The following is a 120,000-nucleotide window of genomic DNA, read 5'->3' as shown; positions in this document are numbered from 1 at the left end:
TGTAGGTGAAAATGATTTCACATTAGAGCAACAAAGGTGCCTTGATTGGTTGGTACCAGCTAAGCTATGTGGGTAGTTTAATGCCCCCCGGGGGGGGGGGGGGTACTTTAGGAAAATCTGGGTGGGGATGTGCTGCTGAGACCCTGGAACTCTTAACCTATACCAGAGCCAGTTCAGCTGAATTTTGCTTCCCTATACTAGAGTAAACTCCCCAAATCCCCCCTATCCTAGAGTAGCTGTTTTCCAGAAACTACTGAGGTCACTAGCACAGTCTAGCCAAAACAAAACCTTATACGACAATCCCTAGTCTAGATAAAATCTTCAACCAACTGATCAGTTTCCTGAAAAATGATACCCTATTCTAGACCCAAACTCTCTGATTTATATACCCCATCCTAGAGTAAACTGCTTGAAAACCATTCCCTTCACAACGGCACATACCTATATAGCCCATACATGGCAGTTCCCCCTGCCCCCCCCACCCCCAGCCCGGTTTAATGTTCCACATAATAACATTAACAGAGCTTGTTACCCTTAACCTGAAATATCAAAGAACATTTGAAAAAGACTAACCCCAGTAGCTCAAATTCATACAAACAAAATAGTACTTAATTTATTAATGTACTTAGTGACAAGTGACATGGTTAAAATAAAGAAATAGATGTGGTTTTAGTTCATAGAGTAAGTCCATGATGTCCTAAGAGTAAGACTGTTTGACTTGTTGCAAAGGATTATTGGTTATATTCTTTGAAGCAGATGTAGAAATGACAACTTTTGAAACATAATTTTGCAATAATTTGATAACAAATGGAAGGAAATAAAACTGCTTGTGGTGATATGTGGGATATGTTAGCAAAGAAATAAAATGGCTATCTTTTCTTTTTTATCTCAGGACTACTTGATTTATTTGTTATATCCACACAAAAACTAATATTAAATATAGATTGTGTCAGCACTAAAGACATTGCCATTGTCAGTGGAGAATGGCTGAAACGTTTTGAAGCAAAGTTACATGAACTAAAGAGTTATAATGATCATTAAAAGTTCATAATTTATTTAATTACCGGGGCCTAGCCGAAGGTTGGCACCGGGTCATAAAATGCAACGCGTTTCTGTGTTTTCAAAGTTACATTGTTAGGGATATATCGCTGACTGAGATATATCGTTGGCTCGTTACTTTTGGGAGTGTTCGCTGAGATATATCGCTGGTTCAGAAATTTGAAGTAGGGAGCAACAAACTATGTACATATTAATTCGATTAGTTTGCACACGGAATGGTTTAATGCGACTATAATTACCACTTATCAATAAATGAGATCCCTGTCTATTGTAAAATATTGTTACAGTATTCATCCTAGCGATGGCAAAGCTTGGTCGACGTAGAACTGTGTACACTACAACAAAGCGAAAATCTTCACTTACTAAACTTGCATAGGCCAAGCTTTGTTTATGCGTTTCAATACCTTACAATTCGCACTCCCAACAGGAAACTTCGTCAAATATTTTCCGACAAACAATTAAAACTCATTAGGAGGAAGTCTATCACTGCTTTGACTTATGAAGCAACAAAACAAAATATTTTTAAATAACCTTTGTCACGCAATATTTACGTTAGCAAGATGCGCAAATTCTCAACTGTTCAAAATGCGGGATTCCCTGACATTTTGTCTTTTCACATTATTCATTAGACGTTGATTTAGAATTTTCATGTTTTTCTCCTTGGTATTCTTAGCTACTTTGGATTCTTGTTGCTAAGAAATATTTTATTATTATGTAATCGATCTGAACACGTGAGAAAAACTGCGTAACTTGACAGCCTAGGATTGGGAGTTGACTCATGTTAATGTATTGAACCCTCATCTATTGTTCTGGAGTTTTAATTACATGTGACCTTTGCTGCAACGCAGTCATTCGTTCTAACACACTCGCCATGCAAACAAATTACTTTTTCCCTCCTCCTCCTCCCCTTGCCCTTTCCTCTTTCCTTATTTGCATTAAACCATTGCTGGGGCGTTTTTATGCCCTCACCTTTACTGGACATAATTGTTTACCTTTGTGATTTAGAAGTATATTGAAATAATTCAGAGAAAATTAGTTATTCATTAAATAGGCTTAGGGCCAAATCTAAATTCGATTAGGTTTGGAACGGAATGGTTAATGCGACTATATTTGCTACTTATCAATAAATGAGATCCCTGTGTATTGAAAAATATTGTTACAGTATTCATCCTAACGATGACAAAGCTTACACTACTACAAAACAAAAATCTTAACTTATTAAACTTGCATGCGCGAAACTTTGTTTGTGCGTTTCAATACCTTACAATTCGCACTCGCTACAAGAAACTTCGTCAAATATTGGCCGACAAATAATTAAGACTCATTACAAGAAAGTCTATCACAGCTTTAACTAATGAAAAACCAAAAAAGACTGTTCCACATAACCTTTGTCACGCAATATTTACGTTAGCGACATGCGAAAACTCTCAACTGTTCAAAATGCGGGATTCCCTAACATTTTCTCTTTTCACATTATTCATTACACCTTGTTTTCATCTCAAAAGAATATTTGCAATAAAAAAGATTTTCATGTCGCCCGACAAACTTGTTGATGAAAAAGACCCTTCCAAGACAAAAGTGGCCCCGGTAAAATTCACGAAGTGGTTCTTGTTGACTCTATAGTGTACATAAATTTTTCGCTTAATAAACTTCTTGTGTACATCTTTTTTTCTAAGAAATAATAGCCTGTACACAGACGCTGTTTTATTATTATTTTATTGTTCTTTTCGAGTGCGGAGCACGAGAGAAAAAAAAATTTCTTCTTTCCCCATCACTCCCCCCTTGCGCTCGATCCTACCGAGATTTTACTTTCACGATGCATTAGAGCAGCTGAAAACTAATTTTCATACAAATTTTCTCTTCAAAAGGGCTCTTGGTTTTGTGATAGAGTACGCTTGAACTTCTAAGCTCTTGCGTGAAACGGCATTTACATGACGGCCAAAAGAGCTGTCATGTAGGTTTAAAAAAATGACTTATTTCAGGAAATCTTGCTATCTAAACAGTTTATGTGTTAGGAAAGGTATTACTTTAATGTTTAGGAGTTTCTCGAAGGAAAAATTCACACTTTTGTAGCAAAACTCGGTAACAGATGTTTCTGTTGGTTTCAGTCCGCCATGTTGGAGCTCATCCAGGTGAGCACCAGCATGCTGTCTCCATACAAATCTCTATAAGTTTGGGTAAAACATTTCTTCGGATATCTCGTATACGAAATATTCCTCTGACCTGAATCCTGGCGAGGGTCATTGTATATGTACCTCCTTTCATTCCCCGGATTCTGCACTTTGTCTATTAAACGGTTTTGATTTTTATTTTGATCTATTTTGATTGGCGTGACACTGAAAACCAGCAATAAAAAAAAAAGTCATATATCAGCAGAGGGCGAAGGTCAAAACTTTAATTTTTAATCATGACAGGTTCCAAGATGTTGTGATCAATAAAAATTACAGCCGTCGTCCTGTTTCTCTCTGTCACGCGAAGGCTGGGAATCCGCGTCACGGACGTCACGAACTCCATTCCCTGGACAGCGGTTTTCCCGCCAAAATATGTGATCTCTTATCGATCTCGGAGGGTGCGTCGGCTGCATCAACTACCCTGCGTATCAATTTTTTCAGACATATGGCGAAAAAGAGATCCAGATCTGTTCAGGAGAAGAACAGAAACACTTCTTCTGCCCCTGATGGTCGTGAAAAAAGTAAATCTATCCAAGGAAGCAGGCGGAATTCACGACTTTCGCCGCAGTCTCAAACAACAACACGCTCGACGCACTCAGTCAAGCGGGACTTGAAATCGACACGCGTTCCTTCGAAGGGATCAACAGGGAATAACCACGATGGCGCAAAGGAATCGACTAAACGTAAGGATTTCCAATAATGCTAGCTTAATAGCTTAAGTTTCGTTCTATTCCAGTTCCTCCTCAGTGGCCTGTATTATCCACAAATAGACCGGGGATTATGTAATACGGTTTTAGTTAAAACAACAATTCCTTGTACGGCAAGCTTAATTTTTGTAAGCTATTTACCGTGTTGTTTGAGCTTACGTCTTAAAAAAAAAAACAATATCGTTAGTCAAGATCTTTTCCCGATCTGGTATAACAGTAAATAACTCTTGAAGTTCATTGAAGCGCCTCTCGGGCTGGAATGATATCCCTTGGGGGTGGATGTGAGGATTGTAGTTCAAGGTTTCACCAGTCACATACCTTAAAATTCCGAAAGTAAGCCCCTCCAAATATAAGCCCCCCAAACTTGTAACGCAAAAACCCTCCATTAAATCGCCCCTCCGAATATAAGCCCGGCGGGGGCTTGTACTTGGAAATTGTCCTCAAATACAAACTAAAACTGAAAGCAAAAATGGTCAATTTACTTCCAACTATAAGGCTAGCCCAATCGATTTTGAAACATAAATATCCCTCCATAGATAAGCCCCTCCGAATATAAGCCCCTTCAAAAATAAGTCCCTCAAAAAGGGCCTTTGAAAAATATAAGCCCCGGGGCTTATTTTCGGAATTTTACTTATGTATGACTAACAATAACTGGAGGTTATAGAGTGTGGGTGACAGTGATTAGCGGTCAAAAAGCTTTTGCTCTAACACTGCGCTTTAGGCAGGTTTCACAAGGTAGAAGGCCAAAACACATAATAAGATCAGAGGTGAGTCCAAACGAAGCTGGCTACATACACGTACATGTACCTGCCACATGCGTAGTAGCAATCATTATCATGTGTCCCGCAAATACAATTCCTGCACTAGGTTAGAATTGGGAGATCTACAACCTATGTATATGTAAGTATCCTAGAATATTTTCTGTGTTATATAAAATTACCTACTTGCTTGCAGGCTGTTTATCTGGTGGTAAGAAGAGGAACCTTTCACACCAAGAGTCAAGTGAATCTCCTTCAAAAAAGCCAAAAATAGACCCCTCCCAAATGCAAGCGGAGAATGCAGCTGGGAAAAAAGACAGCTCTCTAAAGGGAAGTAGAAAGAGGGGTAGACAGACAAAACAGGTGCCCAGTGAGGGCATCAAGGAAGAAAGAATAAAGTCACAGGCCAGCATTAAGAAAGAGTTAACATCAGGGAAAAACCATGTTAAACAAAAGAGCCCTGTAGAACTTGTCAGTGATGCCACTCCAGAGATGTGTACTGACTCACTGAAAAAGAATAAAACTATTGGGAAAAAGTTAAAGCTAGAGCTAGTGGGTATTAAGGCAGAAGGCGTTGCTGATAAAATGGATGAAAGTGGCAGCTGCTCTGATGATTCTAGTGATGATGAAGATGTGGCTTGGGAAGATGTTGATGGTAAGTTTACCTTTTTATTTCATTTTGAGAAGGGTCTTTTTCTAGGGAATCAATGAAATGAAACATTACGTTATTGAAAGCATAATTACGTCAAAAGCTGACATACACTACATTGTATGGAATTTTGAATTTCACTAGTGAGAGAGAGCTAACTTAAACCACTGGCTCTAATTGTGCTGGAAAACATAGACATGAGGTAATTTTGAAGTTGCAGTTAAGTAAATAGCAGGCTTGACTAACAGATCAGCTTTCTTAACAAGTATGATGATGGGAACACACTTTAAAAGTGGAAGAGGCACAATGGTTGTAAATATGAAACAAAAAAATGTACAAAACAAATGACAAAATGATTATTTTTTGTTAAAAAAAATAAATTTGTTTATAAAGTTAACCTTAATTTTTAGTTGCTATATCGTATTTATACTCGCCATTGCTGGTTACATATCCTTTTCAAAGGAAGGGTTTTGTCACTGTCAATTTGAGTGCTCGTGTTTGTGCTTTCTTAATGTTCTTTTGCCTTTTGTCAGAGGCAAATGTCGCAGACCATAAACTTGGAATTGGAAGTGACAAGAATGAAGCATCTACGTCACATAAGCAGCAGTCACCCAGTAAGAAGTCTGTAGAGATTAGCATTACTGTACCAGGCACCAAAAAGAAGAAGAAAGGATGGTAATGTCAATGTTCCTTGGATTACAGTGTAATTACCTCTGTGATGCCACTGCAGTTTTTACAATAGAGCAATTTCTCTTGATACTCTTATAGACAATAGAAATGGCATGAAAATGTTGAAAACTAGCCTGCGAGAGCATCTGGTTTTTTCGGCTCAAGTTTCTAGTTTCTCCCAGCGAGTGAAACTAGAAACTTGAGCCAAAAAACCCGGATACTCTCGCAGGCTAGTTGAATACTTGTCTATTCAGTGAAACCACTTGCCTGTGGCTTGTGGTTTCACTAGGGTATGGGTTTTGAACATTTTGACATCATTTTTTTGGCCGAGAAGAGTACAGTACAGACTGTGGAAAATTGTTGTGGATTTGTTAATTTTACAAAAACTAAGTGATTTCTCGCATGCTGATTGGTAAGCAGAAAAATGTTCCAAATATTCTGAAGGAGCTTGGGATGCTAAGCTTGTTGTCATTGATAATTTTCCTTTTCTAGGACCCAGGAAGATTTCATGAAGTATATTAAAAGGTCAATTAACAGATATAGAAAGGATGTTTTCACAAAAGTCCACAAGGTTTGTTCAGTTGTTTTAGCTTTCTTCAAAATGAAACAAACATTTAGTTAGCAAAAAGCAAACAAATAAACTAGTATAAGAATATATTTATGCATGCACAGCAAGAACAACAACATCAATGACAAATAAAAATACAAGAACTCATGTAAATGTACAAAATAGTGATAACAACATGTACTGAAATGAAATATATTAATAATAATGAATGTAGTGATAATGGTATTGATATTAATAATGACAATGATAATGACAGGTTGATGAAGATAATGACAAAAACAGCAACAAATTATGGCAAAATAGAACAGTAACAACAATAGGAAGTCCACACATAATTATTTTTATGAAAATGCCATTTTATAGGCTCTGTTGTGTAAAGCACAAGTGCATGTCCGTCTCTTGCAATTGCAGCACAATTAAATTTAAAGTATGAATGTCTAATTTCTTACATGGATTTACTATTATTGACGCCGGTATCAATTTTTCCTTGTTGCAATCACTTACATGTAGTAGTAACATACGCATTTATTTTATTGGCATTTTTAGGTTCATCTTTTAGCTCTTGTTGCTCATGGAATTTTTAGGAATGGCATTAGTAATGATCAAGTTTTGCAGGTATGTTTAAACAGCGATAATTATTCACTGTTTGTGTCATTATCTGTTTGTACGAGACTGTATCTTTTTCACGATATTACATGTAACTTATGGGTTGGTTATTAAAGTCAGATATTGAGCCAAGAGGCTCATCATGCTGGAGCTTAACCCAGTTTCTGTACCACTTCAGCGACAAAGAATATTTCTATGCCTAAATGTCCCCACCCTCCAACCCCTCCCCTCACCCAGTAGAATGCATTAAATTCACAAGCAGAAGAAGGAACGAAATAACAGGTTTCGGGTACGAAATTTTGCATTTCCGCAATATAAGCACACATTAATGATTAAGGAAACAGTGATTCCTGAAATGGAAATCTGTTGGAAACATGTCAAAAAGTGTTCTGGTTCCGTTGTTAAAGCAGCAACAGAAACATGGAAAACTATAATGTATCCACTAACGGAAACATGCATTTGTCCCTGTGTTTCCACAATGGAGTGCTCATGTTTCCGCCATGTTTAAGTTTATGGATTATTGTTTTATCATCCTGTGCATACCCATTTATAAAGCTGGGTGGAGTACTGAGGTATGGTGGGAGTTAATTTATTTAACTGTCTTGCCCAAGAAAACAACACAATGACTCTGGCAGTGCTCAAACCCACTCCTTGTTAAGAAGGGTGCAAAAGGACCACCACTGAGCCACGCAGGCTCACTGTCACCAGTTGTCAGTCAAAACTATAACATGATTCTGCTTCACTTTGATTGGAAAGTTGATCCAGTTTGTTATCAACAGGCTGTTTTGCTGTCTCACATTCCCAAAGATTTTGTCTCCGTCAACAAACGGAAGTGGGATGTTGCTCAGCTGACAAACTTTCTAAAATGGTTAGTGTACTATATATTTTCTGTGAGTAAACAAGAAAAAAGTGTCCTTCAAACATGTTAGTTTGAACATTGTAGTCCTTGTGTGTTGGTTGGTTGTTTGTTTGATGGGGTTTATATGTGGTTTTAATTGTCGAATTGCATTTTTTTAGTGAATTAAAATTGTCAATGGAAGAATGGCTAGATGATGTTTATTATGTCTGCAATTGTAAATGTTTAATAGTTATTAATGTCCTCTCTTAACTCTGTTTTGGGGATGCTGATAAGAACCAAACTTCCTAAATTGAATTTTTGTTTTGTTTGTAAAATGCAGGTTTCAGGGGGAGTTTTCAAGTGTTGATGATCTTCAGACAGGTGACAAAGAGGTAAAAGGATGGAAATAGATAATACATGTACTCTTCTTTTAATCAGTGTTAGTAGTAATACTTTGTAGACAATGTACAGTTACATGTGTGTTGTATCAATGTTTTAATCTCTCTGGCCCTTTTTCAAGGACTTAAATTTGTAGAGATGATACAAATGTGATAATTAAGGGAAGAGATCCCATGAAAGATCAAAGTGAGTAGAAGGGTACACAAGTTCACTCACAGTACAGCTATTTGTATGGAAATGTTTGTTTCCTCTGTTACCCTTAATTGAAAATGACATGCTCTGTTACAGTGTACCCTTGTTGAAAATGATATTATTCAAATATAACTGTACATGTAGATTAGACTTCCTTTGTCGAGATATGTTTTAGTCCATTTATTGTTTTTTTTTGTCTTTTTTTTAGACAGACAAGCAAGTTGCTAAGTTTCAAAATTTATCTGAGGTTTGTGAATACTTTGTTTAGTTCATGCATTGTATTGACATCCCCTGCAGTGAAGGCCACCCCTAACTCCCTTCCTGATACCCAAATGTTTTTAAGAGCTTCCCAACATCTAAGACTTGAAGAGGTACATGTAAATGTTTGTTTGTTTTTTTAACATAACATATTGTTGTTATTGTTATTGTTCTTTACTATCAGACTGAATTGCATTCTTTCGCTCCTGTATTAATTTGTTGTTATTGTTGTTTGGTCGGTTTCTTAGACCGCTGAAAGGTTCTTGCATCGTTATCTTTTAACACCCTCAAATTTATTTGTCCTTTGTCCAGGTATTTGTTGCTGTTCTTAGATCCCTTGGACACCTCACAAGACTTGTATATTCCATGCAGGTAAGATTGATGTTTACTTTGTTGTCATTTTCTATTTTTTAACCTTGTAAAAAGCTAAATTTTTGTCATTGTACCAAAGTATAACATAAGTAATAATTAAGATGTAATGTGGCTGAATTTCTTAGGCATTGACAATACTGTTTGTTTTTGTTTGTTTGCTTGTTTGTTTGTTTGTATTTTTTTTTTCATAAGACTTTATTTTGTTGAACACAATGAGACATTAAAATCTAATTTTCATTAAAGATAGTTTCCTGGTTCTGTAGGAAAGACTAAGAGGGTCTTTGTTTGCTTTCATGTATCTGTTTGTTTTGTTAATGATAATTATACATTAAAAGTGAGTTTTCAATTTTCATGTATATTTATTTTAAAAACTTTGTTTGACTTTTTCTTGTGTCAGCCTATATCAGTCAAGGGTGATTTGGAGGGAAAATCAATCTCAAAGGTAACTTGTCTTTAATAAAATTCTATCTTAATTTAACTTATGAACAACACAACTCTTTAATAACACAAATCTTCCGTTTAGAGCCAAGGCTCGTCATAATGCCCTCATATCATATGGCAACTTTGCTCCTGTGGATACATGTACCTCCAAGTCATAAGTTGAAGAAAGCCATTTAGACTTGGATTCTCATTCCTGTCCAATAAGACTGGATCACATCTTGTGCCTTGTTTTCAGACTCCATTGCAGATTCCATGCGGCACATTGCTCATAGCACTGCTGAAGTAAGCAGGATCATCATTGATCAACAATCCACCCTCTACAAACCATGCTCTCTCAAAGCAGGAAACAGTGCATTTCTGAAAATATATGCCCCAAGAAATCTTAGCTTGTTGGATTAGATAGATAGATAGATAGATAGATAGATAACTTTATTTAAACACGGTTAAAATTCCTTCAGCATGTACAAAAAATCTAAGATCTATAATACCTAACTAAACTAACTCTGATTAAAAATATATTCATAAAATTTTAACTACCTAGCTATTTACAAATAAAAGCTGCTTTTCAAGGATGCCGTGTAAGGATTAGATGTTGTGCACAGTTAGTGTATGACCAATGATAGCATTACTTGGCTCTTTCTAACAAAGGGTCAAGTAGTGGTAGTGGTATCTCAGGATAAGATTCCAATCTTCATTAATCTTTTGGTTTTAATCATGCAGACTTTAAAAAAGAAGAATCTCAAGAGTACAACCAAGAGTGCTAAAAATGGCGGTTTAAAGACATCTACTCCAAGTAAAAGTGATATTTCAGTGGATATTAATAAAGAGATCAAAACTAAGAATGAAAGTCCATCAAACAAACAGATAAATTGTAATGCAGACAATAAGAGTGACAGTGGTCAAGTGGCAGATGAGAATGTGGAAAAATCTCTCGGAAAGAAAAAGGGGAGATTGAACAATTCAAATTGTGCTGTGAAGACAACTAAAAGAAAGAAACAGGCTGATAAAACAGATAAGGAGGCGTTAGATCATCCTGCCGGTACTGGTACGAAAGGCAAAAAGAAAAACAAGAGACCTTTGCGGAAGAGGAAGAAAGTGGACTACTCTTTGTCAGGAAGCGACGATGGTGAAAGTGATGCTGATGCAGAATGGATTGAGCAGGAATCAAGTGAAAGTGAAGAGAACTCTGAGGAAAAGGGCACTGTGAGCGGAAAGTCTAAAGCAAAGGACAAAACACCTCTCTCTAGAAGAAAGAAATCAACGGAAAGTGATACTAGCTCCACAGGTGAAACTATTGGTCTATCGTTTGTTGATCTTTTGGATGACGACAGCGATTTTGAAGTTACTAGCAAACCATTGGTGAGAAGACGAGCTTCAGCTGGGTCATCAACGGGGAAGAAAAAGGCTGTGAAGTTGATCAGCTCTGATGAGTCAGATGAAAGTGTACAATGCCTGGGATATGTTTCTAATGAGCAAGGTTTGTGTCCATGTAGTGCGTCATCTAATTTGGTGGACTGATAGCAGTCTTTTCTCAGGCCATGTTCACACTGAACCAGATAACTCTTTCGCTGGCTTGAAAACCATAACTGCTAGGGCTTCTTTTTACGCTTAAGAACAGTAATTTTGGGTCGATTTCTATAACAGTGGGAAGCTGTGCGTTGTGCCACTTATTGGATAGGTTATGTGCCAGGTTTTGGTGCACCATGAACAGGTATTCTAACTGCCGCAGAAGTGAATAAGTAGGAGTAAGGACTGAAATCCACTGAGACGTAAGTAAAATAATATTCAAGAGTGAGGACTTGGATTTAGTTCACCAAACCCTCTCGGCTAATTGCTCCGCGAGGATGTTTGATGTGTGTGAATGACTTCGAACCAGTTCTGTACTATTTCTCTTCACACTATACCATACTGAATACAGCTTCACTTGTTAATTGAAATGGCAAGCATGGTGAAACGGACGGGTGCAAATTAGCCTATACACCAGTCCAGAGGCACTTCTTGAAGTCTGCTGATGTAGAGCTTTTAGCAGTTTGTATAAGAAGCTCATTTACACCTTATGATTTATTTTCTTTTAGACTCCAACTGGTGGACCGAAGTTTATTTACCTGTTGAAAAAAAGTGGATCTGTGAGTATTTATGCTTCACTATTGTGTTGTCACATTCTTTACGTTTTCAGTATAATTAGTTTGACTTTTTCAGGACCTGGTTCGTTTACCATCAAACAAGGTTTTATTTCCTTGGATGGAGAAGTAATTGTTGACCAGCTGTTCAAATTTTTCAAATTGTTTTGATATTCTGATGTTGTTAAGATGCATAGATGGTTCTAAAAGATGGAAAATCATAACGTGAATTTTGGGGCCAAACTATCAGTCATTTGTGTGAGTCTGGGATAGTTTAGTTGTGGTCTTCATACCCTTCGAGAATTTACGAATTTGACGCTTTCCGATGAAAAGATTAAAAAGTTTGAAGCATTCCTAAAAGTTGGATGAAAGTGTCGCCAATGAAAAGGCAAGCACAAAACTACCGACATATCCTTGAAAACTGAGAAGTTGTTGGCCGAACCATTAGGCCACTGTCAATTCTCTAGCAACTCTGGAAAAGTCAGATTTACCAGCGGATTTTGCACGACTTTTTTTCCTAGCGAGTAAATTCATTATCATTATCGTTATCATTATCAATATCACCATCGCTATTTTTTATTATTATTCCAACAGGTGTTCACCTTAAATCCTCAAGCATCAATCATCCTGAGCTGTGCGAAAAAGAGGCCACCCAGCCTCTGGTCTATGTCACAGCATTTGACAACAGTAAGTTTCGGTGAAACACAGGATACCCCTTGACTGTCGGGTCATTCTCATTCTCCAGCAAAATTAGCCTTCATTTTGAACGCAATCGAGTATAAACGTATCAATTCCATCAGTAAACTTTTCACTCCGAGTACAATGCAGGATTATGACTTGTCATTTTTGTTTCTATATCCTATCTCATGTTTTCTACACTGTAAGTGTTGTCAGGGCCGTCCGTCTCTTGCACCGTAAATGAAAAAGAAATAAATAACATATGGTGAAAAAATAAATGTACGTTGGACAACTTTTCTTGTTTGTCCGACTATACATGTACGTTAACCTCCCAGGACGACTTTTCTATAAAGAAAAAGTATATATGTATATATGGAGATCCTATATTTATACTACCTTATCAGTTAATGTCACGGTTATCTGTTTCTTTTTAAGAAAATGCTGTCAAAGATGTGACCAACAGATACGCATCGTCCTGGATGTCCAAGACCAGGAAGCTTCGTATTGATACTGAATGGTGGGAAGATACTCTTCATCCCTACAGATCGAAAAATAAGGTAGGAGGCGTTGGTATATTTCTTGTTTAATTCTCTGATTTGTCTGCTTTAGTTAAGAACTTCTGCTGATAACGATGAGCCTGTCCGAGCGTGGAGAAACTGCAATTTATTATTTACGTCTTGAAAACGCTAAGTAATGAATAAAATAATTAATTGTGTGTACTTTTTTGGTAGAAAATGGTGGAAATGGAAGACGCGCACATTGAAGGTAATGTAACCACTGTGTCCAAACTGTGGTCAACTTTTTTAAAAACCGGTACCATGTTCCATACCTGCGTGAACTGTAATTGCTACACCTGTTTGATATTAGCTTTTATTATAATGCCCGGTATTAGCTTCCCTACCACCGTAATATCGTCCTCGGTCGCTCTACTTGTATTTTCTTGCCCATTTTAAGTAGTTAAGTGCATTTATAGGTTAATACCACTCGGCCATGTGCCCCTTTCGTTGCATTCATCTATGTTTGTTTGATTATTACATGTTTTGATTTTTATATTTCCACCAGATCAACTTCTTGACAAACCCTTGCCCACCAGTATAACTGAGTATAAAAATCACCCTTTGTAAGTACTATGTTATTTCAATGGATTGCCTTTCCGAACAAACCCAGATTACTTGAAGAATGATCTTTACTAGCGACGAAGGTGTGCCGTTAATTTGAACCGCACAGCATTATGATCTAGTGAAACAACGTTGTGATTCAGTGTAAAAAGCCGGTTAGCTTAACCTGAAAAGCGCAAATGCTGAAACTGAGATTGTTTCCCAGGAAGCTGTCTATTTAACGTTAACCAGTCGTCAAACCCTGGACGAAAAACCTGACGTTTTACGCTTTGGTGGTAAAAGAGCTTCCCGTCTAGTGTGACCCGAGTGGATATGTTGTTTTCTTGGTACGCCAACAAGGCCGACATGACATCGTGACAAAATTCTCGTTAGGGCTTAGTATTTAAGCAGCGCACCGCTTGAATGTAAGTTAGGTTAAGTATATCATGGAGAAAAAGTTTGACAAATTGAAATCTCCTTCTACAACTAACAGATATCAAGGTGCAATGTTATGGCTCTGTGTTGCTTGCGCAGATGTAAAGTATCCTCCCTTTTAGACACGTGTTGCATGGTATTTTGTTTTGTAGGTATGTGTTGAAGAGACATCTTCTTAAGTTCGAAGGTTAGCACGGAGAATGCGAAAAACGTTTTTTTAGGCTTTCTTTATATACCACTGAGAAGCAGAAATGGTACAATAGACCATTCCCGCATTTCTAATAACTTAAGCCTCGTTCACACGAATCAAAACATTGTTAAAACGGTATATTTGTTTACTCGAATGCGTGTGGACCAGATATTTAGCCATTCTGAACAGCGGTTTCCACTGAATTCGTGTGGACGGAAGGCCCAATTCATGTAAAAATGTAAACGGTTTAGCAAAATATCCGGATTCGTGTAGACGGGATCTGAGGCACTTATTAGAGGGTTGGAATGATAATTGGAAATAAAGGGATCAATTTGTTTGAAATTCTCCATTGACCCACACCTGTTCAGACCGCGTCCTCGTTTCACCGTGTGTTGTAATCGGAGCGTAAAGCGGGATAGGTTCCTTCCCAGTTCTGGTGACAGTAAATTGTCTTTACTATCATGTTAATGTATCGCCCATGTAAGGGAGATCCTGATTCCTGAATGTCGGAAATTTTGCTTGTGGAATCCGGAATGAAGCTCAAGGAATCTGGAATCCCATTAGTGATTGGCATTCGGAATTCGGAATGCGGAATCCAAGTTTTACTGACAAATAATCCGGAATCCAATACCTGGAATCTGGAATCCACGGCGTGAAATCCAGAGTCCAAGACTGTCTAGGATTCTCTAACATGGGGCTAAAAGAAAGTGTCAAACTTCGAAGTCGGATTCTTTTTAGTTTGCAATGTACCGGCGTATAAATTTCTCTGTACTAATCGATATAGATATAGCACGTTGTTTCATGTGGTTCAATTTTATTCTTGGTCTAAATTTATTTTCTTTTGTTTCAAAATCATTATTATACATTACTATACCCAAAAACAAAACAAAACAAGATTGAAACCTAGGATAAAATTGAACCACAACATCTACACAAGGTCAAAAAATTTTGAAAGTTGCGGAAATCTAATTTTCTAGATGAATAACTAGGATTCAAATTGTTAATACGATGACTATTTTTTGTTATCAATGTTGCAGCCATATACCCGGAAACTGCTACCATTTTGGGGTACTGCCGTGGTGAAGCAGTTTATGCAAGAGAATGCGTTCACACTGTAAGTGGATAGTAAAATAAAAGTTAAGTTCGTCGAACATCTATTATATCTGATGTTTTACTTTTTTTGTTGTTTCGTTTCTATTCTAAAATAGCAGTTGTTTTGTTTGTTTGTGTGTTTTTTTAATTGAGTTATGGAAGTAAATTGGCCAACCGTCAAAAAACAAAAAAACGGAGCCAACACTTTGAGGGAAGAAAAGGATTGCGTTTTCAAGTGTTGGAGGTCCTCTATTGGTAGGAACATGAAAATCAGTGAATAAGGAGAGTTTGTTGATCTCTTGGGGATAAAGAATGCCTTTCCGTATTGCCGTAATGTAGGGAAAGATTGTCATATGTTAGCTGATTTTTGTTTGTTCATACTTTGTAGCTTCACACCCGAGAAAAGTGGTTGAATGAAGCACTAGTGGTCAAGGTAAGGATTAAACGTAACTTGTGTCACGTGCCAGCTGGATTAACTCGAAATTCGTCGCAGTACTTCAGTTTTGGTTTTTTTAACAGAAAATTCGTTTACTTCGCTGTAAATCTCCTTTGTTAGTTTCCAAAAGAATTCGAAGTTGACAGTATTTTGTTTTACAGTCAAACCTCCCGTAAGCAACCACCCAAAATTACAAGATTAAGTGGTCGTTTACGGGAGGTGATCGCTAAAGAAAGTAGAACCTCAGGAGGTTGCTTCCTAGAAGAGGGCCAAACACGTCTACAATTTGGAAGAGAATTCATTGCATGAGATTTCTAATATAAAATATGTGCAGTTTCATGTTGGCACTGAAAGTACATCTCATTCTCTTAGTTGTGTAATACTTATGACGAACGTACAAATTAGGCGTCGCATTAAGTGGTCGCTAACAGAAAGATAAAAACAATGGATGATTCTAAAGGGGCCCGACATCTAAATAAGTGGTCGCGGACACTTGCGCGAGGCGCTCTTTTCGAGAGGTTCAAACTGTAGTGATTTCGCTGGAAAAATGTTGATGTTTTGGATTAGTGGTAGCTTATGGCAGTTGGTCGCTTAAGAGAGGTAATCGCATTAACTAATTAATTAATTAATTAATTAATTTATATATTTATATGTTTGTTTACCTTATGTGCAGCAAGGTGAAACGGCATACAAGGTTGTAAAAGGACGACCTAAAAGGGTAAGGACTGTCAGGATAAAACGTATTATTTTTGTGTAAATTTTTAACTTTTTAACGTTAAAATTGTTTTGGTCTATTTTTATACACTTGCTTTTTATTGGTTGTGTATGCAGAATCAACCACTCCATGAGCGTGACTCAGTAACAATTGACCTGTTTGGCAGATGGCAGACAGAGAAGTACAAACCACCACCCGCCAAAGATGTGAGTAGAACTTAGTTTTCATTTATATTATATGATCTCCACGAAATGTTTGAACGAGAAAACATCAGACTAAATTAATAATGTGCAAGATATCTCGGGTTGCATTGTGTTTTATATACTGGCATCTGAAATAATAGCCCACATTCGATATATTAAAATTCTAACATGACTCCGAGGCTTTAGGGTCAAAATTGCAATTTTTTCACGACTCCTTAAAGGGATCGTTTCGCAATTCCCTGAAGAGACTTGAGCACAAAGAACACCAAACTAATATTAAAAAATAAGAGTGTTTTCACTTGACGTCACGGCGGCCATATTGGTGTCCCAAAACAATGAAACAGCGGTCATGTTGGTGTCCCAAGCCAATCAGGTGGAGTTGAACTCTTTTCTTACACAAACGTTTTCTTTTCTTCCAATAAATTTGCATAGAGCTGGACACGTGGGTGAAAACGCTCTATAGAAATATGACCAGAAAGCCTCGGAGTCGTGTTAATTTTTAAAATATATCGAACGTGGGCTATTACTAGCCAGGTAACAAAGCATAATATTATTATAACAACAGATGCAGTTGTATTACGATGGATAAAGAACGGAATATGAATAACAATGTCGACTAGAAACTACGGATTCCGGTATATGGACGTCTACCTGAGATCCCTTATCCCTTAACGCCAAAACCACTTAATGTCAAACTAGTTTTATTTGGAGCTTTTATAAGCAAGGAATACAAAATTGTCTAGTTCGGTGTAATTATATTCCGCTAGGCGTCAGTACCTGGAATAGCAAAGCGTCGCTTAAAATGTGAATTCGCGTTCTTGCAATCTTTATCACGATTGTTCCAACTCGCTTACCTTCTCAAATGAAAGCGAACTCCCTTGAAGTCGATGGCGTGTTTTGACTCCCCGAGGCAAACGAATTGTGATAAATAAGGGGGATGCATGGACGAAGTTATCTAGGTTTGCTTGTGTTTGCCCCATTTCCACCACTTGGTGAGCTGTTATCCCTTCTCCTCTTTCGCTTCAACAGCATTTAGTGGATTTGGCGGTTTGTTTCACTGGTGTGCCGTGCCTGACACCGAATTTGGGGTTTATAATCGGAAAATATGCCTTCAAAAATTGCCAAAGTAATTCTCTTTCAAACACTAGCGCCCTGCCTAAGCTATAAAATATAACTAAATACTTACGTACTTCACACTACGGCCCGCCATGATCTCCTACGTATTCTGGTAGCGTAGTTCAGTAAGAAGCAAGGTTTAATTTGCATAACAACAATTTTGCACGTGCATCACGTGCTGTCACTGCCTCACTACGAAGTTGAAATGCCTAATTAGTTCCCGTTTTATAGAGAGAAGTGTGACATCACGTTACCATGGCAGCACTATTTCTGGATGACAACAAAAACAAACGACGACGGTGACGCTAAGGAGAGCGGCAAAAAATGATATGTTTATATTAACAAACAACAACTTTGCACGTGTATCACGCTATTTTGTACATTTCTTTGCTGTCGTTGCACCACTACGACGTGAAACTTCCCTATTTCACGAGACCGCTTTATGGAGTAGGTGAACACAACACAAAAATTGGTGCTTTCTTTTTCGTCGCGCCTAACATCGTGTAGCTTGTGTTGTTGGTGGTGGCAGTCGTGTTAGCAGGAAAAGACAAAAAGCAAACAAACAAAAAAACAAACAAGTAAACAGAAAAACAGAGCAACATATAGGAAATGGTGGTTGTTTATCATTTACATGGCAAAACCGGTCGGCCAACGGTGTGGGCTAAGGGTATGCAAAATTCAGGTCCAGTAAGTTCGTTCCTGAAACGCGTTTACCGAAAAACGACGGCGAATGCCTAAAACTGGTATCGAAGATGGCTTTGAAGAAATAGAACACAAATTTCCGTTTGGAACATTCCGTCCAGAAAAATAGCACTACCTTTTCAGATGCTCCGTTGCTCGCAGATATTTTGCGCTGAAACGACCCAAAAAGTCCTGTTCCATTCACTTTCCATCCGGGTTTTCTTGAAACTTTTTGTGAATGGTAAACAACCAATATAACGTTAGGGTCTTACTTAATACGCTTTTTGAAAAATAACTTTAATATCTGTTTTCCTTAAGGGGAAAGTACCAAGGAATGAGTACGGCAATGTGGAACTGTTTCTGCCCTGTATGCTTCCTCCAGGAACGAAGCATATTCAGAGTAAGTTTGAAATCGCGTTATTACGACGGCTAATGGGAGATTCAGCATTACATGTTCAATATGGAATCCAGGCATTTGCTAAATTCAAGCGTCCAGAATGCACTAGATTGCATCTCAGAGAATTTCAATCTCAAAAAATTTCCCGATGAAGCATGCGCCCGAAATTGCCTAGAAAAGTGCGCCGTTTTTCGCAGTCCAGATGGGCGCCATATTGCCACTTTATACTATATTTCTAGGCCCCCTCTATCACAAATCCTCCGTCCGCTCCTGGATTTTGTTTTGTGTCTTAACTTATAAGTAATTTGCTATTTCCACAGTTAATGGCATTCAACGAGTGGCGAAGAAACTTGGGATTGACTGTGCACAAGCTGTTGTTGGATTTGATTTCCACTGTGGATTCAGCCATCCTGTGTGAGTATTCTCATACCACCTACTACGCTTTAAATAATCCTCACATTTAAGATAATGTGAACTTTTATTATATAAACACCAATGAAACACCAGGTGAACATGATACCTTCACATGCGAAAAGATCGCCGTTGCTATGGCTACATAATAATTCGCGCCTTTTCCAACAAAAACTGTTCAAAAGTGAAATAGTTTGGAATTTCATTGGTGTTTATATGATAAACAGAACATAACACAGCCGTGTTAGCCATGATCTTGTCATGTTTTTAGCTATTATTGCGCCTATAGTTCTTACTCTTGAAACGAGTGAAATGTCCGCCATTTTGTTTTCATAACCAAAACCGTCTCAACCTCGTCCCTTGGTCTCCTCGGTTAACGGTGCATTTACCTGTAAGGAAGCTGCACTTTTGACGTCATCGGTTGATTAATCGCAAAATTCTTCCAAATTTAGTCATCAGTAGCTGGTTATGGTGAATTATGCGCGTGCTTTCAGCCAATCAGAAACGGGGAAATATTTTGATTTTGTTTTGCAGTCTTTTATCAAATGAAATGTTGTTAAACGATTTTTTTTTCTTTTCATTTTACTTTTTTTTTTTCAATCGTTGCAGTATTGATGGTGTGGTTGTGTGCCAGGAATTTGAACAAGTTCTTTTAGATGCTTGGAGAGAGGAGGAGGAACAAGCTGAGAAAAGGAAGGCAGAGGTAACTCACAGTGTGCTCTCTCATTTGCTGCTTCGTGGTCACATGACATCTAATGATCAAAATATTTTCCCGCCAAAAGTTTCTGAGCGGGCAACAGGCAAATTGTGACGTCAGAGGGAAGTGGCCTGATGATACTTACGAATGTTGACTTCTTCTTTTGTTTTCCTATTGTGTTGCCAGATGTCTCAGTTGCCAGGTGACTTGAATTCAGTGACTTATTGAATTCTCTTTTTGCAGAAACGTGAGAAGCGTATGTTAGCTAACTGGAAGCTACTGACCAGATCTCTTTTAATCAGAGAAAGACTGAAGAAGAGATATGACACTGAGGTACTTGCAAGACCAAAACTGCATTCACAAGAAAGCAGTTTTGTGATAGTTTGTGATTCTTCACCCTTCATCATTCTAACAAGAGGAAATATGGCATTGGTGTTGCATGCCTTGCTGGAATGTTCTCGAATTAGTGGAGAGGGGCATGTTTGAAGAGTTACAGTAAACAGCCGTTAATAAGAAACTGGATTAAGAACCTCCTGGCAGAAACTTGCCACTTTAATACCCCAAAATACAAGAACCTGTTTAGCCAAGCAAGATCAAGCAGGTTCTTGTATGTCGGTTACAGTTAAATTATGATAAACAGTTTAACAGAGGAGTGTAACTTTGACTTGTAAATGTAAGTGTAACAAGAAGACACTGAAACAAACTGTATATAAATTCGGTAATCAGTTTTTTTAGGGCTAGAATAGTGCAACTGTGAATTTTCGTGGTCATCAACAATCTATTACCTCCTTTATAAAAATTAAAAACCTAATTAAAACCTAGCTAGCCTAAATTACCAATAAGTATCCCGAAATACAAGAACCTACCGTAAAATTCCGAAAATAAGCCCCGGGGCTTATATTTTTCAAAGGCCCTATTTGAGGGGCTTATTTTTGGAGGGGCCTATATTCGGAGGGGCTTATGTACGGAGGGAAGTTTGCGTTTCAAAATCCATTGGGCTAGCTTGTAGTGGAAAGGAAATTTACCATTTTTGCTTTGTTTTACTTTGTATTCGAGAGCAAATTCCAAGTACAAACTCCCCGGGGGGGGCTTATATTCGGAGGGGCGATTTAACGGAGGGTTTTTAGCGTTACGATTTTGGGGGCCTTGTATGTGGAGGAGTTTATTTTCGGAATTTTACGGTATTTTGCCAAACTTCAAAAAAAGTAGTTTCTTATTAGCAGGTGTTTACTGTTTGTATATACATGTAGCTGACTTCGCGAGGGGCACAGTAAAGGAAATTTATCGCGTGTCTGATTGTTGGCCCGAGCGGATGAGATAAGTCTATTTTGCCAACTTGGGATTGCCCTCTTTTTCTTTTTTACGGGCCACGACTTTGCCTTGATCCTTAAAACAGCAAACTTTTTACGGGCCACGACTTTGCCTTGATCCTTAAAACAGCAAACTTACAAACAAACAAAAACAAAAACAAACAAACAAACAAAAAACAAGACCCATATCCAGCTATCATGACTGGATAAGCTTGGTGAAAACGCGTTAATTAATTTAAGGGCAGGTTCTTTGCAACATATAATGCTCCCCACCCCACTTCCCACCTACTGGCTGTTGAATAAAATAATGATTACAGTATCTGACTCTCTTTCTAGGAGACCAATACGACCGAGGCCCCAGACAATGAAGAGAGTGAACTGACGACAGACGCATCATTATCATGGCCTCTCAACAGACAAGGTATCGTAATCTTCATGACATTTCACGAATACTGTTTTCTTAGGCCTTAGCCTGTGTACCCCCCTCCCCTCAAACAAAATCAGGGGCGGGGGGGGGGTCTTTACACAGGCCCCTTCCCTGGACCAATCCGGCAGGGATAGACGAGCATATCGTTCGGGTCATTAGGGGATCTTCGCCACCCAGACACAGTGACCAGCCCATAAAGTGCCGTATTCACTGCCACACCACCAGAAGGGGTTTATCTCAGACTGAGGCCCCGTCAACTCCAATCCTGATATATATATTTTAAAAACCGCATATTTTTTTACACGCATTTCAAGCGGGTCAATAAGCGGATTCACTGGTTTCGTGTGCACAGAAAGCCGATTTGTGGGGGAAAAAATAGTAATATACGGTATACGGTTTGAAAAATATCCGGTTTCGTGTGGTCGAGGCCTGAAACATTTGCGCCATCATTAGTAATATCAATTTTACACTTTTTCAGAGGGAAAATCAAGTGTTGCAGGAGACGGACACTGCCATGTTTTTCCTGAAAAAGGGCGTAAACAGGATCCAGTGACTGGTGAATGGACGAAATCCTGTTCTTGTGGACTGACTCTCCCATTTGAGAAAATGTAGATTTTAAGGGGCTCTGTGGAATTCTCACAAGATCCTCCACTTAAGAAACGAAAACTGCGCCTAGTTAACTCTTGCAAAGACTTCTGGGAATGTCAATACGGACAGGGGAAAACAATTCGCCAATTGCTGACCAGCGTGTCTGCAGTAAAGATCTCAAATACAATCGCGGGACACGTTTCGGCACAAATCCCCTTCCCGTCGAAATCGCTACTTATGAACCAGACTTCGGGAACTGTAACAGAGGCATGGAAAGGCTAACCGGCCCGTCCCCGATAACGATCCCGGAAGTCTTTGTGAAAATTAACTCGTCCCAGTTTCCCTCCGTGTGACCATTTGGATAACATAAACATGTAACGTTCAAGAGCGAAAAACGGACTAAAGAACACAGTAAGCTATATTACACTGCACAATAATTATATTCTTTAAGTATCGCTTATAAGCGAGAGAACACAGTAAGCTATATTACACTACATAATATATTCATTAAATAACGACCGGTTTCCCTGGACGTGCCAGATTGTAAACCGGAAAGAAAGAAGGAAGGAAAACGAGAAAAAGAGAAAAGTTACAGTTTCAGTTACTAAGTATATTAAATATTTCTTAACTTAGAAGAATTTATCGCGTCACGCAAGCATTTTCTGAAAACGAAATGTAGCGGATTCATATAAATTATCTAGTACTCAACAAAACCTTTAAAAGATGTTCTGTTTGTACAGTTATTTTTTCAAGATAAACCTTCGTAGAGAGAATTTAACAACAAACCCATTGTTACCTTAAAATAACTAGGTTTATTAGTTTGGTTCTTTAAAAATAAAATAAATGATAAAATGGGCACTTTTAAAAAGGTGTGACTTTGCTCGTTTGATGTTGTTATATAGAACAGACAAGGTACACTTTCTATTACCCTTCCGCGTAGCGAATTTTTTAACCAACCAGACAGTGGGGAAAATGATCCTCTTGATTTCCAAATATAGTTGATTTCCAAATATCGTTTATCTCAACTGAAGAGAGACTCGGCACTACCCGGTACATCAATTCACCACAGCTAACTTGGTTTTTAGATGCACTGTTAACTTAGTGTGGTATGTGGTAGTGTGGTAAACTTCTGCACTGACGGTTCAGGGCTCAAAATAAGTTTCCGACGGTGGGCGTGCGTACACGATGTTTTTCTCGGTCAAGTCTCGATTCTGACAGGTCATATTATTCTTGGAGAATGTTAACTAATCCTTGTGTGATTTTCTGTTTGTTAGCGTGTCTTACAAAGAGACAAAAATTTAAGATTTAAAGGGTGAGAACTGTCTGTTATTGTTGTGGTTTTTCTTTTTTTTCCAAAAATAAGAGTGTGCGTGACAAGTCAACATGACCGATGGGTGAAGTTTTTGGCAGGTCAAGTCAGGTTATTGTCCTTTGACTGGCCATTATTTTGAGCCCTGTGGTTGAAACCATGGACTGCCAACGCCTTCCCGTCTTCTCAAAATAGTCACCTTGGTGATCTATCGGTTGAACGCCACAAGTCTAATACGATTGCAGTCTTGAGGGTGCCGCAGAGTTATGCCACACCTTAGTAACAGTTCAATGTACGGAGGCCAGTGAAAATCCTTTATTCGTATGTAAGGATCGTGAGGCCTGGCGTACAACATGTTCATCAGGTCCTATTGAGAGAAATTATTTGTCGTTTGAAATGTGTTTATATTAAGACATTTTCACCCTCTAGCACTGTAAATGTCCATTCAAATGATATTACTGTAGGATTCAGGATTCAGGAAATAAGTATTGTCTGGCGGTCCTCTGAGTTCGGGGCAAGAAACTTTCTATCTTTACTTGCCAAATGGACAGGGGCCCAGGCAAGTCGTTTTAACCCTTTAAGCCTCGAGATCAACATACAAATTCTCCAGACTGATCTCCATACATTTCTTTTAAGAACAGTTGAGAGAATTTGGTTTAAGATCAAAGCATTCTCTCTTTGGTAATCAATTAAGTAATTCTCATAACCTGTACTCTTGATGATCTGCTGATGTTGTTAGGAGAAAATGGACGTTGGTCACCCTTGGGACTTAAAGATTTACTATCATTATTATCATTTTCACTATCACTATCATTGATATAATCATTATCATTACTGACATTGTCATCAACATCATTATTATTATTATTATTATTATTATTATTATTATTATTATTATTATTATTATTATTATTATTATTATTATAAAATGCCCTGAGAACTCCAATATTTCTTTCTACTCACCTCTGTTAGCTGTTGAAGTGAGATATAGCTGATGTTTGGATCTACAAGAACTCCCTTCCCTTGATTCTAGAAGGCAAAAAACATATAAGATAAGGTAATAACAAATTGAAAATCAAGGGTACATTACCCCACCGTCCCACCCCCTCATAAACGTTCCTATGTGCCTGGTCTTCGCTCAGTGAACCAACAGGCAAGAAGGTTAATTCTCTGTTGATTGACACCACTATAAAATGTCCACCTCTTTAAAGCAGAAACCCACAGTAGAGTTGGTCCAGGCTAATTCTTCAGTCATTTTTATTGCCTTAAACAAACACCAAGATGTTGCCGCTGCTCTTGTTTGCATCGGTCCTAGCAGTGAAGAGAGTTCTCCATAAAGGGGCAATGGAGATACCAGAAAGAAGCTTAGAACAAAGCTACAGGTGGACAGACTGCCACGCCCCTCCCACTGTTTTCTGAACAGCCTGGGGCTTTTTCCATAGGAATGCTGCAGTAAGCACATTCAATCTTTTGGAATGTTTTTTTTGTAATTTTTTTTTTGCCTGGAATGCTGTGTAGAAGGAATGAATGAAAATGTGAAAACTAAGTCCTAAAAAAATGTACCTTGTTTCTTTTCACATCATCAGGTGATGGCAGAGGAAAGTTTGTGGACAAAAATGATCCCTGCATTAAAATGACAAATGAATAGATAATTATTAATTAAATCTTAGTGTTGCAACTTTGGCATAATAATCAGAGTCTATCACAAAGGAATCATGCTAAGTGTAATGTATCTTGTAGATGAAACACCATGAAAAGAACTCCTTAGAATACTCTTAAACACTGCACTTTTGTATGAAGTTTTAAAAAATGAGATTTGGGATTTTTCTTTATTTTTGTTTCATGAATATGAGTGAGGTGTTTGAAAGCAGACATTCCTTAGGCTGTTGTGTCTTCAGTCCAAAACACCAATGAGACTGCTGTGCTCTAGCAGAGCTGTGTGACCCCTTGCAACCAACATTTGCCTGAGGCTAAGTTTTGAACACTAAAGTACATTATGGACTCAAAATAACAGGTTCCCAGCTTTTACTGTAAAGCTAACAAGACCAAGGTCACCAGAAATATTTTTGGAATGTTACTGTGTGTTGCAAGGGAAAATCCAAACGGGTGTGGGGCAATTAAACTGCAAGATATAAGTTTGTGGTTGTGTGGCTTGCTTACTTGTCCTAATCTTTGCTGTGATTTGACATGCAATAAACATTCAAGGGTTTTGTTTGTAGCTTGACAGAAAGCCTTGATGAGATTTTGCTCACTGAGTGTGAAAAAGTCAAGAAGAGACCTATGAATAGGAGCCATACTACAAACCAGTTTTCTCATGATCTGAGTAAGATACACATCTGCAGCTTTCTTTTGTTTTTCAAGTTCTTTCATCTGACTGAAAAAATTAACACAGAATATTTCATTACTTATCTTCCATCTATAATTTTGCACTGCAGGTAGCCGAAACTCTTTTCTTGGGAATTTGCAACAATCATTAAAAATCTCCTCAACAAATCCTGAAACACTGTCAAACATAAACAAATACTAAAATAACTTGGTAAATACTAAAACAAACAACCCCTCTAAGTCTCACAGTCAGTGCATACTGTGCCAGGTACAGAGCTAGACAAAGGAAAACCCGTGAAAATTGCTATCCAATGATTTTATAAATTTTAAATAGGCTTATACACTCATTATGTGCCACAGTGGAGGGTAAAGATGTCTAGTATGGGAGAGGTGTAGAAGTCAGAGGAATTGTGGAATATTGATTGGTGGTGCAGGTATCAAGAATTGGGCTTTTTGGTCCATCGGAATCTTTGATAGATATTTTGGGTTCTACATGTAAGTCCAGAAAAGGGTAATTAAGTAATTTTAATTATTGAACTACAATAAATTAATATTATAGTTCAATCAGCAAAATGAATGGTTTGGTATAGACCAAGGGTTGGTTCCATTGTCCTGGCCAGCATCACACCTCCATGCACCCAAAAACTATTTATCATATGTATACACAGAACTAATGTTTTGAATACCTTATTCCACTAGGAGCATTTTCTTTTTCTTGCTCCAGGCTCTCAATTTTCATTTGAAGAGAGCGACCAATCTCCTTATGCTGATTAAGAATCTCTTCCTCTCTGAAAATCAATGATCATGTAATCAACTGATAAGTCCCAAAATAAGTGGGTGCACCGTTTGCCCAAGTAGCCAAGTCTCAAGACTAGCAATTCAGACATAAATGGTTCAAATCCCCCTGTCCTGTAGGTAGTTTTTCTTACTGGTTGTGTCCTGCCAGTTGGAGTTTTCCTGTAACCAGGTTATTTTTTTCTATTCGTTAGGGACGCAGGATGCAGATGTAAGAAGATCACTGGTTCAAGGTTTTCTGAGCTTGACAGTAACTTTAGATAAAAGATAAATACCTCTTAAGTTCATCCTCTACTTCTTTGCGTTGCTTTCTAATCACTTCTAATGTCTCTTCCAACTGTGTTATACTTGTAAGCAACTAATATAAAACAAAACAGTTGTATAGAACAATTTTGAAGTTTGGTGCTAAAGAATATTGATGGCCTCCACTCTACCCCCACACTTAAGTTGCACTAAAATTTCCAATGCTCAGAGTCTTTAGAAAAAAAATCAAACAACAACAACAACAAAAACAATACAATAACAAAATAACAATGGCAACAGCAAAAAAAACAAAAACAAAACAATATTCTATTATGTACTCTGAAGTCAGTGGGGTTTATACACTGTACCTCACTCCTTAGACATGTTCCAGTGTACTCTGGATTTGCTGACGTAACTATGAGAAACAAAAGAGAAAAATGCTGAGGAATGAGGAATTTGAATAACAGAAGAACTGTGAAATCAATTCTGAATGCTAGTCAAAAAGTTTGGGGAGGGGGGGGGGGGGGGGGTGCTGGTTGAAATGACATCTGGGCTAGTAAATGCTAGCTTCAGCTTGCCCGAATGGCAGGCTGTAAAAATGATTTTCTTTGCACCCTGCATATGAGGGTACAGTTAATTTATTAATTTATTAACTGTATACATGTAAATTATTATAAACTTAAATTATAAATGTAAATTATTATTATTATTATTATTATTAATTTCATGCAAATGCTCACCTTGAAGGCCCTGATTTTCCAAAGCTACGAGTTCCGTCTGAAGTTTCTTTTCTTTTACCTTAAGCACTTTTTCAAGTACCTATGGATAATTATGCCAAACTGTTTAATATATCCATGAATAAGTCTGTTCATCACATTAAGATTAATTAACAACAATTATTATTAAAAGATCATAACAACGAGCTTTACAACCTGGACCTGCATCCAATTTTAACAAGTCTCCAGATAAGTCAGCTGCAGTTTAGTAGCCACTGATGGAGAAGCAAGAATGAGAATCATTGTTTCCAAACTACTTCTTTAGAAACCAAAACACAGCACCCACTCAAGGACGCACCCAGCAACAATATTTATTGACTAACTAGTGAGAGATACTTGTATCGGTCTTCTTACCAAGCAGGATATCTCTATCTGTCATGGCAAGAAGACAGGAATGGGACGGACTCATCAAATTAGTGCGGGTGCACTCAAATTAGAAAGATAGATAGTTTAAATTATTTAAAGTACACATAAACTGATAATTATAGGTTTGAGAAAGACCTATTAACAGGCCCACCTTCGAACCATCCAAGCCGCCTTCATCCACTTTAGATGAGCCTGCCCTAGTTCTTGCTTCTAGCCGGGCATGAGTCTTCAAGTAAAACAAATAAAGTCTAAAAATTAATAATGAATGTTACAATTCAATTTTAGGGTTTACCATGTACCCTCTATTAAGCCCCCCCTGGGGGCTTATTTAATTCAAGCAAGGGGGTTGGGGGTTTAATAAGGGGGGGGGGGGGGCACTTATTTTAGGAGGGATCATTAGTTTAGTGAAGATGATGGTATTAATTCTCCATAAAAACTAGAACACAAAGTGGAAAAGCTCTGGCACATGAAGTTGAAGGTCTTGTACCTGAAGCTCAGGGGGAATACTTCCTAGTAATAGGCTAATGGGGATGGGCCGCTGGATGGGGTCACATTTTCACGGCTGGATTGACTGTATTGGGGTTGCAGTTTTTTTCTTTGGAGTTACATGAACTAATGAAAGATGATAACAGCATTATAAACACATGATTTTATGTTACTGCAGCTTGTTAGAGGATTTGTGCACTCAAAATGTCATAGCAAGAAAAATAGTGACGTAAACAAGCCTCAATTAAATGAGAATGTAAGGAAAAATTCCTGAAGGTACTTTTAGAAAATCCATAGACAAAACTAAAGGAAAATCAAATAATTCAAACTAAGAGAAAAGGTCATATATAAAAATGATAATAACAATGATTATCATGTTATACACAATGTACAGTGTACATGCATGTTCTATTTTAGTGTATGTCTACAAGAAATATCTATATTTATAGGCTGTTGTCAACATACACAAACTTATGTACTCATTTACGGTCAACTTGCCTGGGCACAGCCATACAGCAGGCCTCTTTATAATAATTTGCCTTACAAAACAATAGCAGGGCTTAATTGTAATTCAAGTGGTTACAAATTTCGCTGAAAACATGTAAACTTCACTCTAATTAGTTGGCATCGGGTCCAACAAACCACATAAAAATGGTGAGAAAAAATATCCTGGGAGAAAAAATATGTTTTTTCAAATAGATTGATAGATAATAATCATGATCTTACATTGTTCAACTCCTGCCAAAGGGTTTCACATTCATTCTGTAGTTGCAGTTCAGCGGAGATGTGTCCCTCAGATAAATGGGCAGTTTCTTGTCTCTCGCCAGTGACATCTTGGTCTTCCAGTGAAGTGCTGACATTAAACAGCAAGGAGCGCCGCACAACATCAACGTTCTGGAAGCAATGGGAAATCATATAATTGAACAATGATTATAGCCGCTGGTACCTCTCTACATTATTTTTTATGCAAAATAATTACACTGTATTTTATTGTCTGCAAAGTCACCAATAGAATCATCACAGTCATAATGACTTAGGGCTGTTACTAATTAAGATTTCAAGTTTCCAGTTATGTGCAAACTGTAAACATGGCATAATGAACAGCTGCATGTAGGAGGTTCTTTTGGTTCTTTTTTCCTTTTGTTTCCTATGAAGTTAGCCAAGGGTCAAGCTCATAGTAACCAGCTGGGGATAGCTCTTGCATCCAGCCTTAATAGCGAGCTTAAGCGATGACGGCGATGGAAAAATCAATAGGTTTAGATTGTCAAAAAAACAACTTTGCACATACATCAAGCTTTTTTGTACATTTCTTAGCTGTCACTCACGACTACAACATGACAACAACTTTTTTTTCTTTTCCTGCATGAACTTTGATACAGTCCTTTAGAATTCAACTCCAAAAAAATTTTGCAAGCATTTGAAAAGTTAAACGAGATGGAATAAGTGCGATATAAGTTTGAGGCAGCGCGAATTTACTTTTAAAGTGATGTTTTCTTAGCCATCGTGGACTGACGTCACTCTGATAAGCAAAAATATTTCAGGCGCATATGGCACTGAAAAGACAAATGATAAAAAAAAGAGCAAAACAAGGCCAGAAAAAGAGAACAAAGCAAAATATTTAATATTCATTTCAACATGAAACGGTGAAAATTTCCAAACAGCTCTAGCCATACAGTGATAAATAGGCAGGAAGATGTGATAATAGAAACTGTGTTTATTGAAGGTTTGACCAAAATGTTTTTTTTTCCTTGATATCAAACAACAAGTTATTTTGGTGTGAGGCCAGAAAACACTTTTGATACTGTCAATTTTTATCGGTAGCTCAATCAGTGTGGCATGTACTTTGAGCTGTGGAAAGGCACCTGTTTACCAATAACCTGATATTGCTTCTGATCAGGCATTAATTACTGGCCTCAAGCTGTGAGGAGCTTGTCCAAAATTTAGCTAGAGATAACTTGTAGCATTTTTAAAAGGGGCCAAACAAACATACATTTCCCTGTGGCAAATCATGGCAAAAACACAACAGGCGAAGGGATGATCCCACCAGCCATGGGGCTAGCCTCCAGAGCAGATGTTCATTTAAAGCCTGAATGTGTGGGAGGCTACCACTGGGGCTATCTGACAGCACTCTTGCCATGTTTTGATCAAGGATCTAATTTCAGACTTCAGCACCTTCACTAAAAATGTAGACTTTAATTTACCTTGGTCTTTACAAGAAAATTGCTATGTTTAGTTTAAATTTAAATTGTAAAATACTAGAAAGTAAATACATGAAAAAGTACTGCTAAAAAGTTAGACCACTCACTACATGGGTGAAATGAGGACTATCGTTGCTTTTTTTTTTCTTTTTGCGCATAAGTATAACTCTAATGTCACTCTATTGATTGTCACATGATAGCAGTCTTAACTCACCACACACAGTGCAGGCATAAAGATACATGTATGATTAAGTGACTCACAGTATTACGGCTGTACATGTAGTTAAAAATTAAGTAAACATAAAGTTGCCATCATATGAACACTAAACATGGACACTCAAATTGCTAAGTTTTTTGTGTTAGGCAAATGGCTGTATGATACAATGTAATAAACTACACACATTGGTCACCCTCGAAAGGATAATTCAATTACGTACACATTGTCCATCAAACCTTTCACTTCAAATAGTGGAAAAAAGAAAAAAATAAATTTCTTTTTGTAACTAACTACATGTATGTTCTACTATTTTAAGAGCTTTTAAATGAATGGTAACACCATTAAGATTTTGTCCGCAGGCTCAAAAAAATAAATGACTTAAAAATAAAATTTAATCTTTCCATAAAGTAGTCTGAGAGTGAATGGGTTAAGTGGCCATGGGATTTACTAAATTGGGTTATTACTCACAACGTGGCAAAAACACTTTAACCCTTTAAACCCTAAGATCAAAATTTGAATTCTCATTTGTTGCCCCTAGTCATTTCCTACAGAAGTAGTGGGGAGAAGTTGATAAAATATCAAGCAAATTCATCTTGTGTTATCATGTCCATAATTCTCATGACCACTCTGTTTCACAAAGCATTGATATTACAAGGAGAAATTTGATGCTGATCACTCTTAGGGCTTAAAGGGTTAAGCACATTAGCATGAGGTAGTAAAATGACCTAGCCCTGCCAGGATGGTTTCAACCACAAGACTCACAAAAAGGTCTCTATTAGTGGTTGTTAGCTCTGGAATCTAACGTAAGGCTGTGTAGTTGTGTAAGGGCATAATGTACAGGAGAGTCTGCCAGGAATTGGCAAGCAGAATGATCCACTACACTTACCGTCTAACACATTTTTATACATATAGAGGGCAACTGTCATTTGATGGGCTGGCGAGCAAAAATTGTTGACCGTGAAAACTGTGGGCTAACTCCTTTAGTGCTCTAGGCTGATGAACTGATGCAAAATCTTACCGCTTAATTTGAAAAAGCTGATTGTCTTGGTACATCATGTATTACGATGTAATAATCTTATCATTGTGAATACTCTCACCAGATGATCCGATGAATCCATGTACAGTTTTGTAACAGCAGACTGAAGACCTTTAAAGAACAATAAACAGAGGGAGAAAAAGGAATATTGAAAGCTGGGAGGAAAACCCACAGAAAAGTTTCTTCAGATTTTCTTACTTTGTTTCAAGCTATGATTTAGACCATTCAGGACTTTTATGGGTCTTGTTGAAGTTTAATTTGGGGTAATGTATGAATAATAATAATAATATCATTATTATTATTATTATTATTATTATTATTATTATTTGGCCTCCTTTGTTATGTACCTTCTACATAAATCTCCTCTGAGGACTACAAACCTGTCCCAACATGCAATGTTTAGAGTCAAAACTACTGTCACTCTATATCAACCCTTTAATAACTTAAAGCGACCAACACTTCATTTCTCCTTGCTAAATTAAGGTTGAAGTACAACTAAAGGCATTGAAACACTGCTCAGTCAAACAAACAGGTTGCGAGAAAAAAAAAAGTAAGGGACAAACAGGTGAATTAAGTCTTCTCTGTAATACAAATTCTCTTCATCATATATAAAGAATACTGTGAGTAATATGCAAGCTGATATCAGAATTTTGAGTGGTTGGACGACTGTCATTTACTAAAATCAACTGAATGTATGACGCTTCTCATGACAAACAACCATTGTTTGGGTGTAATATTTTCTCTTAACAGACAATTGTTATGCAAGAAAGATTACAATAGATTGGTCGTCAGTTGGAACAATGCATCAGACTGGATATGTCTTTAGCCAAGAACACATAATCACGCAATAACGCATTACAAAAAGAAAAGTCAGTTTCGACTAGAGATTCTTTTTGTCCATTTCAATTTAAGGCGACAAAGAGAAAAATCGAACACACAGCTGATTTGGGGGCAGGAAACTGCTTGCCTCGTATATTTTGCATCAGGTAAAATACCTGTGAAGAATAGATCGTTCCTCAAAAGGTGGCTTTGTCAAACGAAAACCCAATTTGCGACTTCAAGTGTTTACAAATTGTACAGCGCCATGTTGTTTAAAATGGCGCGAAAGTGTCATAATATCGAACGACAGCTTTATTTAGCCGCAAATCGATTTACTCAAAGTCAGAAACCATCCTCAAACTTAAAATAGAATAGCTTACCTTTCTTTTTCAACGTAAGAGCTTTAATCACGGAATGGGAGAGATATTAAGCGATCGCTTCACTTCAACGATCATTCGGAGGGAGCTCATTAGTCCGAGTTCGACTGTTTGTGGACAAGTCTGGGCATATTCTTTCCGCGCGCAATCACACCATGTCACGTGATCAATATTTGACTGACAACACTCCATGAATGAACCAATTTTGAGAACATATTGTCAACAACAGCCAATCAAAACTCATATACGGTTGTTGATATAGCAACTCGCGTAAAAAAATTTGAAAGGACAATGGCGTCTCTTTACAGTCCGTAGTAAGAATTTTCACTGATCACGGGTGGCGCTCGCAAAAAGGGCAATTTTCCTGCATTTTGGAGCTGAAACGGATCGAAAACTCTCAATTTTGCACTCATTTTGCATCGTTCCTGCGATCGCACTTCCGAGTGACACCTTTGCAAAGACGCTCGAGGTAAGTGTGAAAATTTTCATTCAATTATGCTTGGCGAAATTTTGAAGGGTAGATCTGACCGAAACGGTGCAATACTGCAATAAGTTGTCCTCGAAAGCAGCATCTTCGGTGTGCATCTACTGTGTTTTAAAATCAAATCTTTTTAAAGATGTTTATAGAGTGTTCGATCGTTCCGATGTAGAAGGACGATGCAGGCCTGCGCCAGCTAAAAGTACAGTTGTGGTTGTAATGAAAAGTAACAATAGTACAATAGTTCCAGTTCATAAACAACGTAACCGGCCGGTTGTTGCTTGTTTGAAGATTCGTGTTCTTGAATTTGATGGAACTTATTTGTTTGTTTCTTTGCCTTGCAATTTTTTCGAAAGGCAAAATGACCATCGGGGATTCCCCCAGGATGCAAGGGACTAGAATATTCCCCTTTCATTTTTTGAGGTCACTGCCGTTCAGTTGCTGTTGTCAACTCGATGATGTACGCACTTTTTAAACTTTTCTATCTGTTGCACCGCCTGGAAATTGCAACAGCTTTTCTTGCTAAAAAGACACGGAATTGACTAAATTAGGCTGCATTTGGGGGCGTTTTTGGAGCATTGATTTCTTGCAGAGGCCTGCAGCTAATCGATCCGCGATAAAAAAATGATGACTCAATGACATTCCTTTACACAATACTAAACCGCAACGAAAATCTGTCTTAGCAAGTCGTTCTCTTGCTTCAATATCATATGATTTGCTTAACTTGCTCAGGGCCAGAGACATTCCGTCACATAGAGTTAGAGAACGGTAAAGCGTTTTTGTAATGCACTTTATTCGCGTTTTACAACATTCCATGGCGATGGCGAGAGAAAGGCTCCGTGTTTATAACAGAATTGCTGTACTATGTGTCCTCTCGGACTATATTGTGATGCTAATGCATGTAGGCACATCAGGTGAGCTCTTCCATTGTGTATTGTTGTGGTGTTAAAAACAATCGGTTCTTTCATAGTTTGATAATGAAGCGGAAAATAACAATTTCATTCAAAATATACTCTCGTCACAAACTTGCTCACCTTTTAGTTTTATGGATCATGGGATGACTCTAGCGGAGATGGAAAAATGACTGTGGATTTTTTAAATAGGTGCTAAATTTCAACGCCTTTATCAGAAGCCAGAAAAGCAAGGAATCTTCAGATTGACCCAACAAGAAATAGCCGATCTTTGATGTATGATTGTATGAGATGGTTCAAAAACCTAAAACAAATCACCAATGGTTCAAGAGCCTCTCTTTTTAACGGTCATGCGACGCGCTTAGCCACTCGACACAGAGACTCGCGTGCAAAGGCCGTATAATGTTAAATTCTTTTAAACTGAAGGAATAATTTTAAGAAAACATTCAACAAAGGTTTGTTTTAAATCGAGCCAAATCAAAACATGTTACATAACCGTGGTTAAGGTAACAATTCAACTAAATTAAGTCGCCAACACGGATTTCGATCCTGGACCCATCGCGGGATGGAATGTAAAAGTTAACCTTTGCCCATTTTAATACGTGACACTATGCCATTTTGGAAGAAGTAATTTTATAGCAAGAGAGTATATGTTCAGACCAATTGATTTCGATAATGGCGATAAGAAAGTTATAGCAACGGTTTACCTCCTTTGAGTGAATTGATAGCAGAAATACGACGTTTGAAGCAAAGTGTACAAATGACTACACTTCCAGTGACTCGGGTACACTAGTCCGAAGTGTTCAGAATTAAGTGAATAAGACTCTAACGGATTTTTCGATTACAAATGTAGCGGGAACTAAGGTGCACTTCCGATCTTTTTCAGGACCCCAGTTCCCAGGTCCTAGTTAGCCTTGTAATGTTATGATAAGCATCGGGTCAGCATTTCTTTCTCCCTATTTTAAAGTTGGCCCCTCCGGCAAAACACGCCAGTACAGTAATCGGTTGAGAACGGTTGAAACTTTCGGCTTGCTTTGGCAAATTTGTAATAGCGGTATGTTCCTGAGCTTGTGATTGTCATAATTTCATGGAAATCATGCTTTGAATGAACATTCAGGTTTCTTTACTGTGTGTTCTCCTCTTTTACGCTTTTATGTAAAAAATAGTAATAATTATAAAATATATCCTTCTTCAGGCAACAAAAATCATTTTTCGCGTGCTCGCTTGACTCCCCGAAAATTGCAAAGAAGGTTATACTGCTACAATATTTACAGGCAGCTATCCGTTTGATCCTTGCGTATGTTATAAAAAAAAAATTGCCTTTTTTAGATCACTTGATCTTGAGTGCTTAATTTCCGTCACATAACTGATTGTTTGAGCCGCCGTTTACTTTACCAGCTCTTTTCTACTCAGTATAATTTACAAAAAAAGTCGATCCGAAAGAATTTTCTTGGCTTTTGAAAATATATATATTTTCTAGTTTCGAGAGAACAAACGTTAATATCTTCTAGCTTCTTTTGAATGCTAATAGAGGGATTGAAAACGCTTACTGGGTAATTAGGACGGTCTACAATCTAAGACTATTATAAACTTACGAATTTAGATGGCCAAATTAGAAACCAATAGGGTATTGTATTTATTCACAGAGGAGGCAGTTCCAAGGTCGGAACTAACACAAAACTTTTGAATTTTCGGAGCAAACTGAATAGCGGTAAAGCCGCTGGCCCTGTCCTGATCATTCATGAATCTTGAATTTAGTCATGGACTTTTTATGCAAATCCGTTTGCAAGCAGGCGGACAGTATATTCCACTGATGTTTGCTTCAAAAGTAGGTCGGTTTATAATTAAGGGCGATTTTTATAATTCAGATTCATAAACATGTTGTGTTGCAGTTGTCATGATCGATCCTGACGTGCTTCGAAGCATGTGTAATGAGTTATAAAGCGGTCTTTGACTTAACGGGCACCATCAAGACGCAAAATTAGTAGAAACAAGCAAGCATGGGCTGAGAAGTTCTGTCTCAGAAACTGGGGATAGCAAAATTTGAATGCGTTTTCTACCGAGGCCACCTAGTCACAGAAAGCTGCCATAAATTTATCATTGTATTGTTCATTTTATTTCACCTCAATTTTAAGGCAACATACGAGTCGTCTATACGGTGTTTATGCATGAAGTACTCATTCAAATCTAAGACATGCCGCCTTTCTAGTATCTAAGTTTCTTCTTCTGTGTTCCGGCCAATATATAACCAATCCTTCTTTCTGCTTTTTTGTCAATTTGTTTAGGAGCAGTCAAATTATTATATATATAGATATAAGATAAGTAATAATCCGACGTAGAATTTTTTTTTATGACTCGCAGGTCTGGGACCCATCTTAATACACTCAGTTCAGTCTGTTGGGTCGAACTAAGGTGTGACCATATTACTGAGAATAACTCGAAAGAGAGTATTAGAGAGAATAACTCCTTTTTTTGTGTTTGCTCACTAACAGAAAAAAATATAATAATTTGAACAAAAATAAATTTACGAGGAACTTAACCAGTAGTTTTAAATAGACGTTGACTTGTAGTTTGAATGTCGACTGCAACAAAGAAGACGATGTCACTTTGAAAGTGTCCTTCGTGGATTAATTTGGTCTTCTAAAGAATATTTGTTAAAGTATTGATATTTATTTATTGATTTTGTTTTAAATACAGTTTAACAAAATACATCTGGTCCTGGAATTAAATTTTTGGGATTCACACTGTGTGCACTTATAACCAAACTAGGACTTTAACTTCCTCGAGTCAAGAAAACAAACTCAGTATTTTTTACCATAACTTCTCCCGGCATTACGTTTAAGTTGATAAAAAGGATGAAACATTTAGAATTTGCTAGCTGCGTCGAAGATCTCAGCTAAAAGACAATGGGTCGGTTATTACTTAAACGAAATCTAATTTAGACCGCGGACAATCTTAGACACTTAGTGAGTTATTTCACCAAAAAAAGACAAATGCTTTTCCAGTCTACGCTATATGCTTTCATGAAATTGTTCACGATAAACGGTGTTTACATAACAGCGATTGGCAAACTGAAATGGTTTTGTTAAACATGGGCTAAACTCCGTTTGAATAACTTAACTTTATAAAACATTACCGTTTCAAAGAAACGCGTTCATTTTGAAACAACGTGAAAGCTCGACTACCTTTCAAGAAACAGACGGAAACAAGTAAACAGTTTAGCAAAAAAACAAACAAACAAACAAACAAAATAACACCATCAAAAAAGAAAAATATCTCACTCATATCACCTGATGCCTTCAAGTGAACAAAAACTAAACATGCACAAGCATAAAAGAATGTTTTTTTGGTGTGTTTGTTCGTTTGTTTTTAGTTCTTTCAGATCAGAGTTATCTTGACCATACAATTAGCCAGGTAAATATAGGTCCTGCTTTAATTGGAATTATTGTCCTTGTCCATCCTTCTTTTTTTTCTTTTTTTTGCTAGCCGGCCGGCCGGCCGGCGATCTTGAAATTTTCATCTGTTCGAGCTCGAACTCCTCGGAAACAAAATGTTGAGAAAATCAAAAGTTTTTGTCGCAAACAAAATAGGATCCAACTTGAGTGTAAGACACCGTGTGATTTGTTTTTCCTTTCTCATTTAACATGTTAACTTTTACTTCGCACTAATTAAACAAAAAATAACCACTTAATTGGCCAATTTTTGTACGTACAATATACCCGGGCGTACGAAGGGCAAACTCTTATAAGCTATAGAGGCACAAGATGTCTGAAAACGTTATACCTTCTTGTTTGTTTTAACGACCGAGTCAAAATATTATTTTTTGCCCATATTTAACTGCTGGAAGTTTGTGGGTCCGCACAGGTTCTTCTATGGCACTTATAACCCGCGGTGAAATAAAGTTCGTCAAACAAAACAAACCTTATCAAATGTTTTTTTATACCAGTTAGGGACTATAAAAAACAACAGAAAATAGAGAGATCAGAGTCTTTCTTGTTTTAAGATTTTATTATCTTTCAAACTTGGCTGTAGGATTCCGAGCTAATAAAGCATTGCATGTTTTATTTTTCTTCCGTTTTGATTGGCAGGAAAATCGCTGTGATCAGCTTAATTTTGATCGCAGTCACAACCATCACGTCACGATATTTTAAAATCAGTAGTTGCCTATTGTAAAACAAAGGATGCTCAGGAGATGTGTAAGTTTTTCAAGATCAAAAATCCCCGCAGCACAGATACAGTTACTGTAAGAATTACTGGCTGACTCCGTTTTTACTATTAACAACATTTGAAATACTAAAGAGCTTTCTTAAACGCGTATCTAACACGTTTTAACTTGCAATATTTAAGTCAGGAACGAGACACAACAAAAGCTTAAAACTCATTGAACGAGTTCCTTTAAAAGCTATAAGAATGTATCGATGATCAGTGATTGGTTCTTTTAAGGCGCTTGCGTTTTTTTTTTTTCGGCAAAATCTTCCACCTGAGAACTTTTGAACTACTCATATGTCCCATGCAAGGTGCCATCCCTTATAGCTGAGTCAAAGGATTTTGTCCTTCGATCAATAGCTCTAAGTGTGCACGCTTTTCGATGTAACTGAACTTGTCAACACATAACTTTCGAAAAGCACAAATCCGGAAACTTGTCTGAGTGTTTTTCTTCTCAGGAAAAAGATTAATCTTCATAAAAGCCTTTCATGCCATTTTTTGTTGTTGTTGTCAACTAATTTTTTAAAAAAATTTCAGAATGGAAGGGGAATTTGGTTCAAAACTGCTGTTTAATCGAAAGTATTCTAGAATCCTTAATTTTTAATTGTATTGACTGGCGCGTGTCGATGGGAAGTCTATTTTCGGAACAATAGCGTTCGTTGCATAAACTTAAGATAATTCTATAGTTATCCTATAATGGCTGGAGCGGACAGGCCCCTGCAAGGACCTGGATATTGCTGAATTTAACAATGCGTTTAATTTCTGAATGTTGATATCTTTTGAATCTCGTCTCCCGTTTAACAGGCCGGGAAAAATAACGTGGAGAAATTCGAAAAGGAAGCAGCACAAAATATGAGGTTAGGAAGGTTTAAAACGTTTAACGTTTAATTCCTCGAGTGTCTGAATGATTTTTTGCAGTGTAATCATTTCAGCCTGCCGGTCGTCATTTCCCGTGTCTCTCTGAATTTTGCATGTGACTACTTTACAGACCCGCAAACATCTATAAGTTTTATTTTGTTAAAATCATTCACTTCGATATATCAATTTGCGCGATCGTGCATACGCAAGTAAACGCCTGCGGGAGATAAAATGGGGACGACCTCTCGTGTTATGGGGCGATAGATTTCACATTTATTTGCCAGAATTTACACGTTTTCTTCGACCACGATTAATTGTTTATTATTCTTTATCGTTATCCTTTACCAGTGAAGTCGTTCAAACGTACCGTTGCCGGCGAACGATCATTAGGCAAAGCGGAAAAGCTGTGCTGGCGAAACTAAAACTACAAACGTTAGCACAATTTTAAGACCTCAAGTATGAAAAGAATTTAATGAACTGGTAGAGCCTCTTCTGAATATAACACGTCTTATATGGACTTCTGGACAGTCAATTATTTTTCAAAGCAACACTGCATCGAGTGATCAGTAGATTTCTTTTGGAGGGTAAGAGATTAAAAGTTTAATTTCACTTTCTTGAAGAGACGGCCATAATGATATCGACGAAATTAACTTTTTGGTCTGTCTGTGCAGGATATGTTATTTACACTAATATTTGTTAATCTAAGAATGTCAGTATCTGAACGTTTAAGATAATTGTCTCGTTCCTTTCACAGTTGCTTAAGTTGAAATTTGCTTGTTCTAGGGAATTATATATAGGTTGTCAGTCATTAAGACTGGCTGGACCGTCTTTTCTGATTATACCTCAGTTAGTTGAGTATGTCTGTCTTACGATCGGTGGGCCCACGTTCGTTTTTTACTGCCGGACCAACACTCAGAGCTTTAAATAATGAGGAGAAACTCTGACAATTGTTTCATTTTCTGGAATAAAGTCGAAAAACGGTCGGCCCCGTATCAAGTTACGGTTTCACTTAATCCGACTCTTCGAGACACAGGAATTCATGGGAAGTAACAATTCTCTTTTAGTGACCATCTCTTCTGTCCATCTCATTTATAGACCCATTAGCTCATTAAAGTCAACTCTAAACTGCACCACAAGCAGTCTTGCACGCAAAGGCCCCCCAGGGTGCTGTGAGTCATCCATTAAATATCGCCCTTTGCAAGGGTATCCGGATCAGATGAGGGATTCTGGAATCCAGGAAATTTTTGCTTTTAAAATCCAGAGCCTGGGTTTGGAAATCCAGAATTCAGGTAAAGGAATCCGGTATCCCTCTTGAGGGTGAAATCCGGAATCTAATTTCCACTGACCAAGAATCCGGAATTTTGTACTGGAATGAGGAATCCAGAATCCGTGCTGTGGAATCCAGAAACCAAGCCTGTCTTGGATTACGTTACATGGAGCGATAAAAGGCTTCAGGGAAGTGGATCATAAAACATATTACATTTATTTTGATTCTGAAAAAACTAATAAGCAGAGGAAGCAAATCCGCTACAAAAAGAGTTGTTTCTAAGAGTTAACAGTTTACGCTACAAGAGCTCTTTCAATTCATTCCAGAATTAACCCGTTGATCATTTCTTGTGGAGCCTGTTTACAGCTGAGTAGCCGATGGCGACTATAGACAGGGTATTTCGATCTTGTAATTTCTTGACAGACGGATGTGGTGTTAAATGGCCTTAAAACATGGACTTTTCGGTGAGTTTTAGGCAAAAATCTCCATGGTCCAATTTTGTATGGAAGGTTTTCAGGGATTATTGATCCTTTTTGAACTAATAGACTCCTGGTGGAATTTGCTACCATGACTTTAATGATAAAAATGATATCCAAATTTTCCTTATTTCCAATTTTCCCATTATCTTCTTGAAATCCTTCCTCTTTTTTTAATTTTATTATGTCACTGTTAAGCTCTTAGAAATAAATTGATGTTTCTAAGATGACTGATGATGAGTTTCCATTTGTAAATCTCGTGGAAAGTGCGAATCTAATTTCTGAAAAAGCTTACCTGAAGGGCCATGCAAGGCACTGGCAAAATCTGATTGCTATAACGAAGCGAGTTTCGTTATCATAGTATCGAGGCTGTTTTTCAGTATATTTTAATATTACTGGGGCGAGAATACTGCTCCGCGTTATGAAACAAGACTTCATCAAATAGCGATTTGTTGTACCATCGAGGTTTTAGATCTTTTTTTTGACAAACCTAAACTCCTATCTTCAAATCTCGCCCTTCCCATAATGGGAAAAAAAAAACGAAAAATTACCCTCGTCTTCCATATCATTCCTTTGCAAGTGGAGTGCTGCCACCTTGATTAACCGTCTTTTCTTCGGTAATTATTGACAATTTCGTCGGGAAACTCTCAGAGGTCCCGCTTAAATCTTCAAGTACAACGTCATCCTTCTCTCGTGAGTTTTTTTTGTCCACTGAAAGAGCGTATTCTTCCTTCCCACGGTTGAACAATTCGAAGTTAATTCTATTTGCATGCAAAAGCGCTTCAACTCCACGGCTTCAATCTGTGTTCATCAATCACTTCAAAACTAACCGCTCCCTTTTCATTGGCACGGTTAGTTTTAGATCCTCGAGCCGAACTAAACAGGAAAAAAATTCCTCGGTGTGTGGGCATTTTGAGTCTGACACCATTTGAATAAAAAAGTGTCTCATTTTCAATGGCAACCGAGGAGCATTTGCTCTTGAGGCATCATAGTTGTGATTTTCTAAGTAAGATTTCCTTAATTGTTTTAAAGTTTATTTGTTTGTTTTTTTCATTTTTCTGAGATTTTAGTTCCTCATTTTTTAATTAAATTAACTTTTTCCTGTTTTTATCATTATCATTTTTTTTTGTTTTGACTATGCTTACTGGATACATTTTCCGATGTCTGATCATTTTCCATGTGAAAATCTCGTGGCAAGAAACAACACCCTTCTGATGTTCCTGTCCCTCGATCGGTTGCTTTGTTATGTTTTTTTTTTTTTTTTTTTTAGCTGAAGGATGAAAATAAGAAAATAAAATTCATCTAGGATATTATAGCGATTATCATTTCATCGGAGTCGGCCTTCATAATTCTTAATCGATTGAGCAATTTGTGGCTTTTAACAAATGTATATATCACTCAGTTGTGTGATAGGTGATGGTTATTCTCAAACTTGCAGTATGTTTTTATAGAGCGTTATTCACTAGCCGTTTCTGAAAAATTATTGAATCAAACCTTCTGAATAAGGCTAAATCTATTTCGTGGGCAAACATTGCTATTTCATCACATCTGAAATAAGCAACGTTTCGGTGGAGCATTGAAGAGTTTGTATGTTTGCCTTCATTAAGCAACCATGAGTAAGGTTAAGATCGCTCACGCTTAGATGTCGTCGAGGCATTTTAAAGGTAGGCTTTAGCTGGTCTTTAATGGCTTTGGAGTTATTTTTATGACCGAAAATGATAAGAAGACAAAAGATGGTCGCATGGAAGCATTTTGAGTTCATCCAGGGGCACCCAACGACAATTTTCGGAAAATATCTGTTCGGAAGACGATTTGAGATCTAGAATTTTCGGAACATTTGTTGTACAATTTCTTGCTTTCCTGCCTCTCCTAGGATTTCGAATATCTAAAAAACGGTATAATTGCCCATTTTTAACGGATTTTTACCCTTAAAAGGTCACCTAGAATTTTCGGGAGCCTTTTTTCTGGCTGAAATTTTCGAAAAGGTAAGTTTTAATCCCTATAATTTTCGGATCACTAGACTTTCAGCTAGGAAATCCGAACAGATGAAAAATTTTTAGGGGATAAAAATATGCCTATATCTACCGTTTAAATACTAAAATACGTTTAACAATGCTATGTTTAAGTGGTTTTGAACTATATTCTCGTTGGGTGCCCCTGTTCATCTTTGTGGCTCTATTTGAGCTCAAATGTTTAGGAAGCTTGCAATACAATTCAGTCTGGAAATTCCGCAGAGAAGTCTCTCCATCGAACTTTTCAGTGCAATAGCAAACGTTATAGTATTGGAAGAACACTCCACTTCCCCACTCCCCCAGGCAAGAACATTTCATCTGATGGCAGGCATTTGTCCCTAGCTGTGATATGATTTCTTCTTGTGTACATTCCTTGCAAGACCTAGGTTCAAAATGCCAGTTTCGGAATGAGTATAGTTGTCTGGCAAGGAAAGGTGGATCAGTTCAGCACATCAGTTCAGTAAAGCCACATTATAGTGCTGTATTTAAAAATCTGAAATTGGTGTGCCTTTTTACACTTCTTGAAATTGAACGGTTACATTTGGAAAGTTAAAAAGAATGTTATCGTTTATGTACGCCTCAATCTCGACAGACTCTAGTTGCTTTCATGGACGCACTTCACCGTTTTGAAGTGAATTAAGTCAAAGAGTGTTTTCCCCCGTCAAGCTTGTCAAAATAAGCTGCTCCCTTTGTTTTAGTTCTCTGATGTGTAAGAACATTTTTGGAATTATAATTTCATTGCTATACTTGGGGAACCAAATCGATTTTTTGAGTGCATGATTCATTACTTTTTTCATGTGCAAATCGCGTGTGAAGAAAACAGAATTGAAAAGTCCTCACCCCAAATCTGCTTTGGTGAGAGTGATTGAGAAGCTCAAAGCCTCACAATTTGTTATAACACAAAGTAAAGGGCGTTCCTTTTTGTACGGTCGAGTATGACACCTCAATCTTTTGTTCATTTATTTTTTTCTGAAAAGCTTCATTGCTTGCCTTTATTTGTTCTTCCTTTCTCTACCTTGATTTTTTGCGATCTCACTTCTCTGCATTATAATGTGTTGGATGTTAAAGCAATTGTGTCACAGTTATTAAGCCACGCTTAGTCAATATTCTGCAAATGTGACTTTTTATCCCAGATGAAGCAGAGTAAAAATGCTGAGAGAATTCTGTGACATTCCCTTGAAGCTTTGGGGAGCTTACTGACGTCTGTCATACTACCTTATGTAAATATCCTGTTTGCTGTAATAGCCACTCTTGCTTTTGTCCTTTTGAAGCAATAAGTAATATTCAGAACGAGAAAATGCATTGTCAGTTCCGATTGTCACATTATTCTTTCATGAAGGGCCGTACATGAAAATGACTAAGCAATATGTATGATCAACAGTTTATTCTATGCGTGCAACTTTTGGCTGTTCCCTGGGCTTTATAGCAGGGTTCATTATTCTAAAGCTGAAATAATACGAAAAAATGTTCGTTTATGTGCATTTTAAACTTACACCATGTTCTTCATCATTTGGCAAACCGACCCAAAATAAAAAGGTCTTTAAAAAAATGGCAGATCCACGAGACTGAAGGGATGATGTTTTGAAAGGAGGCTGATCATGACCTTCAAAGGGGTCCAGCTAGTTGATCACTTCATCGTCCTGGAGAGATCTAAGCAAATCCTATCTGTATTAAGATTTATAAAACTTAGAATATGTTCTGTATAGGTAGTTGGAATGTAGCCGTAAACAGGAATGTTTGTCAATTCCACCTAGCTAGTCACTTGGCGTTGGAAATGTATAGTAGGGTCGATGGGTATTTTCCTTGTGACATTAGCCAGCCATAGACCATTTCTGGGAAGCATCCCAAGCAAAAGTAGAAAGTAGTTTTTTTTTATAATGGTGAACAGTTTGTTAAAAAATGGAGATAGGAAATTCTGTTTATAGTTATTCGTTTCTCGTTAAGTGTTAAGGGGTATTCTACGAACATGGTCCATTTTTTGGCAGACCATTCAAATAAAACCTCAGTCTGATCTTCGGGGGTTAAGTTTCACGGTAAATTGCTATATGTTATATCTTTAATATTGTCCAATTTGAAAGCTGGTACTTTTGTCGAATTTGTATTGTTTACACTCTAAGGTATTCATTTATTATTTATAATTGTCACAAATTTCGGAACACAGCGTTGGCCATCATGCCACCGAGGATAATGATCTCTTGATCGGAATTTGATCTGTGCGGCTCTTTACAGGTCTTGGTCTCCTCGGTTTCTCAACTAGAAGATATAAACCCAAATTAAACCAGTTCTAAAATCAACAGTGAATTTTTAGTCCACCGTTTTGTTTATCAGATAAGTGGACTTTCTCCGTTGTTTTTGACTCCCGTGGAGAGAAATGATATTTGATTCCAGCTCACAAAATCAAGGTAGTGTATGAATTAAAGCTCGAAAAGGGTGAGTCATGATGTCTTTTGATAATCTGCCACATTATACAAAACTTTAAATATATATATATCAAATAATATAGTATAGAAAGAACAAACAAAATTGATATACGTGTCCTAGTCTGCCTTTCCATATATCTAAGAAATTGTTGTCTGCTCGAAATGCCTGATCATAGTTATATGAAACGATCTTAGATGAAACGATGAGGCAGAGAATTACCATTTCAAGAAACTTAAACGGGCATTGCCTTTTTTGACTTATGAGCACTGGATTGTTCATAGAATAAATCTTGTCTACTATGGACACAGTTAGCTTGTGTAATCTTGCACTTCCTGTCAATATTTCAATTTTCAGAATAGAACATTAAGCAATGCCCCTTCTGACTGTCATCTGTTCTGTGGATTTTAGATGGCTGAAAATATTGATATAAATATAAGTTCACGCAAACAAGTCTTAACTTTAGTTGAATCGGGAATACACGCCGCGGATACAGAGTGTTGGTGTAGACAATACTTGACTGTATAACATATGGATGATATTGCCCATCAAACCTTTTTTTGGCTGCCCTTCCGTCAGGCAGTTTTTAATACATGGCCATAAATGTTTGTTTGTGACAGACCTGTTTGACAGTCGAATCACCCTTTAAGAATAGGTTTTGCATGCACCGTCTAAAACTTTAGGTGTGAAATTTTAATAGGATTTCTATCTGTCTTTTCGCTAAGAATTTCAAAAAAAGTTGCTTGGATGTTCCGCGTGTGACGGTAGGGGCCTCTCTAAAATCCTCCCCATCTCGAACTCGGAAATGGTGTCCCCATCCAAGCTATTTTATGGATTTTTTGACAATAAGCTACGCGATTAAATCTACAGCTTTCACTTTCTTAATAACTGGACAAACTAACAGTGGTGAACGCATGTTCTGGTTCACTTTTTCAGCTAGTCTGAAGAAACTCTTCCGTTAGTGATCATAGTTCTTCTCGAAGCAAGGTGGACGCCATTTTTGACCATTTTTGACAATTAGACGAACATTTACGTGCCTGAAATGCTGGGTCTGACCCTTGGATATCTAAGATTTTGACGACAAAAAACGCAAATGGGTGTGTGTCAGTTGAGTAATATACTAAAAAACGACTGAAACTGACTTCGGTTGGTCGACTGAAGTTGGAAAACGCAGTCATGGCGGTGATTATTTTTAATATTAACAGCTTTTGTGATATTTTTTGGATACAGGTTAAACACTCCTGTTTATTCTTAGAATTTTACTGAACCAGCAATTGAAATTTGTCAGTTCATTAGAAAGTCAGAAACTGTCTGAAATTTTGGACTAAACAGGGTCTTGTATGGAGAGGGTCTAATTGGCTAGTTCTAGCTCCTACTTGCGGGTTGTTACTGTAAAGGGTAGTATTTTATCCTATAATAACTTTATACAGCGTCTTTAAAAGTTTGAGGTCAAAGTATTGTCAGTCAAATTAGTTTGCTAAGGCCTAAGGGAACGCACACAGATTTGGAAGCTTTAAACTTCTAAATTTTTATTTGAAAATGAAAGAACGTGTATGGACACTTATAGAGGCCCTTACACGCTTGCATTTGACATTAAAGGGTTTTCGCTCAACTGAATATCAGCAGAAAAATCTTATGATCTTGGGTGCAACGTGGAACGTCTCACTAGTGGGAACCTGTATTTTTTAATGTAGTCTCAACCAAGTCACGTGAAAGAGGCAATTCACGTGAACGACTTACAATCTACGTGATTGCAGTCAAGATTCTCAAGGTATTACTGATTGAGATAGCAAGCTACAATTAAATGCACTGTAGGTGGGTTTTAAGCTATTGGCTGCGACAATTATAATAAAAAATCACAACTTATGTGTTTGAGGTAGTATCATTTACGATCTGTACTGAAGTGGAATGTGTTTCTACCCCCTTAAATTTGCCAGTCTTTTCCCTTGACAGAGACAAGAATAGAATGTGTAAATGTTTTAGAAATCCCAATGTTTTTTTCGAAAACGACGGCATTGTCCTTTTTCTATGAAGATGTAACAAATAAATTTTACCAAAGAGAAATTATTACCAAATAAAAACGAATTACTGGGGCTTTTACCAATTAAATGTTTGACCAAATTGTAATGACTTATTCGGTTTGCAGAAAATGAAGACGTCTACTGAAACATTTTTAAAAATCACGAACTATTAAAACTCGTTTAGGCAAACTTCTAGTCATTACACTTTGCGTGACCTGTGGGTGCATATGTTTGACTGAAATCTCTGAATCCTACTTGACTGAATTAAAAAAAGGGGGCATTTAGCAGCACTCTAACTGCAACATGCTGTATTGTGGTTTTCAAGTTTTATCTAATATTTTGAGCTTGGACATGAAGCCCTTTAATATGACATTCATACAGAGTTGGCATTTGTAGTCATCAAGCATTATCGAACTGGTAGATGGCTTGCTTGCATGACAAGATTTGAGCTGTCAGAGCAAAAGTGAAGCGTCAGTATTTTTTTCTAAGACTTGTTTTTGTTAAGACAGGTGGCTCCGACCTTTGAGTAAAGAGCTGAAATGTTAGCTGATTAGCTCTTCAAAGCCTGTGAGCTCAATAAATAAGTTTAGTTATGGTGGATCTAGTTTGAACAACGTACTTTCAAACAGCTTAACTCCAAAAAAAAAAAAAAAAAAAAAAAATACCGACTTCTTTTTTTTTATGTATTGACGTGTTTGACTTAAACAAAACACATCTTCTATTTTGAAATGGAGAAATATCTTGCTGTCGAAAACGGTAGTTCCCGTTCTGACGTTTTTGACTTCGCATTGTGAACCAAGTTCTTGGACTGAAATGAAGAGCGTCTTCCTAATTTTTCCCCTAAATTATTTGAGATTTATTGTAGGTTTTTCAATATTTCCTCCATAAATAATCTATGTCAGTACAACTCCCTTTATATATGTTTTTAAATAATATTTTAAGATGCAGAAATTGAAACTATGTAGCATATAGGTCCATGCATAGATGTTGCCATTTTAACGGAAGATATTCCGGGTAAGTTTCCTGTGCCAACTGTTAGCTTTACTGCACAGGGAGGCTGCTTAAGCGAATCAGTAGGAGGGCAAAAATTTATTAAGCTTACGTGTTTCCTTAAAAAGTATTTGAATACTAATTTCATGTGATATTCTCTTGGTATAGATCCAGCTATTAAGTTTGGGCGTAGAACCCTTGAGTGTGACATCATTTTGTAAGTCCTTGAGCTATACTGTCTTTAACATTGTTTATCTAATCACTTACAATGAATCACTTTGGCAGCATGGATGGAACCTGTGACTTATCAAATAGAAGTCATCGGGCAGTACCTTTGTTTTTTTTTATTTTTTATTTTTTTTATATAGTTTTTTCTTTGTGTAATTTCGTTATCTACAACTTGGTTAGACTGTGTGTGAAAAACGTCGAGTCTAGGTGACACTATCCTGCTGAATAATTCTAACCACTGGCCATCATCATGACTTCCAACGTCAGTTTGTCATTAAAATTCGGAAGTGTGCTTTCAACAGTAAACAGCAAACCATTGCCTTCTTATGGCATTGTTCGAACTTTAGCCCCCTGTATCAGGGAGGTAATGGGTTAGACGGAGAACATGAAATTTTCTCGTGACTACAACGAGAAAATAGAAATTAATTGTTGAATCAATTTTAGGTCAAAAATTGGGGGCCAGTTTAAACACGCCCCATTTCCATACATTCCCCAATATAATCGCGTGCCCACAAACAACTCAAACTAGTCTTCACGCTGACACCTATGGAGCTGTTGTAAAGAAAACAGTCCATTGTACTTACTGCCTACGTATTTTTTTCTTTTTGTTTTAGAAGAAAGGCCTGTTTCATCCATAGGCGTCTGTCAAAATGCAGCCTTTTCGAAGGGAAAGACACAACAAGCCCCACAAGTGCAGGAGCTGCCCCAAGTCGTTCAAGAGTTCTAATGGTTTGAAATACCATTTGGATAAGGTTCACATTGATGAGAAAATCAAGATGGAGACTGAATGTGCAGAAGGTACAAAAAACATTTTCGGCAGCTCTTTGTTTTTAAGCATAACAAGCCGGGTTTTTTATACTTTGATCTCAGCAAAGGTAGTGTCCTTACACCAGCGATTGTCACTGATAAACCCAGAGCATACACTAAGCTACAGTTCGTAAAGTGCCTCGATCAAAACTAAGAAAACTAAAACTGCAGGTACAGCTTTTTATAGCTGCCAATTCTCAAGCTTACTTTCTAACGGTATAACCTGCCGCCAGTTTGTTCCTAGTTCGACTTCTCATCCGCCTGATAAGGGCGGATCCTTATCGCACACAGCAGACAGCTGATCAGTGTCTCTTTCATAACTGCGGTTAGTTCGCTTGTCATCAATTCAGTAAAATAATGGTTAAGTCATGATACAGTTTATAATTGTTAACTAGTGATATTTTAAATGGCTTATAAGTTTATCAAGATCTAGATATATAAATCATCAAGGTATTCTGCCTTGCGTTTGTTGCTTTTCGGTCATATTCCTAAAGCTTCGAATGAGGTAGTTTGCTTCAATTTCGTGATGACCAGTTTTTGGTGACTAAGATTTCCCAAACAATACTTTTGAACATGTTTTCACACCTTTAGATTTTAAAAGATACCAGAGATGTCACTCCCTTCTAGACCGAGACTTCAGCTGATAAGATCTATCAGTGACGAGACAAAGTGCCAAACAAAAAAAATATAATAATAGTAATAAAAAAAAGCACTTGCAAAGTGTCTCAGAATTGTCCCTCCAGCGCTAGTATAAATCAAACGCTGCTTTTTTGTTGTCCTGTGTTTTTTTTAGTTTTCTTTTGTTTTGCCTCTTTTTTAATCATTGTATTAGATTGTATTTCGACGAGTCCGTTGGCTCTCTTTTCTATTGTTTAATCACAATTATAAAATTCAATAAAAAACTAGTCACAATCAACTTTGAGAGCAGTAAGTACAAAAAAGATTTTCATCTTTCTCCTCCAAATATTTTGTTAGTGAGCCATGTAAACAACTCAAGGAAATTTTGAACACGCCCTCAATTGTGCAATAAAAGGAATTACTCATGTTTCCGCGCTCCTTGGAGGACTACGCTTGATATTTTTAGGTGATAAAATGGCTATTTTTGGTTATCAGATCGTAAGGTCTAGTTCAAACTATATCTACTCGTGAAGCGAAAGTACCGGCCCACAAACATTTCTTTCAAAGGCCATTGGTGAGCTTGCCAAGTTTAGGATCCCTACAGCGATAGTCTCATGCCAAGTGTTGAGATGTGCTGTGGTTAATCTTTAGCCAAGCTTTAAGGGGAATTTCCCTGTTATTTCATTTCTTATGAGTTTTGGTGATTCAGATGGTGTTTATCGTATTTATTAACCCACAGATGATGAATATGCCCGGGCCAGACAATTTAGTGGTGGCTGTGAGGGATGTTTCTTTTTGTCATCCAGTGCCCATTTATCTGTCACGCGCCTTTTGGGTTTTTGTTCGCTTTGAAAAGGAACTCGTTCAAAAAAGCTCGAACTAATGGTTCAATTTTTTTTGGCTTTTGTTGGTGTTGTTTCCAATCTGTAATCCCCATTAGGAAGAAAAAAAAAAACAATGAAAAGGAATAAACAGTTGGTAATACTAAATTCAACAATCTTCCGAGAAGAAGATGAACGCCATGAGTATGATTTTTAGCTTAAAATTCATAACCTTATTTAAGCTTGAGACAACTTACCAATGACACGGTCAGTTTCTGAAAGAATGTTACTCATTTGTTTTTATTGTCTTTCCTTCTTTCTTTCTTTTTTGTTTGTTTGTTTTGTTCTCTCTCTCCCTCTCCGTTAATAGCCTCGCCATTGTTGAACTTTGCTATCCGGAAAGAATCATTTAATATAATTCAGTCTTTTGACAGCTGACTTAAAGGCACTTAAAAGTATCTAAAGGCCGTCTTTGAGTGTGATTATTCCAGCTCACAAATGTTGTAAATGTAAAGTCAAGTAGAGAAGAGTTTATTAAGCTTTTAATTGAGTCACTGGACGCAGGGGTGACCCCGTCCTCCTTATCATGCGATAGTGTTCTTTAGCACTAAATTTCACCCAGTTTACCAACTTAGCTGAGTTTTGCGAAAGTAATGGTTGGAGTGAATTTATTAATTAAGAAGTGCCTCTGTTTTCTAACAAAGTATTAGTACGCTTCCCGAAATTACAATAGGTGAGAAGATCCCTACGTCCGTTCAGGAAAAGAATTTCCCTGAGATGAAAACTTTCACCTTTTTCTCGAGCTCCACTTCTCCTGGCGCGTACTCGCTAGCAGATCGACTACGATTATATTCGATGACTTTGGCCGCTTAGGACTCAAGGCTTTCAGTTAAAAAAACACGATTGAGAAAGATTTGTTTGCAAATCCCTGATATGTCTCTACATGCAGAGATCTTTACTATTTTATTCCTTTGTTTACTTCAGACTTAAAGGCACTTTCTACACAACACAACACTTTTTGCACAACTTGTCTCAATCCCATCTCAGAGTTTTTAGCAACACAGTGACAAATGGAAAAAAGAATAGTTATTATAACAAAATAGAATGAAAGAAAAGAGAGAAAATGTTGCTGCATTTGTTCATCTTGATCTTTTTTACTTAGTTCTCGACACGTTCATTATTGTGGTGTTTTGTCAAAATATTTGTATGTCTATCAAATTTATAGACACATTCTTGGATCTCTGATTTCGTCTTGTTCGACATTTCTTAAGGGATTAAGCATCCGACCTGTTTATCATGCGGGATACAAAGAAGGGGAATTAATATAAACAGCTTCTTAATGGTGTCGAATTTTTGTTTTCTACGCAGAAAAACCGAGAGGAATGCAAAACAAACCTCGGTCTATTCCTCCTGCTTTGGACTTGTCTCCAGAGGTCAACCTGCTCAAAGAATTTGCTGTCATTGCCACAAGTCCTCAGAGCCCATTAGTGCAAGAGGTCAGCGGTGAAAGCATGGATGTCAGGTGCAGCGATGGCGATATTTCCCATCCTCAGGTAACAAACCCAAAGCAAATGGTATGTCGTCTTCATTAAGTAGCTGTGTTGAAATTTAGCACAAACGCAGTGAATTCTGAGGAATATTTTTGGTCGTACATTTCTTCTCTTGGATACTGAGAAGTTTTCCTTATAAAGAGTGTGCAACTCTGATATTTATTGACAGACTCATTTGCGCAAAGAATAACTTAAGTATGCTTATTTAAAGTAAATAGGAAATCAGTGATTTTTAGTAATCTAGCTTTTCATTCCCTTTGATACTGGGGACTATGCTCAAATAACAGTGAATAACTATTATATTAGTCGATAGTACCATTTTCGCAAAGATCATACGGGCTAAAGTACGTTTCTGTAAACTGAATAAAATATAATGAAAATGACTAGGGGGTAGATGGGAAGAAGGGAAGATTGAGCAAATGTCTTACAAGTCGTAAGTGCCACTTTCGCCAATCGCTCCGTCAAGCACCCCGGAGGGGCACCGTAAATCCTCTAGTAAGCCAGCTTCAGAGCCCGTTACTCATTTCTTACCATCATCTTGCTAGGATTTTCAACCCAGAGAATGGCCATGTGTCTCACAGTACATCCCAGATTCTCCAACGCAGACACTATTGCAAGCCTTGTCTGCGGCGAAATGGCGATGCTTTTTGGCCGCGACCCGGATAAATTTCCCAGATGAAGACGGATGGACCTGGAAAACCGTAGATGACATTGGGGTGGAGGGAATATCCGAGGATCTCTTCCAACATGGACTTCGGGTGGTCGGTATGGAAAGGATTAGCAGAAGACATGACGAAAACAGCGTATGTTGTCTTTTTTTATTGGAATTTTGTAAAAAAAAATGTTTTCATTTCGTAAAAAAGCTAGTGGGAAGTGTCTTCAGTAGTGAATTTTGAAGTGCTACACTATCATGGGCGGATTTAGGGGTTGGCTGAGGGGACCGTTGCCGCCCCTTTGTCTGTCAAATTTTTTATTATGTTTGAAGACTTCTAAGTAAAATAAATAGTATCTATGTAGCTGGTAAGCGTCCGCCGCTTTCTGAATTTTCTGGATCCACCCCTGTACTTCTAATTATTTCCTTCAAGAACTCGAATTTAACCCGTAAAATGGTTATTGTGTTACGTGTCTCAATATCACATTAACATTATGGTCAATTGTGCAGAAAAATCACCGAGTTGTTCCTTTTCATTTGCTTTATTTTCAGGATGAGTTTATTGTATCTTTCCAATCGTGCAACAACGAGCAGACGAGCCTACAGGCTGAGATAACCACCGACCATCCATTCTACGTTAAAGGGAAAGATGGGGAATTTTGGGCGTCACTCAATCCTTGCTCAAGCGAGTTACACCACGGAATAAGCTGTCAGCCGCTTGAATGCGGTGATGTTTGTATGTTGCCGTATGGTCGGGATATTGTCGGATACCTTAGTGGGACGCAGTGGGATACCGACAAAACCTCGTAAGTACTGGCACCCGAAACGCAATTCCCCTTTCAAATATACCTTATGTCTTACAGTATTGTCTTATTTCCTCTCTTTGTGTAGTATAGAATAACGTTCTTGCCCGTCTTGGCATGTCTTCCCTATTCGAGAAACTAGTAGGGGAATGGGTACAAGCCAGGAGCCCATAATTGGGCCCATTATGGGCTCCTGGTACAAGCTGTGGGCGCTACGATTTCTGGGATCATTTGGGTGGGCAAGCGTTACTTATGATTGGTTAATAGTTGCCTTGAAGACCATCGACCAATCATAACTAACGCTTGTCTTGTCCACCCGAAGGATCCTAGAAGTCACTGTGCCCAAAGCTCGCACCCATTCTCCCTATAGCAGTTTCTGAACTGGGAAGTTTACGAGATGGATGTCACGAAACTGATCAATCACAACTTATTTTCAGGTCTGAGTTCACCGCGATGTCAACCGCTGCACTGACGCTGAGCTGTATGGCCAAGGTATGTAAGTCTTTTAAGTTTTGGTGAGGGTTAACGCAAGGGCCATAATACACCCACATTTAGCGAATACATGTACATGATAAGTTTATTTCTTTGTGTTCTCAAGGAACGCAAAATATCTTTCATGACATTTTATGCCAAGTTTTATCCTTAAGGTTCTCTATAGTACCCTTCTTTCAACCTGACACCTCGTGACTACAGCATTTGAGACAATTTTGGTACCAATGTTAGGTTTTAAATTTATTTCAAATATAAAAGGATAAACAAGAGCACAGACATCGCCGAAGCAAGCTTCTCTCTGAGTCACGATGTCCCGGAAGCATAATGAAAAGAAGCAGCATGCAACAGTTCTCTAAGAGACCTATGAATGCCTTCATGCTATTTGCCAAGCGCTTTCGAGTGGAAATCACTCAAGCCCATCCTGGAAAAGACAACAGGTAAGAAATTTGGTGGGCGCAAATCCCAAGGTCTCTTTAACAAAACAATTATCATATCCTACTGTCATTATTATTATTATTATTATTATTATTATTATTATTATTATTATTATTATTATTATTATTATTATTATTATTGCTCCAGTGAGAAATCTGACTGAAAGTAAAGTTTTCCAAAATTGGTTTACATTTTGGGTAACTGGACAACTGGAAAGACCTCCTGGCCAAACACCGTTTACTTTGACTTGAAATACGAGATCAAACGAATTTGTAGTTGTCCATCAGTTTAAGTCATCCCAATAGTAGTTGGTGTACTGGGAGCAGTATCGAGAGGATTTGGAGGGTGGCTGAGACAGTTGGGAATGCCACATTGCATGGAACGTTTATCGCGAGGACCTCACTGGTGCGCTGCATACTTAATCATATTAAGGACAGAACAAATGACACGGAGTATCCTAGGTCACAGGCTGTGACCCGATACTCTGCAACATATCTTGCATAACGAAATGATAGACCTATAATAATGATAATTATAATGATAATGATAATAATATACTAATAACGACATCGATAATATGTTAAAAAGACGAAAAATAAAAAAAGAAAATTAAATAAAGAAATCTGGGGTGGCTTGGTTATACTTTTGACATTGTGTAAAAACCTGAAGTGTAAACTCTTTTATCAGAGCAATTAGTGTGATCCTTGGTGACAAGTGGAAAGCAATGAAGCAAGAAGATCGCAAAGAATATGTGATACAAGCAAAGCTCTTGGCAGATGAACACAAAAGAGTTAATCCAGACTGCTGGAAAAGGAAACGAAACTCGGAGGTAACTGGCGTTCAATTCCATTAGTATAGGATTTGTAGGCACCAACTAAAACTGAGACCAAGTTGCTAGAGGACATTTGCCTTGTGCCCTCGCCCCTTCCCTCCCCCCCAAAATCAATTAACAATTAATGAATAAGGCTGAGTATCTTATGAAGAATTATGGAGATCGAGGAGGGTGTTATCCGTCGAGGCCGTAGGCCGAGGCGGATAACACCCTCCGAGATCTCCATAATTCTTCATATGATACGAAAGCCGAACTCAATAATTGTTTTATTATTCATTCAAAATAATTCCTAGATTAAAAACATGGCTAAAACATGCTTACCTCCATCGATCCATCGATGTTAAGTTTATCTTCGATAGTGCACGTTTAGGTTTGTCCAGCTCCGCAAATATCCTCTAAATAGCAGATGTCGTCCTTCGAGTTGTCTTCTTGCTGTTCTTGCCATGTTTTTAGCTATTTTTCGCCTAGTTCTTACTCTTGAAACGAGTGAAATGTCCACCATTTTTCAAGTTCACAATCAAAACAACTCAACCTCGTCCCCAGGTCTTCGCGGTTAACGGTGCCTTAACCAGTGAAAACGCTGCATTTTCGACGTCATTTCCTCGTTAAACACAAAATTCTTCCAAATTTGGTCATCAGTAACTGGTTATGGTGAATTAAACGTGTACTTTTAGCCAATCAGAATCGGGAAAATATTTTGAATGAATAATAATTATAATTATAAAATAATCAATTTATTAAATAACCAGACGTGTGATTTAATTAGCAAATAAACCTACCGTAATCTTGAACAGATATAAATAAATCTTTCTATTGACTCTCTTTGCCTTACTTTTCTTTAGAGAACTTTTGACTTGTGCTTTCGTCCCTCCTCTCCCTCAACAAATTAGTATAGGTAATAGCATGATTAGTAGTGATATTTGGCATAAACACCACGAGTGATATTTCGAAATTGTTATATAAATTTGAGACAATTTTGAAATATCACTCGTGGTATTTAATATGCAAAATATTACCAACAAATCATGCTATTATTTGTTTATACTACTACCCACAAACGGTTTGTAATTTTCACATGTAGGTATTTCAATTAAGCTGAAATACCACTGCTCTGAGCCAATCAAATTGCAGAAATTTCTCATGTAGTAGTATAAATTAATTAATTGATTAATTTATTAATTTATTGAATAACCAGACGTGTGATTTAGCATATAAAGAACCTACCCTAATCTTGATATAAATAAATCTTTCTATTGAATCCCTTTGCCTTACCTTTCTTTAGAGGACTTTTTCTCTCCTCAAACCAATTATGTAATTGATTATGATAATTAATTAATCAATTTATCAAATAACCAGACGTTTGAAGAAGCCTTTAATAAACCTACAATGATGTGGATATGTGTTAAATCTTTTTGCCTTTAGCTTTTTTGTTTTTCTTTCAGGGGTCATCCAAGATAAGTTACCGACGGCCATAAAGGAGTGCTTTCTTTTTTGATCTTTAGATGATAATATATATTTTTTCCTAGATGTTTTGTAATATATTATATTGTATATTTTCGCTAGCCCAACTGTATTTTGTTTTTTCGTATGAGAAAATGATGCAAGTCATACTATGTATGGCGTATTTAATGGCATTCTAAGGTGTAAATAGTTTAACTTAGTTGTGAAATGCTTTTATTTGGGTAATGATTTCTATAGAAGAACGAAAAATAAGTTATTAGTTAAACATGTGAATTGCAGCAACTTAAAGTAAAAGCAAAGGCTCTAAAGAATGTATCGCGTGTCTTTGATTCTTTGTATCTTTTTAAGTCATTCCCTTTTCCGAAAAACCACAATCTAAGAAAAAAAAAGTGATGTAGCTTATCTACTATACGATAACAACCTTTCCAGCATGGAAAACAAAGGCTGAAATAGAACACTTCAGCCTTCAAAAACTACTAAACAAGTGACTTGAAGTCCAAACAAGCAACACTGATAGTCTTTAAAAGTCGCAAGGTCTTTTCAAAATCTCAGCCTTGGATTTATTCTTAAGATATTCTTGAAATTTCGCAAATTTCAGCCTCAATATTCTTGTAAAACATATTCTTATAAAATGAAAAGAGTGTATTGAGAATGCTTGAACTGTTGAACTCATCTACTCAGAATAGGTAAATATTTTTGAACAATGATTTCTAAATTAATGAATCCATTAGCAGTCAGTCTACAAGGGAGGGTTACACGGGTCATTCGCCTGTAGCTTTCATTGTCAATTCAAGCGCTAATAAAGATCGGTTATTGATCTATAAATCCAGAGATAAATTACAACTCAAATAGATTGGCAGAAACTCTTAATTCTCACCATACAACACTGTTAGTCGGGTGGGCATGGTAGTCTGGCATTGATCCCTTGTTTTCCTTTAAATTTATGTTAATATTGCGTGCGAGGAACTGTATTATGACTGTCCACGTAGTAAACACAAACTCATGCTAATTTGTCACGATCAAAATTGCGCAAGCAAACAATGGTACAAAGATCAAAACAGATGATAAAGGTAGCCAGCCGTCCCTCAGTTATTCAGTCTTGAAATGATGAAAAGATGCGCAATAATAGCAAATAATTTTCACTATTTTTTTCTTCTTGATATAAATTCATATTACACCTGGAAGTAGAACTGCAAGAGCGCAATATTATACTTCAGGACGTAATAAGGATAATTCGCCTTAAACAATACAAAGAATATTAATCAGTTTTGCGGAAGTTAATAACTTTTGGTTTCGAAAACGACGACAAACATTTTCCGCCATTTTTTACCTTTTTTGCGTTTTGCTACGGAATGACGTTTTAAAGTAAACACAAGAACATTGTTCAATTCATTATATGACTTCACTTGTTAAGTGAAAAGTTAAATTCCTTACAAATTGTACTGTGTTTCACTCCAGTATACAGTTCGTGAGCGGAATGATTTGTTTGGGGTCAAAATCCAGAGTTGTGGCCATTCTAGAAAACAATATGTCGCCGCTCTGTGTTTTAAGCATTCTATTTTTATCACTCTAAACATAGTTCAGATTTCATTAAGAAATTGATTGTAATTTGAGGCACTCAAAGATACCTTAAGAGATTGACTCCTTATCTTCATCTTCTTGAAGTCGAAATTGGAGAAGAAAATAACACTAAATTTCATTTTTTGAAAGACTGAATATCGGCCTTACGAAATTTCGATTGCATGGAGATATTTCCTTCAAATAGCCCATACAAAAGGCCTCCTATTGTCAGATCTATAATGGTAATTGAACTAAGTGGAGAGGTCAGTGGAATGCATTTGGTCTGAAATCATACGCGTGATTTCAAAATCGGACGAGCGAGTAGTGCGAGTTCTACTTGAAATCACAAGTCTGATTTGAGATCAAAATTGCATGACACGAAGTTAAGTTACCACTTTATTACAGCCATATTCAGTCAGAACCAATATTCGACCAATATTTCAACCGGTTCGTTGAAAAGCGGAAGCAAAAAAGCTTTTTACATCTTTTACATCGTTATGAAATCAAAAAAGGATTACATCTCATTTTGTATTTGAAACAGAAATGGTGCGATATAGAGTAAAAATGGTGTGATTTATAGACAGAAATGATGCGATTTGGAACATGAATGACGCGATTTATAAAAGATGTGATTTAGAGGAGAAAATAGTGTGAGATCCAATCAGATTCCAGGGATCACCAGTGATTTCAAAATGGATATAATAAATACTTTTATCCGCGGTACATTGTGTCTCCATCAGGCGTCATATATCCACGGTACATTATGTCTCCATCGGGCGTCGTCCAACCCAGCACTGGAAGGGGTGTTTCATTGGTTGATTGAGACAAAAGCCAAACTGCGTACTACAGCGTCAATGAAAAACGTCACCTGTTATAAATTAAAGGAATTTGCTCATGGGACTCGCCATATGCATAAGCATGCAACATGCATAAGCCGATGTTGAGACTTCTGAATATGGCTTTCATTTTCATTTAGGTGTCCATAAAGGATCTCTCCATTTTTTTTTTTTTTTTTTTTTTTGGGGGGGGGGGGGGGGCAAAATTCAACGCAAACCTTTCCTTGTTTTATAAGTAAAGCTATTGTTTTATGAAAACACAATATAGAGTGATTGACTTATTAATAACAATACGTTTGGATATGAAATTCATCAGTCGCTGTTGTTACGTCTCTAAATAGAATACAAAGAAGCAATGTAATTCACCAAAGCATGCTAAAGACATTTTACCTTATTCAATACTTAGTAAAGAAACGAAGATTGCGGAAGTTAATAACTTTTGGGTTTGGAAGTGACAACTAACGTTTACTGTTTTCTTTTCTAGACAAAACAATCGCATTACTTTATTCATTTGATCTTTTTTAATCAGTAATTTGTTTGAAAAAGCTTAGTTCTTTTTCGAATTATATGCAATGTATGTTTACCTAATACTGTTCGTGAGTAGAATGATAATTTATTTAGGGTCACAAACAGTCGTGTGGTTATTCTAGAAAGCAACGAGCAATCCATATTTTTGGTACTCCTTTTTTGTCACTTTAAATATATAGCTATCGGTGATTAGATGGAAAATTGAACTTAATTGTTGACAGGCATCCCTTATGTAGTTTGCCTTACGTCAAAATCAGAGAAATAAAATATCTCGTTTTTGAAATCATATGACCATCAAAAATGTTTTTGTTGTTGTTGTTGTTGTTGTAAATAGTAAATTCAGCATCGCTATACAAAAATTCCCTTTGTCACATCCGCTCTGACCGGGTTTCGTCAGCTTTCGATCGGAAGCAATGCCCCTATCGTCTGAAAAAAAAAAAAAAAAGAGGAAAGAAAAGAAAGAGGAAAAAGAACGATTAACAACATGAATATATTTCTTTTCAATGGTATCATCAAAGTGTTTTTCTTTTGTTGGCTTTTAAATTTGGACTGACTACGTAGGACGTCTTATTGGTATAACTGGCCTAGTAGCCTAGTAAATTAAACACAAGAAAGGGTGCTTTATTAGATTTATGACAGCGAGGCTGAGTACAACCGCGTCAGACTTGCATGGGATTACTCTTGATTACTGATTTAGATAAAGATTTAACTGGGACTCTTTGCATTTGAATATCAGTAGAAACGCACTTTCTAAATCAAACCGACGTTGAGCCCTGCCAGTAGAGGTTTCTTTCTTCCATAACTTTTCATGGCATTTGTTCAGTGGTTCGTGTGGCTTGTCAATCGCGATTATTTACTACGCGACTAACAGCCGCCCAAGCGACTTACCAAACGCTAAAAGCCATGCTAGAAAGAGACCTCTGCTCGTAGGGGTTCTTGAATATAGCCTTCGTTCCAGATACTGAGCTGTGATATTCATTGTTTGATATATCATTTCTCGAATGACCGACCATTTTTAAAAATCAAAACTCAATCTTTTATTATGACTTTCAGATCACATCGAGTACTTATTTTCTCTGTTTCTCCTAAACATTGTCAGTAGAGAAAAGAAGGATAAATTTAAGTAGGCTGCGGGTATTACTGCCATATTTAGCTTTTCCAGCTTAAAATAGAAGCGCAGTACGATGATATTTGTCGTGAATGCCAGTCATATATGAGTCCTTTTCTAAGAGTTGAAGCAAAAAATCTGGAATTCTTTACCCTCAGATATGAGAAACCTACCAAAATCTACCTTTCGGAAAAAGATAAGAAATAAGCTCTTTGAAATCTTATATTCTCCATGTAATTATCATTGTGCTATAATTCTTATTTTATGAAAATATTTCTTTTCCTCCTTTCCTTTCTTTTAATTTGTGTGTCTGTTCCCCCGCCTCGATTTGGCTCTTCTATACGCGGATGGAAGCTATCATGAAATTGTAAATTGTATGTGTGATTGAATGAATAAAGTTGAAGTGGAAGGTTGAGGTTACTACTTATTCACTGTAAGGATTAAGTTACAGTAAGGAGTGTTTCAGCAGGAATAAATCTTCGTCGGGGCAGGTATAGATACTTCTGTTTAACTTAACCTTTTATCGAAATTCAGCAAGCAACAGGAAATAATGACAACGAGATTGTGTACATGTGTACATTTTTTTTGTAGGTGCACCGATGTAGTTCAGATGATTAAGAAAAATCTTACTTAGTTTGTTTCCTGCAGGTCAAAATATAGTCCTACGTATGATCTTTCATCTGATCTGGTTTTTTTTTTTTTTTTGTCTTCTTTTTCGGGGTTTAAAAAAATTGAAAACAATGAATATTGACGAACAAATGACGTTTTATGTATTGACCGTATATAAGAAAGAGTTTATCTGTTCACTGTTTTAAACTCGGGGTTTTTTTAATCGAAACTTTCGCTCGAACGTAATACTCCGAAAGAATTTATAGTCCTGGAATTAAGTGATGGGTTAGTTTAAAATGAACAGAACAGTAAGAGAGTCGGGCGTTTTTCATTTCTCCAAATCGTTTTTGTTAAGCCATTTTTTTCACAATCACCCCTACGTTTTTTATCTTATATCTGATTTCCAAATATGTTATTATAATTTTTCATCACCATCGTTTATGGTAGCTGAAACCAACTCTTTAGAAACCTTAAATGTAATAAAGGATTTTAGGTCACTAAAAGGGTTTACTTATACATGCTACATCTGTCTGACGTGTTGAAACAAACTCCACAGAATTATAGACTGCATGACGTTTTGACTGTAGGTTGGCGCTACTGCCTGTTTATTTACGAATTGGGCGCTTCAATTTTTAAGGTTGGGGTTTCAGGTACATCGGTAGAGAAAACATATTGTGCTTTGCTTCTACACCAACTTGTAAAGGTATGGCGAATTAAAAAGGAGTGAGAAGTTTTCTTTGTATACTGACTCTCTTACTCTCTTACTCTCTCACTCAGGAAGTGTATAATTTTCTCTGAACGACTTTAAATTACCCAGTGACAATATGCCTAGTTAGAAGAAATGTATTGGGTTAGCATACCTGTGCTGTCGACGTAGTAAAGTTAAACGTCAAATTACATACTTCTTTAAAATAATTTTCTGAGAACACTGGCCGGACAATCGACTCAATGCAACTTCACAACTGAACTGAGTTAAGACTGACTAGTAGTAATCCATCACATGCACTTACATGAAAATGTGGTGGCTTACAGCTCATGGTGGATAGAAAGACGTTGACACTGCCATTCTAGCCGAGAAATAGAATACCGAAACTAAAAACTGAGATCAAACCAGTCATTAACCAGAACTTACATCTGACTTTCTCAGTCAAACCGCAGGATTCAGATTAAACCGACGGTTTACAGGCGGACGTTAGAAATTGGCTTCTACTTATAAAAGCCAAGTCACTCGATTCCAGTTGATTTGGCCATGATGACAAGCCAACATAGTTAATGAAAAAGGTTTACAGGTTTACAGGTTTACAGTGTTAAAGAATGAGAAGATATTGTGGGACTTTACGCTCACAAATTTCAATATTTTCTGAGAAACGATGAATTCATGTGTGAACTGTTTTAAAGAAGAGGTGTGCTTCGACAGGCCGGAGATCTGGGGAACGGGCTGCATGGCACTAGTCCTACCATAAGCATCTTTGTCGAAATTTCCTATAGAAGTATTTCACCGTCCTCATTTAACTAAGGTAATTGGCGAAATCTCTCTCTAGCTCATTATATGGTTACACTGCCAATTAAATTGATCTTAGTTACTTTATTAGAAGCCCTTAACCCAAAGTACTGTGAAGAAGTAAGACCTATATATAACAAAACTTGATACAATATACGTCTAGCAATAATACCAGATGTAGAAGTAAGGCCTTGACTATGGGATTATATGCTGTAGGCGGAATATTGTCCGGAATAACCCAAAGAGGATTGATTTCTTAATTGAGGGTAGATTTCCACCCATTCTTTGACACTTTCCACGGCACCATCCAGTTGCTTGTTGTTTACCAATACCAACAATACCAAAATATTTTCATTTAATCATGGGCCCGATATCAAGTAAAAATATAGCGAAGTTTTCATTTTTGTTTTTTTATTAATGTACCGACATTTATCCAACAAACACCGCTTGCAAAGGTCACTCTTGCCTATAGCCCGCCGCGGTTTACAGTCATTTTAAATTTTGCGGTTTTTTATTAGGCCAAACTATTACGTCTGCAAACGTTTTTTATTTCCCAAAATAACTGAGATATAGCCCGTCTGGTGCTGACGACCCTTCGGGGGATGGAATTGAAGGGGGAGGTTCACAATTAACTCCTTAATCAGCTCAGAGCGTATTCTCAAACATCATAGCACAATACCACTATTTGAAGAACACACCGTGCCGAACCAAAGGGTGTGATCTTTGCAGTTTACCGCCATCTACAGGTTTCCCGAAACATCTTTTTCAAAAGTTACGTAACTCGAAAAAAGGTAACCAGAATTGACAATGAGAAAACTTTGGATAGTAGCCAGAAATGACGTGGAAGAGAAGTGTTGCCGTTTAATTAAAAAGTAGAACTTAAGTCTTGATATACTGAACCTTTGGGAAATAGGGTGCGTTAATGCTGGGAGAATGAGATTATTCTATAGTCGTGGTAAAAGACCTTCAAATTTGTATTTGCTTTAATTTAAGTGTGATTGTAGAAAATACCATTGCCCAGTGCTTTGAAATAAATACATCTCTGCAGTCGTTTGTCATTAAAACGATCCTGTCCTTTAACTCTTGCTAAATACTGCAAAAAAGTTTTTACTCGTTGCACAGCAAGAATATAGTATTTATTTTAAGAGCATTATGAGTTGAGACGTTATCCATGAGGTATGGAAAGTCATAACAGAGACATAGTTATAAACTAAACATATCAAATACAGTTTTCGTGATTAAGCAAGCATGGTTCTGATTTTGTTCGTCTCCCGCCGAATGACAGTGAGGGAATTGGAAGATACTGGTGTACAGAACTCTAGAATGGAGACGTTCCAACATCTTCTCTCTCGCGACACTGTCTGTAAGACGGAGTCCAAAATAAAGGGCCTATTGTCATAAGGATGTTGCTGTTTTAGTTCAATTCTGTAGTCCTGATCATTAAGTCTTAGCTTAGTGCCTTTAATTACCCACATACAAAATGCTCTCTTGGTGTTATAAATAAGATATCAAACCAATTTACATCAGGGATGACTAACAATAATAATTATAATTTTTCTAGTGGTTTTTGCAGGCCCGATTTTTTCAAATTTGCTGAATCCATGTCCAATTCCTTGCCATCCTTTGAAACAGAAAACAATCAACAGTTTCAAAAATTTATATTAGTCTTAATTAGCAAAACTGAAATTGGAAAAAAAAAAACCATTTAGCTTTTCAAAAAGATAGCAAATAGTGTCGAATAGCCCATTTAATTTTAACCTGCCCCTTGGATAAAACTTCTTCATTCGTTTAATTGAGACAGGCAAAGTTAGAGTGCGCCTTTCTTAGCCTTTGTTCAACTTTTTTTGAATACCGGTCTCATTCCCATGAGAAAGACTCTTTTCTTAAAATAATGTTCGGAAGCTCGCTCACCTAACATACATTTTTTTGGTTTCAACCTCCCCCGCGCACTTAGTAGCGGATTCAATAACTGGTAAGGACGAGTTACAAGACGGTCGATACATTCCGGTCTCGATAGCCTTAGAAAATAAGAGACGTCTCAATGCAGACTATTCCTCTACAGTACCTTACTATCTAGGAGTCTTGAAGAGTCTTCAATTAAAGGTCTTAGACTCAACATACAGGTGACATGAATGTCTTGAGAGAATACCCAGTAATTACTGTATTGTGACTTTACTAATCACTGATTACTGTGAACATCTCCTGTCTGTATCTCATTAATGCACAAATGGACTGTTAAAAGTGACCAATAAAACAGTCGTTGACAAGAGCGTCAAACTACGTTAACTGCGATTGCGCTCAATCTCTAGCAAAATAAATTGAAAAAAGAAAACTGCTAAACAGCAAATTTATTGTCACTATTATTAGTTATGTATAGATTTACTGCACTAATCAATTGTTTATACTGAAATATTACGTTTTGTATTCGATTTTTATTCACTATTTGCTGTAATCGAAGCTGCGGACTCTTCAAGTACTCAAAAAATTGATTGATTGATGTTAATTTTGCGGTCTTTGCAAAAATTCCCACGGATTCTTCAAATGTAGATCAAAACATCATGACGCAAATTACAGGAATAAAAGGTTCAGAAAACATTGACAATAAGAACGTTCAAACCAATTTCTCAATTCATGAACATAGGTGAACTTGTAGGGAATGATTTTTATGGAAAAATCTGCATTGCAATTTAATAGTGCTTTCTTCTTCCCACGAAACTCATGCTTGTTACAGATATTGAACGCAGTTTTCCAAAGTTCACGCGATGAATTTCTTTTGTTCTTGAATCAATGAATATTACAGTAAACGCCGGAAAACTTAGCTACAGTTGCTATTGCAGCAGCTTTTTAAGCTCAAAGGAATTGTTATGTGCAGAACGGCCTGACGAAGATCCTTTCTCCCAAAACTGTTCGTGTTCACATTCTGTGAGGGTTTACAGTTTAAAACAACTTACGTGACTGTACAAGCGTTTAGTTTACAACAGTAATGTTCACACAAAGGAGGTCCATAGTTGCTTTGTTTATTAACGAGGCTAAATGAACTAAACAAGGGCCTTACCAAACAAAATGTTCGATGCACAGACAGTTAGCTAGCCTATGCATGGTGACGAGTCAATTTCGTTTGAGTAATTAGTAAGACCAGGAACCAATAATTTGGTCAATAAAATTTCTGCTTAGTGGGAGTAAATGCGGTTTCATGTACGATATAGCTTCTTCAAGGAAGAAGCGGCCGACTGGGGAATTAAATAAGGTTTTTTTTAATTTCCTGCGCTGAATGTCAGCCTAAATGGTCCAAACTAAATTGTGCTATTAATTAGGATAGTACTCGATTCATTTGCCGAATTTGTCTCGGACATTTTTGTTAACCAAAGAACAGGAAGAGATGTAATGTGTTGAAAATCAAGAAGGTTAAGGTTGAGAACACCGCTTGCATTAGACTGATGGACACTTACAAAATGTTTATATGTTAAAGCTTTGGGTAAGCCCAGAGAAAGTGCCAGCAAAATTCTAGGGATGTTCTTAGGTCGTATTGCTTAAAGTAGTTTCTGACTTCTTAGGATTGGGTGTAATAGCTCTACGTGATTGGTGTGACGTCAGGGAATGCCCGCCCTTGAAATTGGAAGTGGTGTTTGCGCAACATCAGAAGAGATGTAAGGTACAACAGAGTCAACCAACATCAGAACAAAGCTGACCGTGAATCAAAACACGCAAGCAAATTTGTCCAAACGAAGAAGAAACTTCACTAACAAAAGATGACTTACTCTTTTAATGTGTGGCAGCTGGCTTTAGTAATTTCAAGTTTTCTATCAACATCAATTATTTCCTACACGGACGCAGGTAAGGTTAATTCTCTTTTTGTTTGGAAATTTTCAACTTCCTCTTTTACAAGAAGCCAAGTAAAGTTCTTTGCGAAGCTCTTTCTTAAAATACTTTACTGTTACTTTAGTTGTTTACGCTGCTACAAGCAAAAGGAGTTTATGTGGGCTCATTGCCTTAATCCGTGTTTAAGAACTAACCGATATTGAAAATTGTTGTTTTTGCGCGCTTTAGCTCAAAAAGGAATGAATAACTTTATTAAACAAAAGAAAATCTCTCATTGCGGCGAAATTCTTATGAGCTTTCTATTCAATGACTGGCTTGACGCCACTACATATCTATAAAGAAACATTTCAGTTATTTAATATATTCTTTCCACTGAATATTGTTTAAAAGAAAGCTTAGCTTATTTTTCACTGCAAATTTGATCATTGATCCGCGTTTAATAACAAGATTAAAATCAAGATTAAGTTTATATATCTTTCGAATTTTATTCCCCCTTTTATCTCACAATAGCGAGCTCTTTTCTCTGTTTGTATCCCAACAATAAGTTGGTAGACTAAACATTGTAACTATAATTATATTCAAAACACCAGAGGTTCAAAATTCAGCACTTCAGCGTATTGAATCCAGCGATTACTATCTACATTCAGTATCTAAACATACTTTAAACATATTTTAGTCTATAGTAAGCGATCGTTGCATAGCAAAGAAAAAATATTTTGACAAGTATTCAGTCATACTTAAGAGTCTATAGTGTACGTTGTAGTACGTTATATTTTGTATACTTGATGCAAAATGACTGTATTTTATAAAGCAATTAAGGAAACGTTTATTCAAGTATGTTTAATTATTCTTTTAAAAATTCACTCTTTTATGCATGAAATAAAGTTCATAAAATCAATCTTGTGGTGAACGACATGCCATTGTCGCCACATTTTGGATATGACCACTTAGAGTTATATTGCTGATACCGAATGAGACAAATATCTCTTGCAAATACATTAAAACTCAGAGTAAAGTAAAGTAAATTCTTAAGAAAAGGGGATTTGGGATTTTTGAAATCATTAATACATCTTTTCGTTTTTCTTTAAATGCCAGAATGAGGTGAAATTAACTATTTTATTGCGGTAATTAGCAATCAATACTAAGCATAGAATATTGGTCCAACTCTTGCAAATACCACTCGTCAATCAAATTCCCAAGGATGAAACAATTTCCGCAGCTTCTACCCTTTTTTTATAATATAGCAACCGCAACGCATGAATTTCAAGAAGAGGAAGTGTTAGATTTTTGCTTGATTCACCCCCTTGATTCACTTTGCTCTCTACATATGTAATGAGTGAAGCTGTCGCCATGATGGGTCTTAATTTGTCATCATTACCACCTTAAAACATTGGACAATATAATAAAAACCTTGCTGCCTTGAACAGCAGGTATTACACAGTTTAAAAACTTTAAGTATTAAAATTCATTTAGGTTTGAAAAATTACGAAAATAGAAAGGATAATGACAGGAACTGCAGTTAATATACTATATTTTGCCTTGTCCAAAAACGTGCTCTGAAAGTCATTGATATGGAATGACTCAAGTCACGTGTCATTCGTTGAGGGTCTGATACTACAGAGTTGCACTTCTATCAGTGCTGTGTGGCGTAAAAGCGAAAGCAATAATAATAATAATAATAATAATAATAATAATAATAATAATAACAATAATAATAACAACCAACCTATTTTAAAAATAAGATGAACCTTTATTAACATATGATCAATTTACATTCCACTATAATCATAGACTAAAATTTTGTTGAAGTAAAACATATCAAAAGATCGTAAAATACTAATTTATAAGCTCACGTCATTATCGACTTTCTAAACTTAGCGGACACACGCTTGGCTAGCGTTTAAGCGGCAGTCATCATATGACCAACCTTTTTTGTTTATTCATTAGGCAATCAGCAGCTATTACATCCCAAAATAGAAACGTCTGTAGTTTGTCATTTGTTTTGTTGTTGTTTCTGTACTTTACTTCTTAAAACGTGGTACCAGCTTAACATCCTGGCATCTTTGTTGTCGACGAGGAGGACGTAAACAGAAATTTTCAAGATTATAACAACTCGCAAGACAGATTCGAAGAAACTTGGTGCGCATAGTGATGTTACGGACGGTGCAATCCTTTTAGCATCGTGATAATTCTACCCTAACCAGTTTTTGCAACATATCATATTTTTCCCTGATCGAAATTGGGCCTAATTGAATAATAATTAAGTTCTTATCAAGTAGCTTTCTAAAATTAGTGCAGTGTCAAATGCACTTTAACAGTTGCTGACTTTTGATTGGCTAAACGAATTGAAGTTATTTCCTTGACCAATGCAACAAGGCTTGAAACCAAAGCTCACCCTTTTCCCCCGCCCTTTTCTCTTTTGTGCTCTGATTAGTTTATAGCATTTTCATGTATTTTTTAAATGCTCCATAATATATGTGCCTGTTGTTAAGAAACTAGCTTGTTATAGAAACTTATTTTGTCCGCTTTAACTTTCAGCCTGTGTTTCACTCATCAAGAACAATCCAAATGTGAAATTTTATGCTTCAACCAGTTTGTTTCCCCTTGGGTATCCTGTGCTTCACAGCGACCAATTTTGGTGTGCCGGTGTTATAAGCAGAGGCCAACGTTTGATGGTTGATTTAGGTAAACAATTTATTGTTGAATTTATCACGTTATGAGAAATCTTATTAGATGCTTTATTTTTAACAAATTTATTTTCTCTTGTTATCATTTGGTTACAGTTTATTTATTGTTATCAACGCCTAAGTAGTTAACGATCATTTTGTAAGGAAATGTAGCAAAAGTTGGCTCGCTCAATTCAAGGCAAGACAAACTTAAAGCAAGGGGCACACATACACCAAGGGGCACACATACACCAACCCACTGCCTGGCCAGTACCTCACGCATGTGCACAGCCATATCACCCATCAGAGCACGGGCAGAGGAATGGCTCTTTCACCCTCGACAAGTTCACAATCTGCATATAAATGTGGCCTTATTTCCATTCTGCCGTTGATTTTCAATATTTTTCTCTTTACAATAAAAAGGTTTAAAGAACCTGATTGTAGACCAAGTGTCCGTGCAAGGAATGCCCGGAACAAGGAGGTCGGTGTCCGAGTATTTGCTGTTTGTCAGTACCGACAATATAACCTTCACTGAAGTTCTTGAAGCGGAAGATGGCCGGAAGGTAAGAAAAACACGTTGATCTTGCTTGCCTTGCTTCTTTAAGTTCTAATTATTTGGGCATATATGAAGTCAGGCTGAAATAACGCGGTTTCCGAATTATTTGGCCTATTATAGCTTATTTTGCCTGATTATATCAAGTGAATACATACTGTACTAACTCTCTCTCATTTTTCTTTTTCTTTCAAGGAGTTTTTTGGTGCTAATTTTAATGGTGACACTGTAGTTAGTAGTAACCTAACCATGCCTGCGCCAGCCCGGTGGGTGGTTTTTAATCCAGAGGAACCACTGACCCAAAGCGAAAATAATCTGTGTATGCGTGTGGACGTTCTAAGCTGCGGGAAAGGTAAACAATTATAAAAGGGAGAACAGTTGCAAGGGGGGTGGTGGGGAGAGTTCGAAACCGCCAGTATCTCGTACCTTGCATTTCCGGGCCCCGCCCTTTATTTTTTCTTGGCTCTCGCCCTATAGCCTTTGTTCGATTACGAAACATTAAGCATCGTTGCGTAACTTTCTCCCGTTTCCCACCCCTTTAGAACTCCCTCCTTCCGCCCATACCTCTCCCACCTCACGTACCACTCCAACCCCCATATTCTCACAGGGCCCCCACGCCCTTTTCCTACCCCACATCCCGAGGAAAATTAGAAGTAAAAGTGCCCTCTATTGAGACTGCGCTTTTAGTTTTTAGAAACTGCCCCTGTTTAGCTTTGGTATAAATACATCTGACCAGTGATCACCCTTGCTCGCTAAACCGGTTTGGACAGTTTTAACTATCATTCGGTCAACTCTCAATCTTAGTTGAATAAATAGCTATTATTTTTTCAGTAGATAGCTTTCAGTTCCTGGTGAAGAAGGCAACATTTTCCAAACGGGGAAGCCAGGTTAAAATGTGTAGCAAAGATGAGCACTTCTAGGCCAAAACTCTTGGGAAATCATCGACTTTTTGGGTTGATTAGCGTTTACAACACGCTTAGAACTTAGGAGTAACATCTTGAATGATATATGAGGGTTCAAATAGGGTGGTAGCTTTGACGGTTAACGGTTAACGTTTTCAAATTTTGACAGCTGATGGTTAAGTTTTAGAGCTTTTGACGGTTGGCCATTTACTAAGTAAAAATTAGTCCCGACCATGAGTTGAAGAAACATAATAACTTCTGTTTTAATTTATTTTAACTGTTATGTTTTGAATGTTGTCTTGGCTTTTCAATTAAGCGTTTTGAAATATTTTCAGATATAAGCAGGTTGTAAGGTCTTGCAATGTCTAGAGAGAGTGTCTTTGCGAACATGGGAACTATTTTTTTTTCAATTTAGAGACTCTTCAGGGGCCAGAAGTCCTGGAAGATCAGCTGAAATAGTGATATTTGAAACACTTGTAACCTTTTTGACGGTTGACGGTAAAAATACAATACTTTTTTCGACAGCTGACGGTTAACCCTATTAAGACCCTTATGTATGAATCATTATAGGTGTCTGTGAAACTGCCCACCTACCCTTCCCCTAAACCAACATTAACACTTACTTCTCACTTAGGGCAGAATGTTGGCTTAAGGGAGGGATATGTGGGCAGTTTCCCAGAAACTTATAATGTAGTACTGATAGATTTCTGTCGCCACCTTCAGCACCAACGCCCGTGGATGGAGGTTTGTCTCAATGGAGTTCATGGAGTCAGTGCTCCTGTAATCAGGTCACAATCAGGACTAGAAGCTGCACCAATCCCGCTCCAGCATTTGGAGGCAGACCATGCGCAGGGCATAAAAAGGAAGATCAGTTTTGTAGTAATACTAATTGCCGTAAGTATGGAACTTTCTTAGATTTATAAGTTCAGGAATCGTGTTATACTGTTAATTGGCATTATTATGCATTGTACTGATCATCTTTCTTCTCACTGGTTAAGAGCCTACAGTTTATTAGGAAAGCAGCGCAGCCAACAGATTAGTTAGTTATCTGCTAGCAGATAACTGACTTATATTTAGGTTTGGCGCGTAACACATGATTTCCAAGAGCAATGTAAGACTTTGTCCATGTAACGGTGTGGGTTTGTGCCGTTATTTCAAAACAACGTATAATAACACAATATTATATCAGTTTTTGTGATATCCGCAATAATCAAGGGCTCGGTTGTTATCAGCCTCAGCCTTCGGCTTAGCTGACGACACTTACCTCGACCTTCATTATTGTGAATATCACAAAAACCTCATCCAATTATTGTTCATTGCAAAGGTAAACATTTGGCGGTGACCGTGACATCAAGTCATATCATAATGAAGTTAGTATATTCGAAGTTGTTACGATGAATGCGTAAGACACCTTGTTTCATTATAGTCTCCTTTTGTCTCATCACGCAACGCTTCTCCCCACAAAAATGGCTGCGTGGGAGACTAGTATTAAATTTTCGCAACCTTGAAATATCAGCAATTTGTTGTTGATGGTCAAGGGCAATGTTGACCAACACAAGCCACAAACAAAGGCATGTCCTAAACGCATCAGGGGCACCCAACGGCAATTTTCGGGAAAATATCTGTTCGGAAGACGATTTGAGATCTAGAATTTTCGGAGCATTTGTTGTAAAATTTCTTGCTTGCCTGCCTCTCCTAGGATTTTTGAACATCTACAAAATGGTAAAATTACCCATTTTTAACGGATTTTGACCCTAAAAAAGGCCACCTAGAATTTGCCGGAGCCTTTTCCTGGCTGAAATTTTCGAGAAGGTAGGTTTTTATCCCTATAATTTTCGGATCACTAGACTTTCAGCTAGGAAATCCGAACAGATGAAAAGTTTTTACGGGATAAAAATATGCCTATATCTACCGTTTGAATACTAAAATCATTCAACAATGCTATGTTAAGTGGTTTTAAACTATATCCTCGTTGGTTGCCCCTGACGCATGGACGTACAATAATGATTTGACATTATGACACTCAATGACCTGTTCCAGGTTCCAAGATACTGAGGAAAGTTGCCTGAAAGCAAGAGTAGTGGAGCCTATAAGCATTGTTTCAATAGCTCATAGGGTATACCATACCTGGTACACCCTATGATTGGTCAATTTTGCCTGTTTACTTCAACACGTACGCCAATCATTTGCTGTCCTGCTCCCAGATTCTAACAAACATGTCGAGCATGTGAAACCCTCCTACACCGCACCTTTCGACGTTTTGACATTTGAAATTTTGTCACGAGAAACGGTTTTTGAAGAAGTGGGCGTATTTGAGTATTTGAAAAGATGGTTAAAGGCTGCCTCCTTCTTTCTTCCTACCTTTTTTCGCTCATTCGCTATATATTTTACTGCTTGCTCGCTTTTTTCCTCGTGCGCACTGACCAAAAGTCTGGCACAGGCTTGGGACTCACATTGTGGCTGGCCTCCCGTAGTACATACAACAAGAGGAGTTGCTAACAATCAACACGAACGTCCCAAACGTAGTTTATTCACAGGTCCTCGGTACAACACATTCTTTTTACTCCTTAGTTCTTGGATCCTGAGTCCCGAGATAACAATCTGACATGACAAATACATGATAGGCTAAATACGTGATTCGTAAGTACTAAACTTCAAAATGTCGTGTGAAATACTCTCTTGGGATTTTCCGTAAAATGTTCTTTTAACAGTTCTTACCGTTTAGGCCGTATAATGTCCGATGGATGGCGATAACTATCCAAAAACTTGAACAACACGAGAAAGGGCTAACATGGCGGCCGCTTACTAAAATCTGGTGCGGCTGCTAAGCTTTTACAACATACCGCTGACTGCGCAGCGCTGCAGTCACATGGCTCCCCTAATTGTTGCCTAACAATTACTTAAGTTAATGTCCATACTAGACAGTTAAACAAAACAAATGTTCATAAAGGCGGTCACTTGTGTCTTCTACACCTGTCGGGGCGACTTCACTGAGTAGTTGGCTCCTCGTTGGGGAATTCCTCGGTCTCCCTGCTGCTATCACCAACATCCGCTTCATCTGCAGAGGGTACCAGTAAGACTAATTTGTGGATTGGTCTATCCAGGAACGTAGATGGCTTTCGACGTCTGCCTTGGTTGTCAAGTTCTCCATCAGCTTTCACAATTTTGACTTTTCTGATACATCCGTCTTCGCTAGGGTAGACTTCTACGACTCTAGCGAGTGGCCATTGGTTACGTGGTCCTTCGTCTTCCTTGGATACGACTACATCTCCAACTGATAGATTTCGCTTTGGATACATCCACTTGTTACGAGCCTGCAGGCTATGAAGAAACTCACGGCGCCATCTAAGCCAAAATTCGTTCGCGAGATATTGTACTCGGCGCCACCACTTGCGGGAATATAGATCTGCTCGCTGGAACCTTCCAGGCGGTGGAAGTACAACTTTAGCTTTCAAGGTAAGTAAATGACTGGGCGTAAGTGGTTCTGGTGCCTCTGGGTCATTTAAGTCGTTTGTAGACAAGGGTCTGGAATTAACAATACACTCTGCTTCAGTCATGAAGGTTCTGAACGCTTCGTCGTCCAACTGTGTGCCAGCGCTCAGAAGTAACGTCTCCAGTGCACTACGAACAGTTCGGATTAACCTTTCCCATGTGCCACCCATGTGGCTGGCATGAGGTACATTCATCTGAAATGGTATCCAATCACATCCGTTCTCCACTAAGTACTCTTGCACCCGGTTCTGATCCAGTTCTTCTAAGGCAGCTTTTAGCTCATTCCTCGCTCCTACAAAGTTTGTACCCTGATCACAGCGGAGCTGTCTGACTGGACCGCGTCGGTTGAGGAAGCGACTAAGTGCGTTGATGAAGGAACTGGTACTTAACGAGTTGGCTGTCTCCAAGTGTACACCTCTGCTGGCCATACAGGTAAAAATAACTCCGTAACGTTTAACTTCACTCCTCTTTTCCTTGATCGGGAAAGGTCCAAAGAAATCTACAGCACAATACGAGAAGGGGGCCGAAGGTTCAACTCGATCCACAGGCAAATCGGCCATCTTCTGAATTTGCAGGGGGCCGCGCATTTTTCTGCATGTAACACACTTGGAAATACAATTTGACACTGCTGACGATCCACCAACAACCCAGTAGCCTCTCTGGCGCAACTCATTTTGGGTGATACCTCGTCCCATGTGGTTCACTTTGGCATGCCAGAATCGAATCAGCAAATCTGTAATATGACTTTTACGAGGAAGTATCACAGGATGCTTCGTTGCAAATGGAAGGTTAGCTCGTCTCACGCGGCCACCAACGCGGATAACACCGTTTTCATCGAGAAATGGATCCAAACGATATAAGCAACTAGACTTCTTGACGGCTAGATTTCTTTCTCTTGCGATCTTTCTAGTAGTAAGCTCTCCAACTTCCTTAAGTTCCTTTAAAACTTGCATCTCGTCATGTAAATGTTCACGTTGAACAACCTTAAGAACTTCCCTCTCTGCTGCGTGAAGTTCTGTAAGTGTGACTGATACCTTCGGTAATGGTCTGATGCTCTCACCATCCGTTTGTCTCGTCAACTTCACTTCTCTACTTGCCAGTTTGCTCTTCAGTCGTAGACACAAAGCTATTGCCTTCAGCACATGCTGCCAGCTTGACATGTGGCGCAAACGGCTTGACGTTAACGGTTCAGGGGCTTGAGTAGCTCTGCTCTCTACACGAGATGTGAAAACGGCTGCTTTCCTTACTTCAGGATCACTTTCGGTCACTTGAAATTCTTCTATCTTCTCAGGCTGGAAAGTTCCACTCTTCCAAAGAAATAAGGGTCCAGTTAGCCAGTTGGTTCCTTGTAATAACTGTGACGCTGTAAGGCCTCGCGAGGCATGGTCAGCAGGATTAAGTTCAGTGCTGACATACAACCAAGAACTCGGGTTAGTGACGTCACGAATCTGCTGCACACGATTTGCCACATACACATGAAACCTCTTAGCTTCGTTGTTAACATAACCAAGGACGATTTTGCTGTCTGTCCAGAAATGTTCCTTAATGTCCGTGTAAGACAATTCTCGACGAAGAAATTCACTCACGTTTGCTGAAACAGTAGCTGCAGCCAATTCTAGCCTCGGCACAGTGATTTGCTTTAACGGGGCCACTCTAGATTTCCCAATGACAAGGGAACAGTACGCCTTGTCCTCCACATTGATTAGTCGAAGGTACGAGCACTGTCCATAACCCTCTACACTAGCATCTGAGAAATGATGCAACTCGCTGGCTTTGACCTGCCCAAAGTTCTCCGGCTTAAAACAACGTTGAATTTGCAGCTGATCGAGATTCAGAACATCCTGACGCCATTTCTCCCAATGAGTATACAAACTCTCTGGAATTGGGCTGTCCCAATCAAGCTTGTCTCGGCACATTTGCTGCAAAACTTGTTTTCCTTTCAAGGTAACTGGGGCAACGAAACCACTAGGATCGTAGATTGAACTGATTGTGGAAAGTACGCCACGTCGCGTTAGGGGACGGTCACGCAGCTCGATGCGGAATTGAAAACTGTCATTCTCAATGCACCACACTACTCCTAAGGCACGTTCTAAGGGCAGTGGATCAACCTTCAAGTCTAGCTCCTTTAATCCTTTGGCGCGATCTTCGGCCGGAATCTGTTCAAGAACTTCTCTTTTGTTTGATGAAATTTTGTGCAGTCTCAGGCCGGCCTTGGCGCAAATGCCTTGACTTGCTTTTATCAGTGTAACAGCTCGCTCCACGGTAGGGACTGATTTTAGTCCATCATCCACATAAAAGTCCTGTCGTATAAACTCAGCAGCTTCTTCACCAAACTCTTTCTTCCCATCATCTGCTGCTCTCTTCAGACCAAAATTTGCGCAGCCAGGTGAACTACCAGCACCGAAAAGATGAACCTTCATCCTATACTCAGTCACTTCATTTGCAGGATTCCCATCCTTCCACCACAAAAAGCGCAGGAGATCTCTGTGTTCCTCTGACACCATAAACTGATGAAACATACTCTTAATGTCAGTCATAAACGCAACATTTTCTTGTCTGAATCTGCACAGGATCCCCAGAAGAGTGTTCATGAGGTCGGGTCCTTGTAACAAGTGATCGTTCAGGGACACCCCTTCATACTGGGCCGAACAATCAAAAACAACCCTGATCTGGTCTGGTTTTTTTGGGTGGTAAACACCGGTGTGTGGTACATAGTTAACCATTCCATCCTGAACTCCATGGCGGTCCGGTGGTACCTCTTCTGCACACAAAGCAATCACATCTTTCATGAATAAGCGATAATCTTCCAGAAACTTGGGGTTTCTCTTAAACCTTGCTAAAAGTTGGTGCCATCTCTTGACAGCTAGTTCGCGGTTGAAGGGTAGAGACGGTTTGTCTGTCTTCAAAGGGAGAGGCATCTCGTAGTGCCCATCCGATCTCTTCACAATACCATTCTCAAGGATGTTGAGGAATCTCCTGTCTTCAGCTGAACAGGGCTTGGTATTTGCAGAACTTTCTGTAAAGTCTGACTCAAGAATCTTAATAATCTTCTGTGGGTTGATAATCTCTTTCACCTTTGTCGTAAAGGCAAAGTGTTCATGGGTTTCTTTGACCATCACCTTGTTGCACACTCCTTCCTTATGGTTGGCTTCACCTGTAGATTTGCACACCTTGCCGATTATACCCCACCCCATTAAAGATCTTTGGCCGTAAGGGTCGTCTTCACCTCCCACTAGGACTTCTCTGGGTCTGACGATACTAGGGCAATTATTGCCAATCAGCAAGGAGATTTCCACACTTGGATTGTAGGGCATGAGCTCGTCAGCAATAGGACACAGATGTTCCCATTTCCGGGCAACACTGGCTTTTGGAATCTGCGACCGACTGGCTGGGATGATATCTCGCTTGAACATCATGGGTAGCTTCACAGCATGCTCCCTTCTAAAATCCAACACCTCAACTCCACAAATACGGTTGCTTGGTACATGTACATTTCTCTCTTGCACTGTTGTCAGCAGCAAGTCGGTTGGTGGGCCTTGCAAGTCCAATTTTTCACACAAACTTTGCGACACAAAACTCACATTGGACTGGTCATCTAGCACTGCATATTGTAAGACTTCTTTACTGGGTTGGCTAACTTGTCTAACCCAAACAGGTACAATCATGGCATGATCCGAGCCGCCCTCTTGCTCTGGGATGGTACAAACATTTGTACAGTTCGTAATACTTTCCTTGGGAGTTTTCTGAATATGGAGACATGTAGGGTGATTTCCAGAACACGTGCGACATTTAAGTCTGTTCTTACAGGAGGATACTTGATGTTGACTGCTAGAGGCACATCCAAGACAAAGAAATTTCTTATAGAAGAAGTCCTTCCTTTCCTTGTGCGGCTTCTCTGCAAACTTTTTACACTCGTCTAGCTGATGTTCTTCCTTGCAAAACAGACATACTTCGGTCTTTTTCTTCTCGCTCCTCCCTTGCGAACAGGTTGGGGGTCTCTCCTTTTCACCTTGACCCTGGGCAGTCACGTTCTTGCTTGGATCCAATACATGAGTTTCGAAGGAAAAGGCCTCCTCGCCTTTTGGTGAGCGTCTGAATGGTCCTCTAGGCCTAACAAACTCTTTGGTTTTGGACAGCTCCTCAAGTTCGGGAATGTTCGCTCTCTCTGCACACTCTTTCACAAATGAAGCAAATTCAGAGAAGGTAGGGTAAGTACCATTTCCTTTTGAGACTCTACACTGTTGTACTATTCCTCTCCACTTATTCTGAATTTGAAATGGCAACTTGTTTAGAGTTTTAACGTTCTCCTTCGCAAAGTCTAAGACAGCAAGACTAGGAGTAGTTTCTCTGGCGGCAATTATCTTTTGCAGGAAGTCAGAAAGATCTCTTAGGGCCTCCGCATCTCTTACGCCAATCTTAGGCCAGTTCTCCAGTTTGTTCATAAAGGCTGTCCCTACTACATTGCAGTTACCATACCTTTCCTTTAACAACTTTCTCGCAGACTGATAGGCATCTTCAGTACCAATTAACATATACTGATCAACAACTTGTTTGGGCTTTCCTGAGATGTACTGATGTAGGAAGTTCAATTTTGTCTGCGCGTCCATTGGTTTGGAATCAATAAGGGCACTGAAGGAACTGTTCCATGTAGGATACTCCAAAGGATCTCCACTAAAAACTGGGATTGAAATCTTAGGCAGTTGCCCTGAGATTGCTAGTTGCCTGTTCAGTAGGTTCTGCTCCATAGTAGCTGCCACCAACATACTACTTGTTTCCACTAATTTGTCCATACACTTTTCTAAGACGACAGAGTGTGGTTGAAAGGGTGTGGCACTGGGGCTTAACGTACTGTGCACTCCATTTTCTACACGCGGAAGACTGAAAGTGGGTTGGGCTCCACTTAACTGAGTTGAAGAGTAGATAGGTTCTTGCTGACCAGGAGAGAGATCACTCTTACTTGTGACTGGAATTGAATTAAGGAATTTGTCCATGTCCTTGACTTTATCAGCGGGGGGAATCGAGTTTAGATCCTGATCATCAAACAGTTCTACTTTATCTGCTGACATGCATACATTAAGCTTTGCTTGATTCTGAGCAAGTTCACTTTGTAATCTTAGCTCTTCCAACTTTCTTTCTTGTTCTAATTTGGTCAACTCAGTCTTTCTGTGTTCTAATCTCAGTAACCGTTCCTTCTCTATATAGGCCAGTTTAGCCTTTAAGGCAGCTTCCTCCTTTTGTAACTGAAACCTATCTTCTTCAACATTATCATTGGAACTTATTTTTGACCTACTACTTTTCTTGGATGCTCGACTGGACCTTTTGGATGCTTCAGAGATTGAATCATCCACGTGGTGTTCGACAAATTCCAGAAACTTTATCTCTGATCTAATGTCACACTCAAAATTTGACCATTCTCTGCCAACTTGATCAACCATTCTTTCAATATTTTCCACATTCTCATCTGGGTTCGCAAAAACCTTAATCTCTTCAACCATGTCTTGAAATTCGCAATACAAAATCTGAGCTTCGCTGAATTCTTTCTTAAATTCTACTAGTTTAGTTGACTGACCTCGCTTCAGTAGAGTACCTCTCATTCGCTTCACCAGTTCACATTTCTTAGTTTTCAAGTTACTTGTTTTCAAGTTGAGTTGATACGTATACCCTTTCTCCGTCAGGAAACGCTTCCTTGATTCATCAGTTTCTTCTTCCAGCGCCACATTGACCTGGTCTTCGGGTCTTGCTTCTTTGTTGACGGACATGACTGCTACACGAAGATCGTCAAACGATTGTTATTGTGGCTGGCCTCCCGTAGTACATACAACAAGAGGAGTTGCTAACAATCAACACGAACGTCCCAAACGTAGTTTATTCACAGGTCCTCGGTACAACACATTCTTTTTACTCCTTAGTTCTTGGATCCTGAGTCCCGAGATAACAATCTGACATGACAAATACATGATAGGCTAAATACGTGATTCGTAAGTACTAAACTTCAAAATGTCGTGTGAAATACTCTCTTGGGATTTTCCGTAAAATGTTCTTTTAACAGTTCTTACCGTTTAGGCCGTATAATGTCCGATGGATGGCGATAACTATCCAAAAACTTGAACAACACGAGAAAGGGCTAACATGGCGGCCGCTTACTAAAATCTGGTGCGGCTGCTAAGCTTTTACAACATACCGCTGACTGCGCAGCGCTGCAGTCACACACATCCTTGATGGTTCTAATAGTGGTCTCTCTTTTTTTACGTTGCAGCACCAAACTGGTCAAACTGGGGCAGTTGGACTACCTGTAGTGCAACTTGTGGAAGAGGTATAAGGACTCGAGCGCGCCTGTGCAACAATCCTCCACCACCACCTGGTGGTAACGTGTACTGTGTTGGATTACCAGTTGAGACAGAAGGGTGCACGGTTCGCGATTGTCCAAGTAAGCCTCGATGCACTGTAATATATAGATTTACCCAAGGCTATCAGCGAATCTGCCGTTAGTGAATTCATAATATTATTTACTTCAAACAGTAAAAACTTGTAGCCATCGCAAAGAAATCTATTTAGAGTTCAGCCTGCGATCAGTTGAAAACTAGTAACTAGTCAGCGGATAACCTCAAAAAACGGGCCAAATCGATGGGTCGACACATGAGCCCGCGATATGATCATATTTTACTAGTCTGCGGATGTGCTGTTTAGACAGCTGTCAATTGACCCAACCTGGATGTGCAATTTCATCACCATCATCATCAGCATCATCATCATCAAATTTCTCCAAGTAATATCAATTCTTTGGAAACATCTTGGTGATGCGAATTAAGAACATGATCAAACAAGATGACTTCTAATTGATACTTCAAAAATTCCCCTCACAACTTCGAAAGAAAATTTATAGGTACAACAAATAATGAGAATCTGAATTTTGATGTAAGGGTGTAAAGAGTTAATAACTATACACTAAGGGTGTGAACACAGTTCCGAAGCTTTTTGTCCCCAAAGGCTTTCGCTCGCAGCCAAAAAAGGAGGCAATTAAGCAGTACAAAACAATCTTCAAAATGATATTGTTGTCACATTTCCTTTTTGTGAAGGAGAAAAACAACCTCACCGTTTCAAAACCATTTCAGGTGGTTAACCTGACCAATACTCAACTAACCGGGATTTTTTATTTTATTTTAGCGACGTCACCTCAAACTACAAAATCACCACAAACCACAACGTCTCTTCCTGAAACGACTAAACTCCCAAGCACTACAGCGTCGCCAAATACTACAACATCTTCCGCCCCAACGACAGGTAATGATTATAATAACCTCAGATACTGCCACTATGACCACAGACGTCCCAAACTCACGTGAGCGCACGTTAAAAATTAACAAATCTGCTAACAATGCTTAACGTAGCGTTTTATAGGGTTAATATGGGAAAAATAACAAAAGGCAGGGCAGCAAAACTAGCCCAAACGTTTTTTAAAACGACACAGGAACACAAAATACAGCAACAGGTAAGTTCATTTTAATTCTTTCCTATAAGATAAGGTAAGATAATACGACATTTGTTTCCCATTTGTTATTTTTCCATATAAACCCTATAAAACGCAGATGTAATAATTTTTAACATGCGCTCACTGTTGAGTTTGAAAACCCTGCTACGACGTAATGACAACAACAACGACATTTTTGACACACTCCCTTGAATGGAGTATGCTTCAGAATCGCAACAATCCAGAGTCTTCACACTACCTAGGCAAAGGTTCGGTCTTTGTTCTTTTTCCTGTGAAGGGTGCACCATTATCTAGAGAGAGGGGAAGAGGATTGGTCGTCAAAAAAAAAACATTGTAGGAACCGTCTGGGGATATTAGAATAATATCAGTTTCTTGTGTTTCTTGCTACAGGAGTCGGGAATTACACCACTGCTGCTCCAACGACAATGCCTACTCCAACTCCTACTGCAGGTTAGTGTTTCATTGCTCTTCTTTGCTTATAATTAGACCTCCAAAGTAGATTTGAAAAGCTCTAATGGATAACTGCTAATAGGTATCTTGAGCTATTCTTTCATTTTACAAAAGCACGGAAAATAAAGACATTAACGGGTAAATACCATTTAACTTATAATTATTGGACGAGGTTGAGAAAAGTATCGTATATAATTTGTCAGTGGTGAGCAGATCAAGTATGGAAGAAGCAAATAGTGGATCTGCGATACATTGACAAATCACGATATTTTGCAATAACCGAGTTTTTCGCCAAGAAGAAGCAAAGCGTAGTTTTATTTTACGCATGAGCGGAGAATTATTTGCAGCCAAACACAGTTAGACGACATTGCGCATGAGCAGACCATTATTTGTAGGCAGCTTTTGCAGGTCACGTGGTGGGCTTTTGGCCAACGAAAAGGAAGAAAAACTTGCATCAAATGATAATGCCAATTATTTATTTATTTTTGAGGAAGGGAATTGTGTTTTTCTTTCAGGTTATTTATAATGTTCCGTTCCAGATGATCTATCACTCTTTATCACGAGAAATTTTGATGAAATTGCGTAACATGTTTTGGAGCTTTAACATTTTCACATAAATGGCAAATGTTTCCACTGAAAGGCAGAATTAACCCTTTAAGCTCTAAGAGTGATCAGCATCAAATTTCTCCCTGTAATATCAATGCTTTGTAAAACAGAGTGGTCATGAGAATTAAGGCAATGATCACACAAAATGAATTTGTTTGATATTTTATCAACTTCTCCCCATGACTTTTGCAGGAAATGAGTAGGGGCAACAAATGAGAATTCAAATTTTGATCCCAGGGTTTAAAGAATTAAGCTAAACAAGGTACATTTATAAAATGATATATGTCTTTATATGTCTTCCTTCTAACCATTTATGTTTTCCTCTGTTTTATTGTTTGTTTCAGGAATCAACCGCACATACATCGACATCGTATTTGCACTCATTGCCTCATCTGATTTTTCAAACGAAACGTACGCTCTAATGGAAACCACTGCAAAACAATTCATTGAAGAATATGAATATGTGAACTATTACGTCATTGCCTACGTTGATGGGGTGTTGAAAATGGTCAATTTCAGTTTCGGTGCCAACGAATCCAATGCTGCCGCTAGGCGCGCCCGACGAGCAGTGGGTGCGTCAGAACTTTTGATCAATGTTCTAGAAGAAGCTCTCGTTGCCTTCCAAAATAACTCTTTGGGCGAATCCAACAATCGGAAGGCCTTAGTTGTTATGACAGACATAAGTTCTTCTGCCGATAAGAACAGCCTTGAAAAGGCAGTGAGACCTATAGAGGAAAATGGAACTCTGGTGATTTCTGTGCCGATTGGAGCAGTGGATAGGAAGGAATTGCTTGTCATCTCGCCTAATCCTCTGGATGTTATATCCGTTGATAGGAACATACAGCCCCTCCCGTTGGCCCAACGTATCGGGGAGAGAATAATACGTAAGAATTATTTTCTTCTCAAAAAAATTAATTTCTAAATTTATCTGTCGTTAATTGAAAGACATGTGAGTATTTTACCAATCTGGTACACTTTAAATGTCATGACACAAAGCTTAAGAGAGAAATGCTCTTACGTCAAACCTTTTCTCGTCACGGGTTTCCAGTAGCTCAGCGAATATGGTGTGCCGGAAACTTACGCCAACTCCCGCTAGAGTTGAATTGCGCCTAGGGGCCCTGTAGTCCCCAGGGTTAAGTCCCCGGCAATACAGGTGTCCCTGTCAATAGCAGAAAGCCAGGAGACTTCATTGAAAGTAAACTGCAGTAACTCAATGCTGCAAAATGTTTACGTTTCATATTCTCACAAGTGTGAAGTCGATTTGGGTATGCTATCGTTGACAAAGTTAACACCATTTCCTGTCCCGATTCTTAGGTAAGATCCCAGAGATTGATGTTGGCTTTGCCATATCTGCTAGTTCCGTTGAATCAACGGTCATATACGATGTGATGGTCCAAGCATCCAGAACCATAAACGAGCGGTATAGAGACTTCAGAGTCCGCTTCAACATCATTGTCTACGGAACTAAAAAAACAACAAGATTAAGTGAATTTTTCAACACGCTTCTCAGTCATAATGACCTCATAACTTCCGTGAGAAGTCTGACAGACGTTTCCTCATCAGCTCTTCAAGAAAAGTTGCGAGAAGCTGAGAATCTTTTCAGATCAACAGGAAGGCCGTTCGCGAAGAGGGTTTTCGTCCCCATTACAGACGCCGGAAATGGCAATGAAATTATAACTGCAAGTAATATATTGAGATCTCACGGTATTGTGCTTTTGTCCCTAAACAAAAATGTGGATCAACTTAGTTCAGTGACAATCAGCCATGTTGATAATCTTGGAACACCAAACGCAACCACTGACAGAAGAGTAGTCATCGCGGAGGCAATCATATATCAAGCATTACGAGGTATGGTGAATTATAACTCTCATTGCATGCCTAGCTGATAAGAAAATAGTCTAGAAATTGCAACTTCCAAACTAAATCTATCTGCTAGGGTTCATTTTGGCCTGGCGGCAACTACATCCTAAGCTTTGCACAATTTCTTGGCGCCAATCTCTTTTTGTTTGCATAAAATTCTTTTTTTTAGTCATGTTTTTGTGATTTTCAAGCTCACCGAAATACAGTGGCGCATGAAGGTAGCGGCGCATTCTTAAAAAAAAAAAAATCACAAGACCTCGCCCAGTTTAGGCATAAACGTAAAATTAGCAACTGCTCTACTTAGAATAGGTCTTTTCGTTAAATAGAGTGAAGAAGGGTAGTGCTGGAACCACCTACATAGTAGTGCTAATCTACGAGTGGTATTCGCCTTATGAAGAGTCAAAGAAAATGAATGAAGAACTAAGCTCCATTTCCACCTCTCTCCGCTCGGTTCGGGGGAGGGGCGCGGTCTCATTTCCCTAACAACGGCTGGTAATGGAGCCTGCTAAAGAACGTAAGGCAGAGAAATATGCATAACAGTGATAACTGTGCTTAGGAAAACTACCTTTTCTATTTTTGATATTCATCTATGTAATTTAACGTTGTTATTTTTCACTTTCATTTTCAGTCAACATTCCAGAGTTAGATGTGACATTCGCTCTGAGTGCCACCTCTATTAATTCCAGCAGTACGTTTACCCGGATGAAAACAACCATAATTGATTTCATACGGCAATATGGTATGGACAGAATTCATTACAGTGCTATCGTCTTTGGCAGTGGTATTGCATCCACCAGTTTTGACTTTGCCACACAAATACCAGACCAAGATGAACTCATCCGTAGAGTGATACGGCTGAAAAGCAACAGTGGAGGTCCAGATCTTGCGCAGGGTTTGGATGAGGCAAAGCGAATTTTCAACCTTCAACAGGTACGGCCAAACGCTAGACGCATCCTCGTGGTAATCATGGATGACGCGAGTGTAAATACGAGAGAAAAACTCGCTCCACTAGTCCACGCATTGGTTAACAACACCGTTTTTATTGCCGCTGTCGGAATTGGACCTTCAGTTAATCCAACTGATTTGAACATACTCACAAGAGAAGAGCGCCACACTCTCCAAGTGGGGATCAACAAAGCGCCTGGTGAACTGAGGGAGGAGATTATGAAGATCATTGAACATGGACTTAGAAGTAAGTGAAAACACTTAGTTTTGCGTGTTAACTTCTTGCTAAAATGAATCTTATGGGAATTTTCTTTACTTGCGAAACATATGCCCAGTCAATGCGAAATAATGCCGGGAAAGTATCCTCATCAAACAAATAAATAAGTAACGATTTTATAAGGGATTGATCAATTTAGCGCGGAAAGGACAAAACACGACTTCCGGTGCCCAATTTGCCACTCTGCCATTGGTCAGGCCACGTGTTTGATTTGCGCGCGCCGTCGTCAACCGACGTTTCAACTCCGTTCAGCCCAATAGGTAACATAAAACCTCCTGACTGAATTTGTGTCCCATAGATCACTGGCTTTAAAATCAACATGCATCTTCTGCACACCGTTCTTCATACATTCCTTATGGTACTGCTTGAGAGAATTTGTTCTAACATCACAATATTTCATCTTTGGTGATCATTTCATTTATACTCATGACCTGTCTGTTTAATCAGGCAGAGTCGTTGTTGGGAGATATTGGATGTGGGTCACTATTAGGGCTTAAAGGGTTAAGTTCTAATCCAGTCGGTGCTGTAATCTTCTCATAGTTAAAGGGGCTGTGTCACGGCAGTCCAGTTCATTTTGTTAAATTTTGCCAATTACTCGTCCTCAATCACTATGGAACTTAAAGTAAGCAATTCAAAGAAATTACATGTAAATGATAAGAGATCATAGATCCGAGACAAACAAATATGTCTCTTGAGCATTATTTTTGAAGTTGCAAGCAGCAGGGATCAACTTTGAAAAACTGTCAGGCTGAACAGTTTTCAAAAATCCTAATTTCAATCCGTTTCAATCTTCTTCAGTTTTGCCCATCCGTGGCATCTGTCATGTGATTCAAGTCATTATAAAGTGGGCTCCGTTAGCTAGTAACATTTTTTTTTTTTTTTTAAAAAAAAAGGAAACAAGTATTGTTAAATTTTTACCAACTGCAAATTTATTTTCAGCGGCTGGTTTTTCACTGTGGTCATGGTGGAGTGCATGCTCTAAGACTTGTGGCTCATTTGGCGTGGCCGGGACACAAGAACGCACTCGAATCTGCATAAAGAGAATACTGGGATGTGAAGGACAAATTCGCGAAACAAGAACATGCAACCCAGAGGCTTGTCAAGGTAAGGAAAGCCCTTATGGGGTGACCTGGAGTAAAACACGAGGAGGAGTGTTTCTTCTAATTATACAAAATAAGAAATTAAAGGAAAATGGGACCTAAACAACCATAGGCGGTCACCAATATCGTGCACGTCGCCTAATCCACTGAACACTTTTCTTTTCAGCTTGTGGAGAAAGAGTCCTTCGAGGCAACAGTTACCAGGCATCAAGCAACTTTGGAGAAGCTTCGCTAGCCCGCCTTAATTCCTCTAATCCTAAAGGATCTCCTAGAGCATGGTGCAGAGGTGTTAATGATCCTGTGGGGTTTATCCAGCTTAACTTAGGTAAAAACCAATTTTTTAGCAGATATATTTCTAGCTACTTAGCCTTAGGTACCCTGCCAACGAAGGGTTGTCGCCTCTCTCTACGACGCTCTTCGTTTGCAAAGATCTTCGTTTGCAGGTCATTAGATTTGAGAATAGTGGACTATAGCAAAGGGAAGTTATCAGTAACGTCAAAGTTAATTTCCTCGCTTTAAAAGTGACAATACATCAAGCAAACCATTCTTTTTTTAAAAAATGTAAAATTAAAAGAGAAAGAGGGGTGCCGATTAAAAGAACGCATGCGTAGACAATACAAGCTGATAGGGCATTTCTGCATTTATTTTCCGGTAAGGCTCGTTTTAACATAAAATTATTCAAAACACCATAATTACAATTGCAGGAGAGCTGGTAAATGTTTCTCTGGTTGCTACCAAAGGCCAAGAATTATCAGGTGCAGAGCACTGGGTGGAGAGTTTTTTCCTTTCAGTAAGCCCAAAGGGTTTGAGCTATCAGAACTATACAGAAGGGGGAGTGCTGAAGGTGAGAAATAGATTATAGTCGAAAGAAAAAAGGTGAAAAGGTAAAGGCGCACAAGAGCCAAAGGCCCAAACGGCTTGGATTATCCCGGTTTCCTTAGCATGAAGCATGCCTAAGAGTATTGCTACTCCCCCTGGACGGGATTCTAGTCTATATCAGGATTACCCTCCCCCCTCTTCCCCCCCCCCCCGCCAACCCCCCAACCAGCAGTATGTCGGCGGTACCAATTTATACAGCTGGGTCAAGAGAGACAAAGTGGAGTAAAATTTCTTGTGTAAGGAAACAATGCGACTGGCAGGGCTTGAATCCCGGGCCTCCAGATCCGGAATAGCAGGTTTTAAATGCTCGGCCACACACGCCTCCACAGATAAATAATATGCTAATAAATAACTTGCTGATTAAGGTACATGAATAACTGGAAAAGTCACGGGTCAAAATTCGTTCTGTACTAGACTGTTGTGCACGATGTTTGATGGTGAAAAAAGTGATTAAGGATACCGTCGATCTCTGATTATCCGCGAGACCCTCAGAAACTGGATGTTACTGCTTAATTTTTTGAGATAAGGGGAAAAAGTTATGTATCCCTTTAGAAAACCTAACCAAAAAGGAAAATTATTAAAGAACTGATGAAGCCTAAGAATTTCGTATAATGACAAATGCTTTAATTCGAAATTGTAATCTAGAATCAATCAACCAGAAGAGATCGACGACTAGCCATTAATACTATTATAACTATTACTTATATTTTAGATTTTCACTGGAAATGTCGATCCAACTGAGGTGAAGTTTAACAAACTCAACATGACAGATCCCGTGCAATACGTTCGATTTCATCCCGTTAAGTCCAGAGAAAGGCCTTGTATGCAAGCGTCCGTCTTTGGCTGCACCGTAGGTAAGCGAGAAGCATTTTCTTGTTTAATGTTTTGCCGCATGTAAGGGAAACGGAATTCCGGAATCAGGAAAAATCAGGAATCCTGGGCTTGGGAATCCGGAATGTAGCTGAAGGAATCCGGAATCCCACTAACGATGGGAGTCCAGCATCCAAGTTCCACTGACAAAGACTAAAATCCAGTACCTGGAATCCGGAATCAACTACGTGGATTCCCTTATCTGGGGCGAAATGTTGATTCTAGTTGTATGATAATGTTCCAGTTGTCTGGAATTTCAGCATCTCAGCAAAGCAAAAAGCCAATCCTTTTATCGTGTTGATAAAGTCAAACATCCCATTATCATATTCCTTGAGAGGACTCTCTTGTTTAATATACAAATAAATCATATCAGACAGATTCTGCTAATCATGGGGCATTTGATTACTGGACCGAGGACGTTATTTAGTTATGAATTGAGGACGTTATTTTTTTTTACGACTCTTTGTAGGAGACGGGACCACCATTATACGTCCAACCGTTTGCAGGGCATTTGAAGTACCTTCATTTCTCAGTTCTTTTAACACCCCGAGTATTGAAGTATTGATCCGGCCTTGGGAATCGAACCCGATGACCTTTTGTTCTCTGCAGTCAGGCGCCCTTCCGACTAAGCTAATCCTTCCGCGATAAAAAGCGAGTTTACGAGAACGCAAATTTATCCTGAGAAAACAGCAGACATTTGGCGACGCTACCACTGATTTCCCCGCCAAATGACGTCTGAGAAACGAGCGCAGATGCTGATGCTGATGACGCGTCACTACCGAGATCTGGGTAGTGCTTCTGATTGGTTGAATCAAATTTTCCACGCGGCACAACCAATCAGAAATCAGAAGCACTACTCAGATCTGGGTAGTGACGTGTCATCAGTATGGAATTTCTGCGCTTGCTTCTCAGACGTCATATCGGGGAGAAACCACTGGTGGCATCGTGGAATGTCGGCTGTTTTCTCAGGCGTTGCAAGTTCCGGGGGGGGGGGGGACTCCACATATGAAAGAGGTGGGGATGCTCATCGGAAATTTTGAATGAAACCCCTAAAGGAGACCGATCTGGTTGTGGCCCAAGCTTTTTTTGACCCCTAAAAGAGACCATGTTAAAACACAGACAAATGAGAAAACTTGGATTATATGAATGGAGTAAATAAAACCCATTAAAAATATACATATCAAATATATATATTTTTATGTTTTTTTTTTCTCGTGCAACCCCAAACGAGACCTTTACGGCTAAATATGATGGCGTTTTGCCCAGAACACCCTAAGTGAGACCAGAATCCGAAATTTATACCCCTAAGCGAGATTACGAGCATCACCACCCATTTCATATGCGGAGTCCCTCCCCAGGGATGCAAGTTTGCATTCCACAAAAGTGAACTAGCTTTTTAAAAAGGAAAAGGGAAAAGTTGTAAAGCGATCAAGCCATTTGCACTTACTAGTTAATTAGTCAATACATACAACAAAGTTTAAAGAGCATTATTTGGTTCTTTTCGTTTTCAGTCGTAGTCGACAGTACGCCCGGCGTAAGACGTCTTTTAACAAGCAACGAAGGAAAGGGAATATGTAAGTAAATAAGTTATAAGTAAATAAGTTATTCATCTTTATTTAAGTTACTTACCATTTTAGTAGATCTTAGTCTACCCTAAATGTATGCATTTCTATTTTTTTATTGTAAAACTCAGTCCACATGTATGATGATTATAAACTTGCTCCCACGAGAAATGAATAAGAAAACGAAAAGAAAGAAAAAAAATTTACTTTTATCAATCGGATTTTACGACACACACGCTAGAACTTGGAAACGTCACCGTAGTTTTCATGTTTTCGTTCATGGCTAAAGACAACGCTAGCCGTAATTAGATTCATTGCAATTGTAACTTAATAATGTATTTCAAAACAAAACAGTGGCATTTCAGTGATCAGAAGTTTTAATTGTCCGAAAAAAATCTTCGTGTTTTAGTCTTTATTTGGTCACAATGGTTATAAAATACAGTTCTCATAGAGTGTAATGTTGAACGATTTCTATACATTTTTTTTTTCAGTGATTGCACTTTGGGTGTTGGCAGGAATATTGACTGCCCTTCTCCTTATGGCTTGTTGCTATTACTGTTGCTGGCATGTATGTTGCGGAAAGTACGTATTGGGAAATGGAAATTATTTCACTTTTTTTTAAGATCATTACTTTAGTTTCGACAATGAATGCAAGGTTCATGAGGACGGAAGAGTTTATTATTATTATTATTATTATTATTCCACAATAACAAGTTAAAATCTCTTTTTCTCGTCGTCTCGAAAACATCTCACCGTCTTCTTCAATATGGCGACCGCATTAGGTCACACGACTACGCTGGTCATGTGACAGAAGACGACGAATTCGGGCGTGACGTGGACGCCTCAGTTGTGGTTGAGGCACTAGCTTCTTGTCCATGATTTAAATTGTACACTTTGAATTTTAAGAAGCAAAAAACTTGATGTACAAAGTTTGTGTTTCCTTAGGAATCAGTTCTGCGATGAGATCTGACCATTTTTAAACTTTAAATTCTAGGAATAAGAAACGGAAAGGGCTTACTCACAGAATCCTCATCGAGGACGATGCAGACAAGAGATGGGTATTGATGCCTACTGGTATGGAACCAGGACTAAATCGTCCTCCGCAAAGTGAAATTCAGGAGGTGGTTGTTGAAATTGGAGAGGAATCAGGCAAACCATCGGGTATGGTATAGTAGTCCTTGAGTAAAATAATGTAATTTCGTGGATTAGAGGACAACAAGACGCCCCCTCTTTAAATTATATATTAACCCTTTCACTTCCAAATGTGACCAAATTTGCGAGTCCTTGAATTTAATAGCGGCATGTGCTGACTCCACTCCGAGTAAATCTATTGAACGTGTGTGTGTATCTCCATCATCGAAGAAGCAAATTTGTTTACTTTGTGCGAAAGTTGACGACTTCAGCCGGAAAAATACAAAAAGGTCTCATAAAGGGCGAAACCCTTAGACTTCTGAGAGCTAACTCCTCAGCTAAATCCTTCTATGAGAACATCTACAACTTCAAAAAGCGCCTTCGCGCTAGAGGTTACCCTCACAATCTCGTAGAAAAAAGCACCTCTGAGGTTAACTCTACTGAACGCAAGTCAGGTTTACAAAAGAAAAATGAAGTGCGAAAGAAAATTCTGCCTTCTGTTACCTCTTACCTCCCTGCTTTGCAGAACCTTAAAAACATTTTAACGTGCAAATGGCACTTAATTCAACATCAACCACTACTGAGAGAAATATACAACGAGCCTTCCATCATTTCATATAAAAGAGAAAAATCGCTGGGAGATTCAATGCCCTTAGGACTTGTGAGTGACAGCATTATCCCAAAGGGTCCTTGAGAGCTACTCTGATTGGTCCAAGCGCACCGACCCGTTTTTGGGTCGGTAAAATTGGCGCCAATCAAGTATGAAAAGTCCTTTGACCCGCGCCATATGAAATCCGACGGAGGACTTTTTGAAAGTCTAGCAGAGAGCTTTCATTTGAATGGTCACATCATAGGATTATGTCCGCAGACTCAAAAGTTAGAACCACCTTACAAAACTCCATCAAGTACTCTGGCAGTGAAAGGGTTAATAACATTTTAACAGTAAGCTCGGACGTCAGCATAAAAGGGCGCCAGTATCATCTCGTCGGTCGGGCCCGGTTCTTTGAAACCACGACCTCCCGCTCGGCAGACCGGTGCTCTCCCAACTGGGCTAACCGGGCGGTGGTAAATAATAATTAAGGATAAAGAAACGATGAAGAGTTGACCGTAACGAGTACCATAAGATTGATTTATGAACTCAACCTTTGCAGGAGTCATTCAATTTGGCGTCGAGGCAGATCAGTCAAAGGAAAATCGTGTGACCGCTGAAACTGTTCATTCCGAACTACCAGTGTATTCGGAAGAAGCTGCTACTGTGGACAGTAATGCCACTACGCTTAAAATGGAACCTGCGGATCCAAGATACGCCAACCTGACGAAAAGAAAGGCCAATAGAACCAAGAGTGATTCAGCAGGTTCATTCAAGACTCGTGGAAAACTTAGCCCAGGATTTCCCAATGGAGGTTTTGACGGGTAAGTAACCATTTTGTTCTACTAGACCCGTTGATTTCACTTGGAGAACTTAGTAAACCTTGTGGCTGGACATAACGTGGTTGAAATCGGCGTTGTAACGATCACACAGAAAAACCCCGAGAACTAAATGGTAGATCGTACGAAATAAAGGGATATTCTTTTATTGCGAGAGGCATGTCGAGTACATTTTTAACACTATCTGCTTGCTATGGTTTAGGGTGGGGAAGCTCGCTTGATTAAAATTTGCTATAAATCTGGCCATTTTAAAGGTGCCTGTACCGCACTCGTTTTATAATACGATCGTCAAGTCAACATACAATGATCAGGTTAAATATCCCAGCCATTCTTGTTCTTCCATTTAACCTTCCACGCCAATGGACCTCCAAGTGAGCCTTTTTTTACTAGCACTCGTTGCAGTAATTTCTTCTCTTTAAATCTTGATTCTTTCTTTTTTTATTCGATCAGGTCATCTGAGTGGTTGTCGGATTCTTTCGATAATGATGGAATGAATCGTGCCAGGAGTTTGGATGACCTCGCCATCGTGGATTATGAAATGTTTGAAGAACGCCGTGGCTCAGATCAAAGCGCAGGCAAAGGTGGAGACGGTTATAGGAGGATGAAAGAAACGAGCAGGGAGTCTGTAAACAAGCACCATGTGGCTATGGAAGAAAAGGTGTTATCTTTTATGTCGAAAAATGGAGACCAGAACATGGAAGTCCTGGAAAGTTGGTTTAACCCTGATGGAGGAGCCGAGGAACCCCGACAGAACAAAGCTAAAAATGAACCAGTCTATTCAGAAGTCGGGGCCCAGATACCCAGGGATGACCCGGTATACTCGGAAGTGGGATCCCAAATACGTAAAGACGAATCCATTTATTCCGAAGTAGGATCTCAGATACCTAAGTAGGGAAAACGTAAGTTCACGCCTTTTGTTTGACCTGGGGCCGGTTTCTCGAAGCCTGGTTAGCGCTAACCGTTGGTTAAGAGGTATCAAAATGTATAGGTTTCCATGGTATTTAACGCTGGTTAGCACCAACCATGCTTCGAGCAACTCGGGCCTGGAAAATACGAACGTTTTGAAGAAAACAACTTAAACAGATATCAGCTGCGTTAATGTATTCCTTCTTAGGATATAAATTAAACAAACTGACAACAGCCAGCTTGATTAAGAGACAATTAGAAAGCTTTTGGAAAAATAGAAAAAAAAAATGTTTAGCACTGCCATTAGTACCATGAAGTCTTTTAATTGATGTAGGTAATGATGATGGAGAATTATCTCTGATATTTCAATCTTTGTCGTCATTTATTTTATAGGCCGGTCGATTGGGCGATATGCCTAAAAAAACGTCACAAGCTAAAAAGACACTATTTTTCAAAGCATGATTATCTTGTGCGGACTGTGTCGCGAACGTATTTTAACCCGGTTAGTAAAGTCTGCGAGACATTTCCCATTAGCGGATCCAGACGTTCGGATAAGGGGGGGGGGGGGGGGGGGAGCCCGGTCATCCAGACCCTAAGATAAGGAGGGGGCAGTCTCCCAAACCTTAGTCTAAAAATAAGGGGGGGTGGGCCCCCCGGGCCCCTCCCCTGAATCCGCCACTGTTGCCGGTATCCTTGCTCTAGTCACCCAGCGGTGGCGCAGGCTATATCATGTCTTTCAATTGATGAGCACCAACCATTTCAATCTTGGTTCGACGTTATGTCAGGCAAGTTTCTTGGTGATTGCTCGTTAATATTGCTGTTTTGGGTTCTTTTCCCATAGGTATTACCACCGCTGGATACAAGTCAAGGTTTTCTGAACAATTTTGAGAGGAAAGGCCGTCACTAACATGAAGCCTGTTTACATGAACTGTAAAATAAGTTGCATGCGGTATACCTAATACTTATTTTGTTTTATGACTTTTTACGAGCCAAAAGAATAATAGTAAGAAAAAGTCCCATGATTTACCATTTAACGTAAAGCTTAACTAAGTCAGACAAAGTATGTTGCAAAATCGTGGGAAGGATTTACATCAGGACCCTAGAAGAGAAAGTCTGCTTTCCTTTTTATCTTTTTAAACGACGACATAGGATAGCAGAAAATAGTTCCAGCTACAGGTAAATCAAGAGTAATAGGTGTCTTAGTACAAAGACATAGAGAACAATATGTTGTTGTGTTGCTCATTTGCTATTTGGGGTTTTTATGTTTTTTTTTTTATTATTATATAGTATTTTTGAAAGTAATCTTGTATGAGAAAAAAGTAATTTTAAAAGTATTTTTTTTCCTTTTGATTTCATCTTTTTAGGATTATAACCACCAAATCAAAATGTATGTAGAAGAAATAGAAATATACCAAAATTATGAGAGATATCTCCAAAAAGCCCACGTTCGATGTCTTAAAATTCTAACATGACTCCGAGGCTTTAGGGTCAGAATTGCAAACTTTTCACGACTCCATTGTCTCGCAATTCCCAGAAGAGAATTGAGCACAAAGAAAACCAAACCAAATATTGAAAATGATCAGAAACCCTTGGAGTCATGTCTGAATTTAAATATATCGAACGTAGGCTATTAAATAGTCTCCTACAAGAACAAAAACAGTATGGTTTAACATGACCAAAGGTAGTTGTATAATCCCTTGTACTTGTTGCGAATAATTAAACTTGTAGATACTGAGTTAATTACCAGCTAAAAGCACTTTTAATTTAAGGGTTTTATTCTTATTCAGTGTTTAAACTATAGTGAGATGTAAAAACAATTTGAACGTCAACTCGTTCTTTTTCTTTGCTGGTAAACTACCCTTAACTATCTTTATTTGACAAGACCTATTTTTGGAATTACTCTAGAAGCTTATAAAGGGAATAAAGGATGTTAAACTTTAAGTTTGCGTCGTTTTTAGGATAAATTATATTTGAGTTTAACTGAGTTCGCCAAGCGACTAACAAACAGCCCAAGTGATGCAATGCGTCGTAGCGGAGCCCGCTGGTTACATCAGAACTAAGTCAGTTTGCAGGATATATGACAGTATTATTTCTGTACAGTAGAGCCAGAAACGGCGAAAAATATAACTGACTACCGTAAAATTACCAAAATAAGCCCCTCCATGTATAAGCCCCTCCGTGATAAGCCCCCCAAACCGGTAACGCAAAAAACCCTCCGTTAAATCGCCCCTCCAAATATAAGCCCCCCGGCCGGGGTCTTGTACTTGGAAAATTGCCCTCAAGTACAAAGTAAAACAAAGCAAAAACGGTAAATTTACTTCCAACTATAAGGCTAAATTTTGGAACGCAAATTTCCCTCCGTAGATAAGCCCCTCCGAATATAAGCCCCTCCAAAAATAAGCCCCTCAAAAAGGGCCTTTGAAAAATATATGCCCCGGGGCTTATTTTCGGAATTTTAACGGTATGTAACCAGTGAGAGGAAGAAATTAATGATGGAATTGAATTTGGCCTTTAAATCTTTGAATAGTCCACGCAAAAACGCAACTTGCCTCAAGCTCAATATTGTGCTATTCGATTCTTGCATTAGTTTTCGTTGACTCAAAGTTAAAGGGCCAGGTTCAATCGTTTGCATTTTGAGACCTCGAACATTTTAAAGATAACCCACATTAACATACGGAGACGACCGACGAAGCAGAGTGTGTGACTGGGTATCGTCAACATCGAAATGGTTACAACTGGGTGTATTGATAACAGGCCAATTTTGTGATTTTGTGGCGTTTATTGAGTCTACAGTTCAATGATTTCCGCAATAATTCTGAAAGCTCTCGCTCTGGTAAGTTTTCGAGACGCCTTTGCTCTTCAGTGACATACTAGAAGCTCAATTATAGGAATTGTAGAAAGTTCTCGACTGTCTTCTTCTCAGTCCAACATCGAAAGGCATTGTTAACGCAAAGGAAAGAAATTTGTGTTGTTGATAAAGACGACTGACCACATGTACTATCACACGCACGTATAGGCGTATGTCGGGATTAAATATAATGATTGTGGGTTTATGGGTTACGTTTACATTAAATATAATAATGGTGGCTTTAAGGTTAAGTTCACACGGAACCGGACGAATTTTCGACCGGCTGAACATTCGTGCGTTTAGGACTTTCGTTCACACGGAATCACGAAAACCGTAGAAAAATTTTGACGCATGGCTCGTTAGTTCCCTGTGGACAGAACGAAAATATTGACGGTTCCGTGTCCGCTCAAATAAAATTTACAGCCAGTCGTCCGGTGTTGTGTGACATTTAGCCTGCGAATAGCCCCGTCTCTTTTTCGTCTCTAGAGACTTTTCGCTAGAGACTCTCCTGAGAAACGAACCTAATGGCTAGGAGCGAAGAGAAACGGCCGTATTCGAAGGCTATTTGATCTTAGGAATTAGATTCAACCAGCACGCGAGCTATGTTACAATATAAAATTGGATGCCTCTGTGCAGTGGTGTATGACCCTGATAAATTCTTGCGGAAAGCCGAGATTAGCATTTTGGTTTTTGATAAAATGTGCAGATACGTTCATTATACTACACCCGGAAGTTCTTCTTACCCGCGGTTGCAAGGAAGGTATAGGATCCGCCCGCAAGTTCAGTCGACTCCAGATAACTCGAACCTTCAAGGGAAATCGAAAAAAGGTTCGAGTTATCGGGAGTTCGTAGAAAATAGCCGAGAGTAACGTAAAAAACAGTTTTGTACTGCACAGGGAACATTTGGATCACATTTAATTGTAGAACTGTCAAGTGAAAATCATAAGATACTTCTAGATTATAAATCAGAACGTAACATAACAAAACATAGCCTAAATAGAGCATGCGTTTTACTGTTTTGAGAAGAACAGCTGCTTCACGTTAGCCTGTGACAAAAAAATCAACATCAGCCTCCACTGGTAAACTATACTCCAACAACACGTCATTAGGAAAAATTAAATGTTTCGGACGCCAGTAGACGACTTTTTTCCCTACTTTTAAGGGCTCAAAACATGGTTCGAGTTAACGAGGGTAAAATTATATAGAAAATGACCTGAGGGGAAACGAAAATTGGTTCGAGTTAGCGGGAGTTCGAGTTATAGAGGGTTCGAATTACCGAGGGTAAAATTACAGTGAATGTATGATGGAAATCCAGGGGAAATCGAGTTTGGTTCGAGTTAGAGCGAGGTTCGAGTTAGCGAGGGTTCGAGTTATCAGGAGTCGACTGTATTTTTTTCGTGTGAAAGGACACAAGATGCGTTATGCGTTAACGCAGATGGATTATTGCCATTCGGAGCTTCAAATGTATAAGGCTGAATTCGAATCGTTATTCACCTGTGATGACCCGACTGATTACCAATAGACAACCAGAGACCCGCGACCAATTTAGTCAAACTCAAATAAGAGCCTAACGAAGCATAATTTTTCAGTACTACACGCCAATGAACACGGAAGGCTCAGCAGCCATTGAACTAAAGATGTGTTTTTCGCGGGGAATCTAGGAGTGGTGTCTTAAACTCAGACTGTTTGGACTCGCTTCGACTAAAGAGACGAACAATCCGAAACTGGGGAGTTGAGTGAGAATTGGAGCGAAAGTCCCTCTCTTCTTGGGCTAATTCTCAAGTCATTCTTTGGTATTCACTTTTTCATTTAACATATAAGTTATTATTTACATTTGTTAGTCTTCTTTTTGCACTTGTATCTATTCGTATATAGTATTTACTGGTAAATTCAATAAAATAAATGAAACAAGCTTCAATCAGTACTACTGATGCGAGCCGGTAAGACGTGCTGGACCTCACATTTTCACAGAAAAACCGCTCATTGGTGTGAGCTTTTGGATTTGTGACCAAAGGAAGCTTTAACTTGTTCGTTCTTCTCTTCATTTTTTTCTTTCGTTTTGTTTTGTCCCACCAGAATGTTTTACAAATGACCTGCTGATTGAAAAAATATTATTTGCAGCTTTGACTAGCAAACCTACACGGCATTCACAAAGCCGTAGAAGAAGACCACTCATATTTTTTCGTTGAATTTATAACTGCAATATTGTTGTGATATTTGGCATAAATACGACATCAAGAGGTATTTAGAAATTGTTATACAGTTGTACATAATTTCATGAGCAGTTCGGCGAGTAAACTTTAAGACAATTTTACGACAAACTTTAAGACAAGTGGTATTTATGCCAAATATCATATGCCACGTACGATGAATAATCGTTACTGACCACATTTACCAGTTCCAACCTATCTGCAGACTATAGATAAGAAACAATAGAGATGCGCCAAGTACGATAATCGTTCCTGCCCATATCTACCTCTTCCAGCATGTCTGAAGGCTAAGAATAAGAAAGTATTGACATCACTGACAAGTGCCATTAATAAGCGCCCCTGACAATTTCCTTCAATTCAAACATGTCTGCAGGCTAACGATAAGAATGTATTGAGATATACCAAGTACGGTTAATAATAGTTTTTGACCATGCCTTTTAATTTAAACATGATTCCAGGATACGGATAACGACGTATTGGGATGTGCCAAGTACAGTCAATAATCTTTTTTGACAATCTCTGCCAAGTCCTGCACGTCTGCAGGCTAAGGAAAGAAAGTATTCAGATGTGCCAACTCCGATTAATAATCGTTTTAGACCATACCTACCAATTTCAACACGTATACATTGCCGATATTCTTTGTCTAAGCTAGCAGCGGTGGCGCAGGCTATATCATGTCTTTCAATTGATGAGCACCAACCATTTCAGTCTTGGTTCGACGTTATGTCAACGCAAGTTTCTTGGTGATTGCTCGTTAATATGGCTGTTTTGGGTTCTTTTCCCATAAATATTACCACCGCTGGATACAAATCAACTTAAATCCTGAATGTTCACTGAACAATTAAAGGAAAGGCCGTTACTACCGTGAAACCTGTTTACATTAACTGTAAAATAAGTTGCATGTGGTATACCTAATACTTATTTTGTTTTATGACTTTTTACGAGCCAAAAGAATAATAGTTAGAAAAAGTCCCATGGTTTACCATTTAACGTAAAGCTTAACTAAGTAAGACAAAGTATGCTGCAAAATCGTGGGAAGAAATTACATCAGGACCCTAGAAGAGGAAGTCTGCTTTCCTTTTTATCTTTTTAAACGATGACACAGGGTAATATAAAAAAGTTCCAGCTACAGGTAAATCAAGAATGATAGGTGTCTTAGTACAAAGACATAGAGAACAATATGTTGTTGTGTGGCACATTTCCTTTTTGGGTTTTTATGTTTTTTCATATAAAGTATTATTGAAAGTAATCTTGTATGAGAAAAAAGTAAATTTTGAAAGTATCCTTTTTCCTTTGATTTCATCTTTTTAGGATTATACAGCTGTTTTCACTTGACTGTCGTAAAACCAAAACCAAAGTAAATACACTAGCCAACCAAAGGGCGTAGTAAAACCAAAACCAAAACCAATCCCTTTCGACAGTCAAGTGAAAACCGCTCTAACCACCAAATCTAAATGTATGTAGAAGAAATAGAAATAGACCAAAATTATGTGAAATATCTCAAAAAACCCCACTTTCAATGTCTTAAAATTCTAACATGACTGCGAGCTTTAAGGGTCAAAATTACAAATTTGTCACGACTCCATTGTCTCGCAATTCCCAGAAGAGAACTGAGCACAAAGAAAACCAAACCAAATATAGAAAAATGACCAGAAACCCTTGGAGTCACGTCTGAATTTAAATATATCAAACGTGGGTATTAAATAGTATCCTACACGAACCAAAACAGTATGGTTTAACATGACCAAAGGTAGTTGTATAATCCCTTGTACTTGTTGCGAATAATTAATATTGTAGATACTGAACTAATTACCAGCTAAAAGCACTTTTAATTTAAGGGTTTTTATTCTTATTCAGTGTTTAAACTATAGTGAAATGTAAAAACAATTTGAACGTCAACTCGTTCTTTTCCTTTGCTAGTAAACTACTCTTAGCTATCTTTATTTGACAAGACCTATTTTTGGAATTACTCTAGAAGCACATAAAGCGAATAAAGAATGTTAAACTTTAAGTTTGCGTCGTTTTTAGTGTAAATTATATTTGAGTTTAACTGAGCTCGCCAAGCGACTAACAAACAGCCCAAGTGATGCAAGGCTTCGTAGCGGAGCCCGCTGGTTACAACAGAACTAAGTCAATTTGCAGGATATATGACAGTATTATTCTTGTACAGTAGAGCGACAAGCGGCGAAAAATATAACTGACTACAGTAAAATTCCGAAAATAAGCCCCTCCATGTATAAGCCCCTCCAAATATAAGTCCCCCAAACCGGTAACGCAAAAAACCATCCATTAAATCGCCCCTCCAAATAAAAGCCCCCCGGGGGCTTGTAGTACTTGGGATATTGCCCTCAAGTACAGAGTAGAACAAAGCAAAAACGGTAAATTTACTTCCAACTATAAGGCTAGCCCAATCCGTTTTGAAACGCAAATTTTCCTCCGTAGATAAGCCCCTCCGAATATAAGCCCCTCAAAAAATAAGCCCCTTAAAAAGGGCTTTTGAAACTGAAATATATGCCCCAGGGCTTATTTTCGGAATTTTGCGGTATGTAACCAGTGAGAGGAAGAAATTAATGATGGAATTGAATTTGGTCTTTAAATCTTTGAATGGTCCACGCAAAAACGCAACTTGCCACAAGCTCAATATTGTGCTATTCGATTCTTGCATTTGTTTTCGTTGTATCAAAGTAAAAGCGTAGGGTTCAATTGTTTGCATTTTGCGACCTCAAACATTTTAACGATAACCCACATTAACATACGGAGACGACCGACGAAACGAAGTGTATGACTGGGTATCGTCAACATCGAAATAATTACAACTGAGTGTTTTGATAACAGGCCATTTTTTGTGATTTTGTGGCGTTTATTGAGTATACAGTTCGATGATTTCCGCAAAAATTCTGAAAGCTCTCGCTCTGGTAAGTTTTCGAAACCCCTTTGCTCTTCAGTGACTTACTAGAAGCTCAATTATAGGAATTTTAGAAAGTTCTAGACTGTCTTCTTTTCAGTCTAATATCGAAAGGCATTGTTAACGCAAAGGAAAGAAACTTATGCTGTTGATAAAGACGACTGACCACATGTACTATCACACGCACGTATATGATTGTGGGTTTGTAGGTTACGTTTACATTAAATATAATGATGGTGGCTTTAAGGTTCACACGGAACTGGACGAATTTTCTACCGGCTGAAAATTCGTGCGTTTAGGATTTCCGTTCACACGGAATCACGAAAACCGTAGAAAAATTTTGACGCATGGCTCGTCAGTTCCCTGTGGACAGAACGAAAATATTGACTGGTTCCGTGTCCGCTCAAATAAAGTTTACAGCCAGTCGTCCGGCGTTGTGTAAACTTTAGCCTGCGAATAGCCCCGTCTCTTTTTCGTCTCTAGGGATTTTTCGCTAAAGACTCTCCTGAGAAACGTACCCAATGGCTAGAAGCGAGGAGAAACAGTTGTATTCGAAGGCTATTTGATCTTAGGAATTAGATTCAACCATCACGCAAGCTATGTTACAATATAAAATTGGATGCCTTTGTGCAATGGTGTATGACCTTGATAAATTCTTGCGGAAAGCCGAGATTAGCATTTTGGTTTTTGATAAAATGTGCAGATACGTGGAATTCTAATTCATTATAGTACACCCGGAAGTTCTTCTTACCCGCGGTTGCAAGGATGGTATAGGATCCGCCCGCAAGTTCAGTCGACTCCAGATGACTCGAACCTTCAAGGGAAATTGAAAAAAGGTTCGAGTTATCGGGAGTTCGAAGAAAATAGCCGAGAGTAACAGTTTTTACTGCACAGGGAACATTAGGATCACATTTAATTGTAGAACTGTCAAGTGAAAATCATAAGATATTTCTAGATTATAAATCAGAACGTAACGTAACAAAACATAGCCTAAATAGAGCATGCGTTTTACTGTTTTGAAAAGAACAGCTGCTTCACGTTAGCCTGTGACAAAAAAAATCAACATCAGCCTCCACTGGTAAACTATACTCCAACAACACGTCATTAGGAAAAATTAAATGTTTCGGACGCCAGTAGACGACTTTTTCCCCTACTTTTAAGGGCTCAAAACATGGTTCGAGTTAACGAGGGTAAAATTATATAGAAAATGACCTGAGGGGAAACGAAAATTGGTTCGAGTTAGCGGGAGTTCGAGTTATCGAGGGTTCGAATTACCGAGGGTAAAATTACAGTGAATGTATGACGGAAATCCAGGGGAAATCGAGTTTGGTTTGAGTTAGCACGAGGTTTCGAGTTGTCGAGGGTTCGAGTTATCGGGAGTCGACTGTATTTTTTTCGTATGGAAGGACACAAGATGCGTTATGCGTTAACGCAGATGTTTATTGCATTGCCATTCGGAACTTCAAATGTATAAGGCTGAATTCGAATCGTTATTCACCTGTGATGACCCGACTGATTACCAATAGACAACCAGAGACCCGCGACCAATTTAGTCAAACTCAAATTTGAGCCTAACGAAGCATAATTTTTTTTAGTACTACACGCCAATGAACGCGGAAGGCTCAGCAGCCATTGAACTAAAGATGTGTTTTTCGCGGGGAATCTAGGATTGGTGTCTTAAACTCAGACTGTTTGGACTCGCTTCGACTAAAGAGACGAATAATCCGAAACTGGGGAGTTGAGTGAGAATTGGAGCGAAAGTCCCTCTCTTCTTTGGCTAATTCTCAAGTCATTCTTTGTTATTCACTTTTTCATTTAATATATAAGTTATTATTTACATTTGTTAGTTTTCTTTTTGCACTTGTATCTATTCGTATATAGTATTTACTGGTAAATTCAATAAAATAAATGAAACAAGCTTCAATCAGTACTACTGATGCGAGTCGGTAAGACGTGCTGGACCTCACATTTTCACAGGAAAACCGCTCATTGGTGTGAGCTTTTGGATTTGTGACCAAAGGAGGCCACAGATCATTGAAACGATGAGTCCTTTTTTTTCGGAGTGAAAATTTTATGATTTTTTTCGAATTCCATTTTTAAAGCCTATTTTGAATGAAACAACCAGGTTTATTTGAGTTATTTTCCCCACAAAACGCAACCTTTGATTGCGATTTACAAAGGGGAAATTGCCTGATGACAACAATTCTCAGAATTTCCGGTACAAATAAGAGTGGTAGTCCCAAAAGAGAAGGGAAAAATATAATATTCCTCAAGATAGTCCTTGTGTTAACTGCTACCTGTACGACTTTTCGGTGCCTGGTATTTAGATATACTACATACTACAGGAATACTCGTTTCCGTCGTGGTTGGGACAATAGGGAGTTTACGCAACGAATACGGCGACGGCTACGAGAACGTCACTTAAAAAGTGTATTTACATTGTCTCAAACTTAATCGCGCTTATTCCATCTCTTTTCATTTGTAAAGTGTTGACAAATTTTTTTTGGAGTTGAATTCTAAGGGACTGCATCGAAGTTCAGGAAAAGAAAAAGAAAGCTGCTGTCTTTTGTTCCCGTCATAGACAGGGGTTGGAGGTGGGTGGAGGGAGCGTTGGGGTTGGTGAGTGTTAAGAGTGTTGGGGGAGACGTTGGGAACGATAAAGCCTCAAAGAAGCCCCTTGTTAGACTTGATTGCTAGATGCTACAGTGAGCTGACACAGACATACAAACTAATATAAAACAAACAAACAAACAAACAAGAAACAGACGCCCGGTATGTTTAAAAAGAATAATTCGTACCGCTGTAACTGAAGAAAAAAAATTAACAGTTAATTAATTAACAGTTTTGCTTTCTGAACTTTGTACCGTCCGCTTTCATTAATGTCCGCCTTCCGTGTTAGTCCAGTCAGCACTAAACTCTTAAATCCTTGACAGGAGAAACATCATTGTCTTTTTAACTCGTGGGGACGCGCGAGCGTACCACGAGTTATTGCAGGGACTAGACCGGACTAGCATATGCAAATTAGTCACTCGCTCACTCGTAGTAGACGGATATAGGGTCGAGGGTAGTCCGAATTCTATAGTGCGACGATCTATCGTTTCCGAAGAAGCACACGCTCGTCTGGAAGTTCGGTGTAATCAAATTCTTATGAGAATGTGCATGGTTCGTTGCTCAGACTCGGAGTTTTCTTTGTGGCAAATTTTCTACAGCACGGTTGGAGGTCTTACCAAATTTAAGACACGCAGGAGTCATTCAGATGAGTACGATGGTTAACTTCGGAATTGGATTGACGGAAAGATTAGCATTGGCTCTTCAACTTCGCAACATCACTGGGGATATACACTATATTTTTATAGTGCAATAAACAGCAAGAAAAGTATTGTGTTTCCAGAGAAAAGATAGTATGTTAAATATATCGATAAACAATCTGAATTTCTCTCATTTAATCCCACAATTTACTGTGGGAAAACCAGATTTGTTAACCATTTAGTAATTTTCTAAGCAACGTTTCCACGAGTTGACGATAGTCTTTCTTTGATTAACTTCTGGATTGCTTAAAAATAACATAAGACAAGTGCTTCAGCCCTGCTGCGCACGCTTTCAAGAGAGCAGTCTCATAATATTGTACTCCTGATATGCTCTGAAGCATATCAGGAGTGATATGGGTGTCAAGTACTCTGGCAGTGAAAGGGTTAATAACATTTTAACAGTAAGCTCGGACGTCAGCATAAAAGGGCGCCAGTATCATCTCGTCGGTCGGGCCCGGTTCTTTGAAACCACGACCTCCCGCTCGGCAGACCGGTGCTCTCCCAACTGGGCTAACCGGGCAGCGGTAAATAATAATTAAGGATAAAGAAACGATGAAGAGTTGACCGTAACGAGTACCATAAAATTGATTTATGAATTCAACCTTTGCAGGAGTCATTCAATTTGGCGTCGAGGCAGATCAGTCAAAGGAAAATCGTGTGACCGCTGAACATGAGAGGACACAGAGGCTTTTTACTGGAAGTACCATCCCACGCAGTGATGTTTTCTCCGCGGGCAGCTAATCCGACTTAATCCCATTTAATATGTCGCGCTCCTCGAAAGTGAGAAAATTTTCTTGTCGTGTATTAGATTTCAGATGCATTTTCTTAATCTTCATTTCGCGCCAGAATAAATTAGTTTGCGCGCAAAGGGCTCCTAAAAAACCACAAGGTTTGTCCCACCTCAAATCCACCTTCTGGAGATACGCCGGCTTGGTAGCTGGAATACATTGCCGAGGCGAAGATCTGGCATTTTTTCCTCCTCGTCGTATTTTCTTCACGGCAAATGTTTATATTTGTAGTGAGAATGCAGCGCATATCGGTGGATTTTACTTCATGCGGCTTGCTACTTCTGAAAGAAGAGTGCCGGATTTCATCGTTTTGTTCATGTTTGTTAGTGTTGGCAAATGTAAGGTAAATGAGCCGACCACTGTAAGGTAAGAATTGAAGTTTTAAATTTGTTACTCGGCGAAAAATCGTGGAATGGGAATTCGTGAAACTCGTGAGTATTACCTCTGTTACCTAATGTCATGCGATGACTCCTCGCTTTTTCGATGCGTAACACGGATACAAGCGATAAATTTCTTTCGCAAAGTGAAGTATAATTTACTTAACGAGACCATTTGACGAATATTTCTTGTTATATGCTTTATTCATATTTGCTTGGCTTATTCAGGCTACATGCCAGGAGTTTGATGACAATGTTTGTGTGCTATAATTATGCTGATAAGTTTTTGCACCTTTATATTGAAACTCATGAGCCAAACGTTTGTAAACTCTACCAAAACACTCTTCTATTATGGAGGAACTTTTAACGTCTTTCGGGGCCCTAATATGGTGTCAAATTTTTAGGGGAAACGAAGCTTGATTTTTGGCCAAACAGACTATAGCTTTTTTGTCTTTGAAGAGAGCGCGAGGCAAACGCCCGTGAGTACAGTGTAAGCCAGTGATTCTTTAGGTAGAGCTAACAAAGTTAACGTAGGCTGCACTTTAGGTGGCACACCCATGGGTGCAGTGTAACCCAGTGATTCTTTAGGTATAGCTAACAAACATAGGCTGCACTTTAGGTGGCACACCCATGGGTGCGGTGTAACCCAGTGATTCCTTAAGGTAGAGCTAACAAACATAGGCTGCACTTTAGGTGGCACACCCATGGGTGCAGTGTAACCCAGTGATTCTTTAGGTAAAGCTAACAAACATAGGCTGCACTTTAGGTGGCACACCCATGGGTGCAGTGTAACCAAGTGATTCTTTAGGTAGAGCTAACAAACATAGGCTGCATCTTAGGTGGCACACCCATGGGTGCAGTGTAACCAAGTGATTCTTTAGGTAAAGCTAACAAACATAGGCTGCACTTTAGGTGGCACACCCGTGGGTGCAGTGTAACCCAGTGATTCTTTAGGCAGAGCTTACAAACATAGACTATACAGGTGTACATCAGATGGCATCAAGTTTTCCAGTTAAAACTTTGTCATAAAGTGCTACACCATGGCACTTCGACTATTTCATTATCGCGCTTGTTTTGACGCACAATTGATAGTCAGGAGAAGTCGTATTGTCTAAAACCATAGCAAAAGACAAATTTACACACATCACAGCGTTAAGGTAAGGCAATACACGGCATTTCTTTCAGGTACATTTACATTTTATGTTAGGTTATAAGCGATTAAATCGCATGCAGCGACGAACAAAACGCGAAGCCGTCAGATATTCTAGAACCGTGTTATCTACAGTGCTGTGCATTATTATTGCTTAACTAACTAACTACGCGCTGATGGAAATAAGTTTCGGCCGCTTTAAATTTTGAAACAATTCACTGGTACTGTATAGTCATAATACTTATTGGAGCGGAAAGTTAGCACGCGAGCAGGGCGATTCTGCTGTGGTTTCTGTTATGTAGAAGATATTACGGCAATGAGGCTCCCGAGGTCCGTTCTGGAAATCACAACTACATATAGGATGAAATGCATTCTGCGTGCAGACGTCTCCTTTTCCAGGTTAGGTTAAATAAACCGTACCAACGGTTTATTTGACAAAGCTCCCGCGAGACGGTTTCTTGGTGATTTTATTAATTTTTCCGATCCATTTTTTTTTCAGCTCTATTTTCGCGGCTTTTGCGATACAAACTAAATTCATTTTTAGTTGTGATGGCATTACACTGCTTAATCATGACGGCTTTGGAAGAAACTGAATATATTGCGCTTGCGCTTCGCGATTTCGCAAAATCGCTGCCGGAATTAAAAAAAATTTTCTTCCAAAAAAGCGTTTTCACGCTTCTTTCTCTAGTCAATTATCTCATTTGTCTCGTTTTCTAAAGGTCCTTGAGAACAGAATAAGACAATATTTTATTACCGACAACCTAAAAACCTGATTTTTGACCAGATCGAAACAAAACTGACCTCTGAAATGGAAGAAGAAAAGCCTTTTATTTTTGCCGGCTTCGGCCCGCCGACGCGATCGTGTCTGTTTTGTTTTCATATGATGACATTTTCCTGACAGAAGGGTGTCGGGAGAAACACCTCGCGCTGATCATACGTGACAAAATCCGCCGCGCCTAAACTAATTAAGAAAAGTCTCCTCGAAAGCTCCATACAATTCCTTATAACAAAATTATAAGGAATTGTATGGAGCTCTCCGGGGTACTTACAGTGCAAGCCCTTTGTGTCCCCTCATGCTGTTCATTCCGAACTACCAGTGTATTCGGAAGAAGCTGCTACTGTGGACAGTAATGCCACTACGCTTAAAATGGAACCTGCGGATCCAAGATACGCCAACCTGACGAAAAGAAAGGCCAATAGAACCAAGAGTGATTCAGCAGGTTCATTCAAGACTCGTGGAAAACTTAGCCCAGGATTTCCCAATGGAGGCTTTGACGGGTAAGTAACCATTTTGTTCTACTGGACCCGTTGATTTCACTTGGAGAACTTTGTAAACCTTGTGGCTGGGCATAACGTGGTTGAAATCGGCGTTGTAACGATCACACAGAAAAACCTCCGATAACTAAATGGTAGATCGAACGAAATAAAGGGATATTCTTTTATTGCGAGAGGCATGTCGAGTACATTTTTAACACAATCTGCTTGCTATGGTTTAGGGTGGGGAAGCTCGCTTGATTATAAATCTGCTATAAATCTGGCCATTTTAAAGGTGCCTGATTGTACCGCATTCGTTTTATAATACGATCGTCAAGTCAACATAAAATGATCAGGTTAAATATCCCAGCCATTCTTGTTCTTCCATTTAACCTTCCACGCCAGTGGACCTCCCAGTGAGCCTTTTTTTACTAGCACTCGTTGTAGTAATTTTTTCTCTTTAAATCTTGATTCTTTCTTTTTTTTTTTCGATCAGGTCATCTAAGTGGTTGTCGGATTCTTTCGATAACGATGGAATGAATCGTGCCAGGAGTTTGGATGACGTCGCCATCGTGGATTATGAAATGTTTGAAGAACGCCCTTTTTTCAGATCATAGCGCAGGCAAAGGTGGAGACGGTTACAGGAGGATGAAAGAAACGAGCAGGGAGTCTGTAAACAAGCACCATGTGGCTATGGAAGAAAAGGTGTTATCTTTTATGTCGAAAAATGGAGACCAGAACATGGAAGTCCTGGAAAGTTGGTTTAATCCTGATGGAGGAGCCGAGGAACCCCGACAGAGCAAAGCTAAAAATGAACCAGTCTATTCAGAGGTCGGGGCCCAGATACCCAGGGATGAACCGGTATATTCCGAAGTGGGATCCCAAATACGTAAAGACGAATCCATTTATTCCGAAGTAGGATCTCAGATACCTAAGTAGGGAAAACGTAAGTTCACGCCTTTTTGGTTTGACCTGGAAAATACGAACGTTTTGAAGAAAACAACTTAAACAGATATCAGCTGCGTTAATGTAATCCTTCTTAGGATATAAATTAAACAAACTGACAACAGCCAGCTTGATTAAGAGACAATTAGAAAGCTTTTGGAAAAATAGAAAAAAAAAATTGTTAAGCACTGCCATTAGTACCATGAAGTCTTTTAATTGATGTAGGTAATGATGATGGAGAATTATCTCTGATATTTCAATCTTTGTCGTCATTTATTTTATGGACCGGTCGATTGGACGATATGCCCGAAAAAAAACGTCTCAAGCTAAAAAGGCACTATTTTTCAAAGCATGATTATCGTGTGCGGACTGTGTTGCGAACGTATTTTTACTCGGTCAGTAAAGTCTGCATGCGAGGCATTGCATTGCCGATATCCTTGTTTTAGGCACCCAGCGTTGGCGTAGGCTATATCATGTCTTTCAACTGATGAGCACCAACCATTCCAGTCTTGGTTCGACTTTATGTCAGGCAAGTTTCTTGATGATTGCTCGTTAATATTGCTGTTTTGGGTTCTTTTCCCATAGGTATTACCACCGCTGGATACAAATCAACTTAAATCCTGAATGTTTTCTGAATAATTAAAGGAAAGGCCGACACTACCATGAAGCCTGTTTACATGAACTGTTAAATAAGTTGCATGTGGTATACCCTCATACTTATTTTATTTTATGACTTTTTACGAGCCAAAAGAATAATAGTCAGTCCCATGATTAACCATTTTAACGTAAAGCTTAACTAATTAAGACAAAATACGTTGCAAAATCGTGGGAAGGAATTACATCAGGACCCTAGAAGAGAAAGTCTGCTTTCTTTTTTATCTTTTTAAACGATGACATAGGGTAGCATAAAATAGTTCCAGCTACAGGTTAATCAAGAGTGATAGGTGTCTTAGAACAAAGACACAGAGAACAATATGTTGTTGTGTTGCTCATTTGCTATTTGGGGTTTTTATATTTTTTCATTATTATATAGTATTTTTGAAAGTAATCTTGTATGAAAAAAGTAAATTTTGGAAGTATCCTTTTTCCTTTGATTTCATCTTTTTAGGATTATAACCACCAAATCAAAATGTATGTAGAAGAAATAGAAATATACAAAATTATGTGAGATATCTCAAAAAAGCCCACGTTCGATGTCTTAAAGCTCTAACATGACTCCGAGGCTTTAGGGTCAGAACTGCAAACGTTTCACGACTCCATTGTCTCGCAATTCCCAGAAGAGAATTGAGCTCAAAGGAAACCAAACCAAATATAGAAAAATGACTAGAAACCCTTGAAGTCATGTCTGAATTTAAATATATCGAACGTGGGCTATTAAATAGTCTACTACAAGAACCAAAACAGTAGGGTTTAACATATATGACCAAAGGTAGTTGTATAATCCCTTGTACTTGTTGCGAATAATTAAACTTGTAGATACTGAATTAATTGCCAGCTAAAAGCAATTTTAATTTAAGGGTTTTATTCTTATTGAGCGTTTAAACTATAGTGAAATGTAAAAACAATTTGAACGTCAGCTTAGTCTTTTTCTTTACTAGTAAACTACTCTTAAAGGGAATAAAGAATGTTAAACTTTAAGTTTACGTCGTTTTAAGTGTAAATTATATACGTATTTATCATGGGTTATGTAACCTTTTCTTTGGGGTGTTACATGGTATGCTGTTCTGTTGCTTCATTAGCGGTAGGCTATATATTTGAGTTGTTCTCATTTATATTCATTCGCGTCTTACGACCGTCCCTACGCCCTCAAAATTATGTCCGATGTTGAAGACGTTACTCCAGCGAGCACAGATTTTCCTGGCAGCGACGTTTTGCTGCCTTCGCTCCCTAAACAACCTTTGTCTCAACCTCTTGAAGCTTCAGTACCAATCCAGTCTTCAGAATCCAGTGATATAGCGTCCGCGTTCTCTCTATTTAAGGATTATTTCGACAAGAAGTTGGGCGCCTTGAAGCGCGATATTCAAGACGAGTCGTGCAGTAATACCGATTCTGTGGCCAAAAAGCTTAAAGAAGAATCCAAGATCACGTTTAGATTCGAAGGTAATAAGAAACAGTTTCAATTCAACTCCGACCTTGCAGAGAAGGTGAAGTCGGCGTCAGTTGCTCTCGGGAAGAGAAAATTAGACCTTGTTAAAACTCACCTGGAAAAACTAGACTCTGACATCAAGAAGCGCAACAAACTTATCAGACTGGCAGACAAGTCCGCCGCCGGTTGGGATTTGGTGAACGAGTATTTATCAGACGAGCTGGCTAGCGGGTCAGAGGACGAAAAGCGTATCCACCGTGCCGAGCAGAGGGCCCTTCGTAAACGCAACCAACGCCAACAGAAAGCGAAGCCATCCAAGCAAGGTTATTCACAACTCCAATCATCTACCGCAACCACCGCGTTTGCTGGCCAACATTCATCATCCTCCAGACCTATTTCTCGTACTTTTGGCGCTTTCAGCAAACCAAGATCAAGTGATATTTGTTTCGCCTGCGGCCAGCAAGGTCATTGGAGATCTCAGTGTCAAGTTAATCCTCAAGCCAGATCTTCAAGCTCGGGGCCGTCCTTTCCTAGTTCTTCTGGTCTTTCGGGCATTGGAGGTAAATAGGACCACAGAATTAAAAACTTGTTCTCCAAGGTTAGATATTAGCTTTACTCAATTTATTAGACATGTATCCTTCTTATTTGGAGTATTTCAGGGAAAGGGACTCTAGTTCATTAGTCGATTTCGATTATGATCGTAATCTATTTGAATTTGAACAGAATTCCGCATTGCCAGTACTTAAGGGTAGACTTAGGTCCTGTTTAAGTTATTGGCACACTATTGGTGCCAATAGTTTTGTCATCGATACTATTAAATTCGGTTATCGGATCCCATTCATTAGCACGCCTTGTCAGGCGCGTTTTTCTAACAATCAGTCAGCTCTTAATAATGCGTCTTTCGTGGAGTCGGCTATCGCTGAATTAGTCCACACTCACGCCGTCGTTGAGGTGCCCTTTATTCCACATGTCGTTAATCCGCTCTCTGTCTCGATACAGTCTTCAGGCAAGAAGAGGCTTATTCTGGACTTACGTCATGTCAATCATTTTATTTGGAAACAGAAGTTTAGGTGTGAAGATTGGAGAGTTTTATTATCATATGTTAATAAGGGCGATTACCTTTTCAGTTTCGATCTCAAGTCTGGATATCATCATATCGATATTTTTCCGGATCACCAAACTTTTCTGGGTTTCTCCTGGGTTTTTTCTGGTACCGTTCGGTATTTTTGTTTTGCATCACTTCCGTTCGGTCTAAGCTCAGCCCCATACGTCTTCACCAAGTGTCTCAGACCACTCGTTAAGTTTTGAAGGTCTAACGGGATTAAAATTGTTGTGTTCCTCGACGATGGGTGCGGAAAAGGGGATTCACTGCCTATGGCCAAGGAAAATTCATTGTTTGTGCAATCATCCTTAAGCAGTGCGGGGTTTGTTGCCAACTCCGCCAAATCACTATGGAACCCCACTCAGGTGCTTGTTTGGTTGGGTTTAAACTGGGACTTAGTTATCGGTACCATTTCTATTACCGATAGACGTATTTGCAAATTTATCGCTCTGATTGACAAATTTCTTCTATCCGCACCTTATGTTACGGCTCGGGATTGTGCCGTTATCGCAGGTCATGTTATGTCCATGTCGCCAGTTTTGGGTAACCTGACTCGTCTCAAAACCCGTTTTCTTTACAAGGTCATAGAATCCCGCCGTAGTTGGGATTCCCGTTTTAATATCGGGCTTCATAATGATTGCCTCTCTGAAATATTTTTCTGGAAAAACAATATCGTTAGTCTTAATACGAGACCTATTTTGCCTTATAATGCTCCCCTTTTGTTTAGCTATTCGGACGCTAGCAACGTCGCCTGCGGGGCTTTTGTTGTGGGCACTAATGAGGTGTCCCATCGTATGTGGACTGCTTGCGAAGCAGCTAAGAGCTCTACCTGGAGAGAACTTAAGGCTATACAATTTGCCTTAAGTGCGTTCAAAGCCTCGGTTCGGGGTAAGTGTGTAAAGTGGCATTCTGACAGCCAAGGGGCCGTTCGTGTTGTGGAGATAGGGAGTCCTAGTGCAGAATTGCATTCTATTGCGCTTGATATTTTCTATTTTTGTCGAACTTACAATATTACACTTATTTCCCAGTGGGTTCCCAGGGAACTTAATGCTTGTGCTGATGCGATTAGCCACATTGTAGACTTCGATGACTGGTATACAACCCCCGAGTTCTTCGCACACTTGGACCACCTTTGGGGCCCACATACAGTCGACAGGTTTGCGAATGCTGCCAACGCCCATCTTCCCAGATTCAATTCTAGGTTTCGCGTGCCCGGCACTGAAGCTGTTGACGCATTTTCAATCTCGTGGAATGGAGAGAATAATTGGCTAGTCCCTCCCGTCCACTGCATTACTAGGGCGGTTCAGCATCTCCTTGTATCCGGTGCGGTTGGTACTTTAGTCGTCCCTCATTGGCCGTCTAATGTGTTTTGGCCTTTCTTGTTCGCAAATGCTGTTCAATTCCAACCGTACGTCCTTGAGTACATTCATTTTCCCGACCCCTCAGGGATTTTTGCCCTTGGGTGTTACAAAGATTCACTCATTGGTTCAGACAGGTTTAACAGCGCGGTGCTGGCAGTCAGAATTGGCGCTAAGGGGCCTTAGTTTTTTCAAGCCGAGTGGCTTTATGTTGGCTCACGTGTTTTTTATTCCGCTCGTCGGTTCATTTGTCCTCGTTTCGCATGAAACTAGCTCGCCGAGTGGCTTGTTTACCGTCGTTTTTGAGTTGGCCCATTCGGCCTTAAATAGTTTTGCATCCGGTCAGAGGCATTACCAAGCGTCCATTTTTTTATTGCTGTATTGACTCCCAGTGCGTGTACTGAGGAATTTTGCCATATATTTTTGTTCTTATCCTCGTAGAAGTTCTCAAAGATGCCTTGCAGCCTAATTTTCAACAGGTTGAAGACGGGCGACTCCAGGCACTGGTTCAAGATCTCCCCGCAGTTCTTCTTAAATCCAAAGCCGACAGTACCGCGAGGAAGTACGAAAAGGGCTTCAATACGTGGAGAAAATGGGCTTCTCAGTTTAAAGAAATTGTTATATTTCCCGCTTCTAGTGTGCACGTTTCATTGTTCTTTCTTAGCTTGATTCAAGAATCTGCTTCTTGCAGTACTATTGACGAAGTCCATTATGGGCTCAAGTGGGTGCATGATTTGGCAGGTCTACCCGACCCCTGTAATTCCTCGTTAGTTTTACCTTTAATAGAATCTGCTAAGAGGCTTCTCAGTATCCCTGTTAAAAAGAAAGAGCCTGTGACCCCCGAGGCTATTCAGCTTTTATTTTCTAAGTATGGATCGTCTTCAGCTAGTTTGTCTGATTTACGAGTGCTTACTTTGTGCGTTTTAGGTTATGCAGGGTTTTTTCGCTTTAACGAGTTGGTTCAGTTACGCAGGTGTGATTTTCAGTTTGAAGATTCTTTTATGAGAATCTTTGTTCATCGAAGTAAGACTGACGTTTACAGGGATGGGGCTTGGGTTGTTATCGCTAAAACTTTCAAGCATACATGTTCTTATTTATTAGTTCAACGATATTTTGTGGTCGCTTCTTTTTCAGCAGACAGCGAAGAGTTCATTTTTCGCCCTCTTGTTTTTCTTCGCAGTACCGGAGCTTATAAATTGCGCGGGTCTGTTCCTTTGTCTTATACTAGAGCGCGGGAGATAGTGCTTAGCGCTTTCGATTCCATCGGCCTTCCCAAGCAAGACTACGGTCTCCATAGCCTTAGGGCCGGAGGCGCCTCCGCTGCTGCTAATGCTCGAGTGCCTGACAGATTGTTTAAAAGACACGGCCGTTGGAAATCAGACAAGGCAAAAGACGGTTACATTAAGGATAGTGTTCATTCATTGTTGTCGGTTTCATTATCACTGGGTATTTAATTTTCCGTATTTCCCGTTCTTTTAGTTCGCACACGGCTCGTGTTGACACACCCCAATTGAGGTTGCTTGTTACATGATAAATGTTTTATATTCGTTTGAGCGGGGTAGCGAATTAGAATATAAATGTATTTATCATGGGTTATGTAACCTTTTCTTTGGGGTGTTACATGGTATGCTGTTCTGTTGCTTCATTAGCGGTAGGCTATATATTTGAGTTGTTCTCATTTATATTCATTCGCGTCTTACGACCGTCCCTACGCCCTCAAAATTAAATACCCAGTGACCAGGGGTTTCTCTTAGACGTAGTTTTTTTGCATGCTGCTATATGAAAAGTTTAGCACGTTTTGTATGAATCATTGTTATACAAGCATAGTTTAGATCATTTTGTTGGGTTGTTTTCCTTGCTGTAATTTTTTACATTTCCGAGTTTTCATTCTGTTTGTTGTGTTATTTCCATCCATTCTGTTGATAAAGGCATAATAAAGAGGGTCGCACACGGCTCGTGTTGACACACCCCAATTGAGGTTGCTTGTTACATGATAAATGTTTTATATTCGTTTGAGCGGGGTAGCGAATTAGAATATAATTGAGTTTAACTGAGTTCGCCAAGCGACTAACAAACAGCCCAAATGATGCAATGCGTCGTAGCGGAGCCCGCTGGTTACAACAGAACTAAGTCAGTTTGCAGGATAAATGACAGTATTATTTCTGTACAGTAGAGCGACAAACGGCAAAAAATATAACTGACTACCGTAAAAGTCCGAAAATAAGTCCCTCCATGTATAAGCCCCTCCAAATATAAGCCCCGCAAGCGGGTAACGCAAAAAACCCTCCGTTAAATCGCCCCTCTCAAATATAAGCCCCCCGGGGGCTTGTACTTGGAAAATTGCCCTTAAGTACAAAGTAAAACAAAGCAAAAACGGTAAATTTACTTTCAACTATAAGGCTAGCCCAATCGATTTTGAAACGCAAATTTCCCTCCGTAGATAAGCCCCTCCAAATATAAGCCCCCTCCAAAAATAAGCCCCTGAAATAGGGCCTTTGAAAAATATATGCCCCGGGGCTTATTTTCGGAATTTTACGTTATGTAACCAGTGAGAGCTAGGAGGAAATTAATGATGGAATTGAATTTGGCCTTTAAATCTTTGAATGGTCCACGCAAAAACGCAACTTGCCACAAGCTCAATATTGTGCTATTCGATTCTTGCATTAGTTTTCGTTGACTCAAAGTAAAAGGGGTTCAATCGCTTGCATTTTGCGACCTCGAACATTTTAAAGATAACCCACATTAACATACGGAGACGACCGACGAAACGGAGTGTATGACTGGGTATCGTCAACATCGAAATAGTTACAACTGGGTGTTTTGATAACAGGCCATCTTCTGTGATTTTGTGGCGTTTATTGAGTCAGCTCTAGAGTTCGATGATTTCCGCAAAAATTCTGAAAGCTCTCGCTCTGGTAAGTTTTCGAAACGCCTTACTAGAAGCTCAATTATAGGAATTTTAGAAAGTTCTAGACTGTCTTCTTTTCAGTCTAATGTCGAAAGGCATTGTTAACGCAAAAGAAAGAATTTGTGCTGTTGATAAAAGACGACTGACCACATGTACTATCACACGCACGTACAGGCGTATGTCGGGATTAAATATAATGATTGTGGGTTTATGGGTTACGTTTACATTAAATATAATGATGGTGGCTTTAAGGTTAAGTTTACATGGAACCGGACGAATTTTCGACCGGCTGAAAATTCGTGCGTTTAGGATTTCCGTTCACACGGAATCACGAAAACCGTAGAAAAATTTTGACGCATGGCTTGTTAGTTCCCTGTGGAGAGAACGAAAATGTTGACCTGTTCCGTGTCCGCTCAAATAAAATTTACAGCCAGTCGTCCGGTGTTGTGTGACATTTAGCCTGCGAATAGCCCCGTCTCTTTTTCGTCGCTAGGGACTTTTCGCTAGAGACTCTCCTGAGAAACGTACCTAGTGGTTAGGAGCGAAGAGAAACGGCTGTATTCGAAGGCCATTTGATCTTAGGAATTAGATTCAACCAGCACGCGAGCTATGTTACAATATAAAATTGGATGCCTCTGTGCAGTGGTGTTATGACCCTGATAAATTCTTGCGGAAAGCCGAGATTAGCATTTTGGTTTTTGATAAAATGTGCAGATACGTGGAATTCTAATTCATTATACTACACCCGGAAGTTCTTCTTACCCGCGGTTGCAAGGATGGTATAGGATCCGCCCGCAAGTTCAGTCGACTCCAGATAACTCGAACCTTCAAGGGAAATTGAAAAAAGGTTCGAGTTATCGGGAGTTCGAAGGAATTAGCCGACAGTAACGTAAAAAACAGTTTTTACTGCACAGGGAACATTTGGATCACATTTAATTGTAGAACTGTCAAGTGAAAATTATAAGATATTTCTAGATTATAAATCAGAACGTAACGTAACAAAACATAGCCTAAATAGAGCATGCGTTTTACTGTTTTGAGAAGAACAGTTGCTTCACGTTAGCCTGTGACAAAAAAATCAACATCAGCCTCCACTGGTAAACTATACTCCAACAACACGTCATTAGGAAAAATTCAAAGTTTCGGACGCCAGTAGACGACCTTTTTCCCGACTTTTAAGGGCTCAAAACATGGTTCGAGTTAACGAGGGTAAAATTATATAGAAAATGACCTGAGGGGAAACGAAAATTGGTTCGAGTTAGCGGGAGTTCGAGTTACAGTCGAGGGTTCGAATTACCGAGGGTAAAATTACAGTAAATGTATGACGGAAATCCAGGGGAAATAGAGTTTGGTTCGAGTTAGCGCGAGGTTCGAGTTAGCGAGGGTTCGAGTTATCAGGAGTCGATTGCATTTTTTTTCGTGTGGAAGGACACAAGATGCGTTATGCGTTAACGCAGATGGATTATTGCCATTCGGAGGTTCAAATGTATAAGGCTGAATTCGAATCGTTCTTCACCTGTGATGACCCGACTGATTACCAATAGACAACCAGAGACCCTATATTTTTATAGTGCAATAAACAGCAAGAAAAGTATTGTGTTTCCAGAGAAAAGATAGTATGTTAAATATATCGATAAACAATCTGAATTTCTCTCATTTAATCCCACAATTTACTGTGGGAAAACCAGATTTGTTAACCATTTAGTAATTTTCTAAACAACGTTTCCACGAGTTGACGATAGTCTTTCTTTGATTAACTTCTGGATTGCTTAAAAATAACATAAGACAAGTGCTTCAGCCCTGCTGCGCACGCTTTCAAGAGAGCAGTCTCATAATATTGTACTCCTGATATGCTCTGAAGACGTCAATTGTGACGTCACTAAGGAGCACAAAATGGGTGTAAGAGTGTTACAAACCATAACTAGTATAAACAAATAATAGCATGATTTGTACGTGATATTTGCCATAAATACCACTCGTAATGTTTCAAAATTGTCTCAAATTCCATTCGCCTAACGGCTCGTGAAATTACGTAGAACAATTTCGAAATATCACTTGTGGTATTTCTGCCAAATATCACTACAAATCATGCTATTACATATACAAATACATATACAGATA

General features: G+C 38.7%; 6 protein-coding genes across 11 annotated transcripts; 4 read left to right on the top strand and 2 right to left on the bottom strand.

Moving 5' to 3' along the window:
- The first annotated feature begins 3,593 nt into the window (after positions 1 to 3,593).
- LOC140922258 (DNA repair protein complementing XP-C cells homolog) lies at positions 3,594 to 22,395 on the top strand. Its single transcript, XM_073372260.1, has 27 exons — positions 3,594 to 3,913; positions 4,892 to 5,350; positions 5,878 to 6,019; positions 6,506 to 6,584; positions 7,128 to 7,196; positions 7,967 to 8,055; positions 8,366 to 8,417; positions 8,825 to 8,863; positions 9,187 to 9,246; positions 9,644 to 9,688; positions 10,408 to 11,164; positions 11,763 to 11,813; positions 12,402 to 12,494; positions 12,921 to 13,042; positions 13,217 to 13,250; positions 13,548 to 13,605; positions 14,170 to 14,204; positions 15,245 to 15,321; positions 15,688 to 15,732; positions 16,409 to 16,453; positions 16,567 to 16,656; positions 18,769 to 18,850; positions 19,168 to 19,261; positions 19,868 to 19,961; positions 20,199 to 20,288; positions 21,602 to 21,686; positions 22,171 to 22,395. The coding sequence occupies exons 1-27, from the start codon at positions 3,676 to 3,678 to the stop codon at positions 22,302 to 22,304; spliced, it is 3,258 nt and encodes a 1,085-aa protein (XP_073228361.1). The 5' UTR covers positions 3,594 to 3,675; the 3' UTR covers positions 22,305 to 22,395.
- Positions 22,396 to 22,518: 123 nt separating this feature from the next.
- Positions 22,519 to 33,386, bottom strand: LOC140922257 (centromere protein K-like). Its single transcript, XM_073372259.1, has 12 exons — positions 33,231 to 33,386; positions 32,093 to 32,142; positions 29,307 to 29,474; positions 28,246 to 28,320; positions 27,693 to 27,771; positions 27,321 to 27,367; positions 26,985 to 27,067; positions 26,601 to 26,702; positions 25,894 to 25,963; positions 25,153 to 25,212; positions 24,553 to 24,618; positions 22,519 to 23,956 (listed from the first exon to the last, which is right to left on the bottom strand). Exons 2-12 carry the CDS (start codon positions 32,111 to 32,113, stop codon positions 23,798 to 23,800), a joined length of 930 nt encoding a protein of 309 aa, XP_073228360.1. The 5' UTR covers positions 32,114 to 32,142; positions 33,231 to 33,386; the 3' UTR covers positions 22,519 to 23,797.
- A 142-nt stretch (positions 33,387 to 33,528) lies between these two features.
- Positions 33,529 to 57,876, top strand: LOC140922256 (HMG box-containing protein 1-like). Of its 5 annotated transcripts, none has more exons than XM_073372255.1 (10): positions 33,529 to 33,696; positions 49,033 to 49,081; positions 49,707 to 49,890; positions 52,707 to 52,891; positions 53,434 to 53,691; positions 54,093 to 54,346; positions 54,781 to 54,835; positions 55,094 to 55,272; positions 55,958 to 56,099; positions 57,545 to 57,876. In XM_073372255.1, exons 3-10 carry the CDS (start codon positions 49,743 to 49,745, stop codon positions 57,575 to 57,577), a joined length of 1,254 nt encoding a protein of 417 aa, XP_073228356.1. In that variant the 5' UTR covers positions 33,529 to 33,696; positions 49,033 to 49,081; positions 49,707 to 49,742; the 3' UTR covers positions 57,578 to 57,876. The 5 variants fall into 5 exon arrangements, with proteins under 5 accessions (XP_073228356.1, XP_073228359.1, XP_073228355.1 ...); XM_073372254.1 differs by lacking the exon at positions 33,529 to 33,696 and adding an exon at positions 34,371 to 34,619; XM_073372256.1 differs by lacking the exon at positions 33,529 to 33,696 and adding an exon at positions 39,509 to 39,679.
- A 9,464-nt stretch (positions 57,877 to 67,340) lies between these two features.
- Positions 67,341 to 96,581, top strand: LOC140923741 (coadhesin-like). Of its 2 annotated transcripts, XM_073373811.1 has the most exons (21): positions 67,341 to 67,539; positions 70,063 to 70,209; positions 70,614 to 70,753; positions 70,939 to 71,095; positions 72,369 to 72,539; positions 81,394 to 81,564; positions 82,302 to 82,418; positions 83,017 to 83,076; positions 84,027 to 84,566; positions 84,997 to 85,530; positions 86,171 to 86,734; positions 87,704 to 87,868; positions 88,031 to 88,189; positions 88,569 to 88,708; positions 89,456 to 89,597; positions 91,125 to 91,187; positions 91,667 to 91,757; positions 92,170 to 92,336; positions 93,458 to 93,719; positions 94,185 to 94,633; positions 95,482 to 96,581. In XM_073373811.1, exons 1-20 carry the CDS (start codon positions 67,455 to 67,457, stop codon positions 94,624 to 94,626), a joined length of 4,317 nt encoding a protein of 1,438 aa, XP_073229912.1. In that variant the 5' UTR covers positions 67,341 to 67,454; the 3' UTR covers positions 94,627 to 94,633; positions 95,482 to 96,581. The 2 variants fall into 2 exon arrangements, with proteins under 2 accessions (XP_073229912.1, XP_073229913.1); XM_073373812.1 differs by lacking the exons at positions 91,125 to 91,187; positions 95,482 to 96,581 and having other exon boundaries at positions 94,185 to 94,626.
- On the bottom strand, positions 74,162 to 81,339 carry LOC140923458 (uncharacterized). The gene has a single exon (XM_073373550.1). The coding sequence runs from the start codon at positions 80,894 to 80,896 to the stop codon at positions 74,633 to 74,635; it is 6,264 nt and encodes a 2,087-aa protein (XP_073229651.1). The 5' UTR covers positions 80,897 to 81,339; the 3' UTR covers positions 74,162 to 74,632.
- A 16,198-nt stretch (positions 96,582 to 112,779) lies between the features above and the next one.
- On the top strand, positions 112,780 to 116,425 carry LOC140923639 (integrase/recombinase xerD homolog). Its single transcript, XM_073373712.1, has 2 exons — positions 112,780 to 114,501; positions 115,413 to 116,425. The coding sequence occupies exons 1-2, from the start codon at positions 113,886 to 113,888 to the stop codon at positions 116,423 to 116,425; spliced, it is 1,629 nt and encodes a 542-aa protein (XP_073229813.1). The 5' UTR covers positions 112,780 to 113,885.
- Positions 116,426 to 120,000: the final 3,575 nt, after the last annotated feature.

Source organism: Porites lutea, chromosome 13, assembly GCF_958299795.1.
Source record: "Porites lutea chromosome 13, jaPorLute2.1, whole genome shotgun sequence".
NCBI classification, from domain to species: domain Eukaryota; kingdom Metazoa; phylum Cnidaria; class Anthozoa; order Scleractinia; family Poritidae; genus Porites; species Porites lutea.
Note: the sequence above shows the minus strand (reverse complement) of the source record. Positions and strands in the feature narration are given on the sequence as shown.

What these genes read in the sequence shown, in the direction of transcription:
- LOC140922258 (XM_073372260.1), top strand. Translation starts at nt 3,676, where the DNA reads ATGGCGAAAAAGAGATCCAGATCTGTTCAGGAGAAGAACAGAAACACT. An exon ending in TGTGGATTCAGCCATCCTGT is followed by an intron (nt 19,262 to 19,867) that starts GTGAGTATTCTC and finishes CAATCGTTGCAG; the next exon opens with TATTGATGGTGTGGTTGTGT. An exon ending in CTGAGAAAAGGAAGGCAGAG is followed by an intron (nt 19,962 to 20,198) that starts GTAACTCACAGT and finishes CTCTTTTTGCAG; the next exon opens with AAACGTGAGAAGCGTATGTT.
- LOC140922257 (XM_073372259.1), bottom strand. Translation starts at nt 32,113, where the DNA reads ATGGATTCATCGGATCATCTG. An exon ending in TGGATTCATCGGATCATCTG is followed by an intron (nt 29,475 to 32,092) that starts GTGAGAGTATTC and finishes CATTGCTTCCAG; the next exon opens with AACGTTGATGTTGTGCGGCG. An exon ending in AATGCTCCTAGTGGAATAAG is followed by an intron (nt 25,964 to 26,600) that starts GTATTCAAAACA and finishes TAATTTTTTCAG; the next exon opens with TCAGATGAAAGAACTTGAAA.
- LOC140922256 (XM_073372255.1), top strand. Translation starts at nt 49,743, where the DNA reads ATGCAGCCTTTTCGAAGGGAAAGACACAACAAGCCCCACAAGTGCAGG. An exon ending in GGAGACTGAATGTGCAGAAG is followed by an intron (nt 49,891 to 52,706) that starts GTACAAAAAACA and finishes TTTTCTACGCAG; the next exon opens with AAAAACCGAGAGGAATGCAA. An exon ending in CATCCTGGAAAAGACAACAG is followed by an intron (nt 55,273 to 55,957) that starts GTAAGAAATTTG and finishes CTCTTTTATCAG; the next exon opens with AGCAATTAGTGTGATCCTTG.
- LOC140923741 (XM_073373811.1), top strand. Translation starts at nt 67,455, where the DNA reads ATGACTTACTCTTTTAATGTGTGGCAGCTGGCTTTAGTAATTTCAAGT. An exon ending in CGTTCTAAGCTGCGGGAAAG is followed by an intron (nt 71,096 to 72,368) that starts GTAAACAATTAT and finishes CGCCACCTTCAG; the next exon opens with CACCAACGCCCGTGGATGGA. An exon ending in ATCTTCCGCCCCAACGACAG is followed by an intron (nt 82,419 to 83,016) that starts GTAATGATTATA and finishes TTCTTGCTACAG; the next exon opens with GAGTCGGGAATTACACCACT.
- LOC140923458 (XM_073373550.1), bottom strand. Translation starts at nt 80,896, where the DNA reads ATGTCCGTCAACAAAGAAGCAAGACCCGAAGACCAGGTCAATGTGGCG.
- LOC140923639 (XM_073373712.1), top strand. Translation starts at nt 113,886, where the DNA reads ATGGCCAAGGAAAATTCATTGTTTGTGCAATCATCCTTAAGCAGTGCG. An exon ending in GTTCAAAGCCTCGGTTCGGG is followed by an intron (nt 114,502 to 115,412) that starts GTAAGTGTGTAA and finishes TTATCCTCGTAG; the next exon opens with AAGTTCTCAAAGATGCCTTG.